A 144,179-nucleotide genomic window follows, 5' to 3' on the forward strand; every position below is an offset into this window, starting at 1 on the left:
GATGGAGGCCAGGATGGAGGAGCATGATCGTTAGTTCCAGTTACAGCTTGACCAATTGAAGGCAGCTGCTATGGCCATGCGTGATGCGGTGATCATTTTCACTCCAAAGATCCCGATTCCTGAGATCCCTGACATACACTTGCCACCAGTCCAGCCCCCGCACGACCAGCAGCCAATCCAACCAATCAACAGCCTGTCCAGCCCCAACAGGGGGATCCAGTGCCCGATGATGACGATGAATTTGTTTCTACCCCTCATCATCCCTGATTTTTCCGGTTTCCTTGTATTGGATTTTATTTGAATTTTATTATGTTATGTTTTATGTGGATATTTATTTAAATTTTATTTTTATTTATTTGAAACCATACTTGTTTAATTTTATTATTAGTCACTCATTCTTTTTTTATTTCTTAATATTTTATTTTTTTAAGGCAGAAGAAATTTCTAGCGGTTACAAAACCGCTACGAAGGTTGCAATAAATTTAAAATGCTACTTAACAATTTCTAGCAGTTCATAACCGCTAGAAATTTCTTACCGTTACACTGAAATTCCTCCTACCTTGATATTTTTAGTGGTTACAACTGCTAGAAAGGTTGGAAGAAATTATAAACCCTAGCAGACAATTTCTAGCGGTTAATAACCACTAGAAATTTTGTTACTATTACACTGAACTTGAATTTCTGTGCCACTTAAATTTCTAACGGTCATAAAACCGCTAGAAAAGTCTTCCTATTGGCAAATTCAAATTTTCCTCCCACCTCAAAATTTATAACGGTTACAAATTGCTAGAAAATTCTTTGGAATTCAAATTTCTAGTAGTTTAACCGCTAGAAATTCTACATAAGCAGTAGAAATTTCTAGCGGTTTTTAACCGCTACAAAAAGTTGATTGTTAACTATCTGCTCGCAGCTTCCTTTATAAGTTGAATAACTTCATCTGAAATTCATTTTAACTTTTCTTTCATCTTTTCATCTTATATGTTCACGAAATTTGAGTAATATTAGTGATGGATAGATCATAGATCAACTTGCACTGGTCGACTCCTCAATACTTGGTTGGTCTGAACTATTTCTTGGATTTTGCTTTCACCAATGCCGCCGTAAATGATAAGATTCAGTGTCCACGTCCTAAATATAATTTCAAGAAGTGGCATCCAAGAGATATTGTTAGAGAGCATTTGATATTTAAGCCCTTCCCGTGAGAGTATGTATTTTGGCAACTACATGGGGAACGACCAGATATGATTACTGAGTCAGTTCCAGCAGTTTCAAGGATGGGAGTTCGAGCAAAAGAAGCTAATACTATGAATGATGCTGTGCATAATGCTTTTGGCATTCACGAAAGTGAGGATCCCAAAGAAGATGAAGTATAGGGGCCTCAACCAAAGTTCCTTAGAAACGAAATTGCCCGGAAATTGTTTGACCTCATGAACGAAGCTAATAAGCCTCTTTATTCTGGGTGCATAAAGTATTCTAAGTTGTCATTCTTGGTGAAGTTTTATCATATCAAATGCTTGTGTGGTATGATTGACAAGGTGATGTCCACGCTATTGGAATTACTGGGAGATGTTTTTCCTCAAGCTGAATTTCCTCCATCTTTTTATGAAGCAAAGAAGATTATTAACAAGCTTGGCTTGAACTACAAGAAAATAGATGCATACTGGGGAGATGATGCAAGCAAGGAAATTTGTACGAGATGTAACACATCTCACTATAAGTTCGTATGGAAGGGGAAAAAGTAGAAGAAGAAACCAGTCAAAATTCTCATGTACAATTCATTATAATGTGTTACTTGTTCCGTCTCCAAAATATTCGATATTTGAAATTCTGAATACGGTTCATTATAATGTGTTACTTGTTCTGTCTCTAAATATTTAATATTTGAAATTCTTAATGCATTATTTTGTTAGATACTTTCTTTTGAAACCGCCCTTGCAAAGAATGTATATATCATCAAAAATGGCTGAGCACATGAGGTGGCATATGACTGAGGAAAATCTAGATGGCAGGTTAAGACATCCACGAGATTTGGAGGCATGAAAAATGTTTGACATGAAATTTCCAGACTTCGCCGATGATTCTAAAAATGTAAGCCTTGCGTTGGCAATCGATGGTTTTAATCCCTTTGGAAATATGAGTACAAGCTACAGTATCTGGGTAGTGGTACTAATTCTATACAATCTTCCACCTTGGATGTGTATGAAATAAAGGTCGTTTTTGCTTTCCATGATCATTCCTAGCAAGAAGGCACTGGGAAATGATATAGACGTATACCTACAACCATTGATGCATGAATTGATCAACCTATGGACGAATGGTGTTGAGACATATGACTCATATGACAAGCGACTATTCAATCTCCGTGCAGCCTTGATGTGAACAATAAGTGATTTCCCCGGTTTGGGAACTTTGTCCGGCTGGAACGTGCATACTGGGTTGGCATATCCTGAGTGCAATTTTGACACAGTATCATGTCGCCTTCCACACAGTCATAAGTGGTGCTTCATAGGACATCGACGGTTCCTCAATTCTAAGCACAAATTTAGATTGCAACAGATTCGCTTTGGTGGAAAACAAAAATAGAGAGATCCTCCTATTATATTGTCTAGTGTGGATATTTTGCAGTAGTTACAAGATGTTGATGTTGAGTTTGGCAAGAATGTGGATCCCCAAACAACTAGGACGATGCTCTCATGGGACATCCGATGCCCAACCTATGCAATGACAAAAGAGAAGCATATTTTTCACTCTTTTTTATTGGGAATCTAATTTGCTACAACATAGTTTGGATTTTATGCACATTGAAAAAAATGTGTGCAATAATGTGCTATATGCGTTGCTCAACGAAGCTAGAAAATCCAAAGACCATCTCACAGCTAGAAAAGATTTACGAGCTTGGGAAATTCGTGAAGAGGCTTGGCCTGATGAAAATGACAAGTTTCAACTAGCTAAATTCACGTTGACAAAGCAGAACAAGGATATCTTCCTTTCAACATTGAAGAACATAAAAGTACGTGATGGATATTCTAGTAACATCTCAAGGTGTATCGATCTGCAGGCTCGAAAGTTTACTGGGTTAAAAAGTTATGACTCCCATGTTCTTATGCAATAGTTACTTCTATTGGCTTTGAGAAATACACTTCCTTTTGATGTATCAGTGGTTTTGGTGGAATTGTGTTCATTTTTCAAGAAGTTGTGCACAAAGGTCTTGATACTGGACGAGCTCGATCAGCTGCAAAATAAAATAATTCTTACACTTTGTCACTTGGAGATGATATTTCCTCCATAATTCTTCACTGTCATGGTTCACTTGATTGTCCACCTTGTTCAAGAAGCAAAGGTTGCTGACCCAGTTCAATATCAATGGATGTACCCTATAGAGAGGTACTAGATTATCTTTTGTCTCTGCCTCTTTAAATTTGACATTATTATTTCAATTGCTCCAATTATTAATAGAATATTAGCCTGCAGGTATTTGGAAAAAATAAAATCATATGTTTGGAATAAGACATGGCCTGAGGGGTTAATAGCAGAAGGTTATTCCAGAGATAAGGTCCTAACTTTCTATTCAAGGTACTTTGATGACATGGAGACATCTTTTAACCGCCCGCGTCACGTAGATGATTCTCCTCCTAGTCCTTCCATGTTAACTTTATTTTCTCTTGCTAAGAAACCAGTTGGAGGATATAAATTCTTCAGACTCACTCCCACAAAGAAATTCTAGGCACACATACATGTTTTGATAAATTGTAACCAAGTTAAACCCTTCATGTAGTAAGTATTATATAAGCTCACTAACTTTCACATTTTATATTTGTTTCTCACTGACTCTTCTAACAAATTACGCTTCATTGTAGTGAGTTTAGAAATTACCTCAGGCGACAGTTATGAGGGCATGCATGTTCCACTGACATTGATAAAAAATTTCACAGAGAGTTTCCCGGTTGGTTTACATGTCAAATACGTAATGACAACAGCCTATACACAGATGAATTCAAATCTCTTTCCCTCAGTCCGTTAGACCATGCATGAAGGTTTACCACATATAATGTCAACGAGTTCAAGTTTTATATGGTTAGACGTAATCAGGGATTGCTCACACAAAACTCTGGAGTTTGCGGGACATTCGAGACGAGATGTTATGCTAGCAGTAGTGACAATGACATGCGCTTTGGAGGCATCACTTACTATAGAAAGCTAATTGACATCGTTAAGTTAAGTTACCAGCTTTTCACAGTAACTCTGTTCAAGTGCTCCTGGGCAAATACGACAACTTCACGGGGACTCACTACTCACCACTTAGGCATCACCTCTGTTAATTTCTCTGGACGCATTCATACGGGGGAATCTGAAGATGATGAGCCATATATTCTTGCCTCCGAGACACACCAGGTTTACTATGTCTCAGACAAGAAACATAAAGACTGGAATATGGTCATTCACCTCAACCCACAAGATCTTTATGATATAGGTGATGGTGATATTTACGACAGCAAATCCTTCCAACCCACAAATTTTGAAAACTTCTTTCCTCAACGAGGCGATAATTTGGCCATTATCAGGTATATGTCTTTTCTTATAATTAACTACTAATTTAATTACATATTTTTTCTAAATATATTATAATTCTAACAATAATTTTTTTAATATCTCCTTTCAGGCAAGATGATGATCAAGAATAGTAGTTTTAATAATTTTTATCATTCATATAATTTGTTTTTCATAAATACATATGTACAAAGTAAAATTGGTTCACTTTTTTAAAAATTAAAAAATTGCAATTTGTAGCAGTTAAAGAACTGCTAGAAATGACAAACTGCTACAAAATGTATTAAACCGCTACAAATTGTAAGAAACCGCTAGAAACGTCTCGCTGATCTCTATAAATACCATATCACTTCCTCATTCATCTTTCCCATCTCTTTTACTTCCTCTCCTCTTCTTTATAATTTTCTTTTTTCTTCTTGCTCTCTCATATGGTGATTTTTTTTCCTCTTCTTTATATGGTAAGATAGTACTCGTTTTATAAATTTTAATTTCTTTTATTTATCTTTCTTTATAATTTACTAACATATTTATTTATTTTTTCTTTCAGATTTTTCTTTTTCACATTTGTCATGTCCTCCTTAACTAATTCAACCACTTTTCAACATAAGGGTTAAGGTTCAATATTATAAACTATCCCATCTCTAATTCAATTATCTTATTAAATTAAATTAAATTCATTTGATACAATCATAATTTAATTACTTATTATTGATCACTAAATTCAAATATATAACATGTAATACATTAGTAAATATACATATTAACAAAAATTCTCTAATATAATCAATTTAATGATTTTTTAATTTATAAAATTATATTTTTTAATAATAAAATATTTGAATTTTATTTTTTTGGTCTGGAATGAACTTTCTAACGATTCAAAACCACTAGAAATTTTAAAAAAAGAGAAAATTTTTTTTGCAAAATTTAAATTTTGTTACACCTGGTGCCAAATTTCTACCAGTTAAAAATTGCTAGAAAATTTTGGCGCTAATTTGAAAATTTTGATTCTTGGCAAAATGTAATTTCATACAAATATTTCTAGCGGTTACCAATCACTAGAAATTTTTTGTGCCAATATGAAAATTTTGTTTCCCAGCAAAATGTAATTTCGTCTAAAAGTTTCTAACGATTTATGTGACCGCTAGAAATATTTTTACATTTTCTAGCGGTTTTTAACCACTGCAAATATCATCTCATTCACCTGTGCCTGCTTGTTTTTTATGGCAGTTATGTTAACCGCGAGAAATTTTTTGGCATTTTGACCAGACTGTGTAGCGGTTCCCTTAACCACTAGAAAACTGTTTCTTACACTTGATTTTCTAATGGTTTGGCTAATTGCTACAAATGTTGTTTGTTGCGGTTAAAACCGCTAGAAACGTCATAATTTAACTGCTAGAAAATACCTATTTTTTTTGTAGTGTCATCATCATCTAATCAGTTTCCACTCGTCAGACACACGTCAACAACTTCTAATCAAACTTCTGCATTAGCTAAATATGTCCAAAAGTCATTGCCATAAGCTTCTTTGGTATCCATAAAAAAATATTATTGGAAAAGCAAACCTAATTGACTACTAAAAAACCTTCGTTAACGCACATCGATTGAGCTCATTTTCACATCGAAGAATACTTATACAATATTGTTCATACAAAGAGACATTCAGTATATGATTCTCTTACCACTGTCTTCATCATATACCAAATAGACAAGTGTATTTTTCACTTTCAATTCACAAGCAAAAGTGACTATAACCTCCACTCTGTTACCAGGCTCCAAATTAGAGATTATGCCTTGCCAATTATCTTCATCATCATTTGAAGCAGTTGTTTCATCTTTCTGGTACAATTTTATGGTGGCCTTTGTACGGTTTGATACCAAGACACCAATAGGATATACAGATGTCATGTTGTTTTGAAAAGGCCAATAGATTATGCACAGAACCAATCCTTTCAAACTTTTGCCACTAATTTGAGGAACTTCGAAGAATATTGAGGATCCTTCACCTTTAAAATTCCGCCAATGAGGATAATTGTCTCTAGGAAGAGAATTAACTCCAAACCCTCTTTCATTGCATCCCTAATTCATGAAGATACTCAAGAACCCAATTAACCATATAGACCAAAAGGCAGTTACATATATAGATGGCCATTCAAATATAGATGATATTAGTGCACACTCTTAAACACATATTTTTAGACCCCAACTAAAATGTACTTGAATTCTTTTTATTACTTAACACAAAATGGTTTGAGAATGAGGTTTGAATATTAAATCACTGGGGTTGATTTAATTCCAAATTAATTAGAATTAAACATTAATTTCCAGATGAAGGCAAATACAGTAACAACCTATATCTGAATATGTAGTGTAGTATGCTTTAAAACATTATGAAACATACATAACCTTTTCAAAATTGCATGTATCCTTATGTTGTCTACATATCGGACATTTGACACTAGTTTAAACATAACTGACTGTTTCTATATGCCTTCTAAAAACTTAAAAAGCATAATTAATGTGAATTATTATGCATTTACACATGCACATACATTATCATAAGCATGCGACTTTCGTGCGCACACATGATATTAACTATAAAAGCATGCATTGAACTTTCAAGTTAAAACATGTATGAAAAAACCATTCTTTTTTTTTTTTGACCAAGTGAAAAGCATTCTTTTGAAACCTAACTAAACTATGCATGGTGGTAGTAGAGAGATAAAGAGAATAACCTGTGAAATACTCATTAAAAGAGTGTCAATAACTTTGTTGAACTCGCCTACATGAATTGTTATAGAACTCATGAATGTTTTTGACCTTTCCTTATTGTGAGCCTGCTCACGGAAGTCAACCAAAGCTGGAGTCTTTTTGTATGAAGCTTGAGATGTTCCTGGTGTTGCTTTTAATATTTCACAACTTTTGGCGAACAAAGGTTGTGAAAGAATCTTGATTAATGATGGCATGATCCCAAATACTCGAAATGAGGACCTTGAATGATTTGTTGGGGGCAACCATGTCAACATAAGAGATGGAAATATATCTCGTGACAATCCTTCATAACCACATAAAGAAACATATTTAATGTTCTTCAATCTCACTAATGAGATGGGAGCTTGAGTTATAGCAGTTCCAGTTGCCACTAAAACCATTAAGGATTCCATTTTCTCAATGTCTTCATCCAACCTTTCAATCTTGGAACAACCAAAAAGATTGAAAGTTTTCAAAGATTTCAAGTCATATATACTCCTTGGAAGATGCTCCAAGCCATTACAGTTTTTCAAATTTAGCATGATAAGATGTCTAAGATTTCCAATAGAAGGGTGAATCACAGACAAACCAAGACAATCTTTAAGTATCAACTTCTCAAGATACGGTAATTTTGAAAAGTCCGGTGTTTCTGTTAGGTAGTGAGAATGACTCAGATTGAGAATTTTCAACCATTCCAGCACCTATGGAAAGAGAATATCTCAAAATAAAAATTACAATATAGAAAGAAACAATAATATAGATGTAAAAATAACACAAATCTCGTTATTAATGTTTGATCCCAAAAGTTCATTATTGCAAGTACCTGGCTTTTCTCCCATACTTTTGTTAGTTTACTCCACTTTAAATCAATGGCAACTATCCTTTTTAGATTGAAGTTTGTTGGCAAGCTCTCTAAAAGAAATCTACGCCAACAAAGCCATCTCAATTCTTTTGATAGATAACCATATTCTCCATTAAGCTGTACATGATCAAAGTTGAGTAAACGAAGCCTCTCCATCTTCTTAAATGCACCAGTACTCAATGATACTGAATTGTTTCTTGGCATGCTTAATGACAATCCCTTAGTAGCTACTGTTCCCTGTGAAAAGCAAAAGAGGAGAAAACAGAACCAATATAATCTCCTGTTAGCAACTCAAGGAATGCACAATAACGAATTATGAAGAAACAAATATTAAGACTTTAATGGAAGAAAATTAATTGCTCAGTTAAAAATTCTTACAATCTTATTTTCTAACACATTCAATGTGTCATCATTAGACCATAATCTAGTACGTTTCTCTGGCTCCTCTGGAAATTGCTCACGAATGATTTCTCTTCCCATATCACGTAGCAAGTCATGCATATCAAGTACATTTTTGTTTCCAAACTTCACCACTTTTACAAGGCTTCGCTCAATTAGATGGGTGATTCCCATTTCTGCATGAAGTCCACAACTATCTAATACGCGAGTCACATAGCTTCTGTCCTTTCCAATGAAAAAACAACATATGTCTAGGAATAGCTCTTGCTCTGTTTTATCAGTCAGACCATCATAACTTATCTTTAAAATTTCATATATTTTACCATTGGGAATTTGTTTCAATTTATTCAAAGCACTTTCCCAATAAGGTATTTCCCTGTCAAACAAATATGAGCCAAGGATTTCAAGTGCTAGTGGTAGCCCTCTACAGTATGATACTACCCTTCTTGAAAGTTCAATGAAATTCCTTTCAGGAAGTGCTTGCTTAAATGCATGCCAACTGAAAAGCTCAATAGATTCATTCTCATCCATTTCCTTTGCACTAAATACTTTATCTGCTTGAAGGATCTGAAGTAGACGTTCGTCTCTTGTTGTAATAATTATTCTGCTTCCTTGGCCAAACCATTCACGACTCCCGCATAAAACTTTGAGCTGGTTTTCACTACTGATATCATCTAATACAAGAAATACTCTTTTCTGACAAAGAATTTCCTTGATTGGAGATTTTTCACTCCCAGCATTTGGTAGATTGATTCGTCTTGTTTTTAAGATGCTGGAAATAAGTTGTTCTTGCAAATAAACTTGACCATTATCTTGCTTCCATACTTCCCTAATATTTGCAATGAAACTCTTTCCCACAAAACTTTGGCCTATTTCATTGTAAATGGTTTTAGCCACCGTAGTCTTGCCAATCCCTCCCATCCCCCAAATGCCTATTATGATGGTCTCATTTGATTCACTACTTAGCAATTGGATGATATCTTGCACTCGAGACTCCAAACCCACTGGATGGTGAGCAACAAACATGTATCGGCTATTGTCTAGCCTCATTGTGACAGTTTTAACAACATCATCAAGTAACTCAGTCTCAGTTCTGGCAACAACAAAGAATTAGATAACCAGAAGTTTACCAAGAATCATTAAAATGCATGCTGGCTACAAAACTATAGAAGCAATAAAATGACAGACATGTAAAGTTATCCAAAACAAGAAATATGAGTAACACGTTGGAAAAGGATCAACTTTGGCTACTGGTTTCATCATTCTTTTCCTGTATTGTCAAATACCATCATCGATTAGAGTATCAATTATTTTATCTTTTAAGATAACCGGAGTATGAGCTGACCTAACTATAGAAAACTTGAGCTCATGAGATTCATATGGTACATAACGCTTGGCTAGATACTATAGATCCTCACGCATATATATTGAATTTCCTCTCACTTATCTGTGCATCTCTATACATAACTTTGTGATTTTCATAGCAAATAACATATAGAACCATTTTCCATACGAGAGAATCAACAATAAGGTGCCAGACGGACTCATGTTCTATATTAACTAAACAAAAGCTATGATTGTTTCATTTATTTCTAAACAATGTTGCCAACAGACATTTCAAGGGGAGTCTTCTATTCCTCTCTTCTAGATTTAGACCCGGGATTCCATTAGCTTAGGTCCAACTAGTGGAACTTGTAATTTTGAATTGAATTGACCTTTGGATTAAATGTTTTATTGTTGAGAGAAACCAACTACTCTTGTATGATTTAGGTATATTCTGATCGTGTGGTTTTGTACGTTTGTATAATATTCTTTTATTTTCAGACCTCCTTAGAAACAATTTAATGTCTTTAAATCTAAGATTTGGTAAAGCTTTGTTAATGTGATTAGATTGCTACTATCAGTTAGAAAGAATTATTTCTGAGTTTGATTTGAGCATATAAGTGTAGGTCAAGTGGTATACTGTGAGAGTGTGATAGTGGCCGAAGATTAAACTTAGGGATTAGTGTTGATTTAGGCCCATCATACTTTAGGGTTCTCTCGATGTATATAAACTGACTTGGTAACTAATGATCGAACTTGGTAACTAATGAATCAGTAATATAAAGTCAAGCAACGAAGGTCAAAGGCATCATTCTAGGAGTTGACCATCACAATTTGCGTTAACTTTCAATTCCACCACTGCCTCCATATTCTTTCAACACTGTCACAAAACTGGTTGTTCTCATCTCCCATCTTTTTGTCTGGTAGAAGAGAAAAATAAAGTAAAGGCCATTTTTCGCGTGGTATAATCGACCAAATGAAAAATAACTAATTTATCTAATTTTTTTAATATTTAAAAATTGGTTATTTAACTCTTACATTAAAAACAAGAGTTGGTATAAAATAAAGGGGGAAAATGGAAGAATACGTGGGCCCAACAGTTTCACATCAGACCTTAGGAATGGGGGTTAATTACTGATCGTAATTTTTTCTTCGCATCCCAAAAACAGGAAAGAGGCATTGGTCGTAATTTTCTCTTAAGGCTGATGGGCTTGCTAGATGAAAGAGGTATAAAGATAATTTTCACCGGAATAAAGGGAGGAAAGAGTCAGTCAGGCAGGGGAAACCCGAGACGTGTAGCAGCAAGCGAGACACAACTTTTTTTTTCCTTTCTGCCAATGGAGACACAAATATAATGCTACTTCCGCTCCTTAATATAATAAAAACTAGTTTAACTTTTAATTTAATCTTAAATATAATACTCCAATCTACTTTGCCTATCATATTTATCTATTTTTCTAAGACAATCCTTATATATAGTAGTTATATATATTTTAGGAAAGACAACACATATTTATTATAAATAATTGACTTAACGAATTATAATCTCAATACGGGGAATTTGTCATTCCAATTTCTATTAGAAAAGTAAAAGCAATAAAATCCAGTTTTACAAGTCACTTGTACTTGTTTGATTTTAAAAAGTATATCTCCTTGACCAATATATGATTGGTTTTTCTTATGCTTGCCTGAACAACTGTTATCACTAGACATTATTTTCTTTTCCTCTCTAAAATCTTACATTGCTGGTGAGAATGGATCATAGGAATAAGAAAGTTAATCCAATTACTATCCAAAATGTGTTTCGAGTGTGTTTTGGACATCTTAATGTTAATGACTCGATTCATTTTGTAGGAGACATCTAGTGAGGAAGAAATTATATTGAAGGCTAAGACTGTTAGTGAATCTATCCATGTATATATAAACAAAATTAGGGAAACTCAACACATAAAGACAAACTTAAAGGATTATTTTATCATTCCAAATAATAAATAAAAGAAAATAACATTACCTGTAATTTTGCATGTCCCACCCTGATAAGCTGGCAGCCTCAGCAAGGAGTCTCTTCAAATAGTTTGTCAATTTCTTATCTTCACTACTTGAGGGTCTTGTTATAAGTCTTTCCCATGCTTTTCCAAAAGCATTTTGTTGTTTACGAACATCAGATGGTTGCACATCATAGAATATAGGGAAAACCTCTTGATGAATTTTGTAACACTCCATGATTTTCTCTAATTCTTGCAAGCACCAACTAGAGCCAGCATAATTTTTTGAGAATATAATGATTGAAATTCTAGAATTTTCAATTGCCCCTAGTAACGAACTTGAAATGTTTTCCCCCCTTTCAATCCCTTCTTCATCCATGAAAACCTCAATTCCTGCCTGTTTCAAAGCATAATAAAGATGAGTAGTAAATGATTTACGCGTATCCTCACCCCTAAAGCTTAAGAACACATCGAAACATGTGAACTTTGGCTTATTGTCTGTAGTGATTCCCCTCCATATCTCTTGTAGCAAATCATGCACATGAATCTTGTCATTGACAACCTTTACAAGGTTACGCTCCATTAGTACTTGCATTCCCATTTCTATTGAGAATGTTGAGCCCTTAAACAAATCTGTAACATAATGTTTGCTCTGGCCAACATGAAAGTGCGCTATATCACAAAATAATTCCTTTTCTTCATCAGCCAACAGGTCTACGCTTATTTTAAGCATACGTTGTATATGGCCTTTTGGAACTTCTTTTAATTTATTCAATACTTTTCTCCACTCCGATTTTGTCCTATTGTGCAAAAGAGAGCCTATAAGTTCTAGAATCAATGGTAGCCCTTCACATAAAGTAATTAGTTTCCTAGAAAGATTCACAAAATCATTTGTTGGATCACAGCTTTTAAATGCATGCCAACTGAAAAGCTCAAGAGATTCATTGTTGTCCAGCCTTTTCATTTCATATGATTTTTCAACAAAGTTCTCAAGTAACTTTTCTCTTGCTGTAACCAAAATCAAACTCCCTTTGCCAAACTGCTGTCTATTTCTACACAGTTTATCGAGGTCATCTGCTTGATTTACACCATCAACTACAACTAAGGCTCTTTCATAAGGTCCTTGTTTCATATGGTTTAGATGCTGACCTAGTGACAGAAGTTGACAATTATCATCGTCCTCCCATTTACCCTTGATATTAGCAAGAAAACTTTTGTAATCAAAATGGCCACCAATTGTATCATAAATAGTTCTGGCAATGGTAGTTTTACCAATACCTCCAACCCCCCAAATTCCAACTATGATTGTATTTTCCTTATGATGGTATTTCCAACCCGATCGTTGAAGCACTTCTGTCACACGAGGTTGCAACCCTACTTGTGATATGGCTTTTGCAATAAGGTTACCGACTACTTCTTGTCACTGAGGGCAAATTAGAGTTAGGATTAGACTAAAATTAATGGAGGTATATATGTGTTACCAAAGTAGATATATATATATATATATTTTCCCACATACAAAGATGTCAACCCCACACATTAACAATTTCTATATAATTTCACCAACCAAAACTCATACGTTACTAAGAAAAAGTTTATCTCATATTTGTTGCTATAATCCATTCAAGCATATAAATAGCTACTACAGAAAATGATTCTTTTTGTTGCAAAATCTATTCCAAATCAAATGTGCAAAATTCGTTACCAAAATAGTTGTGATGGATTTTTCCTTGATAAGGAGCGATATTCTACTTATTTTAATTTGTTGAAGCTAATAAACCATTTTTTCAGTTTGTTTACTGACCATTAACCTGAAAACCTAGCATGCACCGTTGCACTAACAGGGTGTGTTGTTCTGGGAGATATCTGGTAAGAAGAAATTAGAAAAAATGGCAGAAAAAGAATCTAAAAGTTATTAAATCCCAAATTAAGATTGCTTTCGAGACCTTAACATGTTTTGACAACATTTAACTTGTAAATAATAACACATTTTTGTAGAAATTTTAATTTAGGATTTAATAATTTCCACGTTTTTTTGGTCATTTTCCCAAGAAATTATGTTGAAGTCTTGAGACTATTGCACCAGTATGTTGTTGTGGGAGACATTTTTGGCTACCTTTGGTGGGGATAATTTTAAGCAGCCTTCTTTGACCAGAGATTTTAAGCAGCCTTTGGCACACAGAATGAATATTAAAAGAATAGAAATGGGAATGAAGACTGAAATGGGTCCCCAAAAAAATGTTTGTTATACATAATGGGGATGTTTGAATATTTTTTGTTTAATACATGTAATTACAATCGCCAAAGACTATAATACCCTTGGTGAAAAGATAATCCTCGCTTCTCAACCCCTTCCTCCGGAAAGGGTAATTTTATTGGGAAAAATTCAGATCTAGGCTTAGATTTTCAAACCCCACCTCCCTCGTTAGCTTTCAACCGTTTCTTTGTATATGGGTTTTTGCGAATCCGAGAACTGAAAGATACATTGTACCAAACGTGTAAAATAGTATAATCCCTAGGCCATTCTCATTCCCTCCAACCAAACGAGACTTCCGAGCTGTGTCATGTGTGGTCTAGGTAAACCATACTAAGTGTTATAAAAAACAAAAGAAAAAGAGGGGGAAAATTAAATTAAAATACTGCTGCAATATAATTTTTATATAGTACATTATGTTGTGCCGTTTGTCATTTTTCTTTGGAAGAAATAAAGAAGGCCAAAAGGGAAAAAAGTGGGGAAAAACTAACACTGTATTTGGTAAGAGGTTTTCAAAAAAGAGGGGACGGAAGTGGCTCCCCTCCCTTCATTTGGCTAGAACATTTTTTAATAGAGGGAAGGGAGCTGCTCCCCTTCTCTCATTTGGTGGGAACAATTTTTAGGGTTTGTTTGACTCAATGAGAAGAAGGGGAGGGGAGGGATTTTAATGGAGGGAAGGGGAGTGGAAGGATTTTAATATTACCTTGTTTGGATTTCTAAAATGGGAGGGGAGGGGAGGAGTTTTAATATCACCTTGTTTGGTTCATGAGGAGAGAGGAGGAAAAAATATTTAACATAAACAATTTTGCCCTTATTTTATTTAAGATTATTTTTTTTTCAAATTTTATAGAATGTTCAATAAAATAGAATTGTAAATAACATTTAATATATTGAGCAATACTTATTAAAATTCTAATATACTCTAGAGCATGAAGTATTATTGAAAAGAAGGCTGAAGTAATATTCAGTCATAACTTGTACTGTATCCTATCTTTGAATGAAATATTTGGCCATGCAAAGGAGAGAGCAGTGTCTTGAGACAAAAAGAAAAGGATTTAGGGTAGTATATGGATATTAAAAATAAATATGGGCATAATGGTCACAACATGACAAAATATTGCCATTCCCCTCCAAATCCTCCCAATTTTGGAGGGAAGGTTGAGGAGGGGAAGGGAGGAAAATTTTTTTAAGATTTTTCCTCCACTCCTAAAATTTGTGCGTTGCCACACAAAAGGAAATGATTAAAATCCCTCCCCCTCCCCTCCCCTCCCCTCCAAATCCCTCATACCAAACACACCGTTAAGGAGGGGAGAGGCTCCCATTCCCTTCTTTTTCTCTCTTAGCCTCCCCTCCAAATGTGGGATTTTGCAGAGAGGAAATGAGAGAGAAAATATTTAATTTCATAATTAGTGTAAAATAATATAACTTCTCTTTTATCCTTTCTTTGGCCCTTTCATTCTACACATTTCTCTCAATCTTACAATTTGAATAACTCTAATCAAGTCAACTTCATTCTCCTCTTATATTCAACAATTCAACTAGAAAAATCAAACTACTTAAAATTTTGCTAAAAAAATATGAAATGATAAAAATCATTGGAACAAAAAAAATAAATGATGAAGAATTATAATATTTTTGAAAAAGTCAATATAGAGTAATATTAACTTAAGCTAGATCATAAGCGGCTTTTAATCTTTTAATCAATTAAAAATTAAAAAAAGGAAATAAAAAGATAAAAAAATAGTAAAAATGTAATTTTTCTTTTGAACCCAGTAGGATCAACAAATAACATTGTGGAAAGAAATTTGATTTTAATTTTGTTTTGTTTTGTTTTTCTCAATGAGTTGTGTCTGTGGCAAAAGCATAACCTAGTGTTTTTTTTTCTTCAAGTTGATAAATTACCTCATACATAGTAATAAAATAAAAAATAAAAAATTTATTTAAATTTTATAAGAGTAAAATAATTAATTTCTAATAGCTCTTGATGAAATCTGAATCATTTAGAATTTGATTTAAACAATTTAAATTTAAAATTTTTGATCTGTGAATTTTTTAATTGTGAAAAGGAGAACAGAAATACTAAATTTGTATTTTATATCCTGAAAAGCAACACTACAAAAAAACAGACTTTAGGCGACGACTTTCGGCGGCGACAAAAAAAGTCGCCGCTGAACGTCCACTTTCAGCGGCGACACCAAAAAGTCGCCGCTGAAAGTGGACCTTCAGCGGCGACTTTTTTAGTCGCCGCTGAAAGTATAATATAATAATATATATTTTATTTTACAATATTAATAAACAAATTCAATCTGGCTCAGCGGCAAGAAGGTTGGACACGAAAGGAGACGGTCACGAGTTCGAACCTGGAAGAAGACACATTTAAGGTGAAAATATTTGGACGATGACGTGGCGAGGAGGAGTGATGTGGCAATGACGTGGAGGTGGCTAGTGATGATGTGGCAGTTGGCGGTGATGATGTGGCCGCCGATGGCGATGACGTGGAGGTCGACGGTGATGACGTGGCGGCCGGAGACGATGACGTGGCACCGACGGCGATGACGTGGCATTGGTAAAGCCAATTCTTCTTAGGCATTACTTTCAACGGCGACATTTTTGTCGCCGCGGAAAGACTTTTTGGCAGCGACATTGTTGTCGCCGCTGAAAGTGTTTTCGGCAGCGACACTAGTCGTCGCTGAAACTTCTAAAAGTTGCCGCTGAAAGTATCTTTTAGCGGTGACCTTTTTAGTCGCCACTGAAAGTATTCAGCCATGGCTGCTACGGCAATGACTTTTCAGCGGCGACTTGTCGCCGCAACAAACTTTCGGCGGTGACTTTTGTTGCCGCTGAAAGTCAATTTTTTTGTAGTGCAAGTTGCGTGTCAAGTATTTTCGCATCAATCACTTCATTTTTATTAGGTTTAGGACATTTTAGTCCTTAAACTATTCTTTTATGAAGACCAGTTATCCTAAACTAATGCTGATGCTCTATTCCACATTCATTAATTATTTGGACCATTAGGCATTTTTTGGTATGACAAAGTGAACTTCAAGGGAATGGGAGTGAGATTAAAATTGAGAGTGAGATCATCATTTAAAAGTACGTTAAAGCTCCATACCTTATTCTTGTCAGGAGAATAACACAAACTTCAATTCCCGAAAGCATTTTTATTGTCCTTTCCCCTCTAGTGTCAAATAATGTATCATTAAAATGCCTCCCCTTCCTTCCCCCTTGATCGATTATTAAAATTTCTTCCCTCACCACCCTTTCCTTTCCCTCCCCTCTATACGTCTCCTCCCTTCTCCTACTCTCCCGTTTCCTCTATTGAAATCCCTCCCTCCCCTTCCCCTTTTCAAGCCAAACAAAGCATAAAAGAAGCTTAGACATTTTAAATTTTTTATTTAATTTTTTGTTTAGCCATGGAATTAGCCACAATACAAGTCGATAAATTCATCTAAAGGCTATGTATGTATCTGGCTTCCTACGTACACAATTTATTATAGAAACGTAGATTGTTATAACTTGTTCGAATATATATATATATATATATATTTGTGTGAGTTTCATGAATTACGCTAGGCAGGTCAAAATCAGAAAGTGGAAGAGTAAAAAAAAAAAAAAAACAAGGATTAGTTGTTACCCGAAATCAGGTGTCAATGTGAAGCCATGTCGCAAAGAACACAAAACGCTGGCTCTTCGTAGGGAATCCCTAGGGGAAATGGATTTACCGAATATTATTGGAAAATAGTAGTTCTCGAACCGCACACGCACTTCATGGCTTCTCTCTCCATAGAAGAAAGGCAACACTGTTTTGGGAGCCGACATTATATCCCCCAGCCTCTCAAGGCATATGCAAGACTTGACGAATTCTGGTGTGATTACCACCACCACAATTCTGCATCTTTCTATCATCTTCCATATGGAATGCTCGACGAAGTCAGCAAAGTAAGTTCTCATCCCAGCGTCCCTTAAAGCATTCTCGAAAATAATTCTTACAGGATCTTCGATACCATTGAATAAAGTTAGGAGGACGTGGAATTGGAAGGTCAATTTGGGTTCAGACGATGAAGAGGCCGAGGAAGACATGGCTGGATTGGTCGCAGTAGATCAGCAAGACATGAAGATTTGGGTGAACGATCGATTCCTCAAATCACTTCCCTTTTGTACTGATAGCTGCAAGCACTTTCTTTGGTCGGTTAGCGCGTTCAATGCTCTGCATTAATTGGTTGCTTAGACCATTCAATGCTCTCCATTAATTCTTAATCTTTTTCTTCTTCTTTTTGCCTTCGAGTCAATGCTGTCTGCTCTGTACGTAGTTACGTTGTTATATGAGTCTTCATGCTCATCAATCCAATACAATTTAAACCATCAAAATTTTAATATAGATGGTTTAAATTTAAAATTTTAATATAAAATTTTTGTAATAATAAATTTATTTTTTAAAAATATATTAGTTATGATATTATATTTATTTTAAATTTTATATCTATTAAAATAAAAATTTAATTATATTTAATATGGATCATCTAAAATTAATTTAGATTGTCGAAATTGTGACAGCGTTGTACATTTATTATTATAGTGCTCACTTATTATATGATGACCTTCTGCCAAGGTCGCATAGCGCGTTAAATGATCCGGATTTTGCGGAAAACTTCTTTTCTTTTTAAATTTTAGAGCAATATATGATGGACACCTTCCACGAAGGTTGTTTGCACAGGAAACAACCTTTGCTTTTCAACTTTTTGACTTTGACTTTTCCATCAAAAAGCAAACGCAGAAAGCCAAAACGTCATGATTCTGCCCTCTTACCCCGCCCCCAAAATTTCTGTCTGTATACCTTTTTCAGGAACTATGGTATAAGTGTTGACCAGAGGCTCTACACAGACAACCATCTGATTCTCCAGGTCACCACACCCTCATGGCCAAGAAAGGAAGCATTATTAATGGAAAAAATTGGGAAAACATTAACTGCAATTAACCAGCCTGACACAGGAGAAGACACTTCATGTCTTTCTCTTGGATCTTTCCCTCCAAACTCACCATCAGCTAGCAACATAACACTTGAAGAATTCCAGAGAGATTTCATCATGCGTGCTATCAGATCTCCACCAAACAGGTCACAGGTCCCTCCACAGACAGAAACCTTTGAAGACCCTTATGACGGAGACTCACAGATTCAACTCACCCAGCCTGAAAGACTCTATCTCCCTCAGCCAAGTTTCCAGTCACAACTCCCATTCCTTGCAAGAGAATCCCAGGATCTTAATCAAGATGACCTTGACCCAAACCTCGAAGACTACTACTGCACAAGGAGACACTATGACTCAGATGACCCTGACCCAGAAGGCATCATGAACCTATCCCCTAGCCATGAGCCTATCTATAAAGACTAGGAGACATCATCATTAGGAAATCTCCTTTTTGGATACTCTGAAGATAAGGCGAGACCCGCAGATTCCCACTTTATGTCACCATCTACTTTTACTTTATTAAAGTAGTTTGTCCTGTAGTCTATTTCGTCCTCTTGTAATCAGTAAAGTGAACGTCATCATTAGGTATCATTATGACGGGTCATAATTACATCTACCCATCATGATGATGTGTACTATTAGGACTTTGTCATGTAGTGGCCCCGAGCCTCTATATAAACCCCACTCTGCCATCAGTCACAGGCAGAAGGAGTTGTATCGACTTCCTTGTATAATACTAGTGTGCTTTCCTCATGAGTTCTCTCTAAATTTCTCTCTTCTTCTGAAAACCTCACTTATAATGTCTTTCTTCTGTCTCCAAAGATTCTAAGTATGCTTTGCACTTGCCTCTTTAAGAGGATCCTGTGCATCAGAAAATAGAATCTGACCACGATCCATGAAGGAGTGTTTAGTGACAATCTTTCCAGTTATCCTAGATCTGGTATTCAAAGCTGAGAGTCCTAACGTGGCTCGTCGATGAGTTGAGAATGAGTGGCCTTACCTGGACTAAAGCCTTGGATATCAGACAGTGTTAGCTTGGTCCGGTTCAGCTAACGCACCCAAGTGGTATCAGAGCCAGCACAATTTCTGACAGAAGTGAGATATTGTTAGTGAAGGTGACTAAGAAGATACCATCTTATCATGAGTGAAACCTCAAACAGTCTTGAACCCGTTCGCCTTTCTTCTTCCTTCGTCCCACAAAGACTTCCCTCCTCTGTTCGTAGAACTCTCTCCAGAAAAATAGAAAACCTTATTGAGATAGATCATCTTCCTGAAGATGCTAGAATTTAGGAAGCAGATCTGCCTCTTCTCAGTCCCTACAGCCTTTATCACCATACCAATCGTGTCACCAGAAATGTTAGAAATTTGATCTCCACCCAAAGACCTCATGTGAAAGAAGTTGTTCAGTCTACCAAACTAGAAAACTGTGGTCTTCCTGCCTCTTCCTCTGAACAATATGTCACTATTGATATACCTCAACCTTTGATCAACGAGTAGATAGCTCAAGGTTATATCCATCTTCATATTGGTGTTGTACGCCTTATCCTTACACTTCATGGGAGAAAAGGAATTCCAGCCACTACTAAAATTGCTTTAGTTGATACTACCTATACTACTTACAGTAATGCTTTGATTGGTGCTGTCCTGACCACTCTTAGCAATGGTAGTGTGATCTTTACTATGGCTCCAGACTTCAACATCAAGCTTTTAGATCCAACTTTGACAAAAAGACTAAAAATCCAAGTCCAGATAGTTGGAGCAAAGCAAGATCCCAGCTATCGCAGCAACTCTTCATCATCAAGTCCTTTACAGACTCCAAAACCATGCTCTTGATCTTCATTTTCCAAATTCCACTAAAGATGCTCTTTATGTGGTTTCCGATAGAGCTGATGATATCTCCATCATCCAGATTCCTCGACAGATCCCAAAAGAGGAACTTGCTCAGATGATGCCTCTTGAGTGGATCACTAATTATGTAAAACACTTTCATGGTGTTCAAAGGGATGTCCATACTTCTACTCCTCCTGAGATAAAAAGGCTTCCAAATGGCACTGTCAAGACCGTGTTCACCAAGCCAGGCCAGGAAGGTTCTTCTGTATCTTCCGGACGTATTCTGACTATCACCCCGGCCTATGTAGAGCCGGGAAAACGGGCCGACCCTGTAGGGCCGCGGGCTGGCCCGTTTAGGCCCGCCAATTTTTTTTTTAAATTTCTGTCTTTTTTTCTTAACTTAAAAAAGAAAATCCTAACATTTTAAACATATCATACTCTTAGTTTTACTTATCTTGGCAACTCACATAGATAGCATTCACAAAAAGAAAAAAAGAATCACTATAGTTGTGCGAAAAATAACCCAAAAAATATGAAAATTGCAAAATTTAAAACTAGGTATATTCACAAAAATATATTGTTAAATAAGTTGTCAAAACCTATTAAAATACTGTATGTGTAATTTTTACAGTCTTTATTTGTCATTCTCCAATATTTTTTTATACTTGAAATATAATTGATCAAAAAATCTTTTAAACTAAAATAAAGATCTATATCATTTTTATAGTAGAAACAAATTTAGAACTAAGGATGATGGACTCTTTTCTTTTTTGTCGATATGACAAATGATTATTCTTCATGTATACTATGTTTGTTAGTTAAAATTTTTTGTTAATTATTTATAATCAAACTAGATCATCCGCATTGTAATTATCTACTGAACTTAATGCTTATTTAGTTGTTTATGTCTGTCCTCTATTTAGTTTGTTTATTCAATAGACTTTATTACACTGTAATATATGTTTAGACATGATAATGTTTATATTTGTGACTCAATTTTATTTATATTTATACCTTTTATTAGTAATTTTATTGTTTCATTTTTATTATTTTGATAAAATATACAAAAAAATTAAAAAAATTCATTTTAGTTAAAAAGGCCAAAAGCCCGCGGGCTAGCCCGAGCCCGTCATCTCACGGGCCGGGCCTGAAAAAACGACTTATTTTTACAACTCGGGCTTAAACGGGCCGGCCCGTTTAAGCCCGAGCCCGTGACGGGCCGGCCCGTTTTCCCAGTACTAGGCCTATGTTTCATCCAAGCGAGAACCTCTAATTGCTTGGGTAGACCAAAATGCCAAGCCATGTTATGTGTCTCACATAAATGGCCATTTCATTTGGGATCATGCACCAGAAGAATGTGATCCTGATTGTGAGTGTGATACACCTTACTGGTGGGAAGCATCAGACGATGAAGATGAAGATGGATGGTCTTACCCCATCAGATATGCCATTAAAAGGAAGAAAAAGGAGAAGGATACATCCCTTTGTTCCCACAAACATTACCATCATCACCATGATGATGATGATCATGGTCCGAAACAGAAAGCTAGAAATTGGAAGGTTCCTGTCTCTACTATTCCTTCTAACAGATTATCTCTATATGATTTGCTGAAAGAAACAGGTCATGAAGATCTCCTTCCTAAACAGAGGCCAGACCCAATAATTCCTGTCAATCCTATCATCCAACAATCCATTTTATGTATAGCAATGATGGATCCTTATGAGCAGGATTTTCCTCCTCTTGAAAGAAGAACCAACAGAGAAACAAAGGTTACAGCAAGGCCTTTCTCTATTCCAACAGAAATCTCTCCCACTGGTGAAGCTAGACCAGTCTCAGCAGCAAAAGAAGTTCTCAACTGGCAGACCCAGAATGCAATCGGCCAAAATAAAACTTTGACAAAGATTGATTCAAAGCTTGACCTGCTGACTCTTAGAACTGATACTTTGACAAGCAGGCTTGACCAAGTCTCTGATCAAGTCAAATAGCTCTATATGACTCTATCTTCTCAGGCTTACCAACTGGATGTAGATCTGAAGCGATTTATCAAAAAGGGGTATATTGGACCAGAATTTACCAGGAAAGAGCAAGAACTGTCACAAATCCAAAAGGATTTGCAAAGGATCGAGTCAGACATCGCTAAAGATCATTCACAAACCATCTATGACCCTTATCTGTCTTACCCCTCTGGTTTCCAACCTCCTACATATCCAACATCACCTATTTTAAGACAGTTGAGAAAATCTCGACAACCGACTCTTTCACCTGTCCAACCAAATCCTCCTCCCAGACCTCCAGTAAGACCACCTCACTTCCCTTCATCTGAAAGACTTTTCTACCCATCATCCTCGTACACTAAACCTATTAAACCAACACCACCCTCTCAAGAAGTTGTAATAAGAACTCCACCATCATCTCCACCAAAACAAACTTCTCTTCCCGATAGAGAAAAAGGAAAAGAAGACGTTAATTCAAACAAAACCATAGCCACTTTCCAATCTGTGGATAAGGACCAGTCATCAACAGATGGAACCTCTGAAACTGAGTCTGATTTCTCCATTGAATACAGTTCTAACTCTGATTCTAAGACATATCATGCTGATATCTCTAAGGTAGCAATGGTCCAACCAGATCCTACAGTTAAAGATCCTATTGATGAAGAACCATCTGTCCCTCATACGTTTGAGCCAAAAAGAACAGACTGTAGACCTACTACAGGTCCATGGTTCACTTTTGATGATGTTTCTCCAGAAAAATGGAGAGACAGACTCCATGAGTTTGGAGCATGGATTGACCTACACCTTGCTAGGCACGATGCAACTCTTGAGGAAGTTCTCACAGAATTCCTCTCGAGACTAACAGGAACACTAAGAGAATGGTATTAAAGTCTCAGTGATTACCAGAAGATAGCAGCAGCCAGAGTTGATAATGTAAGAACTCTTCTGGGACTCATTCACAAAGAATTCATTGGTGATTTCCAGATCATTGACAAAAGATATCACCAAGAATATTTTGAAATGAAATGCTGTTCCTTAGACAAAAGAGATTTGCAAAAACATTTCCAGAGAATGTCTGAAAAATACTACATGCTTGGAGGAGCTAATGATGTCAACCTCAGGCATACTTTTATTGCCTCTCTTCCAGATGAATTACAACCAGAACTTCATAGAGCTATCAATGCACTCCATAGAAACATGGCTGACATTTCTCTGGGAGAAATATATCAGTTGGCATTAGCAACTGTGGATAAGCTCTGTGAACAATAGAAGTTCTTCAAAGGAATGCTGAAAGGACAGTCAAAACTCAAATATGCTTGCAAGAAACCTCATCTGAAGATAAAGTGTAAAGATGATAAAGATTGCTCTTGTTCTACCAAGAGAAAATCTCATTCTCGTCGATTTAGATATCCAAAGGGTTCTTATTCCAGGAGAAGATCCAGAAAGCCTTTCCTGAGATATTTTAAGAGGCGCAGGCATTATTCAAAGAAATCTGACCGATGTTATGTATGCAAGAAAAAAGGACATTTTGCAAAAAATTGTCCTAACAAGACAAAAAAGGATGTGAAGATGCTGGAACACTTGCAGACTGTTCTAATGATCAACAAAGATGAAGATATAGAATCTGTGGTTGAAGAACAAGATGCTCAGGATGAAGAAACACAATATGTTCTTCCTTTCTGTGAAGATGAAGAAACTGATTCTGAATCCTTATCCCAAGAAGATGATGATCCTCAAGGGTATTTATATTCCCTTGAACAGCCTGTGCATCCGTCTTCTTTCCTTGGTTCCCTGGCTTCTTAGCCAGATCACAACAAAGTCACTCCCAAGCCAAATGTCAAAATTCATATCCTTCCAGGAAGATATGAAAAGCCAATCCCTGTTATTGCTTTTATTGATACTGGAGCATGCAGAACCATCATGAATCCTGAAATCCTTCCTTCTAAAGCATGGATCCCTTGTGATCAATTTTTCCTTACTGCTGATTCAAAACCATTCAAGATTGGCTGGATTACTCGCAGGAAGATTGGTATTCAGTTCTTTCCAGGATGTGTTCTATGGATGAAAGTTCTTGGTAGTGATCTCCCAGGGAAAGATATTCTTATTGGATTCGATGCTTATTATCATACTAGGAATCTTCAAGTCTTGCCTAAAGGAATTAGATATAAAAATTTCTTTAGTGCATATACTGAAATTCCTAATCTCTTTGAGATCCAACAAGCACCACCAGGATATGAAGATATTCGAGATCATCTTCTCAAATTTTGTGCTGATAGTCATCAACAGTTCTCCCATCCATTTCCATTATGGAAAAATCAAGAGTTTTTCATAAAACTCCCTTTCAAGGAAAATGAAGATATGAGTCCTACAAAAGCCTCTCATCCAGGAATGAATCTAGAAGACCTTAAGCTCGCCAAAGAGGAATGTGCTGCACTTCTCAAACAAGGCCTTATTGAACCAACAAAATCTAATTGGGCTTGCCAGGCATTCTATGTTGAAAAAAGATCAGAAATCAAAAGAGGGAAGAAAAGGTTAGTCATTGACTATAAGCCCCTTAATATTTTCCTTCAAGATGACAAATTCCCTTTACCAAAGCCCAGTTCACTTACAGTCCATCTTAGGGATGAAAAAATATTTTCCAAGTTTGACCTCAAAGCAGGATTTTGGCAATTGGGTATCCACCCAGAAGATCGACCTAAAACTGCTTTCTGTATCCCAAATGCCCAGTACCAATGGACTGTTATGCCATTTGGGTTTAAGGTCGCCCCATCACTGTTCCAAAAGGCCATGACTAGAATCTTTGAGCCTATGCTTGATAACCTCCTCATTTACATCGATGACCTTTTACTTTTCTCAAAAGATGAGGATTCCCATAAACTTTTATTAACCTAATTCAGGGAAATAATTTGAAAAATATGGGATTATGCTGTCAGCAAAGAAAGGAGAAATAGGTGTCAAAAGTATAGAGTTTCTTGGAATGCATTTTGAAAATGGTCAATATTATCCTGGACCACACATTGTAGAAGAATTGCTCAAATTCCCAGACGATAATCTGACAACAAAGCAAATCCAACAATTTCTGGGGATTATTAATTATCTTCGAGATTTTATACCTCAAGTGTCAAATCATACCAGCCAGCTGTCCAAACTTCTCAAAAAGAATCCTCCTGCGTGGGGAACAGAGCAGACCTCAACTGTCAAGACCCTCAAAAGAATTGCACAGCAACCACCTCCTTTAAAGATTCCTGACAGGGGGCTACGAATCCTTCAGACTAATGCTAGTGATGATTTTTGGGGAGCTGTCTTAATTGAAGAAATTAATGGAAAGAGATTTTACTGTGGACATGCAAGCAGATAATTCAAGGAGTCAGAAAAACATTATCATGCTACCTACAAGGAGATCCTTGCAGTCAAAAGAGGAATCGAGAAGTTCAGCTTCCATCTTAGTCCTTATCAATTCAGAGTAGAAATGGACAATACGTCTTTTCCCAGAATGCTTAATCCCAATGGAAAGACTTTGCCAGACAGCCAGTTACTCCGATGGTAGGACTAGTTCTCTCGCTATAAATTCACCGTCCATCATCTCAAAGGCCACCAGAACATCATAGCAGATTTCCTCACAAGACCTCAGAAAGTTTCCCAGCCTCCAAAACTCCTGTCACTCTCCAGATATCAACCTCTTTTCATCCTAACTATCTCTGAACCAGAAACGCCTCACAGAATGAGAGCCACCATTTTCCCTCCTAGATCCTGTCCTAAATCTCCAGCAGATGTCCAAAACCTTGCCAGAAGCACTATGTTCTACTGGCTTCACCGTGTTTTTGTAGACACCGGAATTCACCCTTACCCCCAGCACTTTGATGCCGATGCTCCTTACCTCATTGTTCCCATCATCAAAGGACCCATACCAGAGGAACTTTTATAGTACATCTGGTCTGTCTCAGCCAATTATACCTGTGCTATAGCCTTCTCAGCTGTAGTCGTCCATGATCATTTGAATGACTTCAGAAATGAAAATTCTCCTCTTACCACACTCTTTGAGATGCTTGCTCCTTTTCCCTACTGGAGAGGAAAACTTTGGAAAATTCTCAAAGAACATAATATTTGGGACTTACCAACTCCCAAACAAAAGAGATTTTTCTGTCTGTATACCTTTTTCAGGAACTATGGTATAAGTGCTGACCAGAGGCTCTACACAGACAACCATCTGATCCTCCAAGTCACCACCCCCTCATGGCCAAGAAAGGAAGCATTATTAATGGAAAAAATTGGAAAGACTTTAACTACACTTATCTAGCCTGACACAGGAGAAGACACTTCATGTCTTTCTCTTGGACCTTTCCCTCCAAACTCACCATCAGCCAGCAACACAACACTTGAAGAATTCCAGAAAGATTTCATCATGAGTGCTGTCAAACCTCCACCAAACAAGTCACAAGTCCCTCCACAAACAGAAGCCTCTGAAGACCCTTATGATGGAGACTCACAGATTCAACTCACTCAGCCTGAAAGACTCTATCTCCCTCAGCCAACTTTCCAGCCACAACTCCCATTCCTTACAGGAGAATCTCAAGATCCTAACCAAGATGACCCTGATCTAGACCTCGAAGACTACTACTGCACAATGAGACATTATGACTCAGATGACCCTGACCTAGAAGGCATCATGAACCTATCCCCTAGCCATGAGCCTATCTATAAAGACTAGGGGACATCATCATCAGGAAATCTCTTTTTTGGATACTCTGAAGATAAGGCGGGACCCGTCAGATTCTCTCTTTATGTTGCCATCTACTTTTACTTTATTAAAGTAGCTTTATTAAAGTAGTTTGTCTTGTAGTCTATTCCGTCCTCTTGTAATCAGTAAAGTGAACGTCATCATTAGGTATCATTATGATATGTCATGATGACGTCTACCCGTCATAATGAGGTGTACTATTAGGCCTTTATCATGTAGTGGCCCCGTGCCTCTATATAAACCCCACTCTACCATCAGTTACAGGCAGAAGAAGTTGTATCGACTTCCTTGTATAATACTAGTGTGCTTTCCTCATGAGTTCTCTCTAAATTTCTCTCTTCTTCTGAAAACCCCACTTATGATATCTTTCTTCTGTTGCCAGAGATTCTAAGTAGGCTCTGCACTTGCCTCTTTATGAGGATCCTGTGCATCAGAAAATATAATCTGACCACGATCCATGAAGGAGTGTTTAGTGACAATCTTTCCAGTTATCATAGATCTGGTATTCAAAGCTTGGAGTCCTAACGTGGCCCGTTGATGAGTTGAGAATGAGTGGCCTTACCTGGACTAAAGCCTTAGATATCAGACAGTGTTAGCTTAGTCCGGTTTAGCTAAAATATTAAGACAAAAAGTAATATTACCTTAACTGACATTAGTTTTTTAACAGTTATGCAACTTTGTTTCTTAATTTTTTTTTAACACTTGTGCGGTAATATTGATCCGCAAAAAAATTTCAAATATCCATGATTTTTTTTTTGATAAAGTGAGATCAAAATCTCAAGATAGGCTACTGATGATGCCTCTATCATTAAAGCACTCAATTAAACTAGGTCCTAATTAATTTGTAGTTTAGGATCGACCTAGGTCATTACTTCCAATGAGCAAGTTATGGGTTTCTTTAGGTAAAAATTTAGGTGATGAAAAATGTAATAAAATGGACCTAAACTAAAATGCAAAATTCTAATTCTAAATGCAAGATGCAAATGTCCTAAAATCTATATGAAAATTAAATTAAACTAAATGAATGCAATGCAAATTTTGGGGGGTTTTTTTAAGAAGGAAAATAAAAATAATGAATAAAGAAAATTAATTAGAAAACAAAGAGAATTAGCAGGTGAAAATTCAGAAATTTCTCTTCAGGTACGGTAGAGGGAACAACTTAGAATTTGCATGAATTTAACCTTCATAGCCTTAATCAGTTAAGTAGACCAAAGGGAAGTGATAAGAGAGTGGAATTAATAAACTTAATTACCTACTTGAAACAAAGGGAACCCTTAATTCCAAAAACCCTTAAACTATTAGAGAACTCATAACAGTATAAGGTTGGTTAATTAAGCTTATTAAAACCAATGAAAAATAACTCAATTAATTCTGGAAATTATGTTTGAAATTATCTAATTAAACAATTAGACAATTAACCAACTTAATTAAACAATTAACAGGCCAAAGAACCCAAATTTTGCAATTGAAACTACATTGATAATTAAACTCATAATGAAAACTCAATTATAAATTCAATTAACAATGCAAAGGTTCCAAACATGAATTCCAACAAGTATCTTGGCACAAATAAGATCCAAATATCAATCCAATCCAAGAATAAAAATGACAATCTAGAACTAAATTGTCTCAACAAAAATACAACTTAAAATTATTTAAAACTAAATAATTTCAAGTCTTTGAATTAAAAAGATAAATGGAACATCACTCCCTTATGGTCTTTAAGTGCTAGCCCAAGGCTCAAATCTCCTCCATGCTCCTCCCAAGTTGCCTCCCTATAAGCTTAAGCTTCCATCAAATTGCCTTCTCCTCCAAAATTGGTTGATGCTATGGCCATAAATTGATGAAAGTTGATGATGATGTGGAGATGGGAATTGGATCGCCTCCAGGAAAAATGAATGTGAAAGGAAGATGGTTATTTAATTGGTGGTGGGTTTGCTTGACGTGAATGAGGGGGAGGAGAGAGTTGGCGTTCCAATTGTTCGTTGGTGTGAATGGAGAAGAAAAAGTGTGATCTAGGCGTGAATCCCTCCTCCAAAATAAGGAAAATAGTATAATGAGGGAAAAGGAAATTTTTGTGGATCCAAAACTCAAGCCCATTAGTAATTAATTGACCCACTTGATATTAGCCATTAGATTGTGCTTAGATTCCAAGAAACAATCTTGCATCATTGGATTTCCTATGTGCCCCTTTCTTGACCTATAAGAATTTAAGTGTATCTATTAATGTAGATTATATCCAAATATAATCAAAAATTAAATATTAGATATGCACAAAAATTAGACAAGAAAGTGCAAACTTTCTAAAAATAGTCTTTCCAAAAATATGAGACTTATTTCCAAAGAAATAGGAAAAATTAATTTCAAGTCAAAAATAGGAAAGCAGAGAATATTTATATTTTTAATCCAAAATCTCAATTTTTATGCAAAATCCAAAAATCAACCAATTAATCCAATTATGCATAAAAATCCAATTAAGCTCAAAATTATCATTTAAATCTTGAATTAATGTGGGACAAAATATATAAAAATTGGGCTTTATCAGCTACCCATAACCAGTGGGAGTATTTCAGTCTTCATTCATGAATGGAACTAATTCCTAGTAGGAGGAAAAATAGAATGGAAACCAGGCACACAACTGATGGCCTGTTTAGCTAAATAATCAGCTGCATTGTTTGCTGACCTCGGAACATGTTGAATTTCTATGGTCCAGTCACAAGCCATATAGGCTTTAGCTTCATGAATGATCCCAAAGTTTGGATGTGCCTCCTCGTCCTCTTTGTGCAACAAGTGGACCACCCGTACAGCATCTGTTTCGACAACCACTTTTCTAACTCCACGATCCCAGGCCATTCTCAACCCGAGAACCAGTGCCCACAACTCAGCTGTTAGACTATCGCCTTCTATGGGGCGAAACGTAAATCCTTCCAGAAACATACCAGAATCAGCTCGAAGTACGCCTCCACAGCCTGCCCCATTCACCTCGGAGAACGCTCCGTGTACATTGACTTTGATCCAACCTGAAGGAGGGGGGACCATCGGGCATTACGCAAAATTGGATATGATCAACTTTTCTTTCTCACAATTATCAACCACTAGAGACGCCGAGCTTTATTTGTGAATTACCAGCAGTTTATTTGTTAACCTACTTGGATATGGGGTTGCCTTCCAAGTGTCTTAGGGTGTGTTTGGATAAGCGGTGGGAGAACTTACTTTTTTTTTAATTTGACTTTTGCACAAGTAAGATTAGATAAAAGTCAGATAGAGTGATGTGATTTATATTTGTATTAACTTTTATAGAAAAGTCAATTTGAGAAGCTGAAATTTATTTGGATAAATGATAAAAAAGTAAGTTTAGATACAAAATAACTGAAAAGGACATAAATTTTATTAAGTAATATTATAATAGTAAATTCTAAGCAATAAAATAAAAACAAAAAGATATCTTTTTTTACAAAAAAATATAAACATTAGGTAAATAAATGAAAAAATAGCATGGTGCTTTATTTTATTTTTCCAATTTTACGTTAGTATTTACTTTTGCGATAATTTATGTTCAGTATTTACTAAAAAAAAATATTATCCTTAATTTATTGTTCCTCTTTTACAACATGTGAATGTAAAAAAAAAAACTGTTCATGTCTAATATCATCATCTCTTCTCTTTCTTCTTTTCTTCTCTCCTGCACACCCCACCGTCCCTCACTTCCAACTGCTCCTCACTCCAAAAGCATTAAAAAAAAAAAAAAGCTTTTGCCCAACAGTTCATTAGACCCCATAAACCCATCACAAAAAGAAGTCAATCCAAATAACTTCAAAATCCCAAAAGTAGCTTTTATCATTGGAAACATACATTTAGGCCACGAAACGTGATGCCAAACACAGCCTTAGTATGAGAGCCGCAACTTTTCATTTTTCTAATCTTAATTTTGGACTACTAAAATGGGATATGAGTTGTGAATTCTAAGTAGCCCATTTGTGAAGCAGACAACACACTACATATTCTTTTTACTCTCAAACATTGTCATTGGTTAGGCAGAATAATTTTATACATTTAAGCTTGTTATCTGTTAAAGAAAACAAAAGAAAACTTGCATTTTCTTAAGCATAATTAGCCCCCACTACGGGAAAAAAATCAAATTAGTGATAGAATTTAGTGACGTGATTTTCGTCACTAATCAAAATTAGTGATGAAATTTAGTCAGTGACAGAATTAGCGGTGTAATTTTTTCCATCACCAATTCCATCATCACTAATTATTTAGTGACAGAATTTAAAATTTAATCTCTAATCAGTGATAGATTACTAACAGATTACTGACGGAAATTGTTCGTCTCTGTTACTAAATTTTTTTATTTTGTGAATTTAAAATACCATGTAATGATCATTGAGTGCTGCCAGATGTCATGCCAGTGACCACCACCTCATCATCACTAGCCGCCACCTCACATCCTCATTTCTCTGCTATGCCGCCACACCCTCTCTTCATCTACATCATCACCACATGTCCATTATTATAAGCCGCCACATCATCACTGGCTGCCATCTCACCACCTCCTCTCTCTCCCATGTAGGCCACGTTATCCCTTTATCCATGTCATTGCACACACATTCATTATTGTGAGCCGTCATGTCATCACCAGGTGTCACCTCACCTCCTCTCTCCTATATAGCCACGTCATTCCATCGTCCATATCATCATCACGTGTCCACCATTGTGGCCACTATGTCATCGCATTGTCCATATCATCGCCATGTCACAAATTGGCTCAAATTGTCAAGGAGTGTTAGTCTGAACCTGAGATCTCCTACACATATGTTAAAGCCTTTACCATTTAAGCTGAAAAAGACTTTCAAAATTTGTATGCAAAAAAATATATATATTTCTAATAACAAATAAAATATATAATAAATATTACATATAATTTAACATGTTATATAATTAATATATTATTATTTATTTGAATTTAATTTTTTTATTTTATTAAAATATTTCTAATAATTTATATTTTTATTCAAATATTTAACAAAATAATAAATATATTTTTATTTTTATTTTTTTTCTTTTATAGTATTTGTATTTTTTATTCTTATATAATATATTATTTAAAAATTATGATATATTATATTTTTATTTTAATAATAAGTATTGAAAAATAATTTTTATATATTTATATTACATTTTTTGTGACGGATTAGTGACAAAATTGCGACGAAAATTAGTGAAAAAAAATTTCTGTCACTAATTCCATCACAAAATGTTTTGTCATGGGAGTTAGACAATTAGTGATGGATTAGTGACGAAAATTAATATTTTGTAATGGAATTAGTGACAGATTAGTGATAGAAATTAGTGATAGAATTTAATTTCCATCACTAATCCTTTACAAGAGAATCAGTGACGGATTTGTGACAGAATAAAATTTTGTCACTAATCTGTTACTAATTTAGTAATGAAATAAAATTCTGTCACTAATTTAGCAACAAAAATTGTTCATCAATAAATTCTGTAGCTAATTTTAGTGATGAAATTTGAGACAGATTAACACTACAAAAAAATATGTAAATTGTAGCAGTTAAAATGAGACATTTCTAGTGGTTTTAACCGCAACAAATAACATTTGTAACGGTTAACAAAACCGCTAGAAAATCAAGCGCAAGAAAAAATTTCTAGCTGTTATGGCAATCGCTACACAGTATGGTCAAAACGCTAGAAACTTTCTAGCGGTTAATTAACCGCTAGAAAAAGCTAGCAGTAGGAGACGGAATTTCTAGCAGATAGAAACTGCTGGAAAAAGTGAAAAAAATTTGTAGCCGGTATATAACCGCTAGAAAGTTCTGAACCAAATCTCATTTTGCCAGGAATTAAAAATTTTCATTATGGTGCCAAAATTTCTAGCGGTTCGTGGGAATCAATTTTTGTCGGCAAAATAAATTTTTAAATTGGCGCCAAAACATTTCTAGCGGTTTGAACCCTAGAAAATTTGGCGTAAAATTTAAATTTCACAAAATTTTCCTACTATTTTTTTTATTTCTAGTGGTTTTGAACTGCTAGAAATGTTTTTCCAGGCACAAAAAAAATTTGTGGTTTTTGATTATTAGAAAATATAATATTATAAATTTAAAAACCATTAAATAGATTATGTTGGAGAATTTTTGTTAATTTGTATAATTAGTTATGTATTACTTTTTATATATTTGAATTTTGTAATAAACAATATGTAATTAAATTATAAGTGTGTCAAAAGAAGTGAATTTAATTTAATAAGATAATTGAATTGAAGATTTAATAAGATAGTTGAATTGAAGATGAGATAGTTTGTGATATTGAACCTAAAATGTTATGTTGAAGTATTTGAATCAGTTGAGGAGGGCATGACAAGTGTAAAGAAGAAAAATCTGAAAGAAAAAGAGAAATAAATATGTTAATAAATTATAAGTAAAGACAAATAAAAGATACAAGAACTTATAAAATAAAATTCACTTACCATATAGTGAAGAGAAAGAAACCACCATATGAGAGCGTAAGAAAAAAAGAGAGAATTATGAGGAAGAATAGTAGAGGAAAGAAAAGAGATGGGGTAAATGAATGTAGAGGTGATATAATATTTATAGAGATCAACGACACATTTGTAGCTGTTTTTTGTAGCGTTTTGTTGCATTTTGTAGCTGTTTGTCCATTTTCTAGCATATAGGTAACCGCTAGTATTTGTAGCGGTTTGAGTTTGTAGCGGTTAGGTAATCGCTACAAATTATAATTTTTTTTATTTTTTAAAAATCTAAACCAATTTTAATTTATATATATGTATTTGTCGGGGGGAATATTTTTAATAATAAATTTGTAGCGGTTATGTAACCGCTACAAATTATAATTTTTTATTTTTTAAAAAACTAAACCAATTTTAATTTATGCATATGTATTTATGGAAGGAAAATTTTTTTTAATAATAAAAATTTTGGATGCTGCTATTCTCCATCATCATCCGGCCTGAAAGGACATATTTAAAAAAGGGAAAATTAATCTTTTGGTCCCTATAATTTTTACTCATTTGTAACTCAGTCCCTATATTTTGACTTGGTGTAACTCAGTCCCTCTAGTTTTGACTCGGTTGTAACTCAGTCCTTGAAGTTTGACTCGCTGCAACTCGGTCCCTATAGTTTTGTCTATTTTATAATTTAGTCCCTCCTTTTATTAGATATATAATTTTATTTTTCAAAAACATAAGGACTAAATTATAAAATAGACAAAACTATAGGGACCGAGTTGCAGCGAGTCAAACTTCAAGGACTGAGTTACAACCGAGTCAAAACTAGAGGGACTGAGTTGCATCGAGTCAAAGTATAGGGGCTGAGTTACAAATGAGTGAAAACTATAGGGACCAAAAGATTAATTTTCCTGTTAATTATGTTAGAATTATAATGTATTTAGAAGAAATTAGTAATTAGTAGTTAATTATTTAAATAATTTAAGAAAAGACGTATACCTGATAATTGGCAAATTATCATCTCCTTGAACAAAGAAGTCTTCAAAATTCAGGGGTTGGAAGGGTTCGCTGTCGTAAATAATGTCACCATCACCTATATCATAAAGATCCCGTGGCTGGAGGTGAACGACCATATTCCAGTCTTTATGTTTCTCGTCCTCGACATAGTAAACTTGGTGTGCCTCGAAAGCAAGGATATATGGCTCATCATCTTCAGATTCCCCCGTATGAATAAGTATAGAGAAATTAACTAAGGTGATGCCCAAGTGGTCAGTAGCGAGTCCCCGTGAAGTTGTCGTATTTGCCCAGGAGCACTTGAATAGTGTCACGGTGAAAAGCTGGTAACTCAACTCAATAATGTCAATTAGCTTTCCATAGTAAGTGACGCCTCCAAAGCGCATATCGCTATCACTGCTGCTAGCATAACATCTCGTTCCGAATGTCCCGCAAACTCTAGAGTTTTGTGTGAGCAATCCCTAATCACGTCCAACCGTACAGAACTTGAAGCCATTGACATTATATGCGGTAAACCTTTGTGCATGGTCTAACAGACCGAGAGAAAGATCTTTGAATTTATCTGTGTATGGGCTGTTATCATTACATATTCGACGTGTAAACCAACTGGGAAACTCTTTGTGGACTCTTTTATCAATATCAGCAGAACGCGCACGCCCCCATAGCTGACGCCTGAGGTAACTTCTAAATTCACTATAGTAAAGTGTAATTTGTTAGAAGAGTCGGTGAGAAACAAATATAAAGTGTAAAAGCTAGTGAGCTTATATGATATACTTACTGCATGAAGGGTTCAACTTGGCTGCAATTCATCAAAACGTGTTTGTGTGCCTAGAGTTTCTCTGTAGGAGTGAGTCTGAAGAATTATATCCTCCAACTAGTTTCCCGACAGGAGGAAATAAAGTTGACGTGGAAGGACCAGGAGGAGAATTATCTACGTGACGCGAGCGGTTAAAAGATGTCTCCATGTCATCAAAGTACCTTGAACAGAAGGCTAGGACCTCATCTCCGGAATAATCTTCTGCTATTGAGCCCTCAGGCCACGCCTTATTCCTAACATATGATTTTAATTTTCCCAAGTACCTGTAAGTTAATATTTCATTAATAATTATGAGCAAATGAAACAACAATGTGGAATTTAAAGAGGCGAGAATAAAAGATAATCTAGTACCTCTCTATAGGGTACATCCATCGATAGTGAACTGGGCCAGTAACCTTTGCTTCTCGAACAAGTTAGACAGTCAAGTGAACCATAACAGTAAAGAATGATGGAGAAAATATCATCTCCAAGTGACAAAGTGTAAGAATAATTTTATCTTGTAGCTGATCAAGCTTTTCTGCTATCAAGACCTTCGCACACAACTTCTTGAAAAATGAATACAATTCCATTAAAACCACTGATACATCAGAAAGAAGTGTGTTTTTCAAGGCCAATGGAAGTAACTATTGCATAAGAACATGAGAGTCATGACTTTTTAACCCAGTAACCTCTCAAGCCTGTAGATCGATACACCTTGAGATGTTGCTAGAATATCCATCTGGTACTTTTATGTTCTTCAATGTCGAGAGGAAGATATCCTTGTTCTGCTTCGTCAAGGTGAATTTAGCTGGTTGAAACTTGTCGTTTTCATCAGGCCAAGCCTCTTCACGAATTCCTCAGGCCTGTAAATCTTTTCTAGCTATGAGATGGTCTTTGGACTTTCCAACTTCATTGAGCAACGTATATAGCACATTATCACACACATTTTTTTCAATGTACATAACATCCAAACTGTGTCGTAGCAAATTAGATTCCCAATAAGGAAGAGTGAAAAATATGCTTCTCTTCCGCCATTACATAGGTTGCGTATCAGATGTCCCACAAGATCGTCGTCCCAATCGTTCGGGATCCACACTCTTACCAAACTCGACATTAACATCTTCTAACTGTCGCAAAATATTCACACTAGACAAAGTAACAGGAGGATCTCTCTTCTCCTGTTTCCCATCAAAGTAAATTTGTTGCAATCTAAATCTGTGCTTGGAATCGAGGAACCGTCGATATCCTATAAAGCACCACTTACGACTGTGTGGAAGGCGACATGGCACATAATCAAAATTGCACTTAGGACAGGCCAACCCAGTATGCACGTTCCAACCGGACAAAGTTCTCAAACTGGGAAAATCACTTATTGTCCACATCAAGGCTGCACGGAGATTAAATAGTCGCTTGTCATATGGGTCATATGCCTCAACACCATTCGTCTACAAGTCGATCAATTCGTGTATCAACGGTTGCAGGTATACGTCTATATCATTTCCCGGTGCTTTCTTGCCAGGAATGATCATGGAAAGCAAAAAGGAGCTCTGCTTCATGCACATCCAAGGTGGTAGATTGTATGGAATTAACACCACCGACCAGATACTGTAACTTGTGCTCATGTTTCCGAAGGGATTGAAACCATCGGTTGCCAACACAAGACGTGCATTTCTAGGATCACTGGCAAAGTCTAGAAATTTCACATCAAATGCTTTCCACACCTCTAAGTCTCGTGGGTGCCTTAACCTGCCATCTGGATTTTCCTTAGTCACATGCCACCTCATGTGCTGAGCCATTTTTGATGACATATACATTCTTTGCAACCGTGGTTTCAAAGGAAAGTATCTAAGAAAATAATATATTAAAAATTTCAAATACTGAATATTTAAAGACTGAACAAGTAACACATCATAATCAATTGTATTAAGAGTTTCAATATCGAATATTTAGAGACGGAACAAGTAACACATTGTAATAAATTGTACTTTAGAATTTTGGCTGGTTTCTTCTTTTGCTTTTTCCCCTTCTGTACCGACTTATAACGTGACGTCTTACATCTCGTACAAATCTCCTTGTTTGCATCATCTCCCCAGTATAACATACAGTCGTTTAGGCATGTATCTATCTTCTTGTAGTTCAAGCTAAGCTTGTTAATAATCTTTTTTGCTTCATAAAAAGATAGAGGGAATTTAGCTTGGGGGAAAGCATCTCCCAGTAATTCCAACAACATGGACATCGCCTTGTCAGTTATACCACACAAGCATTTGATATAATACAGTCTCACCAAGAATGAAAACTTCGAATACTTTGTGCACCCAGAGTAAAGAGGCTTGTCAGCTTCGCTCATGAGGTCAAAAAATTTCCGAGCAGTTTCATTTCTAAGAAACTCCGGTTGAGGCCCCTCTACTTCATCTTTGTTGGGATTCGGGCTTTTGTGAATGCCAAAAGCATCATGCACAGCATCGTTCATGGCATCAGCTTCATCCACTCGAACTCCCATCCTTGAAACTACTGGAACTGACTCAGCAACCATATCTGGCCGTTCCCCATGTAGTTGCCAAAATACATACTCTCGCGGGAAGGGCTTAAAGATCAAATGTTCTCTAACAATATCTCTAGGATGCCACTTCTTGAAATTACATTTAGGATATGGACACTGAATCTTACCATTTACGGCGGTATTGGCAAAAGCAAAATCTAAAAAATAGCTTAGACCAGCTAGGTATTGCGGAGACAACCGATATAAGTTGATCCACGACCGATCCATCACTAATATTGCTCAAATTTCATGAACATATGACACAGGAAGCTCAAAGAGAAGTTAAAATGAATTTTAGTTAGAGTGTTTTAGCTTATATAGGAGGCTGCCAACGGATATGTAACGGTCAATTTTTTGTAGCGATTAATAACCGCTAGAAATTTCTAGCAGTTTTGACGGAAATTTTGATTTTCTAGCGGTTTTGAACTGCTACAATTCGAATGAGACAACTGTTATACAATTTCTAGCGGTTAGGAACCGCTACAAATTTCCTTGATTTTCTAGCGGTTATAATCCACTAGAAACTCGAGGAGGGAAATTTGAATTTAGCTTGAATTTTCTAGCAGTTATAGAACCGCTAGAAAAAGTTTCCTTTTCAAATTTTGTAGCGGTTTTATAACCAGTAGAAATAATATAATATTTTTAAATATTAAATATTCCAAAAGTATTTTAAATACTGCGCAATAAATTAATAACATTTTTAATATAATGTATTAATTAATACTTGATATAAACAAAATTATTAACAAATTATTAAATTTATAAATATTTATTAAATTAATAAATTAATAAATAATTATAGAAATATTTAAATTATAGAAATAAATTGTAGAAATATTTTAATTAATTAACATGTTTAACATGTTTAATAAATTTTAATGTTTATATAGTAATAAATTAATAAATATTTTAATGTTAATTAATACTTGACATAAATAAAATTATAGAAATAAATAATTAAAGTAAACAAATAAATATAAAATTTAAATAAATATCCAAATAGAATATAAAATCATAAAATCAAAATTTAAATAAAATCTTATATAATGAAAATAGGGGAAATCAGGGGTGAGGGGCAGAAGCAGCATCATCGTGATCGTCTTCCGCTGGATCCTCCTGCTGGGGCTGGACTGGCTGACGGGGGGTAGGGCCGGGACTAGTGGCAGGCGTATGTCGGGGATCTTAGGAATCGGGATGTTTGGAGCCATACAGATCATCACATCACGCATAGCCGTAGCAGCTGCCTTGAACTGGTCAAGCTGCAACTGGAACTGAGCATCACGCTCTTGCAACTGACGATCACGCTCCTGCAACTGACGATCATGCTCCCCGATCCTGGCCTCCACCCTGGCCTCGATGCTGGCCTCCAACTCTTGTCGGAGCTCCTCTCGCAACTCCTCTAAGGATGAGGAACCTGGCCACTTCGCTCCCGCGCTCGCCTGAGAGCTCCCGGCAGTATATGAAGGGCCAGTGCCACTTGAGCAGGGCAACCTAGTTGGTATAGGTCCAAGTCCAAGCCCGCTAACTCGACCAAGGTGCTGCGCGCAGCCACGACCCGCTAAAAGTGAGGCGGTCGATCCAAGGCAGACCCCTGAGATTCACGCAGCTTGGTATCGACCTGAGTCATCCGTGCCTACCAAAATTAATATAAAGAAGCTAATTAGTATGAAATGATATTTACACTGTGATATTATATTAATATTTAATTCATTACTTACTGCTATCTCCTCAACCTCATCCGACGCACGCCCGTCTCGAGGTCTATACAAAATCGGCCACATCTCGCCATAAGTGGGCGTGTATCCCCGCTCCTGTTGCATCTTTTCCCTCTATAAATAAAATGAAAGAAATAATTAGTTACAAATTAAATACATATACATATTTAATAAATTTATTTCAAGTACTCACAATCTCGTCATAGGTGATCACAAAGCTCTTGGATCCAGCCCTATGATGTATCGTCTGATGCCTGACGCTCCCAGCATTTCTCGCGGAAAGAGCCTAAAGAAAAATGTAAAAAAATTAAATTAAATTAGTCAAGTTGGACAAAAAATAAAGAAATTATAATTAATACAATATTATCATACCATCTGATCAATCGACGTCCTAAAATAGATGTAACTGGACCAGTCTTGCTCCGGGACTCCACCAGGTACATCTGCCAGTATCTCCTGCAGGGGTCTCATCCCGTCACCTTTCTTCTCTCTCCACAGGTCGGCCCTCCTGTTCTTTCATGCCCCCCAAGCCTCTTGATCGTGTCGGCCCTCAACTCCTCCCCCAGTATAAATTTACTCTGTGATTAAAACAATAAATTAAGTAAATAACAAATTATAAACAAATAATTAAGAAATTTCAATAAAAACATATTTTTTTAACTAACTTAAAAATATTATAAATAAAATATAAATTATATCAATAACATATCATAATTAAACAATTAAGTAATTTAAATGAAAATATATTTTTACTCAACTAATTTAAAATTATTATAAGTAATAAATTAATGAAATCAATAACAAATTATTTTCAAACAATAAAGTAATTTAAATAAAAAATATATATATTCATTTAACTACTTTAAAAATATTATAAATAACAAATAAATTAAATAAATAAAAAATTATAATCAAACAATTAAATAATTTGAAAACAAAATATATAATCATTTATTTAAATTAAAAAATTATAAATAATAATTTTATATTACCTTCATCATTTCCTAGCCTTGCTGCTTCTTCTCTGAAGTGATCTTCTTCCAGTCCTGCACGTAGATGGGGAACAGCGTCCACTGCTGACCAATGAGGTGCACGTACTTGTTGTACAACTGGCCACCTTTCTTCGTTGGTTGGCCCAACTCATTGAGCAGCATAACCACCCATCCGCTCATCATCATAGACAGCTCTTTGGCTGTCAGCCTCCTATAGGACCTGTTCCCCTCAGAGTCTGCAAAATTTAATTAAGAAATAAATTATATATCAATGAATTAAAATAATTTCTATATAAATTAAATAGTTGTCAAATTTAAAAATGTTAAATAAATCCTTACCCTTAAATTCCACATCAAAACCGGCCTGATGTCTGGGAGCAAGACGCTGCTCAGCATGGGGATTCTCATTCCCCTGAACTTGCTCCTCCTCCTCCTCAGCAGCATCAGCATCAGTATGGGGTTGTTCATCCCAAGTAAAATGAGCCTCCTCAGTCCGTTCGATATCGTCCTACTCCATAAAGCTAAGGATATCCTTCTCATTGAGATCGTAGTCATGAATACTGGGGAATGGCTCACCAGCATCATGACCACCATCACGATGATCCTCACTGGGTCCTGCCCTCTCAGGATCAATTGGCGCTTCCCTGGCTGACGATTCATCCTAATAACAAAATAGTAATTATTTATAAATAAAATAAAAATAAAAATTATTTATAAACAAAAATATAATAAATTAAATAAAAAATAAGAATAAAAATTATTTATAAATAAATTACTATTTCTACCTGAAAATAGGGATGTGCAACTGAATCAGAACTTGGATATGTTTTGTGGAGAGAATTCAGCAGAGCTTCGCTTCATGAACGAATGAAACAATGAAAATGAATTTCTAGCGGTTTTGTAAAACCGCTAGAAAGTCGGTAAAACCGCTACAAATGGCTAATGGTTAGCCGTCGCATTTAGGGCACCTCGGGAACTTCACAAATTTTCTAGCGGTTGTTGAGTTAACCGTTAGAAATTTATAGCGGTTTTGGCGACAACCGCTAGAAATTGCAACGGTTATCAAAACCACCTCGGAAAAATTAAATATTTTCTAGCGGTTTTAGATAAAACCGCTAGAAAGGCATCAAGTTTACTAGCGGTTCGTCGAATCGCTAGAAAATTGCACGACTCCTTGCATTCTCTAGCATTTTGTTCACCCAAACCGCTAGAAAACAAACGCTAGAATTTTTGGCACCAAGTTCCCGCCAAATTCCGGGAAGAGTTCTAGCTGTGATTTTCTAGCGGTTGGCTTATAACTGCTAGAAAGTTGTGGGCCCCATAGTTTTTATGGTCAAAGTGATGCTAATTTCTAGTGGTTGGTCTTAAAACTGCTAGAAATGCATAAATTTCTAGCGGTTTATTTTAACCGCTAGAAATGTTCCGCTGCTAACTTATTATTTTCTTGTAGTGTAACAATAGAATAAAATTTTGTGGCTAAATTTGTCACTAATTTCCTGTTTTTTAATAGTGTCTTATGAACTAAAGTATTATTTGATGTTTTTAAATATTACTTACATTTGTAGAATTGATCATCTCCTTCACTATTGAAATTATAAATTGATCCAACTTTTGAGTCGAGAAGTGAGTTGAGAAAGTTTTATTAAAATCAAATGAGTGTTTCTCCCAACTTTTATAGTTAAAAAAAATTCCTAATTCTTTTTTTTTCAAGTATCATTCTTTTTTTCTCGTGTTTTCTTTTCTCAATTGATTGATTCTAAAATAACTCATTTCTTAACATTATTATAAGTTTTTCTAAAAATTTTGTTAACATCATTAAAAGTTTTTTTTTTAACAATTTTTCATGGCTGTACAATAATGAAAAGGGAAAGTGACAAAAAAAAATACTTACTAAATTTCAAAAAGACATATAGATTATGCTAGCTATTCTTGTAATAGTTTTGATTACTCTTGTAATGGTCTTAACATGCCAAAATTTATTAAAATAACCTATTTATCGTTTTGAAATTCAACAAGTACTTTTTTTATCATTATTGAAACCACCTATTTATCTAATTTTCATTTTACCATTGAAGTTCACTTTCATATTATTTAACACTTAGACGCTTTATTACTTATGCATGTATTATTATATATATTATTATTTTTAATTTAATTATTATATCAATTTATCAATAGACGAATCAGTTTAACCATGACTTGATTGTGACACTTTTCAATTTGATGCTTAGGAGATGTTTGAATGAAAACTAAACCATAATTTTAAGAGTACTTTTACAATATATGAAGCAGTTATATTAAAAAAGTTTTTTCTCGACTTACATAAAAATATTTTTTAAAAGTGTTATTTTGGGATACGAAACACCCCAATTTAAGTTTTAAAGCATAAGAAAAAGGGAAAATGTCACTAGAGTCCTATAGAACATAAAATACTACAACAAAGTCCCAAGAAATCTAGTAATAAATCTGAAGTCCCAAAGGGATCTAAGTGCAATTTAATGAAGGCTGAAAAGATCTCTCTGCCCTTGTAAGAACCACCCAAAGCTGCTGGAGATTTGCTCTATTTTAACCTGAAAATCGACACCTTGTTTGGAAAAAGCAAGAGGAAAAAAACCCAAATGTCATCATGTTTCTTTCTTACTCCTATTTGAAAATCTTGCCCACTCCACTAACGTCAACCATTGGCAAAAACCACTTGTATTTTTTTGTTTGATGTGTATTGGTCATGTGAGTTGGAGTTTTATTATGGGTGGGTAGGATGATGATGGGTGCTCTATTTCTGGGTGTATTGTGGATGGGTTGAGGATGATCCTGCTCTATTTCAACATGATTCAACAGGAATTGATGAAAAAGATGAAGTTTGATATGGGTGGAAACCCATACAATGAAATAGGAGAATACATTGTTAATATGGGTCATGACAGTATATAGTGAATAAGATGAAGTGGTCAATATAGCTCCTTGACTGGTCAATGATCATTGTGTCATGCAGATGTATATGATGATGAGTTTCCATGCCCTTAACTCATTCGTAGAGGTTACAAAAAGAGAAAGATGATGCAATGAAGAAGGGTAAGCAGTCATATGAGGCAAAAGAAGAACATGGGCAAAAAGAAAGGCCATGTTAAACCTAAATAAATGATGGCAACAGAATTTTTTTTGTAGATAGAAGTGATGATATGAATTTTTTTTTGGTAAATATCATGATATACACAAATAGCTCATTTGATACTGGATACATGCAATTATATGTTTTATTTGCAATGAGTTTGTGAAATAGGTGTAATTATGTTTATATGAAGTTGCACGTGAATGAAAGCTGGTTATGGAACATCCTTACTTTTACCCCTCAGAGTACACATTCGTAAGCGTTATGGTTCAAGCAGATCATGATAAAAGCCTGTGGATTTAAAATTTCAACATAATTACTTGGGTTACTATTCATTTGGTAAAATCTGGAACTTTCATATTTCATGCCTCAATTTTGGATATTCGTATCTCCTTGTGTACACGTCCAATTGAGGTATTCTACCTATCATTTTAAAGCTTGGGATGTGTATAACATATATGCCAAACTTCATGGCTTAGCTCTCTCATTTGATAGGTCAAACTGGAGTTGGAAGTTGACTGCTCCAGTACCTACGTTTTATTCATTAGACAATTCTTGCTTTAATCCTTTTTATTGTTTTGGCATGCATAACTTGGCCCTATCCTTTCCCATTCATTCTTATACCTTTCCATTTATGCCATAAACATTCTAAACAAATACATTACATCATTGGCATTCATATACATAATTTACGCAATAGGAGAATTATACATTAACCAATAACTTCAATCATTAACATGAATAATTCTCCGCTTTCTTCTCCTTCCTTCTCACACTCTCCTTCATGCATTCATTGTCCATCATACTTGACCTAAATGGTTAGTTAGGGAGGGGTGAGATTCGGGAGAATCTCAGTAGCAAACAATAACCATCCAAACATACATGGCAAGCTTGGCATTTATAACATGCTTGCAACTTAACATCTCTATAAAATAATGACATGTTTGGAAATCATCATGCATTTATCATAAAACACATAGGCTTATAGCATATTTCAAAAACATTCACAATCATAACACATGAGTTCATAAAATCATATAACATAGAAACATGTCATATATGCAAGCAAATACCAAGCACATAAGAGTAAGGTCAAATTTGCTTTGCTACCTTATGTTCTTAAGCTTTCTTCTTACTCCCTTTTGCTTCCAACCATTAAGGTTGCTTGCTCAACCACATCTAAACCTTCTCTTGGATGCCTCAAGGTTCTAATCACAGCCACAAGGGTCACATTACTCATTAGGACCAAGAATTACACAACATGGAAGACTTATATCCTTAAACTTAATCCTTTTTTCCTTAATTTATTATGTAGTGTTCTAGCTTTGTAAAAATTGTTCCCTTAGGCCAATCATATACAAGTTTGCCCAAGAAATCCAATTATAAGCTTAGATTCATCAAAATATATCTCCTTTCCCTGGTCCTAGGCCAAAACCGAAAGCTGCCACTTAATTTCCAATTTTGATTCCAATGCTTCTAACTTTATTCTTTCATCTTATCCCTACACAAATTTTCATTTTAAATACATTGGAAGCATTAAAATCATCAAAATCACATCCTAGACACAAGAACCAGGTCTGGCGGAATTTTTCTCAAGTTATACAATCATGAAATTCAATCAATTTCAGCATAAACCACTTGATTTGTGTTCCTTTCAAGCCTTTGAACATTATTCTAACATCAATTTTATCTTCCCTTATTCTTAACAATTTTGTGCAGCATGCCCCCCAGGGTTTCAAACTTCCAAAAATCATTAAAATCCATAACCAAGCTCAACAACAACAAGGGTAGTGAAAACTACATCAAAAACCATAAACATACCTTGTTTTAGAGCTTGATCTTGTATAGGACCACTTGGCCTTTCTTTCTCCATCTTCTTTCTCTATCTAGAAACTATTTTGCAAGAGTTTTCCCATAGGTACATGGCTTGCACGAAAATGAGGGTGGGGAGAGAGTATTTATAGAAAACAAGACTGAATCTGGGCCGTTGATCTTAAAAATACGTGGCTTGATCTAGACCGTCCATTTTCTCTTTTAATCCTGTGGTGACAAGTGTCCTATGACATCATGCTTACCTCATCATGATGATATCATGCTTACATCATCAAGTCACATGTCTCCAATCCAACCGTACACGCGTCTTATCTCCGGCCGTACACGTGTCTTACATCCAACCGTACATGTGTCATCCATCTTTTTCCCGTCTGACCGTACGCTTGTCTCTTCCATATTCCTTCATCATTTTGACATTAAAATAGAAAGAAAATTAATATAAAATTCGTGTAAAATACAACTCTTAGGTATTCTTCCACCTATCTTGCCATTTTGCATCATATAGGGTACTTTTTCGGGTCTTGATTTACTTGGAACCACTGGGACATGTTCTGGTATCATTTTCTCACCTCAAATAAATCCACATGGCATTATATAACATGCCCAAAGAGAGAGTGATGCTCTTCCCTTGTTCTTCCATTAAAATAATTGAATAATTAATAATATCTATTTTGGAGTGAACTTAACCGAATTCTTTCTACCGGTTTACAACTCTGAGAACCTGTCTCTAGGTACTAATACTATTTATTCATCACAGGGAATTCTTCTAATTTTTCTTATGTCAAAAGTCAACCTCTAGACCTTTGACTTTGACTTTTTCCGAATAGTGTATAAATAGGCTTTAAATTCCATTAAAGCCAACCTCTTCGTTTTTTGGTAACAGAATTATTTTTAAAATCTGTGATAATTTCTCAAGTATCTTCTCCTATTTTATTTTAATTATCTGAGGCCTCCCTATACTTTAAATAATTCATATTCAAAATTAGTCAAAACTCTGAGAATTTCACAAATTCCTTCCAGGGGCATTTTCATCATTTTTAGCCTCATACAGACCTCTAAATCTTATTCTGATTTTTCTGAAATTTTTCTGAAGTGTCCAGGTCTTAACCTACCATTTTCTAGCTTTTGAGATTTTTCTAGTATTTTCGGGCATAATTTTTATTTTTGCCCTTACTAGCCCAAAACTTTGCAAAATTATAATTTTACCTCTGGTTTGGCTTAACCTCAAAATTTACCTCATTGAGGCCTCTAACATAACCTTTGGCCTATATTTATCTCTATTTCTCATTTCTGGGCCCTGAGACTTCATCCGAGTCTCGAGCTTCCTCTTTTCTCAGTCTTAGAAAATTTTCTTTTTGCGGTTTAGTCCTTGAGAATCTCTCTGTCCTTCCAGGAAATCTCTGAGACATCTACCAAAAAAGGGTCTAGTAGTCTACCCATTTTAGGCTAATTCTGGTACTTTTAGGCCTAAAAATCGGGATGTTACAGGTTGTATATTATATTCGGATACATAATTAGTTGTCATTATCTACACTTTTAATTGTCAATACACCTTTCATCACTTATCACTCGTTGCACCATTAGTTATCAATTTATGTACTGACATAAGTTTTAAAAAAATGTGATTTTAAGTTGCATAATGCTAAACAACATCATATAATATCACAAATTCTCTTAAACTAATATATTTTTTGTTATAATGTGATATAAAATTGTTATTACCTATCACTAATGACACATTTACCTGTTAATGGTTTCAGTAGGGCTTGTCAATTATTGCACCATCTCTTATCAATTTATCTGCTGATATAAGTTTAAAAAAATGTGAGTTCAAGTTACATAATATCTAGACTAATATGTAAGTTTTTTTTGTTAGCTTAAGTTACATTGTTTGCTGATATTTACAATAATGACCACCTAATCCTTACATATTGTCTTTTTTTAAAGTGATTATTGTTGTGGTCATATTGTTTATTTTTTTAAAATAAAAAATGGACCAATTCTCAAAAGTACATATATTAGCAGGAAAATTGCTAAGTTATGGTACTATTATGAACAAATCAGAGTATAGAAATTAACAATTGACACAAGAAACATTGATTCAAATTTGCAATTAAATGACCATTTTTTAAAATTTAAGTAGATTCATATGAACAAATAAATTGACAAGTCACAAATATGTCATTAACAAGTCACTATGCCACTATTAATAAGTGAAGGTGCTATTAGTGACAAGAGATTTCATAATTTTTATCAGTAATAATTGACTTTTAATAGCAATTCTATATCATATTATAACAAAAATGTATTGGTTTAGAAGAATTTGTGATATTATATAATGTTGTTTCGTATTGTGTAAGTTAAAATCACATTTTTTTAAAACTTATATCAGCATATAAATTGACAACTGATAGTGCAATAAGTGATAAGTGATGAAAGGTGTATTGAGAATGTAATATATAACCAGTTTTCATTCACAACTTCATATAAATGTAATTACACTAATTTCACAACTCATTGAAAATATAAACATATAATTGCATGTATCTTGTATCAAATGGACTATTTTTGTATATCATGATATTTACCCCAAAAAAAATCCATATCATCACTTCTATCTACAAAAAAAATTCTTTTGCCATTAGGTTCAAAATGGCCTTTCTTTTTGCTCATGTTCTTCTTTTGTCTCATGTGACTACTCACCCTTCTTTATTGTCGTAGCCCTGATGTATACGTATGAAAGGTTGGTTAGTAATTTTTTCTAATTATTGTAGCCCAACAATAGGAGGAGCTTATATTTGAGTTTTTTTTCCAACCAAAATTACATAATTTAAATTATTTAAAGGCCTTAAATAATTAGAAAATACGGGGAATAATTATTTGAGGATTGGTGTGAATTAACGGGTATAGTTACTTCCAATAAATGGAAGTTCTAAGTTCAAATTAATTTTTGGGCTTAGAAAAGATTATTATTATTATTATTTTTCCCAAAACAAAGGGAAATAATATGCGGCCATATTGAATCCAATAAATGTAAGAAGAATTATCATATGAAAGGGTTTTTTAAAAAAAATAAAGAAATAAATTTGACAATTTTCCTGATTAGGAATTTACCAAATAATTAATTATGGAATTTATTTCCAAGTTGGGCAAGGAGAATACCAAAATAGAGTCTGAGATAAAAGAGTGATAAGAGCCCATTTTGGGCCCAATTTGAAGGGAAGTGGCGTCACCTTTGCAGCCTGCTTGGGAGGATGTTATTACTATTATTTTCACTGGGCTTTGGTTTTAGGGAGGAGGGGATGAAAAACCGGAGAAGAAGGAGGAAAAGGGCAGAGAAGTTTCTGGAACCAGAGGGGGTGTGCAGGATGCAAAATTCACCGGCGATCTACATACAAGGTTGCCATCCGTTGCTATGTCCCCTTGCCTTTCTTTCACTCATCCTTCATCTCCCTTTATTGCTGCCTCTTCCTCCTTTCTGCATCATCAACTCGTCTCCTTCATTTTTCTATTTTGTATCTCATGGTGGTACATGCTAGTGCTATCCGCGTGGTTTAAGCAAGGAATTGGGAATACGGTTAAGGGATGGTGGTGGGGGTGTCCGATTGAAGTAGGTAAATATCCTTTGCATGTTTTGGTTTCTTTTCAAATCATGATTTCTCTCCGTTGCAAGTTGGGCCTGGTTAATGAATTGAGGTAGAAAATTTTGTGAGGTTGATGGGTAAGTTGAGATTTGCGTGATTGATTATTTATGGACTGCCATGTTTTCATTTAATTTTGTACTGAATGCATGCACCCAAGGTGTTTGACGAATTGTATGATGGAGAGAAATGATTTATTGTGAGGTATAACGGTGAAGAGTGTGTACTAAATTGAACCAGAGGCGAGTATTCACTATAATAATAGAGCGTTTTGGTTGATAGAGGAATGTATGAATTGAATTGGTTTAAGTTTCAGATTGTCCGAGGGTTAGGAGTTGAATTGTGGAATGCACTTGAAGTGTTTGTTAAATGTTCAAGAGAAGAATTGGATTGGGAGGCTCGTAAAATTTGCCAGAAAGCTAAGGCTTATGCCATAGAAGGGCGAAAGGAACTTAATTAAAGTTCAAGTTCATGAAGGGGATGGTGGGACACTCTTGGTTGCCAAAATGCTTCGCCGAAAGGGAAAGTAGAAGATCTTATATTTCAAACTCATGGCATTCGGTTACTTAGCTAATATTTAAGGGTGATAAAACTCAATCATTATTCGAATTTGTAACTTTGATATTTGTAGAAAAAGAAAAAAACGGTTAAGATTCAAGTTCTCTTACTATATTAAATTGTTGCAAATTGAGGATTAAGATGGTGTATCTTGGCTACCAAAATCACTGTGCTAAATGGCTTATGCGGCATATTATTGTTCACGATTGTAAGAGTAAAGAATAAGGATTATCTTGACGTATAATGAAAGTGTGAATAGTATCCCATAAATAGGTTTTTATAAATGATATTTTCTTATTTGTTTTATTGTTATCTAGTTAACCCCTATTTTTCAAGTATTGTTTCATCAAAACAACCTCGTTTCATTTGTACCATTAATTGTTTCTATTTGTTCGATATTGTAAATTTCTTTTTTCCATCTTGAAATGCTCTTGCTTGAGTTATTATTACTCGAAAAGATGATTTTTGTTCGTTGATGGAATTTGAGGAAAATATTTGAGATTTTGTGAACTTTTATATTGGGGTCTTTTGTTATAAAATATTCTTTCCACATGTGTTCAATGATAGAAAAGATTCTTGTCTACTGATGATAATTGGCTCTATGCATGCTTGAAAATGATTTTTGTGAGGACTGAATATAGAACGCTGGTTGTTAACAGTAACTACTGTTAGCCCTTGACATGCCATGATAATATCGAGCTCGCTTGTTATTCGTGGTTTCGGCCACGCTTGTCATTTGTGGGCATTGTTCCCGCACTTGTTATTCGTGGCTTCAGCTATTGGTGCACCATGGTTAATATCGAGCTTGCTTGATACTCGTGGGGATTGTTCCCACGCTTGTTTCATAGCTTTAGCTACGCTTATGCTCGTGGCTTCAGCTGCGCTTGTCGGTTACTTACTCTCGTGGATTGTGTGTCCACGCTTGTTCGTTCTGTTGAAGTCCTCCATTAAAAAATGTTTTTCAACACTATCCGTGATTTGGTTTCAAAAAAATGTTGTTAAAATGCCTTGTAAATTTTTGTATATTGAAAATGTTTTATCATTATATATATTCCATGTTTTAATGATTATTTTAAAAAAAGAAATTGTAAGTCGGTCAGTTATCTTGTATTTGTACGAGTTATTATTTTAGGATTTGTTTTATCTTTTTGTTATCAACGGGATGCTATTCACTACTAATTTATTTTGTCCTTAGATGGCACTGCTAACCTTGCACCTTCAACTAAAAAACAAAAGAAAAAGAACTCTCATTACTGATCAAAGCTTGAAACAATCGCTAATTGATATAAAACTAAGTTACATTTATATAATTATTTATTTATGGGTTTTAGATCCTCCACATAATCTATAGGCAGGCCCTTGCCTCTATTATATGAATACAGATTTGTATTGTTGAGGAGAGGTCCTTATTTTGTGTCGTGCCTGTGAGTTATTTGCAAAGTTCTTCTAATGGCCTTATATCTTGATTACAAGAGATTCATCCTATATGAATGGTATTGTAATTATTATGGCAAGTGTTTATTCATATGTTTTAAAGCTTTAGGGATATGAGTTTTCTCATATTCTGTGCCGGTCACTCCTAAATTTTTGGGGTGTGACATTTATTGCTTTTTCTTCTTTCTTTTGTAATTTCTGCCAATGAGCTAAGGGCATAAAAGCTTATGATTATTATGTCAAAAGCTTGACAAAACTAGTTAATATACACATGCATGACACAGTGATCATTGACAACTCAAGGAGCTATATTGATAATTGTCATGGCCCATATTGACAACATATTCTTCTGTTTCGTAGTAAGGATTTACACTCACATCAAACTTAATCTTTTTCATCAATTCCTGATAAATTATGCCGAAATAGAGCAAGATCATCCTCAACCCCACCCACAATACACCCAGAAATAGAGTGCTCATCATCATCCTATGCACCCTTAATAAAATCCCAAGTTAGATGACCAACATACACAAAAAAAAAAAGCGGTTTTTTTGTCAATGGTTGACATTAGTGGAGTTAGCAAGATTTTTCATATGGGAGTGAAAAAGAAACATAATGGAGTTTGAGTATTTTTTCCTCTTGCCTTCTGCAAACAAGGTGTCGATTTTCATGTTGAAACAGAACAAATTTCCAACAGCTTCGGGTAGTTCTTACAAGGGCAGAGAGGTCTTTTCAATCTTCATTAAATTGCATTCAAGTCCCTTTGGGACTTCAGATTTATTACTAGATTTTTTGTGATTTTTTTGTAGTATTTTATGTTTCATGAGACCCTAATGTCATTTTCCCAAAGAAAAAATAGAGAGAGAGAGAGAGTCGCTTTTAGTTTGAGCATAAGCTAAATAGAAATCATCTCGTGAGTATGACACTCGTCATCCTTTGAAGTAGTTTATGCTTATTCTATGACAAAAATATAAGTGAAATTCTTTCAAACTATTTCCTATTTTTAATATAAGAGTTAGATAACTAATCTCTTACTTTTCTCCTCTCATCCAATTACAAGGGAAAACTTATTCCCTCTCTAATTTTCTTCTCCATCATTTTCTCTCAATCCAAGTAAATCAAAACCAATACAAGCAGATCCAGATTGATACAGGAAAAGAAGTAATTGTAGTTATTTTATTACCTGAGATCAGTGGGCATTGAGAAGCCGGATTGCGAAGCAGCTTCAATGGCTATTCCAATCCAGTCCAAATCCTTATATCGCATCGCCAAATGGTCAACCGCTTCCTCTTGTTTAGCTCCCTAGAAAACAGGAACCACCCGTCGATTCATAGATTTGTGATATTCCATTACTTTCTGGAGCCTCTCGAGAAATAATTTGCCGGAGGCACCAAGGAATTCTGGTGTGAAAATAACCATAAGAATTCGCGAGCTTTCCATGGCCTCCAGCGCGGAAGACAATGGCATGGCCGACGTCAAACAATATATATGCCAATATACAGATCAAAGGGAGAGAAAGTTCTGGTTCTATTGTTCCAATCTGAATCTGACTATTACAATGACGATCTTATATAAAGAAAAGGTAATATTTCAAAGATATGACACGTGTCCTATTAGCTGTTACTGAGCTGGCTTAGTTAACAAACTGAGACTATTATCTAACAAGAGGTTAGTGATATAACTCACATTCCCCCTTCTGACAAAAGAAAAAGAACAAGGGACACAAGAACTAAAAATTTAGCAAATTGTGTCATCAACAATATCTTCAGCAACATAAGGATCAGTGGAATCTTCCGAAGTCTCTATTGAGTCAATGTTTTAACTTGGTTCTGCAATAGCGAAATAGTGCACTGGTCTGGACTTTAGTCAAGATATTAGCAACCTGATCAAATGATGGCACATAACCCGCATGAACAATACCAGCAGCTAATTTTTCCCCGATGAAGTGTAGCTCGAGTTCAGCATGCTTGGATTTGTTGTGTAAAACTGGGTTAGCAGATAGCACAACCGTGCCGGAGTTATCACACCATATCATTGGAATATCAGCCACTGTAATGCACATATCCTTGAGAAGAGTGAGGACCCAGATAACATCTACCACAGCATCTGCAACACTGCGATATTCAAACTCTGTATCTGATCTAGACACAACTTGTTGTTTTTGAGAAGTCTAAATAATTGGATTTGGACCCAGATAAGTACAGAATCCACTAATTGACCTTCGATCTGATTTGCTTCCACCCCATCAGCACCAGCAAAAGGCTTGAACTCGTAGGACTTGAGCTGGCTTAATTAATAATCCATGCAACGCAGTGCTTTTGAGGTACCTAACTAACCTTTCAACACAGTCCCATTGCTTAACAATAGGTTCATGTATAAACTGGTTGAGTTATTAACAGTGTATGCGATATCAGGCCTCGTGTAGTAAAAATACTGGAGTGTCCCCAGTACACTTCTATATAGTGATGGATCAGAATATAAAGCACTATTCCCTGGTTTCAGGTTCAAATCAACTGCCATAGGCATAGCATGAGAGGGAGTAAGCCACAAATTCGTCTTTTGTAATAGCTGATCTATGTATCTTTGCTGGGTAAGTAGTAAGCCCGATGGAGTTCGATGAAATTCAATACCAAGGAAGAAAGATAGCTCACCGAGATCCTTGAGTGAAATAGATCACTCATTTTATTTATCAGTTGTCGTACCACTTTTTCGGAGCTACCAGATATCCCCAAGCTATCTATGTAAGCCAAAAGATAGGTAATGTTAACACCATCTCGTTTAACATACGGATAAGAGTCTGCTTTTGATGCTGTAAATCCAAGACCTTATAGTCCCGGGGAACTAGGCCCGGGGAGCTTATTTTAATCCATATATAGCCTTTTTTAACTTGTATACCAAAGGTTGACCTTTTGCACCAATTTTAACAAATGCTGGATGTTGTTCCATGTAAACCTCCTCTTGTAGATCCCCATTGAGAAATACATTATTAAAATCAACTTGATGTAACTTCCATCCATTAGTAACGGTAATAGTGAGAAGTAAACGAACAGTAATGGCCTTCACAACAGGACTAAAGATGGCCGTGTAATCTGTACTTGCCTCTTACACATACCTTTTTGTAAGCAGTACAGTCTGCCTTTAAGCTTAGCCAGAGTCCCATCTGCGTGTAACTTGGACTTAAAACAGCCACTTACAACCCATAGCTTTCCTGCCGTGAGGTAATTCAGTCAGATCCCAAGTACCCAATTTGATTAGAGCATTGTATTCCTCTTGTGCAGCCCTTTTCCAAAGAGGATTAGACATAGCATCATGAGTAGTAGATGGAGGAGCAATATCATCAATGAAGATAACCTCTCAAAATTTTTACCAATTCAACTTGTTTTCACGCTTTTTTGTGGGTTTTAGAAGCTAATTATGCATGGTTATTCTCTTAAAACTAGAAAATATGACTTGAATAAGTAAACTTTGATTTATGCTAACAATTGGGGATTATTTGTGTTGGTAATAGTAAGAGCTGGAAGATGAACGATAAGAAGTAATTCCATATATATATATATATATATATATTTGAGGTTATGTTTGACATGGCTTTGTGCAGTGATGAATTTCACATCTCATAAGTTCTGTTATTAATTAAATGTCATTGGGCCCCTTTTCTTGGTTGTGAGGTGTCAAATTCCGGAAAGAATGAAGGAAAAGAAGTGAGATGTGTGTGTATATATATATAGAAGGTTAATATAATTTTTGATCCCTCAAGTTTTTTCTCATTTTGGTTTTAGTTGTCCTAATTTCAAACTATAGGTTTGGGTTCTTCAAGAGCCAAAATAGTTCAAGTTTTTATTGGATTACAGGGAATAATATTTGAAAGAAAGTATTGTGTAGAATGTAAAGTATAAAGTTTGTAAACGTTAATTGGAAAGGTTTGTTTAAGATTTCAATATTATAGCACTAAATGATTGTGAGTTAATATTAAAGTTGGAAAAACTCCAGATTTTTAAAGGAAAGTTAAATAATGGTTTTTAAGTGTCTAGACTGTTCAAGCAAGGGTCAAAAGTTAATATGAAGGCTTGAAACTTGAATTAATCTTACTGCTTGTTCTACCAAAGGTCTAGCACCCATGCTAGAAGTTTAAACCATGGTTAGGAACTCCCAAATGATGCTTATATTCCCAATGATATAAGAATCAATGAATCATAGAGATGATTGAGGATATGCAGATTATTATTATACTATAATTGAGTCTAACAAGGATATTAATTTGGATAAAAGCCAAAGAGCTTAATTCTAGAGGTAATAGTCAAGGTAATTAAACTACATAAATATAGATATATCTATGTGCGTCTTTCGTCTTATGGGCATCAAGAGAAAGATGATAAAAATTGTTTAACAAATTTAGAAAGGAAATGACGTGAAAGTAAGTTAAAGTTGTGAAGCAAGAACAAAGCAAAAGGCCCAACTTGTTAAAGTAAACATTGGCATTGGGATAATGGGAAAGATCGCCATGTTATTGAAATACACGCGCGCGCGCACACAAATATATTAGACATGAACACTGAGAAGGGGAAGACATTTCAAATGTCTTTAAACATAAATATTATTATGATGGGATTTCCTGTGCAATAGGTGAAGCAAGACGTTCACACGAGGTTGCAACCCTCGTTGTGATATGGCTTTTGCAATAATGTTATTGACTAGTACATGATCGCTGGTAGCAAAATAAAATTAAAATTAGATTAAAATTAATAGAGATAATTGTTACAAAAAAGGGTATATTTTATATTCACATATATAAGAATTGTCCAATTCCTATATAATTTGATTAACCAAAAAACTCATACTTTTATTGAGAATAATTTTCATTATATATATCTTTTGCTAGAACTATTTAAGCATATAAATAATTGCCAAATAAAAATGAACTTTTTTCTACAGAAAAATCTTCACAAATAGTAAATCTCAAACTGCGCACTTACTTCATTCTAGCTCACTCCATGGAAGAAAGGCAACACAGTTTTGGGATCCGACATCATATTCATCAGTTTCTGAAGACATATATACGCCGGACTTAACGAACTCTGGTGCGATACCACCACAACAATTCTGGACCTTTCTATCATATCCCATGTGGAAACCTTGACGATGTCATCAATCAAAGTTTTGATCCAGCACCCTTAAAATATTGTCAAGGTGGGTTCTTACACCATCTTCAATATCATTGAACATAGTTAAGACGACGTCATATTCGAATGTCAATCTGGGTAGAGAGGGTGAAAATTAAAGGCGAAAGAAGACATGGATTGATTGAAGGAAAGGAAGATATGAAGACTTGGGTGAATGATCGACTCCTCAAATAACTTCGGTGATACAGTTGTAGACTTGTACGTACAACCTTCTTCCTTGGTAGCGAAGCACGCTTCCTGCTATCCGTTATTTCTTAGGGAAATTTATAACAAAGGATCTGTTTAAGGAAATATTTATTGCCGCCGACTATAATACTTGTGATTATATTTATTGAAGCGCAACACCGAACGACACAAAGCCCAAATCTAATGGGCCCACACTTGGACCTTTGTCATTCTAGATCTTTCTTTTCTATCCATATTTCTTTATTCCTTTTGCATCACGCTGTCCACAAATAGTCGCTTACCGTATTACAATGTTTCGATATGAATGAAATAAGATAATTTACCATGCATTTTCTCTCTCTTTTCGGGTCTTTAATATTACAGGACCTAAAGACTTCAATTCATATGGAAGTGATTATTATATCCCCATAAAATCAGAACCCCTAAAATCAAAAACTTTCCGTATATTATATATATAATTTCGCAATTAAAGGATGAGATTCGTCACTTTTTACTTTTGATGATGACATTTGTTTGCGACTTACTTGGCGGTGACTTTTTTTCTTCGCCGTTAAAAGCTATCAATGGTGCATGGAAAGCTTATCTCAAGCCATTGATGCCGAGGTTAACAATGGCCCCTGGCAGCCAATCAGAATGGGAAGGAGTGGGTCACCTCTCTCACATTTGTTCTTCGCGATGATCTAATACTCTTTTGCACCACGACATCCACACAAGTAAATCTGATGCACAATATCCACAAGGATTTTTCAGAACATTCAAGACACAAAGTCAGCAGCACCAAAACAAGAATTTCTTTTTTCTAAAAATGCGAGCCAACATTCCGTCAATGCCATCAGTACCCACTTGGGCTTCCAAAAGACTGATAACTCGGCAACTACTTGGGTGTTCCGTTACTGCACACCAGAGTCACAAGAGACATACGAGTATATAGAAGAACGGGTGCAAAGCAAGCTGTCAGGTTGGAAGGCGCGAGAACAAAAGGACAAAATACTGCAATTCCCATGAAGGCAGCCCATGCTCTCATCAATCGACCTGAATGATTCCGCGTTAGGATCAGCAAGAGCAAGTATGGTTGGAATGGTGAACCCAATCAGAGTGTGAGAACCAGGAACGCATCGCATTTTTGGCGGAGTCCAGCGGCAATCATGGAAGATATGAACCTAGTAATCAAATGGGCAACTGGTAATGGCCAGTATGGAATGAATGGAATGGCGAAAATTCAGTTTGGAATCTAGCTTGGAGATGGCCGGGGCTTCAAAGAGTGAGATCTTTCCTGCGGCTGGCATTAAGCAACTGGCTCCTAGCTAACGAAGAACGCTGCAGAAGACACATACATTACTCAAACCACCCGGTGTGACCTTTGTGGACATATAAATGAGGATTTGGACCATATTTTGAATCCTTTGCTTGAAGCTCTGGAATGCGCGCAACAGAAGAATATTCAGCCAAGATGATATTCAACTGCAGAAGATACTTGTTCACGAGGCCCTCTCCTTGACTGATCAAACCATTAGGGCTGCTGACTTTGACAAGCAAATTGCCTTGTAATTTTGTTGTCATTGCATCCTTTATCTTGTTGAGACCCTTGTGCAAATATTAGCAATAATAATACCTTCTTCACTCCCAAAAAAAAAAAAAAGAAGGAAAAAACCATCAATGGTCACTTTTTGACTTTTAGCGAACTTCCAATTTATTTATTTTTTTTGTAGTGATATATATCTCCGGCATCACCAAAGTAAGTTTTATACTCTATTTATTTATTTATTTTTTTGCAAGAGGTCAAATTTTAACATAATGTTGCACATAAACCAACACATGTACACATGTTTGAATATGTAACCTTCCTCCAAAGAGGCAGTTGGCATCACTAGATATAAGGGATTTTGGTGACTAAGTTTTATCGATCGATGCTATTTTGCCCTGATGTGGACTGTGACAAAATTATATATATTGATGTTTTTCTATTTCTGTTGTACTTGTTACACAGTTTCCCTCTACGATGAGCTTGCAACAGATCAGTTACTCCCTCTGATACATAATATGAGATAATAGTTAAGCTTTTTCATAAATAAAAAATGTTAGTTAAATCATTAAATGTGTTTTGAGTTAATGAATTTACCTATCTGATCTTTCCTTATTAAAGAATATGATTAGAATATTCTCTCATCTCTCTCCTCCTTGGAATAACGGATAAATGTTCCGGTCAACTTTTTAATATTTTCGACCAAAATTTTTTTCTACGAAATTTCTTATATTTTGGGAAGAAGGGAGTATTACGATTCCTCAAGTTTTTGTTATTTACAAATAGTTAAATAGGATGACCCCTCCCAATTCAGCTTAATTTTCTTTATTTTCAATGTTTGGATTTCTAATTTTATTAGAGAGAAGTTCGGTTTCCCACCACTCAATGAACCCAACTCCATGAATAAATTACAATTGAGTATTTTATTTATGCATCCATATTTTAAATTTTTAGTAATTCTATTAGTGTGCATTGCAGATTTGTTTGCACGAAGCACTTTGATTCTATTAATTTGTTTTAATCTGTCATTACTTTCCCTTTTTAACAATAGTTGCCCCAAAAAGGTTATCATCGGCTTCTTACTATGGTTCAATTGTTTTGCTATGTCACTTTGACAAATCTTTTTCTTTCTGGAGAAATTGACTTCTGACGATATGAACGAGAAGAAAGCATATATAAATGGAGATGAACGGAGAAGGCAAAAACATTATCAACAAGCAAGTCCTTGTATTACAAAAACGCCTATTGATCGCGTCTAAAGAACTGTACATGTTTTTCCAATTGAAAGGGCATTAACAATCCTATAAGTGACTCCCATATAAGGACCAAACTCCTTTTTAATCCATGTGTAATTTGTAACTCTGTAGGTACTTTTATAACCTTCTGAAAGTAATCTGACCCTGATGAGCCTCCCACCCCTGAAAAGTTCTATTAACAGCGGCGCACGCCTATGTTTGTCAAAGTCCGTATCAGAAAACGCGCTTTGGGACCTTCGCCGAAGGTGCTCTTGTGATTGAGAAAATTGCGTTAACAACCAAATTTCCCAGATTCCTTCACAGAGAAGGGAATAAAAAGATAAAGTTTAAGAAGCATTTTGATCCGTTCACACAAGCTTCAAATGAACCTATCCAAAAAAAACCCACTTTGCAATAAAACAAATTCCGCCACTTCATTGCCCTTGTAAATCATTTTTCCACTAATCCCATTATTTGTCATTTAACATGATGAAACATTTTGATACACAAGGGCAAGGCTATGACTATAGAAAATTTTGGTCCCCAAATTGCCTGTGATGGAAATCCCCATGTTAATTTCTTAAAATTTTTTTCCGTCACGACTCCATCCTTATTGTAAATTTTATAACATTATTATTTAAATTATAATATTATAATAATTTAAATAGTATATAATAGTGCAGGCTAGTGCTACAATAACTTAGCCAACACTCATTAAATAAAAAGACAAATTCCCAGGACACTCTATTTTTGTACTTCATTGAAACCAATTCTTTTTGTAACTTAAAAATAGTCAAATTAATAAGAGAAGAATATTAACAACTTTCTTATAAAAACTAAAATAAAAGTAAAATAATTGTATTTATCTATATAATATATTCAAAAAATAAAATCAATATAGGAACAATTAAAAAAAAAAAGAAATATCCGCATATTTCCATTTATGATCAATAACCAAACTAATGTTGAAGGGTAATAATTGATTAACTAGAGATATAAAATAATTGTATTTTCTTCATATCATTGGATTATTTGATTATACATATTGAATAATTAGATTTTATAAATCATAATTAAAAAAATATTTTATAATTTTTTTTTTGAATAATCAAGGGTAAAGAAATAGGAGCGGCGAAGATTCCGTGTGGAAATTAAGAGATATTAATTAGGCAATGGTTTTGTCTTTACTTTTTAAGGGAAATGGAAGGAGGGAAAGGGAGAAAATTTTTTAATAAGCTTGATTTAAAAAATTAGAAAAATAAAATTAAAAACTTTTAATTAATTTTTTTATTATTTTATCTTGCATATTTTATTTATTAAAATTTTAAAATCTATTTTAAAATTTTTTAAATAGAACTCATTAAAGTTTTCTTCTCTCCATCATAAAGGACAGCAAAAATGAGAAGAAAAAAAAATTGACTAGCTGCGCCATTCGGTGTTGACTTGATTGATGTCTCCATTAAACTAAAAAAGAGAGAACAGCACATACAACCACTGGCCATTGGCCGAGTGGTGTGTGTGAGGTGTGTGCGTTGCGGGATCGATCCCGTCCCTTTATAACAAAAAAAGGAAAAAAAAAACAGAGAGAGAACAGCACATACAAGTGGACAATGGATTTTTCTCTTTAATTGTTTCTTTGGGTCCATTGTGTACGTTGGGTCCTCCCTAAATCTTGTCAATAAGTGACTTTAGTGACTTTCGAGGAAATTGCCCATGCAACTGCAAATTAATAGTCCACACAAAACGACGCATATCCAAAATACACAATAATATAATTACCTAAAGAAATTAAAAATACAAATGAACAAATTAAATATCCAGTTGTAACTTACTTATGCAGTTTGGTAGATTGAGTGGTAGAAAACTGAACATCCCTTAAATAAAATTAAAAATACAAATAAGGTAAATAAATAAAATTACGCTGAAATGAAAAGATCACTCGTATTAGGAACCAAAGAAAGGTGGTTGCACCTACCAGTATAAAAGAGAAGTGATATGAAGAATCAATCACTCACCCAAATCTTCATATCTTCCCCTCCGGCTGGCAATCAATAATCCATGTCTTCCTTGGCCTCTTCATCCTCTGAACCCAAATTGACCTTCGAATACGATGTCTTCTTAACTTTCAATGGTCTTGCAGATGGGGTAAGAACCTTTCTTGAGGATTGTTTAAGGAACGCTGGATTCAAAACTTTCATTCATGACATGGTCAGGGATTATTCCACATGGGAGATGATGGAAAGGTGTAGAATTGTGGTGGTGGTAATCACACCAGACTTTGTTTGGTCCGGCAAATGTCTTGAGATACTTCTGAATTTAATGCCTGGTCCCAAAACAGTGTTGCCTTTCTTCAATGGAATGAGCAAGAATGAAGCGCGTGTGCAGTTCGAGAGCTTCCATTTGCGAAGATATGAGAACGAAGTTAGTTACTACGAACTGAATTTGCATATGCGAAGATTTGAGAATGAATTGAGTGTGCTGTTGGAGATTTTGCATTTGCCAAGGTCTAATGATGATTATATCTTCGATTGGGACTTCCAACCAAGAGCCGACGCTGTGTGTGATTCGCTACATGGCTTCTCACTGACGGATGATTTTGGGTAACAACTAATCCTTTTTGGCTCTTTTAGTTTATCATTTTTACCTGCCTGCGGAATTCATCAAACTCATTGTGCTTCAAGGAAAAAAAATAGTCAAAAAGTTCTAACATCTATATATCTCTAATGAATTGTGTAATAAGCTATATATCTATAATAAATTAATTAGTAAGCCAGATATGATGGGTTTATTCGTCGTCGGTGAACTGCGTTATGATTTGAGATACTCAAATGTTGGCAGTTCATCATTCATTGGCCTACTCTTTTCTCTCTCCACTAACAAAATAGGTCGTATAGTCCTTGATCAAGTGATCTTACTGGGACCTGATTTCCTCCTTTTCTTTTAAGGTCCGCTGCCGTCCTGATGGTGAACACTCTTTTTTTTTGGTAAAGATTATCTAGCAGCCTTAATTTTTTCTTCTCCACTGATACCTAACATATTAAAATAATTTTTAGTACACCCAGAACTCTTTGAAATATTTTTCCAATACTATCTAACGTCTTGTTAAAATATTGTTTGAGTAACATTCAATATTTAGCAGTTGACACTGTAAAATATATTTTTAGTTACATACGATTTTTAATACATTTAACACTTAAAATACTTTTTAACAGCACTGGATATCTTAAATAGTTTATGATACTTGTTGCTACTTAAAAAGAATATATTAAAAGTAAAACTGCAATAAAAAGTTATTTTAACAGTTTCATTGAAAAAAGTATTTTAGACTATTAGTTGCTTTTTTGTTTTTTTTTCAAAGAGCGTCTCCATCCCCATTTTCACCCCAAAATGGTGTAGTTTTGGGGGTAGAGGACGGGAGCGGACCGTAAAAGAAAAGGAGGAAAGCCAGGTCCATCTTATTGTGGCTAATGATCTCATGGCTAAACAAAAGGGTAAATAAATAAAACAAATTAAAATAGAGAAAATTGATTGAAAATTTATTTGGAGAATGGTCTTCAGAATTATGAGAAGCATTGAGGAAAGTTATACCTTTAACACCTCAAGCGCACCTAAAAAATCTATTGGAAACGATTTTTGCTTTATTTTTACTACATTTTTGTAATTTTTCTGAATCTTTTTGGGTGAACTTTATATAACTATACCTAACGACCTGAAACTTTCAATAGTTCCAATTTGATCCTTTTATACTTTTTATCTTCTTTTTCTAACTTATACCCTCCTTTACCTTTAGGGTGTGTTTGGTTTGGGGGGAGGGAAAATGAGCCCCTCCCCTCATTTGGTTAAAAATTTTGGAAGGGAGCGAAGCCAAAATGTCCCCTCCCCTCCCCTCCCTCTCTCCATTTTAGCTTCCCTCCAAATTGGGGGTTTTTGAAGGGGAGTTAAATTTTTGGACCATTATACTCTTATGACTTTTTTGATATTCCACAATCACTCATTTTATGTTATTATAATATTTATTTTAAATAAAAAATAAAAAATAAAAAATACTATAATTAAAAATATATTATAATAAAAATTAATATAAATTATTATAAAAATAAAAAACATTATTTAAATAAAAAATTATAATATTATAAAATTAATTTTTTTATAAATATATTATTTATTAAATATATTTTAAAGCTGAAAAAAGGCAAAGCTTAAAGAGAATAAAATTTCAATTTTTTTAGAGCATATAAAATTTGTTAATTTGATTATTTCAAATATATTATTATAGTAATTAGAATTAAAAAATACTGTACCAATTTTTTTAATGCACATATTAATATCATAAGACTGAATTTTTATTAAATTATATTATTTAAATTAAAATGTAAATTAATTTATATAATATGTCAATAAAAAAATATAAACTAATATGTAAAGGTAAAATGGTAAATTGATTATTACCATCCCTCCCCTCCCCTTCTTGAACCAAATAAGGGATCATTAAATATCTCTCCCTCCTCTCCTTTTTAATCAAAACAAACAAGGTGAGGATGAAACCTCCCCTCCCCTCAAACCAAAAGATCCTTAGATCCATGCATTAGGACCGAGAATATAGGCCAGCCCACCACAACTCGCGGCTTAGATGGTGTGGGCTGGCCAATCCTAACTTGCCATGTGATAATTTATAAGGCATAAAAACATCTTAGTCTTGATTAAAGGGTAAATAATGGTCGCACAATGCTTTGTCATGTCTGATTAGGCGCATAGCGAAAGTGTCATTATCTTAGTCTTAATTAAAGGAGGTGTCTCTCCCTCCTTTATCTTCCTTTTTCCCTTTCTCCTCCATCTCTTCCATCTCCATTTGGTGGTGCATGATTTGGTTTGCGCTTCAATGGCGTCGATGGAGTAGCAACAGCGTGCGATGAGAGAGGATGGGGCTGAGGAGGAAGGTCAATTGGCACATGACTGAGGATGCTGGTCTAGTCCAAGGATAATCTTTTTGGGCAAGGATATTATACCAAACATTTTTTAAAACCCCATTTTCATCTTCATTCCCATTCCTGCGCCCGTTCCAGTGCTCATTCCCATTTCTGTTTTTAGTCTCTTAAAATTCATCATTATGTGTACCAAATGTCGCGTAACATTGTCCCCCACACCCACACACCATACCAGGCCAATAGCTCCTTGAACTTCCCAATTGATGATTTTGCCCCAAATTTCTTAACATAACGGTGCATGCTGGTTTTCAGGTTAACAGTTAGCAGATTATTCACCAAAATTAATTAAAATAAGCACATCAGTGATAGAGAATTCCGTTGCCAATCAAGGAAAAATCCATCCCAACTATTTTAGTAGCAAATTTTGCAATTGATTTGGAAACAATCATTTTATGGATTGTAGCAAAAAATATGAGCAAGTATATATGGCATTTGTTATACATATGTGAATCTATAATATATCTTTTTAGTAACACGTACTTCCGTCGATTTTCATCTAATTATAATTCTAATTTGCGACCAGGGACCAAGAATTGGTCAATAACCTTATTGCAAAAGCCATATCACAAGTAGGGTTGCTACCTCGTGTGAGACAAGTGCTTGACCGATTAGGCTGGAAATCCCATCATGTAGAAAATACAATCATAGTCGGAATTTGGGGGGTTGGAGGTGTCGGCAAAACTACCATTGCCAGAGCTATTTATGATACAATTGGTATCCATTTCAATTGCAAAAGTTTCCTTGCTAATATCAAGGATGCATGGGAGAAAAATAATGGTCAAGTTCTTCTACAAGAGCAACTTCTTTCAGATATTCATGTGAATCATATGAGGCAAGGACCTTATAGAGGGGCCCTAATAGTACTTGATGATGTAAATCAAGTAGGCCAACTCACTGAACTGTGTGGAAATGGAGAGCAGTTCGGTAAAGGGAGCTTGATTTTTGTCACAACAAGAAACAAGGATTTACTTGATCACTTTGTTGACAAATCATGCAAAGTGGAAAAGTTGGATGACAGTGAGTCTCTTCAGCTTTTTGGTTGGCATGCATTTGAAAACATTGATCCAACAAATGATTTTGTGAATCTTTCTAGGAAAGTAATTACTTTATGTGAAGGGCTACCATTGATTCTTGAAGTTGTAGGCTCTCTTTTGCGTAATAAGACAAAATCGGAGTGGAAAAAAGTATTGAATAAATTAAAAAATGTTTCAAGTGGTGAAACGCAACAGAAGCTTAAAATAAGCCTAGACTTTTTGGCTGAATCAGAGAATAAATTATTTTGTGATATAGCATTCTTTCATGTGGGCCAGAGTATGAGTTATGTTACTGATTTGTTTAAGGGCTCGAGATTCCCCATAGAAATGGGAATGCAAGTACTTACGGAGCGCAACCTTGTACAGGTTGTCAATGACAAGATTCATGTGCATGGTTTGCTACAAGAGATAGGGAGGGGAATGGCTACAAAAAGGCCAAAGTTCAAATATACCTATGATGTATTCTTAAGTTTTAGAGGTGAAGATACGCGTAAATCATTTACTACTCATCTTTATAATGCTCTAAAGCAAGTAGGAATTGAGGTCTTCATGGATGATGAAAGGATTGCAAAGGGAGAACATATTCCAAGTTCATTACTACAAGCAATTGAACATTCTAGAATTTCAATCATTATATTCTCACAAAATTATGCTGGCTCTAGTTGGTGCTTGCAAGAATTAGAGAAAATCATGGAGTGCTACAAAACAACTCAACAAGAGGTTTTTCCTCTATTCTATGATGTGCAACCATCTGAAGTTCGTAAACAGCAGAATGCCTTTGGAAAAGCATGGGAAAGGCTTATAACGACATTCCCGATCAGAAAAGGTAGGAAATTGGCAATCAATTTGAAGAGAGTCCTTAATGAGGCTGCTAACTTATCAGGGTGGGATATGCAAAAATACAGGTACATATTGTTTCCTTTTCTTTTACTTATTATTTGAAATTGCTTTTTCTTTCAGTTTGTTTTTCTATGTGTTGAATTCCTTAATTTTTTTGTAGCATAGGTAGATCCATGATTAATCTACTTTTACATGCACGCCTACCTCTAATTAAAGACCAAAGGAACATTAAATAAATCTAGAGAAAACTAGCTTGCACAATTGCACTGACGAGGATATGAAAGTAAAAGGTTATCCTAATATGTTTCATTAACAAAATATCTGAGTATACTAACATATGTAGCATGAGATTACTAAAATGAATTGTTGAGAAACATATAGAGGAATAAAAAATTTATTTAACAAATCCACCGAAAAAGACTAGTTTAAGCAATAAGAATGATGCAAGGTGTGAGTACAGGTTCATGACTTAAAGCTTCATAGTTTACAGAAGAAAATGTATTTAATTTACAGCTAAATGAGGCTAGTTAGGATAATAAAAACAGGCTAATGTATTAAGTAAAGATTGAGGATCACTCAAAGCCCCTAGCGTAACAAAAGAAATTGTTTTTAACAAAGGTAGCATATCACAGCCAAAAGTAAACTAAGATATATGTGAATGCTAGCTGAATGCTTTTTTTTTTTTTTTGGCTCGCCAAATGGTTTTTGGTTAAAAAAAATCATCTTTTTCCTTTGTTCTAGCGATAGAGAAAGTCGCAGCTCAATTACTATTATTCATCATGTATGTATATAATCAATAGGTATTGATAGCATCGTTTAGAAATGAATAAAAAATTTTGTTGAATTAATAAAAAGCATTTAATGTTACTCAATTGTTGACTTTCTCATAAGATTGTGTCTGTAAATTATTTACGATGAAAATTACAAAATTATGTATAGAAAGACAGAAAAGTGAAGTTAATTTCCATATCACATCGGGATCTATGGTTCATAGAGAAGCATAATGTACTATATGAATCTTATGTGCTCAAGTTTTCTGCAGTTAGGTCATAATAGTATATTGACAATGCAGGGAAAGAATGGTCCTTTTCCAACCTTTTATTCATATTTCTTGTTTCGGCTAACTCCAAATATCTATCATTTTGTTGCTGTTATAGTTTTGTCCTGTGCATGTTAATGCATCGGGGTACAATTCTAGTCATCTAATTCGTTGTTGTTGCCAGAACTGAGGCTGAGTTACTTGATGATATTGTTAAAACTGTCACAATGAGGCTAGACAACAGCAAATACATGTTTGTTGCTCACCATCCAGTGGGTTTGGATTCTCGAGTGCAAGATATCATCCAATTGCTAAGTTGTGAATCAAATGAGATTATCATAATTGGAATTTGGGGGATGGGTGGGGTGGGTAAGACGACGATGGCTAAAGCTATTTACAATGAAATGGGCCAAAGTTTTGTGGGAAAGAGTTTCCTTGCAAATATTAGGGAAGTATGGAAGCATGATAATGGTCAAGTCTATTTGCAAGAGCAACTTCTTTCTAGCATCTTGAAAACAAGAAGAATCAATATACCAAATGTAGGATTGGGAAAATCTCTAATCAAGGAAATTCTTTGTCAAAAAAGAGTATTCATTGTATTAGATGATGTGGATCATGAAGACCAGCTCAAAGTTTTATGTGAGAGACGTGAATGGTTTGGACAAGGCAGTAGAATAATTGTCACTACTAGAGATGAACGTCTGCTTCAAATCCTTCAAGTGAATAAAGTATTCAATGTGAGGGGAATGGATGATAATGAATCTATTGAACTTTTCAGTTGGCATGCTTTTAAGCAAGCGCTTCCTGAAAGAAATTTTAATGAACTTTCAAGAAGGGTAGTATCATACTCAGGAGGCCTACCACTAGCTCTCGAGATCCTTGGCTCATATTTGTTTGATAGGGAAATACCTTATTGGGAAAGCGCTTTGAATAAATTGGAACAAATTCCAAATGGTAAAATACATGAAATTCTAAAAATAAGTTATGATGGTTTGAGTGACCAAATAGAGCAAGAGCTATTCTTGGACATATGTTGTTTCTTCATTGGGAAGGATAGAAGCTATGCTACTCAAGTATTAGATGGTTGTGGACTTCATGCAGAAGTTGGAATTACCCACCTAATCGAGCGAAGCCTTGTAAAAGTTGTAAAGTTTGGAAATAAAAATATATTTGATATGCATGACTTAATACGTGATATGGGAAGAGAAATAGTTCGTGAGCAATCGCCAACGAAGCTAGAGAAGCGTACAAGATTGTGGTCTAAGGATGATGTGTTGAATGTGTTAGAAAATAACATTGTAAGAATGTTTCTTAACAACTTTATTGCACAATTTACTAATTTCGCATTTAAATAATCTTCATACTTGTTTTTTCATCATTCATTATGCTATCCGGTTGCTGATTGTGGGTTATATTGTTTTTGTTTTCTCCTCTTTACCTATTTCATAGGGAACAATGACTATTAAGGGGTTGTCTTTAAACATGCCAAGAAATAATTTAGTATCCTTGAGTACCAAGGCATTTGAGAATATGAAGAGGATTCTTCTACTCAACTTTGATCATGTACAGCTTAACGGAGACTATGGTTGTCTATCAAAAGAATTGAGATGGCTTTGTTGGCATAACTCTCTCTTAGAAAACTTGCCAACGGACTTCAATCTAGAAAAGACAGTTGCCATTGACTTAAAGTGGAGTAATCTCACAAAAGTATGGCTGAAAAACCAGGTATTTGCAATGAACTTTTGGAATTAAACACTAGTAAAGACGATTTGTGCTATTTTTCCATCTATTCTGTTAGTTTATTTATTATACGCATGGTTTTTACTTTGAGATGATCTCTTTGCATAGGTGATGGAATGGTTGAAAGTTCTCAATTTGGGTCATTCTCATTGCCTAACAGAAACACCTAACTTCTCAAAACTACCGTATCTTGAGAAGCTGATACTTAAAGATTGTCCACGTTTGTGTATGATTCACCCTTCCATTGGGAATCTTAGATATCTTATTATGTTAAATTTGAAAAATTGCATTGGCTTGGAGCAGCTCCCAAAAGGTATATATGACTTGAAGTCATTGAGAACTCTCAATCTTTTTGGTTGCTCCAAGATTGAAAGGTTGGATGAAGACATTGAGAAAATGGAATCCTTAATGATTTTGGGAGCCAGTCACACTGCTATAACACAAGTACCTATCTCAATAATGAGACTGAAGAACATTAAATATGTTTCTTTATGTGGTTATGAAGGATTGCCCCGTGATGTATTTCCATCTCTTTTTTGTCGTGGATGCCCCCAACAAATCATTCAAAGTCCTTTTGTCAAGCCTTTGGGATCACGCCATCGTTAATCAAGTTTGTTTCACATCCTTTGTTTGCCAAAAGTCATAAACTGTTCAAAGCAATATCAAGAACATCTCAAGCTTCACATAAAAAGACGCCGGCATTGATTGGTTTTCACGAGCAAGTTTACAAGAAAAGATCAGAAACATTCACGAGTTCTCTCACTATTCATGTAGGTGAGCTCAACCGAGTCATTGACACACTTTTAAAAAGTGTTGCACAGGTTATTCTCTTTATCTCTCTACTAAAGCATAATTTATTTGGGCTATGTGGAAGAACGTCTTTTTCTTTTTATACATCTTTAACTTAAATGTTCAATGCGTGTTTCTATTAATTTCATTTGTGCGCATGTATGTTGGAAGACACACGCTTATAATAATGTATGTGCACATCTAAGTACGTAACAATCCCCCTTGATTATGCTGTTAAGTGTTTAGAAGGCATCTTGAAAGTGTTAATTATGTTTAAAATAGCGTCAAATGTTCGATATGTACATAATCTAGGGATGCATGTAATTGAATAGCTTATGATTGCTTCTTAAGGTTTTAAAGCATACTATACTCCGCATTCGAATATTGGCTTGTAATGTAGCTGACTTCGTCTGGAAATATTTGCTTCCAACGATGGCATTCAAGCACATTTTGTTTGGTGTTTAAAAATGTACATGTTCAAGAGTGAGTGCTAATATCTTCTGTACCTAAACGCCCATCTGTGCATAATACATTCTGGTATATATGTACGGTTAATCGGGTTCTTCTTTGCTATGTTTATGACTTAGGGATGCAATGAAAGAGGGTTTGGAGTTAATTCTCTTCCTGGAGACAATTATCCTCATTGGCAGAATTTTAAAGGTGAAGGATCTTCGATATTCTTTGAAGTTCCTCAAATTATTGGCAAAAGCTTGAAAGGATTGATTCTGTGCGTAATATATTTGTCTTCTCAAGATAACATGACATCTGTATATCCTGTTGGAGTCTTGGTATCAAACCGTACAAAGGGTGCCATTAAATTCTACCAGAAAGATGCAACAAGTGCCTCAAATGATGAAGATAATTGGCAAGACATAATCTCTAATTTGGAGCCTGGTGACAGAGTGGAGGTTCTAGTCACTTTTGCTTGTGAATTGAAAGTGAAAAATACACTTGTCTATTTGGTATATGATAAAGATGTTAGCAAGAGAATCATGTATTGAATGTATCCGAGAACATATTTTTATAGGCAGTCTTTGAATGTGAAAAAGAAAATCTCAAATAAAAATGTAATCACAACTGTTGTTAGAGCCAAGCTGATAGATAAAAGATTTTTGCTTGCAGAATGTGATGAGGCAGAGCCATTATCTTGTCTGGCTTTACTTGCCGTATTCTTATATATTCGATCAATGTGCATATTTGAGTCATCGGTTCTACTATAAGATGCATGACAGAGACTAAAAAGGCCCCTGACAAAATTTATTCCTCCAATCTATACTTGCAATTTTTAGGATTATAGGAAAATCAAGTGTTGTCCATGAAAATCATACTAAGACGAGAACCAAGGAAAACAAATGGACAAGGGAACCGACAAAAGTCACTTATAACATGCAAAGTAACATGTGTGAATTCAACTAGATTCCTCTCGCTTGATTCAACGGGATTGTTGCTATGTTTTGCTAGCTTCTGGGTGCGCCGGGAAGTTGTTTCAGTGTCCCTTGGGATATAGACGCCCGTAGTGGCATGTCTTGAAGACTGGTTCTCCACCTTTCCCAAGGTGTTATGGTGATTCTAAACATTCTTCGCTCACAGAGCTGGTGGCTGGACTATGTTCACCTCATCCAGCTGCTTTTTTTTTTCTTCCTTAATATATATATCTATGTATTCTTCTATGCAAAGCAATTCTATTGAAGTTTCGGATACTAAATGTGGACATCTCTTTCATGGGGGATTCAAATCTTAGTTCACCAATTTAAGAGGGATTAACCCTTTCCATCTGCTTTTTTGTTCTTGTATGTCGTGCCCATCATAATGATGAAGGAGTGTCCTGATATAAATTGTTTTTTGTTTTTTAAATTTTTTAGTGGGTATAAAATCCAAAATAAAAATAATTCCTGACCTGTTAACTTTTGTTAAAAGCCATTTTTTGACTTAAAAATGATGAATTCAAAATTTTAAATTTAGACTAAACTGTATTTGGATAATGTATAATGTTAGCACTTGCATGGCTTTCATTTTTGTTTCTATTATTTCCTGCTATTGAGTCCAGGTCCAGCTCATAGTTGGGTCTCTGGTTGTGGGGAAGATAGTAAAAGGGCAGGTGGCTAAGACATATTTTATCTCAAATATGAAGTGGCGAGGTTGAAGGTTAAGAATGAACGAGGGCCCATCAAGTCGCATCAGGGTGGCTAAGACATATTTTAACACCATTGATTAATTCATTCACTGTCCTAGATTGTGCCATTGGTCCTCATTAAGGAAAATGAAACTTTGGTGACACTAGCATTTGAATTGAATAAATCCCTTTTCATATTTCCCTTTTTTTTGAAACTTGATGAATTTTCCCCTTTGAAACTTCATGACTACCATGTCATCAAGTTTGAACTTTTGAGGGACTAAAAAGTTGGTCTTCTTTATTCATGGGACAAAACTTTGAAAGATGATTTATCTCTATTTATAAGACAAATTATAAAATTTGATGAGGAATACTTTTAATTTTTCTAATATTATCCTATTAAGATGTGAAATGACCTACTATAAATGTGGCATTTCTAATTAAATATTAGCCAAAAAAGACCATTAAAAATAAAAATGTAAAAATAGTGGAAGCATATTTAAGACATAAATTTGTTAAATTAGTTTAATTGATGGGTGACGATTGGATAATTTTATTCTATAAATAAAAATATAGGAACAACTTGCCACATTTGGCTGCCAACCAGCGCCTCTATGCATGTTTGTTTTTTATTCATATGTCATGAGTCATGACCATGCACGGCCGCGCCATCTACCCTCCTCTGCCCCTCGTTATGGGACATGCAACCGGCAAAAGTTTTGACTCAAAACCTAATAAACGAGGATCCAAAGTGGGTAATAACTGTACAAGATGACAAAAGCCCCGCAATTTTCGGGATAGAAGATCTTTCCAGATCCCTCGTACGACTCCAATTATTCAACTCCATTACTTCCCGTAAAACACTGCATTTATTTAGTAATCATTATATTACTTCTAATTATAAGACCTAGTTGACTAATTTGAAGAGATTAAGGAAAGGAGTTAAGGTAGTTATTTATAATAAATAAGTGTTGTTTTTCCTAAAATATCCTTACTAATCAACTACATTGGCTAGAACTACAATTATTAGAAGGACTACCTTGAAAAAAATACATAAATATGAGAGACAAAGTGGATTAGGGTCTTATATTTAGGATCAAAATAAAAGTCAGACAGAGTCTTATATTAAGAGCCAGAGGTAGTACTAACAAAAACTGATTCACTTAAAAACTCTCTCTCTCTCCTACTACTCTGTTGTTACTTATAAATCATTTGAATTTCAAGCATGCAAAGTGAAAAATGTATTAAATTAATGATTTTTTTTCATATTTGTCTTTATTAAAGAAAAGTATTGGAAATATGTTTTATATATTCTCTCACTTATTTACTTTATATCTTTCTCTGCATTTATTAAATTAAAAGGGTAAAATGGATTCACCGAAAAAAAAATAAAAGGGTAAAATTGGAATCATATTACAAGTGACTTCACTTATATATAGTAACAATATATCTTCGTTTGATTCATGGATCCTCACAGGTTCTTAGAGAGCTTCATCCAAACATCACGTGAGCAGAACAAAATGCTAGAGTTTGATCTAAAATATTCATTCTCTCTCACACGCAGACAGATTCAAAAAGACCTGGGAATTTCTGTCATGGAAGATTTAGCGCTTTTGCCGTCAGTTTTCTGATACCACAATAAACCATAACATCCCCCAAGTTTGGAAAGATCTTATCAAGCATGGTTATTTCTGATCCTCAAGTTCTCCAGGAGCCTGCAAAAACATCACTTGGTATGGTTTCAATTCACATTTTACCCTGCTTCAGTTATCTACTGATAGATTTGTTGACATGGTTCTCAGTATAAGCAAAATCTAATCTTGGTTTGATTTTCCCTGTGTATGTATAGGCACCACTTGCATATTCAATTATTATTCATATATGTGGAAAACATGTCATAGGGGCTGTCAAAGAAACTAAAATTAAGCTAAATATAATATAACAACCTAACTTAGGTTGAATTCACAAGGAGTCTTCTTATGGTTAAAATTTCTTAACTAATCCACTAACTAACAAGTTAACAAATCAAAGATGCAAGCAAATGAATATCTATTTTATTTTCTGCTTTCATAAATGCAGGATATAAATGTTTATATTTTCGGATTTATCTAAACGAGATGGAAGTGAATGATAGAATTCCAATATGAATGACTGTTCTCCTAGAAATGTGCTGTGCCTTTCGACAACCAAATGAAAGACTTGGGCAACCAGTCGTTGGCTCCCTCAGTGCCAAAACTACAACTCATATGAATCAACAAGAAGGCTAGAATCATTCGATTCAGGGTTCAGGAAAAATAAAATGATAAGTCAATCCTTCTACCAACAGCTATAACCATGTATTGCTATAGAATCGATTAAATGAATCATGGGAAAATGTATGAAATCGATCCAGAATCCATAACACAACATAATCTCAGAATCAGAAGAAGTAATCTCAACTCAAAATTACAAATGAAATATCATCCTACCAAACCTAAACAGATTCTACAGCTCCAATAAACTGTAAATCGAAATCAATCCTGAAACTATAACATGGAATGAACAACTCGCTCAATCAAGCTATAGATTCAGACTAGAGCGAAGAATCTAGAGGACACTCCTTTCAATCAAAAAAAGGACTCAGGCTCGGCTCGTCTCTAGGAAGAATAGGAGAGATTAGCCGCGCATGCTTCAACTCTGCACTGCTAGAGAATGGAAGAACGTTTCAGGCACGGTGGAAGTGATGGAGGAAGTGAAAAATGGAGAGAGACGGAACTTCGAAGTGGTGATGTGTCCAGGGCGGAGATGACAAGGATGGTGGTGAGGCGAAGTCGCGAGATGGAGAGGTGCTTCAGATGACGATGGACATCTCTCCCTCCAATGAATGAGCTTCCAAACCCTTAAAACCAGAGTTCCAAAACACAGCGCTTAGCCTCTAATCCCACGCTGCCTAAACTGCCCTTCAACTTCTTTCTCATTCTCCTTTTAGTCCCCAGCCTGACAATTGCATTATCAATAATTGCAATCATAAAATTCTGGAAAATAAAAACATATTAAAATCATTTATTCACAGACTACATAAATTATTTTCTTTCCCAAATCCACTCAAAATACTCAATTATGCTCAATATTAATAACAAAACTCCTCCAAAATAATAGGAAATTCCGATACAAAAAAGAGTTTATCAATACGCATTTACATGATGGAAATTTTTGTTGTCTGTTTTACTATGTAGCTTCTAATTTTGTCTTTCTATATATTTGCCAATTATTATTTCGTTTAATAATTTAAGATTTTGATTCTTAATAATGTCCGTACTAGGATTCTGTGGAGTATATTTGTTTTAAAGTGATGACCTCGCTCTGCTTTCACTTCAAAGTATCCAGGTAACATCAGTGCATATCAGTACTACGAATCGCACCTACTCTCGAATAAAGCAAAGGACTTTGAAGGCCTGCGAAAAGAGAAGAGTCAAAAGCCTCCGAAGGAGATGCAAACTCTCAAGTCTCATCAGGTCCGATCCTTTCAGATATTTGCTACCACCACCTCTCTTCAGTCAAATGTTCCTGATATGTACGGAAACTCTGATCATGATCATTCTCTCTACCTTTTTATTTTGGCCAAAAGATCATTCACTCTACCTAAACCATGGAATTCATATGCTCGAACTGCTTCCACTGAATCCAAGGTCAAGATTTTACAAGTTTATCTATCTTTGATAAGAAATTGTGACAGGCTTTTCTTAGCTCCTGCAAATTTTAGGTAGGCTGTGTTCTTTATCTTTCATATCTCTGTCTTCACTAGCTAATTTGTCATACCATTTCTTTGCCCCATGATAATAGTAAAGTTATTATCTCGTGTCAATTTCGCAGCAAGTTCAAATTGATTAAGGTTTTATCAGTTTAGAAGTATATTGATCTCATCATTGTTCTGTGATTCTGTTTAGTTATTCTTGGAAGCATTTGCTTGTACAGGAACTAACTTGAAGGAGTTGCAGAGTCTTGGGGTATAAGAAGTGAGAGCTCAAGATCTTAATCCTGCCATAATCAATTCCAATCCTTCCCATAATTTGTCCACAACAAGATCTCTCACGGACAGTTCTAGCAATATTGTCACTTCTCCAAATTAGGCCTAATGTTCCCTCCATGGCAAGTGATAGTCACATCGTTGATGGTATGCGCATGAACCCTTCTGCATCACCACCACATGAAGATAATAGCAAACCAGGCTCCACATTTTTTGCTGTTGAACTTCTAGTTACTCTGACAAATATTGCTGTTTCACCAAAAGCAAGACATGACCAGGTTCTGATTTATGTTGCGGTGGCTTGTTCTGCACCTGCCTTCTCCATTTCTTCAACTGCTCTTGCGTTGCATAAGAAAGGCCTTCGATTGCCATGAAGATGCAAAAAGCTGCGTTTGTGAGTGGGACGTTTGGATTGATGGGAATAATGGGCATGCTTTTGCCTCAATATCACTGGTGCTTCACTATCTCTGCCTTCCTTGTTTGCATGTTGATGTTTCCGTCGCATATTTCATTAGTGAGGAGGAATCCAGTATTTGAACTCACACGTGTAACTTTGCATGTATAAGTAACCATTGTGGTTGCCCTTGTGCATTTGTTTTTCTGGTTCTTGTCTTAGTATGGTTTTTGTGAGAGTGCTTGATTTTCCTCTAATGCTAATAATCTTGTATTGGACGTCATGGCTAAGACATAGTGGGACTTGGCCACAGGTGGGTCAATTAGCTATAAAATTGATAATTTCTGGAACAAAGTTCGTGAGGGAAGGATCCTTATGTACACACACACACACAAACTCCCATGAGTCATGTAGCGTGGTAAAAACTGGTTCTTACTGGTAGGAATTTGCTCCAATAACATGTAACTCATTTCCATGTCAGATTCTGATTCAGTCCTCCAACAATCATCCAGCTAGCGTCGACTTCTTCCTCTTGCATATAGATTTAATTGATTTTAGATAATTTTTTCTGTTAATTGGTGTTGGTTAGAGTTGCTGGATTTAGATGAAACCATGAGAAGGGGATCAAAATTGACAAAAGATGACTAAGGGAAAAATTGTCAAGGGAATTTTAGGCTTCGTAATGCATCTTATAATAGAACAAATGATTCCAATATGCACATTGAACATACAAGAATCCTGCAAGTGAAGACAGAAAAAAGATAAATGCTCTTTATATTATATATGCGCGAGCACACACGGAAAAAAATAATTATTTTATTATAAAAATCTTCTATTACCTGAATATATATACACACACATAAATGTCATATGAGCTTACACACCAAAAATAGCGACTTATAACAATATTCACTACAAAAAACTGAACTTTCAACGATGACTTTCAATGACGACAAAAAAAGTCACTACTAAAAATATAACTTTCAGTGGCGACAATATTTGCTAATGCTGAAATTGCTTTCAGCGGTGACAAATAGTCGCCGCTGAATATTGCTTTCATATTGTCGCCTTTGAAACATGCTTTCAACGGCGACAAATGGTCACCGCTGAATCTTCTTTCAGTGACGACACTATTTGTCGCCACTAAAACAATTATCGTCGTTGAAAGTTTTTTCACAATTTTTTGACCATTTTTTATTTTTTGTAAAAAGTTTATATTATAATCTTTTATTTGTGTAATTAAGTAACTTTGATAATTATTGTTTTTTATGTATTATGAATATTACTTTCATATTGTCGTCGTTGAAACATGCTTTCAACGGTGACAAATGGTCACCGCTGAATCTTCTTTTAGTAGCGAGACTGTTTGTCACCGCTAAAACAATTATCACCGCTAAAAGTTTTTTCACATTTTTTTGACAATTTTTTATTTTTTGTAAAAAGTTTATATTATAATCTTTTATTTGTGTAATTAAGTAACTTTGATAATTATTGTTTTTTATGTATTATTGTGTTAGAGAGAGACTAAGAGAAAGATAATGTGGTGTTTGAGAGAGAAAGGAAGAGGAAGAAAGTTTAGAATGTGTATAAAACACATATACTATATCCAAATGTTTGAGGGATGGAATAGAAAAACATTGTGCACGGGAGAGAAATGAGATGGAGGCATGCATGAGAAAGTATACAAGTTTGAGTGATGGGGAAAGTAGTGAAGGATAAAGTGTTTGTGAGAGGTAGATGTAAATATAATTGGAAGAGAGATAGAGTGTGTGTGTGTGAGAGAGAGAGAGAAGGATATTATAATTGAAAGAGATAACATAATTAAATATATGAGAGAGATTATTATAATTAAATTAGTGTGAGCATACTTAATTGACATAATAATATTTGATGATGAATATATGTATCAGAGGATTGAGAAATAAAATTATTAAAGGAGATAATATAATTAATTAAAATATGTGTGAGAGATATAGTTAATAAAATCATGTATATAGTTAATTAAATATTATTACTATTTATATTTTTTTTATTTAAAATGTGATTAATTAAATTGTATAAAATTTGCATATTATATATATATTCTGTTGCCCAACGGCTTCAATCAAATTCATTAGCTTGGCTGGCCATGTCTATTTGTTCTAATGTAGGGTAAAATATAAACAACTTGTCATCTGGCTGGTTCGAACAAGGGACCCGATGAAAGTTAGCGCCCCCTGCCAGTAAAGCTACATGTGTTTTTGGTAATTGGTAAATTGTTTTTATATATAAACTTTCTCATTTTGAAACCCAAAACAATTTGTTTAACCCGCCCCATGTTCTAAAAATTTCACTTTTCCCTCTCACTAGCACTACACAGATACAAAGCTTTGAGCATCTGGCTTCCATAGTTTATCTTTGTATTTAGTCCATCACTTTTGTCACCGCCGATTTTTATATTTCAGTGGTGACATTTGCTGGTACCAAACTTATCACCTTAAAACATCACTACTGAAAAAAAAACTTTTAGTGGCAACTTTTTTATGTCACTGCTGACAAGTTTCAACCATGGCCATTACGACAACAACCTAGTAGTGACAAAATGTCACTGCTAAAACTTTTTAGTGGCAACATTGAAAGTCAAATTTTTTGTAGTGATTGATGATTTATTTTCAATATGCTATACATGATTCATGTGAAGCTCCACAGTCTCATGATTGACAAGGTTTCACCTGACTTTGTTTAGAAGGTACATACACACTGAATCTATATTTACGTGTATGATTTTAAACAAATTTCTCTTCTGAATATATCTGATAATATTGAGGATGATATATTTGTTGATACAGTATTTAATTCCAGAGCTAAAATCTCTGGTGGATAAATCACTAAGACCAAGACTTGAAAAGCTAGAGTACAAACATGCACAAAAACTCTGTCAATTTCGAGAATTAGTTACTACTTCTAATGTTTAAACTAAGAACTAGTTTGACATGTAATTTAGTCTTAAATATATGAACCCAATCTATTTAATCTCTTGTATTTAAAAGTTTCATCAAGTGATAGTTATAGCTAATACACATGATTATTAAGTGTATTTTAGAAGAGACAACACATATTTATTATAAATAACTAAAATAATTTTCTTAATCTACTCAAATTAGTTAACTATTTTTTATATTAAAAATCAGAAGTAGTATAATAAATAAATAGTGTTATTGTATCTAATCATTATATTATAATTAGAGTCTATGATAAATTATAATTCACATATCATTCAACAAAGGTTTTTTAAGGGGTGGGGGTAAACACGTTATAAATGACCTTGAATCTCGATCCTTCGAAATACTTTAAGAAGATAAAGTTAGATAATGCACAGGAATATAGACGCGATAGATCCAACGTCTCTTGTCTCATTTAACTCTATCGTACAATCCTTCATAGGATTCTGATCAAATGAGTTTCGCTTGTCAGGAAGCTCATTATTTATCTGTCTCTCTCCAACTGCAAACAAGACTTTGATTGGGGACAGTCTTGACAATATATGTTCGAGCTAAAACTAATTTTAAAATTAACCATATATGTAAATTTTAATTTTTAACCTTTAAAGGTATTTTGAAATTCTTATGTGGTTGGAGGGCACAATTTTGACAAATTGAAAATAGCGTGTGTGTTTGTGTGTGTTACTAGTTTATCACTTATTGAGCCAATTCTCTTTTGCTTCAGCATTCATAGCAAAGTTCATGAGTTGGTACAGGAGTTCAGCTGCAAAAGTGACAACGCATGAGTGAACTTAGGTTCGGTAAATTGGGTAAAATATAGAAGATTCAATTTAAAAATCAAGTTATATATAAAAATGAATTTGCTGGGACAAAACTATACCTAGTATTATTCACAAAATTTGATGACCCCTTGTTGGGTTGATTGGGTCAAATAGATCAAAGAGTCCATTTAAAAATCAAGTTAGATGAAGATTGTACTCAGAAAAATGAAACAGCGAACCAAAACTATACCTACCATTATTATTATTATTATTATTATTATCATCATCATCATCATCGTCATACTGCTACCATCATTACTAGTTCTTAATATTAGAGCTAATTAGGAGGAAAATTGACTTTAATATAATATCTCAATCATTTTTATCTTTTAAATTTATACTTTTTTTTTCAAAATATCTTTATTGATTGTAGGGATTCTTGCCAATTAAAAAGTAGTTACAATGTATATGGTTAAATATGATAGTTTAGGGAAGTCAGAATCTATTTATTACAAATAACTAACTTAACTATTTTTTTTAATATTTTAAAATTGAAGTTTAAAAGCAGTATTATATTATTATTTGGGGTGTCGGCAGAAAGATGAGCTTTCCCCATGCTGGCTGCCACAATCATGAACCAACGTCTCCACGCGTGTGCTTGGATGTTATAATTCAATGATGAGACAAAAATACGAGAGACAGGCCATAAAGCGGGACACATGACGGTAAAAAACGAATAAATCAGGATCTCATCATTTCGATCTCCACGGATCTAAGTGGGAAATAACTGTACCACGTGGCAAAGCTCCGCAAATTTCGGGAAAACAACCATTAGATCTTTCGAGTTGCCTTGCGCCACTCCAATTATTGAACTCCACCTCCAGTAAAAAGTAAAAACTCTTTAGGTTATTATACAGTATTTAATTTCAGAGCTAAAATCTCTGGTGGATAAATCACTAAGACCAAGACTTGAAAAGCTAGAGGAGTACAAACATGCACAAAAACTCTGTCAATTTCGAGAATTAGTTACTACTTCTAATGTTTAAACTAAGAACTAGTTTGACATGTAATTTAGTCTTAAATATATGAACCCAATCTATTTAATCTCTTGTATTTTTTTTAAGATAGTCCTTGTACTATTGCACGCCTTAAAAGTTTCATCAAGTGATAGTTATAGCTAATACACATGATTATTAAGTGTATTCTAGAAGAGACAACACATATTTATTATAAGTAACTAAAATAATTTTCTTAATCTACTCAAATTAGTTAACTATTTCTTATATTAAGAATCAGAGGTAGTATAATAAATAAATAGTGTTATTGTATCTAATCATTATATTATAATTAGAGTCTATGATAAATTATAATTCACGTATCATTCAACAAAGGTTTTTCAAGGGGTGGGGGTAAACACGTTATCAATGACCTTGAATCTCGATCCTTCGAAATACTTTAAGAAGATAAAGTGAGATAATGCACAGGAATATAGACGCGATAGATCCAACGTCTCTTGTCTCATTTAACTTTATCTTAAAATCCTTCATAGGATTCTGATCAAATGAGTTTCGCTTGTCAGGAAGCTCATTATTTGTCTATCTCTCTCCACCTACAAACAACACTTTGATTGGGGACAGTCTTGACAATATATGTTCGAGCTAAAACTAATTTTAAAATTAACCATATATGTAAATTTTAATTTTTAACCTTTAAAGGTATTTTGAAATTCTTGTGGTTGGAGGGCACAATTTTGACAAATTGAAAATAGCGTGTGTGTTTGTGTGTGTTACTAGTTTATCACTTATTGAGCCAATTCTCTTTTGCTTCAGCATTCATAGCAAAGTTCATGAGTTGGTACAGGAGTTCAGCTGCAAAAGTGACAACGCATGAGTGAACTTAGGTTCGGTAAATTGGGTAAAATATAGAAGATTCAATTTAAAAATCAAGTTATATATAAAAATGAATTTGCTGGGACAAAACTATACCTAGTATTATTCACAAAATTTGATTACCCCTTGTTTGGTTGATTGGGTCAAATAGATCAAAGAGTCCATTTAAAAATCAAGTTAGATGAGGATTGAACTTAGAAAAATGAAACAGCAAACCAAAACTATACCCGTCGTCGTCGTCGTCATCGTCATCGTCATCGTCATACTACTACTATCATCACTAGTTCTTAATATTAGAGCTAATTAGGAGGAAAATTGACTTTAAATATAATATCTCAATCATTTTTATCTTTTAAATTTATACTTTTTTTTTCAAAATATCTTTATTGATTGTGAGGATTCCTGCCAGTTAAAAAGTAGTTAAAATGTATATGGTTAAATATGATAGTTTAGTGAAGTCAGAATCTATTTATTTCAAATAACTAACTTAACTATTTTTTTTTAATATTTTAAAATTAATTATTTAGTTCTTATATTAAAATTTAGGGAAAATGACAACAAAATACCACCTGAATTTCAAAAAGACAAATAAGGCACCTGAATAAGTAAAATGACATATAGGGGACTGAGTACCAATCTGGAATTCAGATTTTTGGCCAAAAGACCAAAATGCCCTGTCTGAAAGTGAGAGGAAGGAGAGAGGAAGAAAGCGACGCAGTGAGAGAAAGGAGAGAGGAAGACCGACGGTGATGAAATGCGGGAAGAAGGAAAGAAGAATGTTGGAAATGCTATTATCTTACTTCTTCGCATTACCATTCTGTAGAGATTGTTGATTTGGTGGGTTTTGGTTGTGGGAAAGAGGATTTGTAGTGAGAGAGAGAGTGAACCTGCCGGGAAGATGAAGCAGAAATCAGAAAATAATGGCAAGCAATTACGTAACGTAACTGCTGTCATATGCCTGCTGGTTTTTGGTAAATCCCACTACGTGAATGGTAAATCCCACTACGTGAATGGTAAATTTTACTATACATGTAGTTAATTATGAATTTTACAAAATACATATTGTGATTTACAACTTTTGTAGTGAAAGTGACTACTTTGTTAATGGGTTTTGCAACCTGTTTTCAGGAGATAAACAACTTGTTTGTAAAAACTAATAAAATTTCACGCTAAATTTGACAAAACGTATAGTGGGATTTACAACTTCCATAGTAAAAATGACCACTTATTCAATGGGTTTTGTAACTTGTTTTCAGGAGATGGGTAGCTTGTTTCTAAAAACTAATAAAATTTCATACTAAATTTGACAAAACACATAGTGAGATTTACAACTTTCGTAGTGAAAATGATCACTTCTTCAATGGGTTTTGTAACATGTTTTCAAAGGATTGACAACTTGTTTCTAAAAGCCAATAAAATTCCATACTGAATTTTACAAAACATAGAGTGATATTTATAACTTTTGTAGTGAAAATTACCACTTAAATGAGTTTTGCAACCTCTTTTCAGGGGATGAGCAACTTGTTTCTAAAAATCAATAAAATTTCACGCTGAATTTTACAAAACACACAGTGATATTTACAACTTTTATAGTGAAAATGACCACTTCTTAAATGAGTTTTGCAACCTCTTTTCAGGGGATGAGCAACTTGTTTCTAAAAATCAATAAAATTTCACGCTGAATTTTACAAAACACATAGTGATATTTACAACTTTTATAGTGAAAATGACTACTTCTTAAATGGCTTTTGCAACCAGTTTTCAGGGGATGGGCAACTTGTTTCTAAAAACCAATAAAATTTCACGTTGAATTTTACAAAACATATACTGGGATTTACAACTTTTATAGTGAAAGTGACTACTTCTTTAATGGGTTGTTTTCATCGGAAAGGCAACTTATAAGTATAAATAAATCATTCAGTGAACGTGCACCTGAAGTACGTCACAATAAACATTGAACTATTAACTTTCATAATTAACTACATGTATAGTAAAATTTACCATTCACGTAGTGGGATTTACCATTCACGTAGTGGGATTTACCAAAAACCAACAGACATATGACAGCAATTACGTTACGTAATTGCTTGTCATTGTTTTCTGATTTCCGCTTCATCTTCCCCGTAGGTTTACTCTCTCTCTCACTACAAATCCTCTTTCTCACAACCAAAACCCACCAAATCAACAATCTCTATAGAATGGTGATACGAAGGAGTAAGATAATAACATTTTCAACATTCTTCTTTCCTTCTTCCCGCATTTCATCACCGTCGGTCTTCCTCTGTCCTTTCTCTCACTTTCAGCGTCGGTCTTCCCCCATTTCATCAGGGCATTTTGGTCTTTTGGCCGAAAATATGAATTCCAGATTGGTACCCAATGCCCTATTTGTCATTTTGCTTATTCAGGTGCCTTATTTGTCTTTTTGGAATTCAAGTGGTATTTTATTGTCATTTTCCCTAAAATTTAAGTTTAAAAGCAGTGTTACATTATTATTTGGGGTGTCGGCAGAAAGATGAGCTTTCCCCATGCTGGCTGCCACAATCATGAACCAACGTCTCCACGCGTGTGCTTGGATGTTATAATTCAATGATGAGACAAAAATACGAGAGGCAGGCCATAAAGCGGGACAAATGACGGTAAAAAACGAATAAATCAGGATCTCATCATTTCGATCTCCACGGATCTAAGTGGGAAATAACTGTACCACGTGGCAAAGCTCCGCAAATTTCGGGAAAACAACCATTAGATCTTTCAAGTTGCTTTACGCCACTCCAATTATTGAACTCCACCTCCAGTAAAAAGTAAAAACTCTTTAGGTTATTATACTTTCCCCATTCAAACCTACCAATCAACCCTATCTCTGTATAAAAGCCATAGACGTTGCTTCATGGTGGTGAGTACTCATCACTCGAAAGCTCTCTCTTCTCTGTATTTCCCCTTGATTCTAACTTTCTTGTTCATCAGCCTTTGAGTTTCGTTCATGGATCAGTACCAAAACCACCAACATTTTCCTGACGATGATTCCATGGATCCTGACAAGTTCATCGAGAGCTTCAACTTAGCATCATGCGCGGAGGAAAAAAGGCATGAGTTTGATCTCCAATATTCGGTGTCTTACACACAAAGACTGATTCAGGAACACCTGGGAATTTCTGTAGTCCAAGATTTAGCGTTTTCTTCGTCAGCTGCTTCATCTTCGTTTCAGATGCTCCAACAAACCATCGATCAGTTGGCTCCTCATCATGCTGGTTCTGAGCAGAACATGCCTCAGTTTTGGAAAGACCTTATCAAAATGTCTGATCCTCAAGTTCGCCAGAAGCCTGCTGCAGAAACATCACTTGGTATGGTTTCTATCTACATTTTGCTTTTCTTGTGTTGTCTACTGATAGATCTGTTGATATGATTGTTCCTATAAACAAAATTTAATCCCGGGTTGATTTAAACATATCCAGCTAGCCCAAATTTGTATATATTGTGCATGATTATTCCAGCATAATATATGGTCAAACGAGTGACATTGGAGCCACAGATGCTCACCTCAAAGAGGCATGAGGATGGATGCTGCTACATCTGTTTCTCATCTCTTTTTTGAGACAAGCACAGTAAACGCATAATGTCAAATGCATTCTTCACCTGAAATCTTTCTAATTAGAAGATCTAATTTTGATCTTCATGTGGAAGAGGTATACATACTTTCTTTAGTTTGTCTTCTTCTGCTATGTTTTCCTAATTTGTGACGCTTTTACTGCTTTTGATGCATACAACGGACTATAAAATTGTGCTTTAATTTGTTTTTCTTAAACTCTCATCCAGAATATGTCGGTCAGAAATAATTAATGTATTTAAGAATAAATCTTCTAATTTGACTAAATATTCTAGAAGCTAGATAGCTAAAAATAGCTAAGTGCTAAGTTAGGTTAGACTTTAAATTATGCATAATAATTAAGTAGTACATCCCTTACCTTAAATTCAGATAAGGATTTGCCAAACTAACTAACAATTGTTGAATTTAGCCATTTGGGGCTAACTTAAAAGGACCAACAAATTCACCCTAACTTGTATATGTGTGTGCGAGAACTATTTGCGTGTTTACCAATTATCATTCATATATGCATTCACGTGATGGAAAATTTTGTTGTCTATTTTACCATATAGCTTCTAATTTTGTCTTTGTATATATTTACCGATTATTATTTTATTTAATAATTTAAGATGCTGATACTTAACAATGCCACAGCTAGGATTCTGTGAAGTAAATTTGCTTCAAAGTGATGAGAGAAAATGAGAGGCATGCCACAGTTTGGGTTCCTCTCAGTTTTCATATCTCTCACTGTTACTTCAAAGGATCCAGATAACATCAGTGCATATCAGTACTGCAAAACACACCTATTCTCAGATAAAGCAAAGGACTTTGACTAAAAGGCCTGCAAAAGGAGAAGAGTCAAAAGCCTCCAATGGAGACACAAATTACTCTCAACTCTCATCAGATCTGATCCTTTCAGATATTTGCTACACCATCTCTCTTCAGTCAGATACTTCTTCTGATCTGTACGGAAACTCTGATCATGATCACTCACTCTACCCGAACCATTTTGAATTCATACGCTCTAACCGCTTCAACTGAATCCAAGGTAAAGTTTTTACAAGCTTATCTATATTTGGTAAGAAGTGGTGACAGGATTTTATTAGCTCATGCGAGTTTAAGGTAGGCAGTCTTTATCGTTCATATGCATGTCAGACTTGTTACGTTCTTCACCAACTAATTTGTCATACCATTTTTATGCCCATGACAATAGTGATGATGTTATTATTTTGTGTCAATTACATAGCAAGTTCAAATTAATTCAGGTTTTATCAGTTTAGAAGAATATTGATCTCATCACTGTTCTGTACTTCTCTTTAGTTATTCTTGGAAGCATTTGCATGTACAGGATCTAATAAGTTGAAGCAGTTGGAGATTGTTGGTGTACAAGGAGAGAGAGCTCAAGATCTTAATCCTGCCATAATCAATTCCAATCCTTCCCATAATTTATCCACAACAAGATCCCTCACAGACAGTTCTGGCAATGTTATCGTCACTTCTCCACACCCCTCTGTTGATAATTCTACAAGGCCTAATGTTTCCTCCATGGAAAGTGATAGTTACGTCCTTGATATGCCCATAACCCCTTCTCCATTACCACCACATGAAGATAATAACAGACTAGGCTTCACAGTTTTGATTGTTGAATGTGTAGGTGCTCTGACCAATCTTAATGTTTCATCAAAACCAAAAAGTGACCAGGTTCTGGATTACGTTGTGGTGGCTTGTTTTGCACTTGCCTTCCTTATTTCTTCAACTGCTCTTCTGTTGCATAAGAGAAAGCCTGCGATTGCTGAGTGGATGCAAAAAGCTGCGTTTGTGATTGGGACTTTTGGATTCATGGGAATAATGGGCATGCTTTTGCCTTCAACAATCACTTGGTGCTTCACTATTTTTGCCTTCTTGCTTTGCATGTTAATGTTTGCTGTTGCAAATTGGATTGAGTGAGTGGAATCCAGTTGAACTCACACGTGTGACTCTGCATGCTATAAGTAACTATTATCGTTGCCCCTTTTTCTTGGTTCTTAAGATGTAAAGTAGTCTCTATGATTCTCGAGACGAGTTATTTTGAATTTTATATGTTGGTTACTACATATAAATGGGTCAGAAGTACTCTCTGTTTTGACATGTGAGTTAATGATTACACAGGAGAGAGAGAGAGAGAGAGAGAGAGAGAGAGGAGGCGAATGGCACTTAGCGTCGATCATCTGTTGAATTAAATGAGACTTAATTATATGTCAGTATCTTTCTTTCGCTGCATGAACTGCATAATTTGAATATGATCTGTATGTTGATCAAGATCTAAGGAGACAAGTAAAGATCTGTATGCTGTGGTGGGCAGATTGTTCTACACTTGAATTCCTTATTTCTTCAACCGCTCTCCAATTGCATATAGATTTAATTGATCTAGATTTTTTATTTTAATTGGTATTGGTTAGAGTTGGTGGATTTAAATGAAAACTATGAGAAGGGAATCAAAGTCCACGAAAGATGACGACCAAGGAACAAATTTTGTCATGCCGTCCTATAATAGAACAACATTGAATATATATTTATATATGTGTGTGTATTAGAATAATGCAAGTGAAGCCAGGCGAAGATAATTGTCCTTTATACAATATTAAATAATACTCTGTTTACTTCTGTTTTCTAATATTGAAAAAAAAAAGAGATAAACATCCTAACAAGCCAAGGAAGAAACAGAGATGGCTGGCAAGCCAACTCATACATCTCTTATTGAACATCCGCTAAATTTGATGTTATATCTTTCGACATAAACCAAACAAAATAATAATAATAATAAAAAGCATTATGCATGTGTGTGTGTATTTGACTGTGATCCAACATGGAGCAAATAAGGATCCTACCTAAGCGTCTTTTGACACTGCTAGTCACATAAAATGCAGCATAAGATGACAGATGGTGGATTGCCAACTTTTCCTAAAATCTGGGGACTAGTGTTAGAAAATAAAAAAGAAAAGCTATGTATATGTTCTTCGAGACATTCAATTCATGATTCTCTTGCTAACATCTCCATCATGCACCTAATAGATAACTTTATTTTTCACTGCCAATTCACATGCAAAAGTAACTATAATTTCCACTCGATTAACAAGCTCATCAAGTTCAGCATCAGTAAAATCATCAACCATGGTTGCAGGAGGTTGAATGAAAGCACCAATGTAACAGTTAAGAGAACACATCCAAAATGGAAACAAAATGGTATTATAATGTTAAGCTTTCAACAGCAGTACATAAGCATAAGGGAAAATCGACAGCCACAGAGTTAGGATAAGTTACAGAGAAAAACAGAAGAGACAAGTAGAGAGTACTGAAGGAAAAGAAATCCAAGGAAGAAGAGAAGCGAGAGAGAAGTCGTTTTCATCAAAATTCTTCACTGCCCCCATACCTTCATTTTGCTCCACTATATACCCGAGTCCCTGCAAATTAGCCCATACTCCTTAAGCCCAATACTAACATCTGTTGGCCCATGAGTTGTTTCCAGTCCATTCATTACAGGTTTGCTTTCGAAAGTTTAGAGGATGTAATTAAATTTAAGGAAAAAACTAAGAAAAAAACCTAAGCTCAAGTTTCTTATATATATTATGTCCAGTTCTCTAATCACACAACATCATTTTTTTTGGTTACATATGGATCTATAATTAAATATTGATATTTAAAAAATATGACACGTGCTTATATTTGATCGGAGAACTTGACATTAAGAAACTTGATGTAGGCATTGTTTTTAATTTAATGCAACAATTATATTAACAAACGAAAATACAAAATGAACAGATGAAATTACAAATGAGGAGAAGTATGAAGAGGATTCCAATAAGGGTTGATGTTAGTAGAACAGGCTTTAGCAGCTTTAATTTTCATAGGGTTAAGGTATACCCAACATTTCAAACTATTTTTTTAAGCGCACTCCGTATACTAAAGTTAATTGTAACGCAATTTCACCCCCAAAATTATTTTATATATAGCGGATCGTCACCGTGTTTTCTTGGACATGTCAAGGAGTTCAAGTGTGAAAGTGCCAATAACAAACAAAAACAATGTAAACAAATATCCATTGTCCACTTTTGCTCTATCATTCTTTGATTCCTTTTTTTTTTTTCAATTAAAAGAATTAGGAAAAAGTTATTCATTAAGAATTTTGGAATGGAACCAATCCCTACTTCCATGACCATTTAACTTTTGTCGATTCCGTGGCAACAATAGGGTTCTATTTTCGTGTTCAGCTTAGATAAGTTAATTATAGTCATCTGAATAAATTAAAAGAGATTCCTAAATCGGTGAATATTATTTCTTTCCCTTTCCCTCAGAAACTCTTTCTTGATCGCCTTTGTTTTAAATAACTCTTATCTTGTGCTCCCTCTTGTTTTCATTTTAATCGCCATATATATGTGTGTGTATTCATCACATGACTATTGACCGATATATATTTAAATTATTTATTTAATAAAAGGACATCTACCTCACAAGTCACAATCTCAAGTTCCCCACCTGAGTCATATTTAAATTGGAAATTAAAAGTTTAGCTGTCCACTGTCCCGTGTTTCATCTTTTTAATAAAAAAAAAAAAACTCCTTGATAAAAATACTTTATAAATATGAAATAAAATAAATATTTAAAACTTATAATAAAATTTAATTAAATCTCCCACTATTTTTCCCGCGTGAGGGAAAGAGGAAGGGAGCTTTCCGTTTGCTTTTGTTTTTGCACCAAACGGGTTTGACCTTATTGATGGCCCAATGCTTATTTCATACCAAGCCCACATCTGGCCCATTCCACTCAAAATCTGTATCCTTCATTACATTATATCCTCAAGTTTTAAACTCACGATTTTAAATTCACCTTAAAATTCCTTACTTTTTTTTTTTTGTGAAATAAGTTCATCTTAAACGTAACTTTAGTCAAATTAATCCTTAATTGATCCTTATTTACACGAGAGGCTTGCCAAAAGGGAAAAAAAATGATATTGCGTAAAATGAAAATTTATAAGATTTATGTTACAGATCATCAAAGTAAAACGAAAATTTTGGGTGTGGTTTTTTTCTCTACCGAATTAAAAGGAAAAAAACTTGGCCATGTTAAAGATCATTTATGAAACCCAATTTTCGATACATAATATTGAACGAAAAAAATAAAATGATACTTTTCCCCCAAGTAATATGTCATGCCATTTTTATGCTCCATGATAATAGTGATTGAATTACTTTGCATAAATTTCATAGTAATTTCAAATTAATTAAGGTTTTATCAATTTGGAAGTATATTCTCACCACTGTTCTCTGCACATCTGTTTAGTTATTATTCTTCAACAAGCCGAAAGAGTTAGAGCCCTGGGGTACATGTCCAAACCCCCCCGTTTCTCCCGATATCTTAGTCCAACAAGTTAATCCTACCAGTCCTAATGTTATGTTATCCCCAAGGCAAGTGATACTTACACAATTAATATTCCTATGACCCCTTCTGCGTCACCACCACATGAAGATAACCAACTAGGCTTCGTAATTTTTGCTGTTGAACTTGTAGGTTCTCTGACTAGATCTTGCTGTTTGTTCAAAACCAAAACACAACCAGGTTCTGATTTATGTTGTGGTGGCTTGGTCTGCACTACCATTCTCTGTCTCTTCAATTCCTCTGGTGTTACATAAGAAAAGGCCTAAGAAAATCTACATTTCTCATTGGCAAGCACGCTAGCTAGGATTCATAGGAATAATGGGCACGCTTTTGCCTTCAACTATCACTTGGTGCTTCACTATCTCTGCCTTCTTTCTTTGCATGTTAATGTTTGCCAAATTTGCTTCAGTGAGTGGAATCCACTTGAACTTGCATCTAACTATGAGAAGAAAATTTTTAAAAAAATTTTGAGGGGGCATTTTAGCCTCCGTTACGCATCTTATGATAGAACCAATCATTCAGACATGCGCATTAAATAAATAAGAATGCTGCAAGTGAAGCCAGACGAAGATAATTGCTCTTTGTACAATCTAAAATGATGCTCTGTTTAGCTCTGTTTTTTATTATAAAGAAATAGAGATAAACTTCATAACAGCTAAAGATAATGGCTCTGTCATCACATTTTAATCAGTTGCCAGTGGTCAGATACATGTCAAGAACTTCTAATGAGACTTATACATTAGCATGAAGGTAGGGGAAGCTAAATTTTTTGAAAAATTGTTGCCATTAAGCTTCTTGGGTATCAATTAAAAAAAAAAAAACTATCACTGCAAAAACAAACCCAATTGACAACTAAAAACACCTCTGTTTACGTTTATATATTTGAATATGCACTTGGTAGAGCTGGTTTCACATCCAAGAATACTTATACAATATTTTTCATACAAAGAGACATTCAGTACATGATTCTCTTAATAGCGTCTTCATCATATACCAAATAGACAACTGTGTGTTTTACTTTCAATTCACAAGCAAAAGTGACTATAACCTCTACTCTGTTACCAGTCTCCAAATTAGAGATGATGTCTTGCCAATTATCCTCATCATTTGAAGCAGTTGTCGCATATTTCTGGTACAATTTAATAGTGCCCTTTGTATGATTTGATACCAGGACACCAACAGGATAATATACAGACGTCATGTTGTCTTGAGAAGACAAATAGATTATGCACAGAATCAATCCTTTCAAGCTTCTGCCAGTAATTTTAGGAACTTCAAAGCATATTGAAGATCCTTCACCTTTGAAACTCCGCCAATGAGGATAATTGTCTCCGGGAAGAGAATTAACTCCAAACCCTTTCTCATTCCATCCCTAAGTCGTGAACATAATAGAGAAGAAGCCAATTAACCTTTAAAGACCAATAGGTTAAATGCCTTTATTGCTTAACTCAACATGGTTGAGAATGAGGTTCGGATATTAATTGATTGGGGTAGATTTATTTCCGAATCAATTGAAAGTAAACATTTTCGGATGAAGGCATACAGTACAAACCAATATTTGAATATGTAGTGTAGTATGCTTTAAAATCTTATTAAACATGCATAGCCTATTCAAAGTTACATGTTATTTTAAACATAATTGGCAGTTTCTAGATGCCTTCTAAACACTTAAAAAGCATAGTTAATGTGAATTATTATGCATTTACACTTGCTCATAGATCATTATAAGTGTACGCCTCCCCTAAACTACATGATATTAATAAAAGCACGCATTGAACTTTTAAGTTAAACATGTACAAAAAAGGCATTCTTTTGAAACCTAACTAAACTATGCATGGTGGCAGTAGAGAGATAAAGAGAATAACCTGTGAAATGCTCCTTAAAAGTGAGTCAATAACTTTGTTGAACTCGCCTACATGAATTGTTATAGAACTCATGAATGTTTCTGATCTTTCCTTGCGAAGTTGCTCGCCAAAACCAATCAATGCTGGAGTCTTTTTACATGAAGCTTGAGATGATCCTTGTTTTGCTTTAAATATTTCACAACTTTTGGTAAACAAAGGATGTGAAAGAATCTTGATTAACGATGGCATGATCCTAAATGCTTGAAACAAGGACTTTGAATGATTTGTTGGGGGCATCCAAGACAAAATAAGAGATGGAAATACATCACGTGACAATCCTTCATAACCACATAAAGAAACATATTTAATGTTCTTCAATCTCACTAATGAGATGGGTGCTTGTGTTATGGCAGTTTGAGTTGCCACCAAAACCGTTAAGGATTCCATTTTTTCAATGTCTTCATCCAACCTTTCAATCTTTGAACAACCAAAAAGATTGAGAGTTCTCAAAGATGTCAAGTCATATATACTTCTTGGGAGATGCTCTAAGCCAACGCAATTTTTCAAATTCAACATAATAAGATGCCTAAGATTTCCAATGGAAGGGTGTATCATAGACAAACGTGGACAGTCTTTAAGTATCAGCTTCTCAAGATGTGGTAATTTTGAAAAGTCAGGTGTTTCTGTTAGGCAATGAGAATGACTCAAATTGAGAGTTTTCAAGGATTCCAGCACCTATACAAAGAGATTATTTCAAAATAAAAATCATAAATAAAATAATATGAAAAGTAACACAAATCCTGTTACTGATATTTTTAATTTCAAAGGTTCATTCCAAATACCTGACTTTTCTCCCACAATTTTGTGAGATTACTCCACTTTAAGTCAATGGCGACTATCTTCTTTACATTAAAGTCTGTTGGCAAACTCTCCAAGAGAAATCTACGCCAACAAAGCCATCTCAATTCTTTTGATAGATAATCATATTCTCCATTAAGCTGTACATTATCAAGATTGAGTAAATGAAGCCTCTTCATATTCTTAAACGCATTTGTACTCAAGGATATTGAATTGCTTCTCGGCATGTTTAATGATAATCCCTTGGTAGCTATTGTTCCCTGTGAAATAGGAAAAGATGAGAGAACAAAAACAATATAATCTATTGTTAGTAACTCAAGGAGTGCATAATGAATGATGAAGAAACAAATATATATTAAGTTTTAAATGCAAGAAAACTAATAATTTGTGAAATTAAACATTCTTACAGTGTTGTTTTCTAACACTTCCAACACCTCATCATTAAAACACAATCTTGTACGCTTTTCTGGCTCCTCTGGTGATTGACCACGTATTATTTCTCTTCCCATATCACGTAGTAAGTCATGCATATCAAGTATGCTTTTGTTTCCAGATTTTACAACCTTTACTAGGCTTCGCTCAATTAGATGGGTAATTCCAGTTTCTGCATGAAGTCCACAACCGTCTAATACCTGAATAGCATAGCTTCTATCTTTCCCAATGAAAAAACAACATATGTCCAAGAAAAGCTCTTTCTCTATTTGTTCACTCAAACCATCATAACTTATTTTTAGAATTTCATATATTTTACCATCTGGAATTCGTTCCAATTTACTCAAAGTGCTTTCCCAATAAGGTATTTTCCTATCAAACAAATATGAGCCAAGGATTTCAAGAGCCAGTGGCAGACCTTTACAATATGATACTACCTTTCTTGAAAGATCAATGAAATTTCCTTCAGGAAGCGCTTGTTTAAAAGCATGCCAGCTGAAAAGCTCAATAGATTCGTTATCATCCATTCCCCTCACATTAAATACTTTATCCACTTGAAGGATTTGAAGTAGGCGTTCATCTCTTGTAGTGATAATTATTCTACTACCTTGACCAAACCATTGACGACTGCCACATAAAACTTTGAGTTGGTCTTCATTATCCACATCATCCAATATAAGAAATACTCTTTTTTGATAGAGACTTTGCTTGATTATAGATTTTCCTATCCCTACATTCAGTAGGTTGATCCTTCTTGTTCTTAAGATGCTAGAGAGAAGTTGTTCTTGCAAATAAACTTGACCATTGTCTTGCTTCCATACTTCCCTAATATTTGCAAGGAAACTCTTTCCTACAAAACTTTGCCCCATTTCATTATAGATAGTTTTAGCCATCGTCGTCTTACCAATCCCTCCCATCCCCCAAATGCCTATTATGGTAATCCCATTTGATTCACTTAGAAATTGGATGATATCTTGCACGCGAGACTCTAAACCAACTGGATGGTGAGCAACGAAAATATATTTCCTATTGTCTATCCTCATTGTGATAGTTTTAACAACATCATCAAGTAACTCGGCCTCAGTTCTGGCAACATCAAGAAATTAGATTACTAGAATTCTGCCAAGAATCAAAAGTGCATGGTATAAAACTGTAATAGCAAGAACATGATTGACATGTATAGTTAGCCATAATAAGAAATAAGAATAACATGTTCGAAAATGACCAATTTTTGCTGCTAGATTTCATCCTTCTGTTCTTGTATTACCTATATTCCATCATTGATTAGAACATCAGTTATTTTCTCTTTTAAGATAACTAGAGTCAACTCATCTCTTATGGCCTAAGTATAGAAAACTTGAGCTCGCAAAATTCATATAGTGTATTATGCTTGTCTATATACCATATTACTCTGTGCATATATTTAATGTTCCTTTGGTTTTTAAGTAGGTAAGCATGTAAAATTAGCTTAGTCATGAATCTACGTTCGTTACAAACAAAATTATGGCATTCAACATACATACACACAGAAAAGTGAATTTAAGAAATTTAACTATTTTTTTTGGGCCAAAAAAAGGAATTTAACTATTTCAAATAATAAGTAAAGAAGACAATAGTACCTGTAGTTTTGCGTATGCCACCCTGACAAGTTAGCAACCTCAGCGAGGACTGTCTTCAAATTGTTTGTCGATTTTTTACCTTTACTACTTGAGGGTCTTGTTATAAGCCTTTCCCATGCTTTTCCAAAGGCATTTTGTTGTTTGCGAACATCAGATGGTTGCACATCATAGAATATAGGAAAAACCTCATGATCAGTTGTTTTGTAACACTCCATGATTTTCTCTAATTCTTGCAAGCACCAATTAGAGTCAGCATAATTTTCTGAGAATATAATAATTGAAATTCTAGAATTTTCAATTGCTTGCAGTAATGAACCTGAAACTTGTTCTCCCCTTTCAATTCTCTCTTCATCCATGAAGACTTCAATTCCTGCTTGTTTTAGAGCATTATAAAGATGAGTAGCAAATGATTTACGCGTGTCTGCACCTCTAAAACTTAAGAACACGTCATAAGTATGTATGAAATTTTGCTTGTTTGTTGGTGCGATTTCCCTTCCTATTTTTTGCAGCAGGTCATGCACATGAATCTTGTCATTGATAACCTTTACAAGGCTACGCTCAATAAGTACTTGCATTGCCATTTCTATGGGCAATTTTCTGTAGCTCTTTTTGGCCAACAATGGGAACCTTGAGCTGTTTTTGGCCAACAAGGGGAATCTTGAGCTCTTAAACAAATTTATAACATAACTTTTACTCCGTCCCACATAAAAGTGTGCTATATCACAAAATAATTTCTTTTCTGAATCTGCTAAAAAGTCTACACTGATTTTAAGCTTATATTGTATTTGGCCACCTGAAACCTTTTTTAATTTATTCAATATCTTTATCCACTCTGATTTTGTCTTATTATGTAAAAGAGAGCCTATGACTTCAAGAAGCAATGGTAGCCCTTCACATAAAGTAATTACTTTCATAGAAAGATCCACAATATCATTTGTTGGACCAAAGTTTTTGAATGCATGCCAACCAAAAAGCTCTAGAGACTCACGCTCGCCCAACTTTTCCACTTCATATGAGATGTCAACAAAGTCATCAAGTAAATCCTTATTTCTTGTTGTAATGAAAATCAAACTCCCTTTACCAAATTGCTCTATATTTCCAGACAGTTTAATGAGTTGACTTGCTTGGTCTACATCATCAAGCACAATTAGGGCTCTTCTATACGATCCCTGATTAATAGGTTTCACATGAATATCTGAAAGAAGTTGCTTTTGTAGAAGAACTTTACCATTCTTGTTCTTCCACACATCCTTGATATTAGCAAGGAAACTTTTGCAATTAAAATGCCCACCAATTGAATCATAAATAGCTCTGGCAATGGTGGTTTTACCAATACCTCCAACCCCCAAAATTCCGACTATGGTTGTACTTTCCTCACTGTGGGATTCCCAGCCTAATCGGCGAAGCACTTCTTTCACACGAGATTGAACCCCTACCTGTGATATGGATTTTGCGATGAGGGTATGGACTACTTCTTGGTCCCTGGCGGCAAATTAAAATTAGAATTAGATTAAAAATTAATAGATCCAGGTACATGTGATGAAAAATGATCCTCCTGTACTAAATATAGTACCTAATTAACTTATTTGAGTATATTAAAGATATTAGTTAATATAACATGTCTTTTCTAACATACCCTAAGTATCTTCCATAATCCTCTCTTTCCTTTTCCTACTTGATTATTATTAATTAGAAAATAGCAATAGGGCTAATGTGAAAAAAAATTGATAAATATGTGAAATAGATCTTGTATATAGGACCAATATCAACTCCTCAATTAGGTCCTATATTAAGGATTAGATGAGTATATTATATATTCATGTATATGAAAATGTGAGAAAATGACCAATATGCCATTATGTGACATAATATATAAAGAAGATAGACATAATACTACCTTTGGTATTTAATATAAGACCCTGTTTGACTTTTATTTTGGTTATAAATATAAGACTCCAATCTACTTTGTCTCTCATATTTATATATTTTTTTTTCCAAAGTAGCCATTCTAACTATGATAGTTCTAGTCAATACATTTGATTAGCAAGGATATTTTAAGAAAGACAACACCTATTTAGGACAAATAACTAACTTAACTTACTTCCTTAATATCCTCAAATTAGTGAACTGGCTCTTATAATTAAGAATTGCAGAACTCAAATTAACAACTTTTGAATCGAAAATGACGCTTGTCATTAGAATATAACTTGTGAATTGAAAATAACAATAACAGAACTCCAATTAACGACTTTTGTATAGAAAATTTTAAGTTTTGAATTAGTAATCAGAACTTGTCTTAGGATATAACTTGTAAATTGAAACTAATAGGTTGTGAATTGAAAATAACAACAATAGAACTTGAAAGAACTCAATCCAAAAAAAAAAAATTGAAAGAACAACTTGGTCACACAAGGATATTTTAGTCATTTCTCCATGCTTTCATAATTTTAATTTAGGTTTCTTCTCCTTTCTCGTCATTTTGAAACGTTAGCTATCTTTTTTAAATTTCCCGTATTCAAGATTCTTTTTTTGTCACTTTCACTTTTATGTTTTTGTTTTTTTGCCATTTAGCCATGGCGTCAGCCCTGATCCAAGTCTAAATATCAATTGATCTGATATGGACCACCTATTTTGTTAGTGGAGAGAGAAAAAGGCAGGCCACTGAGCTGCCAACATTAATTTGAGAATAATATATCAAATCAAAATGCTATTTACCAACCAAACAAGTCATACAGGTTTCCTATACAATTTATTATAAAGATAAAACTTTTTCGACTATTTTTTTTTAAACATATTATATAAGGAGAATTATAATGATGTTCTAATAAAATAAAATAACTACCAACAAGTTCTAATAACAAGTTAAATTGTCATTTTTTACTGTGAGACTTACCATTATAAACTATTTAAGTTGTTACTAGGATTTTTTGATAATTATGTTTGTTCTTTTAAGACTTGATTGCAATTTTTCATATTATCTACGTTGTGAATTTCATGAATTCTAGCAGGCAGGAAAAAATCGCAAAACTGGAAAAGCCAAAAAGGATTAGTTGTTACCCAAAATCATGCGACAGTGTGAAGCCATAGCGAAGAACACTCAGCGTCGGCTCTTCGTTGCGAATTCCAATCGAAAATTGAATCACCAAATTTCCGTAATCTCAATCTGTAAGCTTTACTCAATTCACTGAGATTCACTCCATCGGGAATTCCTTCACTGCGAAGTTTTCGCACATAGAAACTCTCGAACTGCATATGGAATTCATTGTGGCTAACTCCATAGAACAAAGGAAGCACTGTTTTGGGATCCGACATTATTTTCTCCAATCTGTCAAGGCATATGTCGGACGCAACGAACTCTGGTGTGATTACCACCATCACAATTCTACACCTTTCTATCATCTCCCATCTGGAATAATCCCTGACCATGTCATGAACGTAAGTTTTCATTCCTGCGTCCCTCAAACAATTCTCAAGAAAGATTCTTAGACGATTTGCCAAACCATCGAAAGTGAAGAAGACATCGTACTCGAAAGTCAATTTGGGTTTGGACTGAGAGGATGATGAAGAGGCCAAAGAAAACATGGATTATTGATTGCTGTAGAGGAAGATATGAAGATTTGGGCGAATAATGGATTCCTCAAATCCCTTCTCTCTGGTAACGCCAGCTGCAACCGCCTTCTCAATCTGTTCTGTACCCTTAAGCTATATGAGCACCTTCGGCGAAGGTCACAGAGAGCGTTCCCTGATATGGACTTTGACAAAAATAAATAAATAAATAAATTTTTTTTTATATATGCAAACCTATTTGATATACTATATGCCATGCAGCATAGTACATTATCACAATTCCCCCCCCCTTTTAAAAAACAAAGCATAGTACATTATTACACTTCCCCTTTTCTAAAACAAACATCATTACATATTTCCCATCACACAATATTGTAAAAGTAATGCAGTGTGATGACTCTCTAATTTTTATGGATTTAGCTATATGAGACTATATGCCGTGGAGTAGTATTAAAAACATAAACAAAACTAGTTGTAGCAATAGCAATGGATGGCTCTAGATTTTTAGCGTGGCCGGGTCCTTATCTTTATTCTTTAGGGTCTTTTTTGAGAAAGAATATAATAAAGATATGGACTTCCCACATGCACATAAAAACAATTTTAAATTTTCACAGGAAAAAACAATTTTAAAATTTAGACAATATTAATGAATTTTAAAGTTTTCATTGTTTCCAATAAAAAATAGGGATAATGTGAAATTTTGTTCTAAAATTATTCAGCTAGGAGCTATGAGTGTCCGAAAGTTTTTAAGTCTCAGTTTTGCTCCGAAAATTATAAAAATAAAACAATGTCATCCTAACTCTTAATCTATTAATTTTGACTGTTAAATTTAACTAGACAACTTATGTGGCAATGAGGTGGCACAAATGCAGTAATGAAGGAAGAAAAAGATGGGCAAAGAATTCTCAAGTAAACAAGGAAGCAAAACCGCGTAATACTATCAGGTAACCCTAAGCCTAACGGGGTGCTTGATTAAATTCTGGGGAAAGGTCAGGGAAGCAAGCAACACCACACAAAAATCAAAATAGATTTGACAAGAATTAAAAGCGCAAATCAATACAGACGCACGCTTAGCTGGCCTTTTTACTAATATATATTGTAAACAGTAAAAAGTATTACCAAAACCAGTCAAAATTATTTATTAGAATACTATACTTAAAATCCATCATACCAGGAGTTTGTCACAATCTTAAAAGCTCCAGTAGGCTTTCGATCGGTTCCATCGTTATGATAAATTGCACCTCCTGTCATGGTGGAAATCAATACTTACAGTATCATATCTCCATTCACCATTAACAATATACAGAAAAACAAAAAGATTCCTAAGGTGACAATATTATAGAAGACAAACCGCACTGGAAAGGTGCGTATATATGTGTGGATATGAAGAGATAAGGAAAAAGGAAAAAGACAAATAATGATCCTAGAATATATACAATTTCTGTTTAGGTTCTTCAATTTACATAATTCTTGCTAGAGACCTGGTCCCAAATAATACTGATTAAAAGACAAAAACGTCCTTTTGCTTCTCATATTCATAGTCTCCAAACCCATCTTCTTCAGTGCATCTTCAACCTAGCTTAAGGATGAGTGTTGGCTAGATTGAAAAAGAAGGGCTTGGAGTCTGTAAATATGAAAAGAGGATATGAAAAGTAGAAGAGCATTTAAGTCTTTTAATCAATATTTCATAATTTCTATTTGGTATTGGATCCTGACAGGAATTATGTAAATTGAAGAAACCAAAAAGAAATTTTATATATTTTAGGGTCTTTATTTGTCATTTTTTCTAAGGAAAAGTCTAAATTAAATTCACCACAAATAATCAAAACTGAAATTATACATGCATGCATGTACCTTCGATTCTTCTTTTTAATTAAAGATGAGCATAATGGTCTTTTATCAACATTTATAAATTCCTAATTAGTCCTATTAGCATTATTAAGAATTTATTAAAAGTGTAAGTTTAAATTGAGAATTTTCAATTTTGACTGTATTTAATTGAGATCTTTTCATTTTAAAGTCTCAATTAGGGACTGTTTATTTTATCGAGATCACGTGCCTTGGGGTACTTTTCTAATATTGCATAATTTTGAGGGTATGAATTTTGGGGTACTTGTCTTGGATCACCAAAAAAAAAAATCATTATCTTATCTCTTTCCACGTGGAATCTGGGCCTCTCTTATTTCTTTGAATTATTAAGGAGATGTTAATGCAATAATCCTTTTTCCTTCGCTTTTGACCCGGTGAAAGAGATCAGTGAGGCCCAGATTCCAAGTGGAAGGACACGTGCAATGCGATCGTTTTGCCCTTTTTGCCCTTTGTTAACCTTGGTCTTTTTGTCTTCAAAGATACATTCGATGCAAAACATTAAAAATTAGGAACAAAAATTGAGATTAAGATTGGGATTAAGAAAATATATTAAAAAAAATATTTAGTATGAATGATTACTTATCATTTAGAATTAGACAAATCTATATATGTGAGATCAGAAAATACCATTTGAGTGATATTTCCCAATCCCATATAAATGGGATAGTCTAATATCATGTAACAAAATATTACTCATACTAAACATTTTTTAATGATTTTTCTTAATCTCAATCCCAACCCTTATATTTCATTTCCAGTATATCGTACCAAACAAGGTATCCACATGGGAGTCCACGTTGCATGCTCAGCGGATCTATGAGCACCTATAGATCATCCCGCAAAACGACGTGGTTTGGATTTAAATGACCAGCGGTTTTTCTTCGCTCTGCTCATCTTTTATCTTTGCTCCTCGTTGGTATCTTCACTCCTCGTTGGTATACTTGGCCCTTTTTTCCCTTGCAATTTTTCTCTTTCTCTACCATCTTCAAGACTACAACTCATAAATATGAATGACATTTCTCTTTCCCCCCCCGTTTGGATTTAAAGTGGCCAGTGTTTTCTTCTTTTTGCCCTCCTCCTTTTCTTCTCCTCTCTTTGCTCCAGTCCTCGATATCCTCACTCCCCACGTTCAGACTTGAAGAGTTCGAACTCAGTTCCTTGCCATCGCACTGTTATGATCGAACAAGTTGGACCATTTCGTAGATTCAAATATAGAGCTGATAACACAGGCTGGTTCGTCCATTATGAGCCGCCCACCACAGGTCAAGAGCCATACGAGCCGGTCCTAAAAAGACCGTCTTCATGCAAACTGATTTTTAGCCAACCTAAACTTGCTAGAGGTGGGTTGGCCTGCCAACTCCATACCCTTTTTTGTTACATTTATATAAATATATATATATTAAAGTTTTCAAATTAAATTACAAACTTTTAGAGACTAAATTCTATTTATTTTTATATTTTCATATAATTATATAATTAAAGTTATCTCAAAACTTACAAATATAAACATATAATTTATTTTTTATAGCTATCTTATCAATATAAAAATGATAAAATAATAAAAAGAATGAGAAATCAAATTTAGAATCAAAGTCTCCAATAAAATACAAACTTATATTTATTATACACGTACTAATCTCTTAAAAACTTTTTAATATGCAAGGGAAGGCCATAAAAAAACCATCTATGCATTTAATTATATCATTTGTGTCTACTATTAAATCTAACCCTGTCATAACTTGCATAAAACAAGTTATGTCTAACTTCAGCAACATAGGCAACAACTCTTGTAACCACATTACCACAAATTCTGTTATTTTTGTCCGTTCTTGAGGCTTATTTTCATTTTTTTTAGAGGGAAACACTGCCTGAAGAGACATAGATAGTAAGTATATATTTATATGTTATATAATAGACGAGTGTAAGAAAGACTGCATTCCTCTGGCCTAAAATAGATGAATATAAAAGCCCCTATTTGTCTGTTTTTGGAAGAAAATGTATGAAAAAAACGCATTCTTCCAAAACCCAAACTAACTATGCACTTGTGGTAGTAGAGAGACAAAGAGAATAACCTGTCAAATAGGCTTTAAAAGTGTATCAATCAATGGCTTCTAAAAACCAATCAATGGTAGAGTCTCTTTACATGAAGCTTGAGATGTTCTTGATATTGCTTTAAGTATTTCTCAGCTTTTGGCAAACAAAGGATGTGAAATACACTTGATTAATGATGGCATGATCCCAAATGCTTGAAACAAGGACTTCGAATAAGAGATGAGAATACATCACGTGACAAACATCATCCTTAGAGGCAAAGGCACATTGTGCATATCTTTAATGATTCAGTTGGTACTTTCGCCACTAAGATGTTTTTAAAATCTCATCCCTTTTTATCACAAACAAAATAAAGGAATTCAACACACACACACACACACATATAGAAAAAACAAACTCAAGGAATCTGACCACTGCAAATTCTAAGTAAAAGAAAATAACAGTACCTGTAATTTTGCATATAGAGCCTCATCAACAAGGCATTTTGCATCATAATAAATTAACCATATAAGCCTTTACTACTTGAGGGTCTCATTATGAGCATTTCCCATGCTTTTTTGTATTCGATCATTCGGAATTTTTTCATTTTGTTCAATACTCTTTTTCCCACTCTGATTTTGTCTTCTTTTGCAAAAGAGAGCCTATAACTTTGAAGTTAACTTCCCTTAATTGTCGCTTTGGGGTTACTCCAAAAATTAACCGAATTAATGCAATATAGTGCACAATCCGGGTCGTATTCACTTTGAGGAGCCAAAAATGAAATTAAACCCTAGTAAATAAATGCAAGTAACCTAAATTATAAAAAGGATTTTTGATTTGAGAATTTCTAATTAAAAACCATGAATTAAATTGAAATTAAAATACTTTTTTTTTGTTTTTATCTAAAAATGATTAAAATGAATGAAGATTAAAGAAATGAAAATGAAACACACAAATAACAATGATAACAATCAATCCTCCAATTCAACAATGTAGGCAATCATCACTCTAAAAGATGTGGGAGTTAAAAACAATGAATTAAGAATTATAATTAAGCTTTTGATCTAACAACCGAGCCACCTCGAGTTGCCACAAAATATTTTCCTAAAATCCCAACTTACTAACTGCAACCAGAATAGTAAAATGGGATAAGGATGCCAAAAACCAATGCTTAATTATAATTCTAAATTCAAAATAACAGAATTAAAGTTAGCAAGAGACAATATGATTCAAGATTCCAAGCCACCTTAAAAAATCACAATATATTAACTCCAAAATCAATATAAATGTCATGACCACAACATCATAATTTAAATCAAAGCTATAAACAACCCAATGTCAAATGCTAAACAATAATCCAGTCACAATAATCTTTAAATATAATCAGATTAAGCAATACAATTATCCCAACAATCAGAAAAACTATCCTAAGACCTAGGAATTGTTAAACAATTATTGAGTAAGAAATTAAAGCAACTAAAACTCCCCTTTGATGATCCAAGCTCCTGCCATTATTGTTGAATTGGAAGATTATGAAATCTAGCCTCGGTTTGCCATCAAAAATGCCATAATCAGAGCTCTGTTACGGTTTGCCATGGAAGCTCGACGGTGAGGGAACTGATTTCGTTGTCTCACTCCTTTTGGTTCCCTCAGCAGCGGCGAGCTCTCTGGCACCTCTCCTCTGGTGCCGTCGAGAAGGAGAAGAAGATGATGGATGGTGCCGCCCTCTGTGTTGCTCTGTTTTTTTTTTTTTCCTTCTCAGTCGCCGCCCAGCGTCTTCTCCCTCCGCGCCGCTTGCGTCTTTCTCCGCCTCAGCTCGTGTGGGTTCCGCGGATGAAGAAGATGAATAATAGTATATTAGGTTGGGGGCAAAACGCAACGTTTTGCTCCCTTTTTTTTAATTATTTTTTCATTATATTTTGTTTCTTTTTTTTTAATTTTTATTTTTATTTTTAAATCTTCTAAAAAACCTGCAAACAAAATTCAAAGATAAGGTAGCATTAATTGTCCTCAAAAATCAATTAGTCACAATTAAACCAAAATATGACAATTTTGCCCCTATAAAATAATAATTCAAAATAAAACATATTAAATCCATTAACAATCAATTAAGGTCAAAAGGGACTAATTAAGTTGACAAAACCCATTTAAAAGATATCAAAATATATAAAAATAATTGAGTTTGTCAAACTTCAAGAATTAGTGATAGCCCTTTCCATGAAGTAATTATTTTCCTAGAAAAATTAACGAAATACTTTGTTGGACCAAAGCTTTTAAATCCATGCCAATCAAAAAGGTAAAGAGACTCACCGTGGTCCAACTGTTCCACTTTATATGATATGTCAACAAAGTGATCAAGTAAACTCTTATTTCTTGTCATAACGAAAATCAAGCTCCCTTTACCAAATTGCTCTCTATTTCCACATAATCCAGTGAGTTGGCCTTCTTGATTTACATCATCAAGTACAATTAAGGCTCTTCTATAAGGTCGTTGCTTCACATGATTCTCTTGAATATCTGAAAGAAGTTGCTTTTGTAGAAGAACTTGACCATTGATGTTCTTCCAGACATCGTTGATATTAGCAAGGAAACTTCTGCAACTAAAATGGCCACCAATTGCATCATAAATAGCTCTTGCGATGGTAGTTTTACCAACACCTCCAACCCCCCAAATTTTGACTATGATTGTACTTTTCTCATTATGGTATTTCTCGCACAATTGATGTAGCACTTCTTTCACACGACGTTGCAACCCTACTTGTGATATAGCTTTTCCAATGAAGTTATTGACAACTTCTTGGTCGCTGGTCGCAAATTAGAATCAGAACAAAATTAATGGAGGTACATGTTGCGATAAAAAGATATATTATATATATCCACATATATAAGAAATGTCCAATTTCTATATATAATTTGATTAATTAACCAAAACCATACTTTCACGAACAAATAGTGTTGCTCATATAAATTTTAAGTGCTTTTTTTTAGCCTCATTAATACAGGAGAAAAATCATCATGCTATACATTCAGCAACCAAACACGTCCATATCTGGCTTCCTTCACAATTTATTATAGATATATAGATGTCATAATTTTTCCTACTGTTTTTTTTTGGGTGAATTTCATGAAAATTATTCTGGCACAGGAAAGTGAGAATCAAATCATAAACTGCAATGAGAGCCAAAAGGGATTAGTTATTACCCAAAATCAGGTGAGAGTGTGAAGCCATACAGGGAAGAACGCACAGCGTCAGCTCTTTGTTGCAAATCCCAATAGAAAATGGAATCTCAAATATTGGCTCTCCAAATTCATTCTCAAACCTTCGCGAATAGAAACTCTCGAACTGCAAACACACTTCTTTGTGGCGCACTCCATAGAAGAAAGGCACCACTGTTTTGGGATCCCATGACATATTCATCAGTCTCTCAAAACATCCGTCGGAGTTAACGAACTCTGGTGTGATTACCACCGCCACAATTCTACACATTCTTGTCATATCCCATGTGGAAACATTGACGATGTCGGCCATGAAAGTTTTGTACCCACCATCCTTAAAACAGTTCTCAAGAATGGTTCTTACACGATTTTCAAGACCATTAAAGAAAGTTAAGAACACGCCGTATTCGGAAGTTGATTTGTGTTGAGAGGATGAAGTGGCCAAGGAAGACATGGATTGATGATTACAGTAGAGCAAGATATGTGACAGGTTTGCTTTCAAAAGTTTAGAGGATGTAATTAAGTTTAAGAAAAAACCCTAAGCTCAAGTTTTTGAATCACCCATTATCATGTCTTTTCTTTTTTTTGTTTCATATAGATTTATAATTAAATATTAATATTTAAAAAAATATGACACATGCTTATATTTGATTGGAGAACTTGACATTAAGAAACTTGATGTAGGTATTGTTTTAATTTAATGCAACAATTATATTAACGAATGAAAATATTAAATGAACGGATGAAATTACAAATGAGAAGTATGAAGAGGATTACAAATGTTATTGTCACTTCTCCACACCCCTCTGTTAATAATCCTACGAGGCCTAATGTTCCCTCCATGGCTAGTGATAGTCACGTCGTTAATATGCCCATGACCGCTTCTGCATCACCGCCACATGAAGAAAATAATAACAGACTAGGCTTCACAGTTTTCATTGTTGAATGTGTAGGTGCTCTGACCAATCTTAATGTTTCACCAAAGCCAAAACGTGACCAGGTTCTGGATTACGTTGTGGTGGCTTTTTTCGCACTTGCCTTCTGCATTTCTTCAACTGCTCTTGTGTTGCATAAGAAAAGGCCCGCGATTGCTGAGAAGATGCAAAAAGCTGCGTTTGTGATTGGGACTTTTGGATTCATGGGAATAATGGGCATGCTTTTGCCTTCAACTATCACTTGGTGCTTCACTATCTTTGCCTTCTTGCTTTGCATGTTAATGTTTGCTGTTGCAAATTGGATTGAGTGAGTGGAATCCACTTGAACTCACACGTGTGACTCTGCATGCTATAAGTAACTATTGTCGTTGCCCCTTTTTCTTGGTTCTTGTCTTAAGATGTAAAGTAGTCTCTATGATTCTCGAGACGAGTTATTTTGAATTTTATATGTTGGTTACTACATATAACTGGGTCAGAAGTACTCTCCGTTCTGACATGTGAGTTAATGATTACACAGAGAGAGAGAGAGAGAGAGAAGGAGAATGGTACTTAGCGTCGATCATCTATTGAATTAAATGAGACCTAATTATATGTCAGTATCTTTCTTTCGCTGCATGAACTGCATAATTTGAATATGATCTGTATGTTGATCAAGATCTAAGGAGACAAGTAAAGATCTGTATGCTGTGGTTGGTAGATTGTTTTACACTTGAATTCCTTATTTCTTCAACCGCTCTCCAATTGCATATAGATTTAATTGATCTAGATTTTTTTTTTAATTGGTATTGGTTAGAGTTGGTGGATTTAGATGAAAACTATGAGAAGGGAATCAAAGTCCACGAAAGATGACGACCAAGGAACAAATTTTATCATGCCGTCCTATAATAGAACAACATTGAATATATATATATGTGTGTGTGTGTATATATATATTAGAATAATGCAAGTGAAGCCAGGCGAAGATAATTGTCCTTTGTACGATATTAAATAATACTCTGTTTACCTCTGTTTTCTAATATCAAAAATAAGAAAAAGAGATAAACATCCTGACAAGCCAAAGAAGAAACAGAGATAGCTGGCAAGCCAACTCATACATCTCTTATTGAACATCAGCTAAATTTGATGTTATATCTTTCGACATAAACCAAACAAAATAATAATAATAAGCATTATGCGTGTGTGTGTGTGTGTGTGTTTGACTGTGATCCAACATGGAGCAAATAAGGATCCTACCTAAGCGTCTTTTGACACTGTTAGTCACATATAATGCAGCATAAGATGACAGATGGTGGATTGCCAACTTTTCCTATACTCTGGGGACTAGTGTTAGAAAATAAAAAAGAAAAGCTAACAAAACTGTATATGTTCTTCGAGACAGTCAATTCATGATTCTCTTGCTAACATCTCCATCATGCACTAAATAGATAACTTTATTTTTCACTGCCAATTCACATGCAAAAGTAACTATAATTTCCACTCTATTACCAAGCACCAAATCAGAAATTATGTCCTGCCAATCGTCTTCATCTTTTGAACTAGTTGTTGCATCTTTCTGGTAAAATTCCATGGTGGCCTTTGTATGGTTCAATACCAAGATACTAACAGGATATACAGATGTCATGTTGTCTTGGGAAGACAAATAGATTAAATCACTTGTGTTTTTTACGCTTATGTGACAAAGGTTTTGTAATGAATGGACTGGAAACAACTCATGGGCCAACAGATGTTCGTATTGGGCTTAAGGAGTATGGGCTAATTTGCAGGGACTAGGGTTATATAGTGGAGCAAAATGAAGGCATGGGGGCAGGGAAGAATTTTGATGAAAACGACTTCTCTCTGGCTTCTCTTCTTCCCTGGATTTCTTTTCCTTCAGTACTTTCTACTTTTCTCTTCTGTTTTTCTCTGTAACTTATCCTGACTCTGTGGCTGTCGATTTCCCCTTATGCTTTTGTACTGCTGTTGAAAGCTTAACATTATAGTACCATTTTGTTTCCATTTTGGGTGTGTTCTTTTAATATTATACCACTAAGAATGTTGGAAGCAAAATGGAAACAAAATGGTACTATAATGTTAAGCTTTCAACAGCAGTACATAAGCATAAGGGGAAATCGACAGAGAAAAACAGAAGAGACAAGTAGAGTACTGAAGGAAAAGAAATCCAGGGAAGAAGAGAAGCCAGAGAGAAGTCGTTTTCATCAAAATTCTTCACTGCCTCCATACCTTCATTTTGCTCCACCATATAACCCTAGTCCCTGCAAATTGACCCATACTCCTTAAGCCCAATACTAACATCTGTTGGCCCATGAGTTGTTTCCAGTCCATTCATTACAGGTTTGCTTTCAAAAGTTTAGAGGATATAATTAAATTTAAGGAAAAAACTAAGAAAAACACCTAAGCTCAAGTTTCTTATATATATTATGTCCAGTTCTCTAATCACACATCATCATGTTTTTTTTTTTTGTTACATATGGATTTATAATTAAATATTGATATTTAAAAAAAATATGACACGTGCTTATATTTGATTGGAGAACTTGACATTAAGAAACTTGATGTAGGCATTGTTTTTAATTTAATGCAACAATTATATTAACAAATGAAAATACTAAATGAACAGATGAAATTACAAAGGAGGAGAAGTATGAAGAGGATTCCAATCAGGGTTGATGTTAGTAGAATGGGCTTTAGCAGCTTTAATTTTCATAGGGTTAAGGTATACCCAACATCTCAAACTATTTTTTTAAGCGCACCATGTGTCCTAAAGTTAATTGTAGCGCAATTTCACCCCCAAAATTATTTTATATATAGCGGATCGTCACCGTGTTTTCTTGGACATGTCAAGGAGTTCAAGTGTGAAAGTGCCGATAACATACAAAAACAATGTAAACAAATATCCATTCTCCACTTGTGCTCTATCATCCTTTGATTCCTTTTTTTTTTTTAATTAAAAGAATTAGGAAAAAGTTATTCATTAAGAATTTTGGTATGGAACCAATGCCTACTTCCATGACCATTAAACTTTTGTCGATTCCGTGGCAGCAATAGGGTTCTATTTTCGTATTCAACTTAGATAAGTTAATTATAGTCATCTGAAAAAATTAAAAGAGATTCGTAAATCGGTGAATATTATTTCTTTCCCTTTCCCTCTGGCAGCCTTTCTTGATCGCCTTTGTTTTAAATAACTCTTATCTGGTGCTCCCACTTGTTTTTATTTTAATCTCCATATATATATATATATATTCATCAGATGACTATTGACCGATATATATTTAAATTATTTATTTAATAAAAGGAAATCTACTTCACAATTTCAAGTTCGCCACCTGAATCATATTTAAATTGGAAGTTAAAAGTTTAGCTGTCCACCTAAAAAAAATCCTTGATAAAAATACTTTATAAATATGAAATAAAATAAATATTTAAAACTTATAATAAAATTTAATTAAATCTCCTACTATTTTTACCGCGCGAGAGAGAGGGCCCCCCGGGGGGGGAGGGCTTTCCGTTTGGTTTTGTTTTTGCATCGAACGTCTTTGACCGTGTTACTGGCCCAATGCTTATTTCACACCTAGCCCATACTTGGCCCATTCCACTCAAAATCTGTATCCTTCATTACATTATATCCTCGAGTGTTAAACTGGCGATTTTAAATTCACCTTAAAATTCCCTTCTTCTTTTTTTTTTTGTGAAATAAGTTCATCTTAAACGCAACTTTAGTCAAATTAATCCTTAATTTATCCTTATTTACACGAGAGGCTTGCCGAAAGAACAAAATGATATTGAGTAAAATGAAAATTTATAAGATTTATGTTACAGAACATTAAAGTAAAATGAAAATTTTGGGTGTGGTTTTTTTCTCTATCAAATTAAAAAGAAAAGGGAAAAAATTTGGCCATCTTAAAGACCGTTTATGAAACCCAATTTTCGATACATAATATTGAACGAAAAAAATAAAATGATACTTTTCCCCCAAGTAATATGTCATGCCATTTTTATGCTCCATGATAATAGTGATTGAATTACTTTGCATAAATTTCATAGTAATTTCAAATTAATTAAGGTTTTATCAATTTGGAAGTATATTCTCGCCACTGTTCTCTGCACATCTGTTTAGTTATTATTCTTCAACAAGCCGAAAGAGTTAGAGCCCTGGGGTACATGTCCAAACCCCCCCCGTTTCTCCCGATATCTCAGTCCAACAAGTTAATCCTACCAGTCCTAATGTTACGTTATCCCCAAGGCAAGTGATACTTACACAATTAATATGCCTATGACCCCTTCTGCGTCACCACCACATGACGATAACCAACTAGGCTTCGTAGTTTTTACTGTTGAACTTGTAGGTTCTCTGACTAGATCTTGCTGTTTCATCAAAACCAAAACACAACTAGGTTCTGATCTATGTTGTGGCGGCTTGTTCTGCACTTGCATTCTCTGTCTCTTCAATTCCTCTGGTGTTACATAAGAAAAGGCCTAAGAAAATCTACATTTCTGATTGGCAAGCACGCTAGCTAGGATTCATAGGAATAATGGGCACGCTTTTGCCTTCAACTATCACTTGGTGCTTCACTATCTCTGCCTTCTTTCTTTGCATGTTAATGTTTGCCAAATTTGCTTCAGTGAGTGGAATCCACTTGAACTTGCATCTAACTATGAGAAGAAAATTTTAAAAAAAAAATTGAGGGGGCATTTTAGTCTCCGTTACGCATCTTATGATAGAACCAATCATTCAGACATGCGCATTAAATAAATAAGAATGCTGCAAGTGAAGCCAGACGAAGATAATTGCTCTTTGTACAATCTAAAATGATGCTCTGTTTAGCTCTGTTTTTTATTATAAAGAAATAGAGATAAACTTCATAACAGCTAAAGATAATGGCTCTGTCATCACATTTTAATCAGTTGCCAGCCGTCAGATACATGTCAAGAACTTCTAATAAAACTCATACATTAGCATAAAGTTATAGGAAGCTAAATTTTTCAAAAAATCGTTGCCATTAAGCTCCTTGGGTATCAATTAAAAAAAAAAAAAACTATACTTCAAAAACAAACCCAATCGACAACTAAAAACACCTCTGTTTACGTTTTATATATTTGAACACGCACTTGGTAGAGCTGGTTTTCACATCCAAGAATACTTATACAATATTTTTCATACAAAGAGACATTCAGTACATGATTCTATTAATAGCGTCTTCATCATATACCAAATAGACAACTGTGTGTTTTACTTTCAATTCACAAGCAAAAGTGACTATAACCTCCACTCTGTTACCAGTCTCCAAGATAGAGATGATGTCTCGCCAATTATCTTCATCATTTGAAGCAGTTGTTGCATTTTTCTGGTACAATTTAATGGTAGCCTTTGTATGATTTGATACCAGGATACCAACAGGATAATATACAGATGTCATGTTGTCTTGAGAAGACAAATAGATTATGCACAGAATCAATCCTTTCAAACTTTTGCCAATAATTTTAGGAACTTCAAAGCATATTGAAGATCCTTCACCTTTGAAATTCCGCCAATGAGGATAATTGTCTCCAGGAAAAGAATTAACTCCAAAACCTCTTTCACTGCATCTCTAAGTCATGAACATAGAAGAAGCCAATTAACGTTGCAGACCAATAGGTTGAATGCCTTTATGGCTTAACTCAGCATGGTTGAGAATGAGGTTCGCTATTAAGTGATTAGGGTCGATTTATTTCCGAATTAATTGAAAGTAAACATTTCTAGATGAAGGCAAATACAGTACAAACCAATATCTGAATATGTAGTGTAGTATGCTTTAAAACCTTATGAGACATGCATAACCTAATCAAAGTTATATGTTATTTTAAACATAATTGACACTTCCTGGATGTCTTCTAAACACTTACAAAGCATAGTTAATGTGAATTATTATGCATTTACACTTGCTTATAGATTATTATAAGTGCACGCATTGAACTTTTAAGTTAAACATGTACGAAAAAGGCATTCTTTTGGAACCTAACTAAACTATGCATGATGGCAGTAGAGAGATAAAGAGAATAACCTGTGAAATACTCCTTAAAAGTGTGTCAATAACTTGGTTGAACTCGCCCACATGAATTGTTGTAGAACTCATGAATGTTTCTGATCTTTCCTTGTGAACTTGCTCGCCAAAACCAATCAATGCTGGAGTCTTTTTACATGAAACTTGAGATGGTCTTGGTTTTGCTTTGAATATTTCACGACTTTTAGCAAACAAAGGATGTGAAAAAATCTTGATTAGCGATGGCATGATCCCAAATGCTTGAAATAAGGACCTTGAATGATTTGTTGGGGGCATCCAAGATAACATAAGAGACGGAAATATGTCATGTGACAATCCTTCATAACCACATAAAGAAACATATTTAATGTTCTTCAATCTCACTAATGAGATGGGTGCTTGTGTTATAGCAGTTCGAGTTGCCACCAAAACCGTTAAAGATTCCATTTTCTCAATGTCTTCATCCAACCTTTCAATTTTGGAACAACCAAAAAGATTGAGAGTTCTCAAAGATTTCAAGTCATATATACTTCTCGGAAGATGCTCTAAGCCATTGGAGTTTTTCATATTTAGCATAATAAGATGTCTAAGATTTCCAATAGAAGGGTGAATCACAGACAAACCTCGACAATCTTTAAGTATCAACTTCTCAAGATATGGTAACTTTGAGAAGTCAGATGTTTCTGTTAGGCAGTGAGAATGACTCAAATTGAGAATTTTCAACCCCTCCAGCACCTATGTAAAGGGAATATCTCAAAATAGAAGTCACAATATAAAAAAAAAAAAGACAATAAAAATAGATGTAAAAATAACACATATCCCGTTACTAATGTTTGATCCCAGAAGTTCATTGCAAATACCTGGCTTTTCTCCCATGCTTTTGTTAGGTTACTCCACTTTAAGTCAATGGCAACTATCTTTTCCAGATTGAAGTCTACTGGCCAACTTTTTAAAAGAAATCGACGCCAACAAAGCCATCTAAGTTCTTTTGATAGATGACCATAGTCTCCATCAAGTTGTACATTATCAAAGTTGAGTAAACGAAGCCTCTTCATCTTCTTAAATGCCTTGGTACTCAAGGGTATTGAATTGTTTCTTGGCATGTTTAAAGACAATCCCTTGATAGCTATTGTTCCCTTTGAAAAAGAGAAAAACAAAAACTATAAAACTCACAATCGACAACTTATGGAGTGCACAATAAATAATGAAGAAACAAGTATTGAAATTTAAATGCAAGAGAATTAGTAAATTGCGGAAAAACATTCTTACTATGTTGTTTCCTAGCACATTCAACACATCATCATTAAACCATAATCTTGTACGCTTCTCTGGCTCCTCTGGTGATTGTTCACGAATGATTTCTCTTCCCATATCACGTAGCAAGTCGTGCATATCAAGTACGTTTTTGTTTTCAAATTTTACAACTTTTACAAGGCTTCGCTCAATTAGATGGGTAATTCCAATTTCTGCATAGAGTCCACAGCCATCTAGTACTTGAGTTGCATAACTTCTATCCTTTCCAATGAAAAAACAACATATGTCTAGGAATAGCTCTTGCTCCATTTTATCACTCAAACCATCATAGCTTATCTTTAGAATTTCATATATTTTACAATTAGGAATTTGTTTCAATTTACTCAAAGCATTTTCCCAATAAGGTCTTTCCCTGTCAAACAAATATGAGCCAAGGATTTCAAGAGCTAGTGGCAGCCCTCCACAGTATGATACTACTCTTCTCGAAAGTTCAATGAAATTTCTTTCGGGAAGTGCTTGCTTAAACGCATGCCAACTGAAAAGCTCAATAGATTCATTATCATCCATTTCCCTTGCACTAAATACTTTATCCACTTGAAGGATTTGACGTAAACGTTGGTCTCTTGTCGTAATAATTATTCTGCTTCCTTGGCCAAACCATTCATGACTCCCACATAAAACTTTGAGTTGTTCTTCATTATTGACATCATCTAATACAAAAAATACTCTTTTTTGACAAAGAATTTCCTTGATTAGAGATTTCCCCCTCCCCGCATTTGGTAGCTTGATCCGTCTTGTTTTGAAGATACTAGAAATAAGTTGTTCTTGCAAATAAACTTGACCATTATCTTGTTTCCATACTTCCCTAATATTTGCAAGGAAACTCTTTCCCACAAAACTTTGGCCCATTTCATTGTAAATAGTTTTAGCCACCGTGGTCTTGCCAATTCCTCCCATCCCCAAAATGCCTATTACGATGATGTCATTTGATTCACTACTTAGCAGTTGGATGATATCTTGCACTCGAGACTCCAAACCCACTGGATGGTGAGCAACAAACATGTATTTGCTATTGTCTAGCCTCATTGTGATAGTTTTCACAACATCGTCAAGTAACTCAGTCTCAGTTCTGGCAACAACAAAGAATTAGATGACCAGAAGTCTACCAAGAATCATTAAAATGCATGCTACGAAACTTAATAGCAGCAAAATGATAGATGCAGATTTATAAAAAAAAAAGAAACATGGAAAACACGTAGGAAAAGGACCAACTTTTCCTGCTAGTTTCATCATGCTTTTCCTGTATTGTCAGTTTACCATCTTTGATTAGAGAATCAATTATTTTATCTTTTAAGATAACTGGAGTTTGAGCTCAACTATTAGGACCTAAATATAGAAAAATTAAGTACATGAGATTCATATGGTACATTATGCTTTGCTAGATACCATAGACCCTCATGCATATATCGAATTTCCTCTCACTTATAAATGTATATGTACGTAATTTTGTGATTTTCATCGTGAATAACATATAGACCCATTTTCTATATGACAGAATCAACAGTGAAGTACAATGCATATAGAACTTTGCTATATTAACTAAACAAAAGCTATTATTTTTTCATTCATTTCTTAACAATGTTGCCAACGCCCATTGGTAATGTACGTACACGATCAATAACAGTAAGCCACGACTTCCTTGATCGCACAAAAACAAAGGAGGAAAAAAAAGGCAAGTTTTTTACTAACTACCGTGATTTTATGCATTCAATAAACAATCAACTAGCGTTCAAATGTTATGCTACCTGTACTTTTAGTCGTCATTTGTTGCCGTTATTAACTACAATTTCTTTTGTTATACTGGGAACATAGCTGATGGCTAAGTAGTGGAAATTCTAATTTTGAGTTGAATTGACCTTTGGATTGAATGTCTTAATGTTGAAAGAAACCAACTACTCTTATGACTTAGTTATATTTTCTGGTTGTGGTTTTGTACTTTTGTATTATGTTCTTTTACTTTCAAACGCCCCTAGAAACAATTTAATGCATTTGCATCTAAGATATGGTAAAGTTTTGTTAATCTCTTAGCCTCTATACTGATTTTAGGATTAAGGTACATTCATCATTCTGAAATATTTTCTCAAGTGCATCCATCATCTTAAAATATTTTGAGAGGTATCCACATCTTAAAATATTTTTAAGATATACACAACACACTAAAGTACTTTTTTTTATTAGTGTTGGATGCACCAAAAAAAATTTTAGGACGCTGTACGTACCTATAAAAACTTTAAGGTGCTAGATTTATCAAAAAATAATTCAAGATACTGAATGCAATTAAAAAAAACTTTAATGTACTGGATATATCACAAAATATTTAAGGGTGCTAGATGCAACTAAAAAAAATATTTCGAGATGATTTTATGACTATTGCCATTAAATCAAATCTATGGGTAATCTTGATGTACTAGGAATTAAATGAAGGGAGAGCCTAGATCTAAAGAAATAAACACAAATATTTAGATTAGAGATAGTTCTAAATATTTGTGATGACTTAAAACTATACTTTCATAATTTAATTAGTTGTTTGGGGTACGGAGTCAATGAATTCCGCAATGATTAAAAAGAGACTAATAATTTGGGAGATATTATAATACTTTGATAATAATTGTCACTATGATTAATCAGAGTCAACACAAACTATAGAAATTAACAACCCATCAGGTGAATCCTGAACCAAACGCTATAAGTGATTGTCATTTTCTCAAAATTATATCTCTCTCGTATTTTTATATTCCTCCATATTCTCTTCAACATGCTATAAGCGATTGTCTTTTTCTCAAAATTATATCTCTCTCTTATTTTTATATTCCTTCATATTCTCTTCAATTAATCTATTTTATCTTATTTTCTTTAATTATTAATTATTTAGACTAGCAAAAGTGTAACCTCCGAGTGGGTATGACCCGTAATATTCTGAGATTTTTACTACATCAATCCCGCACGCTTGCAGGGTATGTCATAGTAGCTTTAGCATACATTTTGACATGCATTAGCTTAGGTATGGTGTAGTCATTCTTTTTTTTTTCTTTTTTGCCAGAAGTTTAGACATCCACTTCGATCACTGTTAATTTGTGAATGACATTTAAATGAACTATAATTCTAAGTAACTAGGCTCCTCAAAAGATTTGACCTAAGTTGGCCCTTTAGATGGAGTAACTTAGCATACCGATTTGAGGACTAAGCGATAGCTAATCCATCCTCAACCTTTACTTAACCCTTACATTGTATTGTTTTACTAGCTTCAGATAGCTTTGTTAATTAAATACATTGTCTTTTGTAGACTAGAAGGCTTTAAGTCATGAACCTCTGCTCACACCCTGCATCATCCTTATTACCTAAACTAGTTTTAGGTGGCTTTGTTAAATATATATTTTAATCCTCTATTCCTCTATTTTTTTGCCAACTACTTTTTTCAACTGTTCGTTTTAGTAATCTCGAGCCACACATGTAAACTGTACCAGGATATTTTGTTTGTGAAGCATACATATATTATATATATCACAATAAATTTTATCTTTCATATATTCTGGATAACCAATTATGTTCTAACCTATGTGCTTGAATATAATTTCCCCCTATTTCATGCCTCGTCTATTTATAATATCCATTGAAAAATACAAAAAGGAAATAGGACAATTGTGCTATCCAGTGTTGTCTCTAGATTTATTTAATGTTCCTTTGGTCGTTGATTAGAGGAAGGTAAGCATGTAAAAGTAGCTTAATCATGAATCTATCCATGCACAAACAAAATTAAGGAATTCAACACATAAAAACAAACTTAAAGAATTATTTAATCATTCCAAATAATAATAAAAGGAAATAACATTACTTACCTATAGTTTTGCATGTCCCACCCTGATAGGTTGGCAGCCTCAGCAAGGACCCTCTTCAAATTGTTTGTGAATTTCTTACCCTTGCTACCTGAGGGTCTTGTTGTAAGTCTTTCCCATGCTTTTCCAAAGGCATTTTGTTGTTTACGGACATCAGATGGGTGCACATCATAGAATATAGGGAAAACCTCTTGATGAGTTTTGTAACACTCCATGATTTTCTCTAATTCTTGCAAGCACCAACTAGAGCCGGCATAATTTGTTGAGAATATAATGATTGAAATTCTAGAATTTTCAATTGCCCCCAGTAACGAAGTTGAAATGTGTTCCCCCCTGTCAATCCTTTCTTCATCCATGAAAACCTCAATTCCTACTTGTTTCATAGCATTATAAAGATGAGTGGTAAATGATTTATGCGTATCCCCACCTCTAAAACTTAAGAATACATCATAGAGACATGTGAATTTTGGCTTATTGTCTGTAGTGATTCCCCTCCCTATCTCTTGCAGCAAATCATGCACATGAATCTTGTCATTGATAACCTTTACAAGGCCGCACTCTACAAGTACTTGCATTGCCGTTGAGTCCATAAACAAATTTATAAAATCACTAATACTCCGACCCACATGAAAGTGTGCTATGTCACAAAATAATTCCTTTTCTGCATCAGCCAAAAGGTCCAGGCCTATTTTAAGCTTACGTTGTATATGGCCTTTTGGAACATCTTTTAATTTATTCAATACTTTTTTCCACTCTGATTTTTCCTTATTACACAAAAGAGAGCCTACAACTTCAAGAATCAATGGTAGCCCTTCACATAAAGGAATTATTTTCCTAGATGGATTCACAAAATCATTTGTTGGATCAAAGCTTTTAAATGCATGCCAACTGAAAAGCTCAAAAGATTCATTGTTGTCCAACTTTTTCATTTCATATGATTTGTCAACAAAGTTATCAAGTAGCTGTTCTCTTGTTGTAATCAAAATCAAACTCCCTTTACCAAACTGTTGTCTATTTCTACACAGGTTATCGAGTTCGGCTACTTGATTTACACCATCAATTACCACTAGGGCTCTTTCATAAGTTCCTTGTTTCATATGGTTCAGATGTTGACTTAGTGACAGAAGTTGACCATTATCATCGTCCTCCCATTTACCCTTGATATTAGCAAGAAAACTTGTGTACTTAAAATGGCCACCAATTATATCATAAATAGCTCTCACGATGGTAGTTTTACCCATACCTCCAGCCCCCCAAATTCCGACTATGATTGTATTTTCCTTGTGAAGGGATTCCCAAACCGATCGTTGAAGTACTTCTTTCACACGAGATTGCAATCCTCCTTGTGATACGGCTTTTGCAATAAGGTTATTGACTACTTCTTGGTCACTGGGGGCAAATTAGAATTAGACTTAGATTAAAATTAATGGAGGTATGTCTTACCAAAAAAGATATATATTCACACATATAAATATGTCAACCCCACATATTAACAATTTCTGTATAATTTGACCAACCAAAACTCATACCTCACTAAGAAACAGTTTAGCTGCTCATATTTGTTGCTATAGTCCATTTCAAGCATATAAATAGCTACTACAGAAAATGAGTCCTTTTTTTACAAAATCTATTGCAAATGAAATGCAAAATTCGTTACTGAAATAGTTGCCATGGATTTCTCCTTCAGTAGCAGTGGAATTCTACTTATTTTAATTTGTTGAAGTTAATAAAAACCACTTTTAGTTTGTTTATATGTAATCTACTGACCATTAACCTAAAAACATAGCATGCACCATTACGAAATTTGGAGCACACGAATCAATCAGGAAGTTCAACGAGCTATTGCACTAGCATGGGGTGTGGGCGATATTTTTGGCTACATTCACTACAAAATAAATGACTTTCAGTGTGTCGCGACTGAAAGTGTGACTTTCAGTAGTGACATTAAGAGTCACTACTGAAAATCTTATTTTCAACTGCAACCATAAATGTTACCGTTGAAAGTATACTTTCAACGGTAATTTTTCAGAATCATCACTAAAGGTCAATTTTTGAAAGTGAAACTTTCAGTGGTGACTAACCGTGTCGCCACTGAAAGTGACTTTTAGCGGCAATACTAACTGTCGCCGCAAAAGGTCTATTTTAACTTTTTATTATTATTTTAAGTTTTTTTTTAAAAATATCATATTTAGACAATAATTTTGTTCACTAATATGATTTACTATCACAAAATAAAGTATTTTCACATGTTGTGTTAGAGAGAGAGAAAGAGAGGGTTAGAGAGATAATATGGTGTGTGTGAGAATAAAAGAGAGGGAAGGAGGAGGAAATGAGCATATGTGTGTATGAAAGTGAGATATTATAATTATGTGCATGTGAGAGAGTTAAATAATCATGATAAAATTTATAATTAAATTTCAGTTATTTTTATATACTATTTTCATATTTCATAATTATAAATATAATAAATATTAAAATAAATAATATAATAGCTTAAATAATTAGAAATAAAAAGATACAACACAAATAATATTGTATGAATTATACTTTTTTTTATAAAAAAGGGATATTATAAATAAATATTTTAATCAAATAAGAAAATTAAAATATATATTTAATAATTTTAATAAATAGCTTTTAGCGGCAATTTTTTGTCGCCACCAAAGGACACTTAGCTGAAAGTCTATTTCAACATTTTATTACTATTATATATATTTAATTTTACAACAATTATTACTACATTCATTCTAGCTCAATGGCAAGAAGAAGAGATGCAAAAGGAAGAGGTCAGGAGTTTAAACCATGGAATGGCCATATTTAAGGTGATAATATCCAATTGGTGATGTGGCATGTTGACGTGGAGACACATGGCACAGGCAAAGTGGCGAGTGACATGGCAAAACTTGTCAGCCGGCCGTGGTCCCTATTTTTCTCCTGCAACACTTTAAACAGTGACTTTCTTGTTGCCATTGACAAGTTTAAACGACAGTCACTGCGGCAATGACTTAGTGAAGACTTTTTGACTTGAAAGTCAATTTTTTTAAGTGTTTGGTGGGGATAATTTTAAGCAGCGTTTGGTACACAGAATGAACATTAAAAGAATAGAAATGGGAATGGGAATGAAGACGAAAATAGGTCAAAAATGTTTGATATATATAATGGCGATGCTTGAATATTTTCTATTTCACATACGTAATTACAATTATATAAGATTATAATACCCTTGCCAAAAAAGATGATCTGGCTTCGCAACCCCTTCCTCCGGAAAGGGTGGTTTTGTCGGGGAAAAAAAATTCAGATCTAAGCTTAATTAGATTTTCAATCCCACCTCCCTCGTAATGTTTCAACCTTTCCCTTGGTTTTTGGCCAATCCAAGGGCTAAAAGATACATTGTATCAACTCATGCAAAATAGTGTACTCTTTGGCCATTCTCATATTCTCTCTCTCCCACTCATCCTTCCTACCACGGCGCTTTAGGGTTTTGGGGTCTAGGTAACCCATATTAAGTGCCATGGAAAAGATAAAAGAAAAGGAGATAAAAAAAATTAAATTACGACACTGCTGTGCAATGTGATTTATATAGTACATTATATTGTGCCGTTTGTCATTGTTATCTTGAAGAAATAAAGAAAGGCAAAAGGGAAAAAAAAAAGGGGGAAAGAAAAAAGAAGACAAAAAGAGGCTTAGAGTTGAAAAAAATGGTTGAGGGAAGTCAGAAAAACTTGAGGAATTTTTTCTTACATTGTGTGTTTTTCTTAAACTTTTCCCAGACATTTTAATTTTTCTATTTAATTTTTTTGTTTAGCTATGACATTAGCCACAATACAAGTCGATAAATTGCTCTAAGGGCTATGTATGTACCACCAATTTTGTGAATCATTCGATGAGCAGGGAATGCTCATCCCCAAACATTGTCATTTTGGGGATGAGATGAGATACCCCTCCTCTCTTTTTTTTTTGAATAATTTTCATTAATTTTATTTTTTATTTATTTGGGTTAACTTGTATTAGCACTCTAACATTTTTTCCAGTATCACCCTGTATCCTAAATTAATTAATTTTTTAAGATACTAGATGTTACTGAAAAAATATTTCAGGAATGCACTAAAAATTAATTAATTTAGAATATTGAGTGTTATTATAAAATTACTTCTAGATGTTTGATTCACTAAAAAAAAATTAATTTAGAATACTAGGTGTTATTGCAAAAATATTTCAGGTCTTGAATTATTTATATATATATATATATAGAGAGAGAGAGAGAGAGAGAGAGAGGGGTATCTCATCTCATTCTCGCTGAGCATGGCATGCAGACCCCAATTTTGTTAGTGCTAAGAGAAAACGTACGGTATGCCAATGAACTGCCAACAATGTCTCAAATCATAAGGCTATTCGCCAACCAAACATATCACATATATATATATATATATATATATATGGCTTCCTACATAATCTATTATAGACATATAGATGTTATAACTTTTAGACTACATATATATATATATTGTGAATTTCGTGAATTATGCGAGGCGGATAAGAATCAGAAAGGGAAGAGCCGGAAAAAAAAAAAAAAAAAAAGGAAAAAGAGGATTAATTGTTACCCAAAACCAGGTGACAGTGTGAAACCATATTGCAAAGAACACACAACGCCGACTCTTCGCAGCGAATCCCAGCTGGAAATGGATTTATCAAATGGAAAGTAGTAGTTCTCGAGCTGCACACGCATTTCATGGCTTCTCTCTCCGTAGAAGAAAGGCAACACTGTTGAGACCCGACATTATATCCCCCAGTCTCTCAAGACATATGCAAGACTTAACCAATTCTGGTGAGATTACCACCACCACAACTCTACATCTTTCTATCATCTTCCATATGGAATGATCGCCGATGTCGGCAAAGAAAGCCTTCAATCCAGCTTCCCTTAGACAATTCCCAAAAAAGGTTCTTACAGGATCTTCAAGACCATTGAAGAAAGTTACGAGGACGTGGTATTCGAATAAGTTCAATCTGGTGGGTTCAGAGGATGAGGAGGCCAAGGTAGACATGGCTGGATTGGTCGCAGTAGAGTAAGACACATATCAAGATTTGGGTGAATGATCCATTCCCCAAATCACTTCCCTTTTATACCGCTAGCAGAAAGCACTTTTTTTGGGACCGGTCAATGCTATTTTCTCAATACCTAGTTGAGTCATTACATGATGAACACCTTCCGCGAAGGTTGCATAGCGCGTTAGATGATGCGGATTTTGAGGAAAAGTTCTCTTCTTTTTAAATTTTAAAGCAATATATAGTATATTTAGGAAACAACCTTTGCTTTTAACTTTCTGACTTCTACGTCAAAAATTAAAGCAAACCGCAAAGCCGAAAGCATCATGATGCTCGCGTCGACTTTTTTCAAAAAATAAAAATATTATGCTCCTTCTGTTTTTTGAATTACGATCTGATTTTGTCCTGAAAGTTTTCAGGTAAAACATGTAAGTGTTCGAAAATTTATTTGCCAAAAGTAGTGCAACAGTGAAACCAAGATCAAGTAAATCTCGAGTATACAAGAAAATTCCAGCAACAATCGATTTTCCTGAGCAAGTTCGCGTGGCAAGGTTGGAAAATTCCACGAGTTCTTTAACTATTCATGCAGGAGAGTTCAACAAAGACATCTATAGATGCACTATTCAAGAGTATATACTACTCCATTACTCAATATAAGAGCTCATCAGGGAGTTAATATTACTCTTATATATAAGACATATTTCATATATTTATCAATTTTTTCTCAAATTAACCTCATTGATTTTTCTTCAACAATAATCAAGTAGGAGAAGAAAAATTAAGGAAGATACTTAGGATCTTATAAAAAAAAATCATATTAACTAATTCATCTAACATTCTTAATCTACTCAAATTAGTTAATTAGATCTTATATTAAGAACCACCGGTTCTTCTCTTTATTTTACTTCCCTTAGTTCATATAATTTATCTCAATATGAGATGAACACTTTTTTCTTAATATTTCTGTGGTGTCATTTATATTTTTAACATTTTAATGTGAAATCATTTACATATTATGTTGATTGATTTTAAATGTCAAATATGCACACATGATTATTTTGAATAACATATACTCCTCTTGTCCTATTTATAGGAAAAAGAAGAAATTTTTTGATCTTATTTATAGGATAGCGAGAGAAATTTTTGTTTAGATGTACAGTTTTACCTTTCATTTATTATCATGTTGACCTTGTTTATGTGAAGTATAATGTACATTAAATATGAGTAAAGTTAAAAAATTATTGAATTTTAAATGAGAGTTAATAAAGTTTAAAATTTTTCTTAATGTGTACAAAATATATTAAAAATGACTTATAAATAGAGTTAGAATAGTATAAAATTCTCAAGCATTACACATAGTTTGTGCATAGTTTGGAGTTTGGACCCAAACTTATTCCCCAAGTTTGAGTTGTTTTCAATTCAACTGCTTTCTTTGTCTGGGGCCCATCATTTTCTTTGCCCCGCCCAATCTTTTCACATTTTCCTGTAAAATCGTATCTTCTGCTCCTATTCGTTTTGTGTTTAATCGTCATATATTTATATAGATTTATTTATTTTATGAAATGACCATTGACCAGGATGTATTTTGTTTCAAATTGCCTATTTCGTACCACTGCTACGTCCCGGTAAAAAAAAAAAAAATTCCACTGCTGCATAAAATATTCAACTATATTTTCTGCCAAGTGGAGCCAAGTGTTAGTTTGGCATGAGGGAAAAGAAGTTGAAGGGAGGGAAGGAAAAATCTTAATGAGCTCATTTTAGAAAATTAAACAAGTGGAGTTAAAAGCTTTTAATTAATTCCTATTACTCTTTTAGATTACGAGAGTGTTTTGATGAAAACCAAACTATGATTTTAAAAATGATTTTACAGTATATGAAGTCAATATGTAGAGGAGTTTATCTCGATTTGCGGAAAAGTGTTTTTCAAAGGCACTTCTCATGCCATCCAAACACTCCCTTCATCTTCTCTTTATTACAATTTTAAAACGCACTTCTTTAATTTTTTTAAATTGAGCTCATTAAAGTTTCCCTTCCCTCCCCTCCTCTCCATTTCCTTCGTAACAAACAAGCCCTTAATTTCCGCCAACTTCTTTCCTTCCCCAAAGAGATTGATGAAGTTTTGTGCTTCTTCCTCCATCTTGCTATTCATTCTTTATCCGTGTGAACTTTAATAAGCTTGACTGGCTCAAAAGCCTGGCTTCCATGATTTTAGATATTGATTCAATTGTGCGGAAATCACACGTTATGTTTTTTGTTCACTGCTTTTCGACATCTTTGGCGCTGACAATGGAATTTTTGAATTCTTTCTTACTTTTTGAAACTGTTAAAATTTTTTTCTAGATTTTATTAGAGAAAAAGCATTTGTAAACTTTTTTTCTTTAAAAAAAAAAGTTATGACTTTTGCTATCAAATTAAAAGAACCTATGCTCAAACGCACTCTATCATTTAGGCACACAATGACAAAGAAAAGCCGTAAACACGGTTTTTTTGGTTGATATGTATCGGACAAACCGGGTTCAACTTTCGTCATTCAAATACCAATCATGCATACTCATAAAGTCTCTCTGCCTCTGTAGTCTATACACATTTGATGATCACTTGCATTAGGTAATTAACTACAGAATGTCCCGCCAACAACGGGTGCATTATTGGTATTGTACCATAAATATTTTGGAAGCGGCTTCTCTCCTTTTTTTTTTCGCCCTTATACCTTATCCTCTGCTGCTATCCTTTACCTAAAACTACATCATTTTAGTGTACATATAGCTGAGGATGATGGGAAGAAAAGACTGAAGAAGAAAAAGAACACATAAGGCAAGTAAATGAGCACCTTCAAATCCTTTTTTATTTTTTTCCACTTTCCCCGGCCTGTGCTCTTCCATTAAAATGACCAATGCTTGATTTTGGATGGTGAAGATGCTTTTGCCTTTACGAGAAGCTGAAAAAGAAGAAAAGGAAGCGTGTGAAAAGAAGAAATGAACGAGAAAATATAAAATATATTATATAATATTTAAAAAGTTTGAAAATTGAAATTTGAATGAAAAAAAATTAAAGGGTAAAGATACAAACTTATTCCTGATTTTATTTCTCAGATGTACTGAGCACACTTTTAAGTGAATTAAAAATTATTTTTAACTAAATTATAATATTTTAATTAAAATCAGTTTGATTCCAAGATAATCTCAACTGACCCACTAACCTTTGAACCAATGCCTTAATTAGTTCAGTGCTTATTATTTTTGGTTCGTTGGTATAATGCATATAATTAAAAATGGTATTTTAGGGGGAAAGAATGTACATTTGTTAAAAATAATTCGATATATAATTATCTAACTCTTTTCTTTATCGGAATTATCTAATTTTTATGCCAACTACGGAGGGTGAGTTTGTAAAACAATAGAATGTGACATGTATTGGCTGTATTATATGCTAAGGATATCCAAGTTGGAGAATTTAAAGGGTGAGTTGGGTCCAACACCACTTATTCTGGACGAGAAGATATGTTACGAGTAATGGGCCATCATAATTCGACCCAATATAGTACGTCAGGTTCAACACTGCAGATGACAATTCTTTTTTTCTTTTCTTTTTTTAAAACAAATTTTTTACCATATAGAGGGCTTAAAGGCACCAGTTTAATTATTGATATGAAATAGTTTGTGTGGTTGTTATACAGAGTTGGGTCCAACACCACTTATTAGGGCGCGGAGAAAATGTTACAAGTAATGGGCCATCATAATTCGACCCACATATGGTGCGTCACGTTCAACGCTACATATGACAATTCTTTTTTTTTTTTTTTAAATTTTTTACCATATGAGAAGGGGCTTAAAGGCACCAGTTTAATTATTGATATGAAAAAGTTGTGTGGGTTGTTATACATTTTATATTGTATATAGATATCCAGATGTTGATTGGAATGAAGTCACTGTTATTAATTTATGGAAAAGGCTTTTCGTTTCTTTTTTTTTTTTTTTAAACCATAAAGGCTTTTCGTTTCTATTTCCACGTCAATGCCAAATTCTTTTTCTTGTTTATTTATGTTTTTCTTTTCTTTTCCTTTTATTGTTGGGGCCTATGAGCACAATAAGATTTATATTGTCCAAGCTTGTTTGGCATTTATGTTAGCAATAAGGAACTGGCTTTTCTAATGTGAAAAACTACTTTGACTCAACAAGGAATATTTGAGATGTTTTATGAGAAAATGACTTCAGCTACTGAAAGCCAAATTGAAACTAAAATAATTTTTTGGCTTTTAATTTTTCTTCAAATTTAATTTTCTAATAATTTATGTCAAACTGACCTATTAATAAAAAAATATATCCAAATATAAATTATATTAAAATAATTAAATTTATGTTAAATTTAGTTTGTAAAAGTCAGTTAAAATGAAAGTCACTTTTATCAATATTAATCCAAACAAAACTCATGATTTGAACAATTTAAACTTAAAGTTTTCAATTTATAATTTATAATTTTCTTTTTTTTCATACAAATACTTAAAAGGTTATATTTATTTTATACTTTATATATTTTTAAAATAATAAATAAATCTAAACTACCATGTTTTAATTTGAACGGTGGAGTTTTGGGCGATAGGCACCCAAGCGCAATGCATGGGGCAGCTTCTATTTTCATAAGCTTCTATTTTCATATAAAAAGTAGGGAAAACTAATTTGAAGGTCTTATAATTTTCTTCCATTTTGAATCATTCCCTCAATTTTTTTCTTTTTTTATTTAATTCTTTAACTTTCTACTATTAAATCTATCACGCTTGCTATTAAATACAACTAACACTGTCAAAATTTCCGTTAGACATACCAAGCTCTACGTCCCTTCTCTCTTTCGCTCATTGCTCAACACGGTTCCCTTCTCCACACTTCTCGCGCATGAAAATGGCACTGTTCATTTCCACCTCTTCATGACATCTTCCATTGGCACGTTCCCTCCACAGCCCAAAGGCCAAAACCAACTTTACTCCAGTGTTCTCAATGATATGACGACCTTCAATCATCATCATCCGCCTTCGCCTACGACACCATTGTGATTCGTCTAAATAAATGGGGCAGGATAAGCACTTTTGTTGATTAAAAGTAAGCACTTTTGTTGATTAAAAGTGATATTGCAAGGATGAATGATATAATTAGCCCATCCAATTAAATTGGGGGGGGGGGATTTCCTGAAAAAGCATAAGAAAGATAGGAAAAGCACAAGCACTATGTCTTTGATTAGATACATAACGGCTGGGGGCATTTTATCAAAAGTGTGACAGTATAAGCGTTAGTGAATTAGTTAGTAATAGAACACGTAACTCAAAAGGATATTACATATAGAGCTTATGGAGACGAAGACAATAAGAATGTTCATCGTCCAAGGAGAGGTATCATAAGCATAGGTTTTATCATAAAAACAATCTGAGGCTTCGGGCACAAATTTGGCCAAAAGTTATTGTATCTCTTTACATTTCCTCTCCGTTGAGATAGTCATAAGAGCGCGGCCCCCACATGCTTAGTCGAAGAAACTCGTGCTTCTACAAACCCAAGTTTTCATCTTCAACATGAGATAAGCACTTTTATTAATTAATAGAATACTCTGTTTGGCTGTGTCTCCAACACAGAAAACAGAGTCGCTATCAAGAATGGGTGATGAGTGCATAACTAGCTCTAGTGGCTCTCACGAAGAATTTCAATGGCAATCCAATGGTTCTCACTTAAGGGTGATGCGGGCATAACTAGCAAGCCATGAGTTCGATAAGAAATAGTTTTCACTCTAGACCTCGCTGATATATATATATATATATAGAGAGAGAGAGAGAGAGAGAGAGAGAGAGAGTAAGCGAGCATCATTGTCAAAAGTGGAGAGCTTGGGTTGGAGAGGGTGTAGGTGACTTTACGACTAGGGGAGGGAAGGGGTGGTATGGAGAGATTGGAAGGAATGGTGAGCCACTTATATGTTGGGAGAATGGTGGGGATGAAACACAGTCGATGTTGACCAATGGTGAAAGAGAGAGGAGAGCTTTGGAGCGGTTAACGGAAATTTCTAACAGTATCAGTTTATATTTAACAAGGAGGATTATGCAACGGTAAAAAGTTGAAGGACTCAATAAAAAAGAAAAGAAAAAATTCAAGGACCTGATTTCAAATTAATTTTTCCTAAAAAGTTTTCACATTCTCTCTGTTAAATCCCCAAAGTTTGAGTTGTTCATAAAATCCTTTCTTTCTCATTTTCTTTGTCCCAGTAATTTAACCCTCCTCATAAGGAAGGAACCCAAACACACGGACCCCAATTTTTGCATTTTTGAAATATAGAACCTATATCCTCCTATATGAGAGAAGTTGTGGAGAACCACTGAACTAAGGGATTATTGGCAATCAATTTCTTTCTTATTTCTTATTTGTATTCAATTTAAATATAATCTTGTATTTTTTTAGAAACTTTAATTGTAAGTTTGATTTCTCATTTTCTTTATTAATTTATCACTTTTATACTAATAAAATAACCATTAAAAATAGACAATCTTTTGACTTTTTTTCTTTAAAAATCTTATTCTGTGCTCCCATTTGTTTTTGTTTTGTCAGATGACCATTGACGAGTATATATTTTGTTCAAAACTGGCTATTGAATAAAATTAACGGAAATGTATACCCACCAATTTAAAGTTAGCAGCTTTGAGAAGGAAAAAATTCAAATTGGACCCTCAAGCCATATTTTTAATTCTTGACATCCAATCGACAACAACAATCAAGATAATAGATATCCTTCGACCAAAAATGACAAGATTGGAATGGAAAAGTTTAGCTGTCCACTTTCTCGTGTTTAATCTTTTTAATTAAAAATCCTTGGTAAAGATATTTTCTAAGTCTGAAATAAAATGAAATATTTGAAAGTTATAATAAAAATCTAATTTAGTCACCTGCTATTTTGATCAGTCTAAATACGTGTCAAGAAATAATAGTTTAGCCATAAATTAATGACAAATTTTGACGAATATTTCTCTTCCTATATTCATGTTGTGGTAAATGACTCACGCATGAGAAGCTTTGTTTTTATTGCTATATATCACCTCCTATGCCTAATATAAAAACCAGTCGACTAATTTGACTAATTTGAGTGAATTACAAAAATTAATTAAGTTAATTATTTATAATAAATAAGTATTATTTTTCTTAAAATATCCTTTTTAGTCATGTATATTAGTTAGAATTACCATCTGATGAAACCTTTAACATATGCAACTATTACAAGAACTACCTTGAAAAAATGAATAAATATGAGAGATAAAATATATTGGAGTCTTATATTTAAGATCAAATTAAATGTCAAATTAACTCCTTTGTATCCAAGACCGGAGGTAATAATAAACCCACACGATCAGACTAAATAGCTATATTCTTACAATCTTTAGACCAATGGAGGCCATTGATGGTCCCATCAATTTTGCAATAGCTAGAGAAATATTAGTGAAAATTATCAAGGTCAGTTAATATTTGGCACAATTGCTCGATACTTTCTGATTACTCTTTGTGTAACTTATTAGCTCAGAATAAAGTAACAGGAATACTAAACCACTGTTATTTTCAACTAAATATCTGTTCGTGGTGGTTGCTAAATATTTCTAATAAAAAGTAATTCAAAACTATTAGTTTTCTATTTTATTTATATATTTAATATAAAAGTTAGTACTATCTGAGTCTATGAAATTTAACCTTATTTTAGTTTTGGTTTCTGAACATTGAAACCAACGGTTTTAATTTTTAAAATTTGACCTTATTTTAATATTGCTCTCTAAAATTAAAAACTGGTAGTTTTGATTCTTGATATTTGATTTCAATCTTTGTCTCAGGGACTAAAACGCTATGCCAAAGACTAAAAATCTCTAGGCAGGTAAATATGAAGTCAAATTTTAGAAACAAAAATCACTAGTTTCAAAGTTTAGAAATGAAAACTAAAATGATATCAAACTTCAAAAACCGAAATTAAAACAAGACCAAATTTCACGAACTAGAGATAATATTAATCCTTATTAAGGGATATAATGAAAGTTTTCAGTTTCTTTTCTCCCAACTCATCCTAAAATTTTTGTAACCACCATACATGGCCAGCAGAAGCCATAAGGCGCATTATTACACTTCCTCTCGTTTGTTTTAACAAACATTACTGCACATTGACCCACACACAATAATTGTGAAAGGTAATTGAGTGTGATTGCTCTCGAATTTCTAACGCAATGTTTTGTTTTCTTTTTTTGACAGAGCAAAAAAAATCCGTGAGGAGATTCCACATGGAAAGAGATGTGTAATAATGCGATGATTTTGTCTTTTTATTCTTGGAAGCTACCAAGAAAATTTGGTAGTTTTCGTTTATAATTGAGAGCTGGACGGTGCATGATAATAATGTTTAATATAACTAATCAGAATAATATTAAAAATATATTAATTTTATGATAATTTAATACTGAAATTAGGATTTAGCTATTTTTTCCTCATAAGTATAAATTAATTGAAAGCAGCTTATATTTACCATATGGCAGATAATAATAATTTTTTTATAAAATCTCTTTGAAGTATATTCATTCTCAAATTAAAGTTTTTATATTTTAATTTACAATAAAAATGTATGTAGTTTTGTTTTGGACAACACAATTAAAACAAATGTATGCATGGAGCTAGCTAGTTGCTGACGCAAGTGAAGGTATCACGTACGTTTCTTCCTAATACAAATTCGTCACTTTATGTATGGACCCTTTCTTCCACCTACTCAAAATAAAAATAAAAATCCATTGAATATCAGAAAAATATAATAAATACTTATTTATTCCTATTTATAAATTATTTTTAACATATTTCATTGAAATTAAAAAAATATTTCACTCGAATCAAGAAAATTTTTAACTATGAGTATGGTGATTTTTAAATCTTATAGGGTTATCTCTAATAAGTAGCTAATTATATTAAGTGTCTAAATTAAGTATCTAATAAACTATCTTGTCAACATGCATGCCAGTTATGTTTGATGGTCCGAAGGAATAGTTCAATTATGCCAATGCCTCTGTGACACATAAGCTTCCCAAAATGGATGACAATAACATTAATCTTCTTGTAGTTCTTCAACATTCTCTTATATGTATTTTTTGCAATCTCATCTATCATGACGCATTGTAGTGGATTTGCCCAATGATATTAGTGGCAAAAGAAATTATAGTACAACAATACATTCAAATTACAGGATTGTGATTAACTGTCACACTCTTAAAGCTTAAATGATACTACCTCCGGTCTTAAATATAAAAACTAGTTGGCTAATTTGAGGAGATTAAAAAAATAAGTTGAACTAGTTACTTGTAATAAATATGTGTTGTCTTTCCTGAAAAATTCTTACTAATCAAGTTTATTGGCTAAAACTATTATTATTAGAAAAACTATCTTTAAAAAATAGATAAATATGAAAGACAAAGTGAATTGGAGTCTTATATTTAGAACCAAAATAAAAGTCAAATGAGGTTTTATCTTAAGGATTGAAGGTAGTACCATGGGTCAGATATTGTCAGCTCCAGAGAGTCTTGAAAGCGCTACTCATGACTCAAGCTATTGTACTGCCCAATTCTTTTAACAGTCATATTACATTTGTCATTCCAAACTCTTATGAAATTGGGTAATGGTTAATCTCGTAACAATTACTCAAAACCTACCGATATGAACCCAAGTGTATGACCTATCAGTTTCTTTGTGGACGGATGCATTTTCACTATCTTGCAAAGTGGTTCACAATTGTATGCATCCAATATCCTCGTGCAATATGACTTGCGTATCATGGTTGAACAACGAACACATATGAATGATTGCAGGGTTGTATAAATTGTAACTCTTAATAATCCTGAAAAATCTGAAGTAATAATCCCGATCTTCCTTAACGATCATACTCATTCTATTGAAAGTTGCTTCTTCATAAACTACAACATGATAGAAGACATAAGTATATTAGAGTGAAATTCAATGTCTCATTCCCCCTTTGACTGTAATTTCCCAAACGAATATAAACGACCAACAATTTTTCAAATTATTTAATGAATAAAGATTAAAAAAAACGAAACCATATATCTGATTACTAATAAAATAGACGTAAAAATCCCATGCAATCTAGCTTGAAATATCTCTAGCTTGAAATATCTTATAAGTAAATTCTGTCTACGAATTGTTTAGTTGTGATGATAATCATGCAAAATATACTAATTCTCTTCCCATATTGCATTCACGTTCTATAAAAAAGAAAAAAGAAACGAAATTGTTTAACCGATTTAATCAATATTCCATCAGCTAAACAAAATAAATTTACTCTGTTTTCTCACACTCTATCGTTTACTTTATTTCTCCCTCTAATTAAAATTTAAAAATAATTCAAATGATTAGTTTGCTTAAGTTTTAATATTTTAATAGCAACTTATTGATACCAAAACTATTTTTAAACTTCTCATGCGATGCCCATTCTTTAGAGAACGTAGAAGTCAAATTCCAGAATTAATACCATCATGTCAAAATTCTTCACCTTTTGGATTTAAAAAAAAACCGTTTAACCTATTTAATTAATATTTCATCATTAAAGAAGTTAAATTCCCTTTACTTTCCCATACTCTATCATTTATTTACTTCTGCCTCCAATTAAAATTTTAGGATAATTTACTTGAATAATTATTCAGTTGGCATCAGTTTTTATTAGCCTACTCGGATTTTAATAATAACACTGTTAATATCAAAACTTTTCCCCGCTATCCTTGCGCTACCCAAAAAAAAAAAAAACCTTACAGTGCCTAATTGTCAGATTCCGAAATTACTACCACTATGCCAAAGTTCTTTGCTCCTTGGATAAAAGAAATAACTTATTTTATCAAAATTTCATGGTTAAAGAAATTAAATTTACTTTGTTTTCTCATGTTGTATCATTTATTTTACTTTTGCATCCAATTGAAATTCTAAGATAGTTTACACGTCTACTTATTTTCATCGGCATCAATTTTCAATTAATATGCTTAAATTTTAATAATTAATGGTAATACTGTTAATATCAAATTAAAGAGTTTAGGGATCAAACTACTAGTTTATTTTGTAAATGTTGTAATTTAGCTTCTGCTTTATAATGTAGAGCCTTATAGTGTGTGTTTGTATATATTTTGGCCAATATCCTAGATTACTAGCTAGTTTGCTCCTTTCTAGATAAATTGAGACATTGGGTTTATGACATTGCTTAGTTTTTATCCTATAATTTGTATTGAGTTACGTTTTAATAAATGAATATTGTGGATGTCCACAATATAATCTCTAGCAACCAGAGTTTTTGGAATATACACATATCATGTTTAATGGCATTATATATGCTTCATAAATTTTAAAAGGTTGGTTTTCGAATATGTAAATCCCTATATGTAACCTCCAAATGCTCCACTATATTGTACAATTATGTAAATCCCTATAATGGTTGGCATTATATATGCTAATATGCATGTTACTTCCCCTTTAATGGTATTCTCCCTCCTTTCTTGTTGAAAAGGATGTTATATACAACTAGTACGATATGATTTCAGAAATTTAAAGGTTCTTTCTAATAAATAAGTTAACTCTTAATGCCTATATCTGTGAGTGTGTGTGAGATTAGTTTAAGGCAGTAAATAAAGACCATTATAGTACTTGCATATTAGCAACTCAAGTATGAAACCCAAAGCATATATTCATGGTGATAAAAATATGCATGATATTGTAACCGGAAAAAAAATATGCATGGTATCATCAAGAGCAGTAGGAATAACCCCTTTATTGATATGAAATACTTTAGTGTGGTTGTTACAAATCAATATCGATATAATATTGACAGCTCTTCCGCCAAGCTAATCCCCAAAACGGCTTACTAATACCTTAAGACACATATCACTGTTCACAAGTTAGCCAATCGTCACAACAAGAAGTTGGCTATAGGTTGCTAGATCTTTTCATTATGGGCAACCATGGAGGTACTTACGGCAAAAGAGATAAGTGGCGTCAACTGGGAGACGAGGAGGCTGAAGACAAGGAGGAGTCGTACTGTGAGGGTCCCAAAGAAGGAGGTCGGAACTCAGATGGCGTTGGAGAAGGTGGTCAACGTTGTGGAGGAGAACGTAAGGAGGTCGATGGGTTTTGTAGCAAGAAGAGAGTCGATAATTTTGCAGGAAGAGCAAGAATCTAAAATGACGAATAAGGAGGAAAATTAGTGGGGAGAAAATGAATGAGGTTGAAGAGCAAGAGTCTTGTTTTGATCGACAACTTAAAAAAAGGGGCTAAAAAAAAAAAGAAGTTGAAGCAACCAAATTTATCGGACCAGAACTATAACCCAGTGGACCAAGTCTCATCCTGTCTTGGTCCTGGGTCTAACCAGACCCGTTGAATCAAAATTCTAGCTCGATTATTTTGAAAATATTTCATAAATTTTCTAAATGTTAATTACCAAAAAATTAAGGATAAAGGTACATCTAACATTTTGAAAATTTTTTGAGAGCGCACCTAATACCCTAAAAAGTTCTATAGTACAATTTTGCCCCCCTTATATTAAAAATGGAGCAATTACTTTCCAAACTAACAGAGTAATAGACGGGCGTTTGCGGTCATGACAGATACGCAATTTATTTTAATAAAATAATGATATCTAATTAATTAAAACGTCACATATATTTAAAAAAAAAAAAAAAGGCTTCTGAACGTCGCCTAGGGAGAAATCGTTGGCATAAACGGTAGTCCGACGCTGAACGTCGCCGGAGCGGGTGAGAAATGACCATGAAAAGGTGTGGCCTCTAGAAATCCATTAGAATCAGTTGTGGCTTCCAGTGATTCTGTAAATCCCCACTCATGAAGAAGCTTATCCCCAACATCTCCACAGGGCAAGTTCTTTAAATTCTCGTCGATCAAACACATAGTTTCACAGTCTTTCCATGGTGTCCACAAAACAATGGTCCAAATATGCTGGTGCTAGTGGGCAAGTTCTAGGTATTCTGCCTACACAAATCAAGTTACACAGACTTTGTACACCATCTCTGTATGTGATCCTCAATTAATGGCTTTGAATTCATTCAGGGACAAAGTGGTCTGTCCATCAATATTGTGAGCATCATGGTATATCTTTCCCAAGTTTGCTTTCTGGAAAGGAAAAGTGCACGTTTTCATTAACAACATCCCAATCAACGAGTGGACCCTTCTATCGCGACACAACCAAACTGAGCCTTCATTAATCAGCAGCGCACCAAAGTTTTTGCCCACAAGTTCTCCCCGGTCACCGACTTGTCCCTGCAAATGGACAAAAAAAAGGCCCCAGTCGAGTTTTCCACAGTTGGCGAGAGCCTTTCAGATTAACTAGTACGAAAGGAAGCCTTTTCTCCTTTTTAATTAAAGTAAATTGCTTATCTGTCATGAGTGTAAATGTCCGTCTATCATTCTATTAGTTTGGAGTACAATTTGCACTACAAATGAGTTCTCATATTTAGAACTGGAGGTAGTATATTGAGAGCAAAAATTGCACCATTAAATTTTTTAGGATATTAGACATACCTCCAAAAAATTTTCAAGATGCTAGGTGCAGTTTCGTTTAAACTCTAACTTAACTATTTTTTTTAGACCCAATAAATTGCTTCGTATTTTTTATATGGTTTATTTAATTAAAGAATCTTTTGGTTTTATTCTATTTGCATTTTCCTTAATAATTTAAATAGAATGAAGTCAAGGTCGAACAACATCATTCCACACAAAACGACAAAACTCGAAAGGAGATTGGATGAAAGTTATTAAAATTAAATAATTAAAAAAAGGGTTAACACAAACTTTGGTCCCTTAAGTTTGCCTTCATTTTGGTTTTGATTCCTCAAATTTCAAACTATAGGTTTTGGTCCATTAAGTTTCTTTTTATTTATAATATTAGTTTCTATAATCTAATAAAAACTTAGATCATTTTGCCTCTTGAGGAACTAAAACCTATGACTTGAAATTTGAGGGACCAAAACCAAAATAAAAGCAAATATGAAGGACCAAAGTTTGTATTACCCTTAAAAAAATAAGGTGCGATTTTGATAACAAAGTTTAACTTGAAAAATACTGGGGACCATAAAGTTTACTTAAATGTAAAAATATACATGAAGTTGTCAAAATAGGGCATCTGGCACCACGCTATTAATGTTTGTTAATTTACTGATAGTGGGGTCCATAAAGTCAGTTTTAAAATGCATTTTTAATCAAGAAGTTTACCTCAAAGAGCAATATGCACCATAAAGTTTACTTGGGTACAAAAATATATGTGAACTTTTAAAAAAAAGTTTATCAACTCTCATAAACGTCGTTAACTTCATTCTTTTGGGGCCAAATGCCATATTTTTTCTCCATTCATCTCACTTTCAAGTTCATCCATCTTTCTCACACTATAGTCAACACACATTCACTCTCTGTCATGTCGTTTTCTCAGCCTTCAAGTCTTTTATATGTATCTACTTACCCAAGACAACGTCTTTCCCTCTTAGGATATGAGGTGGATTGCATGCACCCAAATACTACTTCTGATCTTTAATATAGGACACAATTAAGTAATTTAAAGAGATTTAAAAAAAATTAAATAAATTACTTTAAAGTATTATATTTATTTTTTTTTTCAAATTAATTTGCTTGGTTTATAAACTAAGATATAATCTAGTGATACACAAAAATATCCTAGAAAGATCATATAAATATGAGGGATAAAGTGGATTGAGATCTTATATTTAGGATCAAATTGAAAGTCAAATAAGCTTTTATATTAATTGCTTGAGGTAGTATTTTTGATGTGGTTTAGTTAATTAAAGAAGATGTTAGAGTTTTAATCCTTCATAGTTCAGTCGAGAGACAACTTTTGGTCCAATTCTATTTTCATTTTTTTCACCAATTTAAATAGAATCAAGCCAATATTATCGAACAATATCCTCCCACAAAAAACAACAAAACTGGCAAGAAGATTGGGATGAAAGTGATTAAAATTGAAATAACATAAAAAAAAAGCCTTACTTTTTATTAAAGAACTTATCTCCACTTTCTCGTGTTCCAAACCTTACTTTTAGGAACATGGAAAATTTGTTAAAGTGATAAAGGCAAAAGCCACACCTTCCAAGTCTTTTCCACGCCCAGGCCACTAAAAATGAAAAACGTATTGTATTCTAATAATTATTAACTAGAGTTAGTGGCTGGCCAAGAAAAAAAAAAAAAAAAAAGGGCTTGGTGAGGATTTTACTCCCTTTTTCTTCTTTTACCCCTGCGATGTGACAAACTCAATTATTTTTATATATTTTGGTATCTTTTATATGAGTTTTGCCAGCTTAATTGCTTTCTTTTTGCCTTAATTGATTTATTTTATTTTATTTTGAATTATTATTTTATAGGGGCAAAATTGTCATGTTTTGATTTAATTATGATTAATTGATTTTTAAGGACAATTAATGCTACCTTATTCTTGAATTTTGTTTACAGGTTTTTAGAAGATTTAAAAATAAAAATGAAAATTTAAAAAAAAAAAGAAAAAAAAAAGAAAAAAAAATATAAAAAAAAAATAATAAAAAAAAGGGGAGCAAAACGTTGCGTTTTGCTCCCCCAACCAGCCAACCTAATATTCATTAATCTTCTTCTTCATTAAGGGCGGAGGACGAAGACACGGGAGGACGGAGGCGCGGCCGAACACGCACACACGCACAAACGAAGCGGAGCCGGCGGCCTCATCTTCTTTCTCTCCTGGGCGCGGCTGGAGAAAGGATCAGAGAACAAGCCGCAGAGCAAGACGCCAGCTGAAAACAGAGCTGAGCGACGAGCAGAGGCAGAAAGCAGGGAGCTGGACGGCGTCATCTTCATCAATTTTTCACCGTTTTCTCCAGGCGTGAACAGTGTTATTCCATGGGATCCTGTAGCAAAATACTGATTGCAGCATTGTTGATGGCAAACCGTGGCTAGCTTCATGATTCTCTAATTCAACAATAATGGCAGGAGCTTGGATCATCAAGGGGGAGTTTTAGTTGCTTTAATTTCCTATTCAATAATTGTTTAACAATTCCTAGGTCTTAGGATAGTTTTCTGATTATTGGGATAATTTTATTGCTTAATCTGTTTATTATTTGGGGATTATTGTGACTGAATTATTGCTTAGTATTTGACATTGGGCTGTTTATAGTTTTGATCTCAATTATAATGTTGTGGTTATGACATTTGTATTGATTTTGGAATTAATATATTGTGATTTTCTAAGGTGGTTTAGAATTTTGGATCATATAGTCTCTTACTAGCTTTAATTCTGTTATTTTGGATTTAAGAGTTCTAATTAAGCATTGGTTTTTGGCATCCTTAATCCCATTTTACTATTCTGGTTGCAGTTAGTAAGTTGGGATTTTAGGAAAATATTTTGTGACAACTCGAGGTGGCTCGGTTGTTGGATTAAAAGCTTGATTATAATTCTTAATTCATTGTTTTAACTCCCACATCTTTTAGAGTGATGATTGCCTGCGTTGTTGAATTGGAGGATTGACTTTTATCAGTGTTATTTGTGTGTCTCATTTTCATTTCTTTAATCTCCATTCATTTTAATCACTTTTATATAAAAACAAAAAAAAAAGTATTTTAATTTCAATTTGATTCGTAGTATTTAATTAATAGCTTTTCAAAATCAAAAATCTATTTTCATAGTTTAGGTTACTTGCATTCATTTACTAGGATTTAATTTCGTTTTCGGCTCCTCAAAGTGATACGACCCGGGTTGTGCACTATATTGCATTAATTCGGTTAATTTTTGGAGTAACCCCAAAGCGACAATTAAGGGCAGTTCAACTTCAAGTGGCGCCGTTGCCGGGGAGCCAAGAAATTGGTTCCCTAGTAATTAAGTGTCAAGTAGCCTTGATTGGGGTTCATTTGTTGAGCCTTTTTAGTTCTCATTTTTGTTAGTTTTTTTTTTTTCAGTAGTTTGCATTTGTTTTTGGTTTTTTGTTTTTCATGGCTTGGTTTAATAACAATCATGATCTATTCTCGCATTCTCACTTTTATGCAGGAAATAGTACGTGGAATGAAGCACCTTCTAATTCAACATGTTCTCAAGAAATTGAAGAGTTGTTGCAACAGTTAGATTCCTTCCAAGCTCAGCTAGAGTCTCAAACGCCTAATCACCTCTCTACCCATGACCCTTCTTGGATGAACCATCCTCCACATCAATCACCTAACCCATCACTCCAACCTCACCAACCATACTTTAATCATATATCTCTACCATATGCACACCACCAAGAACCACCTCCTTTTCCATATGAATACCACCACCAACCCTTGTCCCAATCCATATACCAATCCCTTCCCCAATCTTATGAACATGAATTCAATGAACTTGACCCATTTCTTACTATTCCTAAGAAGGAACAGATACAATTTTTAAGAGAAGCTTACGACCGCTTAAATTCATACTACCATAGATTACTTGAAGAGGAAGAGATATCTGGGATCTCTAAGGAATTAGAGGAAGAGCTAGAAGAATGTCAAAGTGCATTGGGAAAGTTCTTGAGTGATATAGCGCGAATTGAGTCTGAGATTGGGAAAGATGAATCAAAGTGTCTAGATTCACTCATGCAAGAGGCTGAGAGGAAGCAAGAACATCTACAAACTCACAAGGACTCGTGCCCTACATCAGGTAATATTGCTCCTCTTCTTGAGGAGATTGACCCTTGTGCTATAACTACTATTCCTGTTGAAGCTTCTGATAATATGAGTGATATTGAGGTGGATGAAGAAATTGTCTGTGAATCCCCTCATGTTTTTGAACATGCTAATACTCATCTTGTTGCTCTTAGTAGTAGTGATTTGGATGAAGATGTTGTTTTGTGTGATGATTCACATGCCAACCATGTTTCTCTTCCTAGTGTTGAAAGTGCTGTTATTGATAAGTATGAGAACATTAAGGTTGCTAAATCCTGTTTGAGTGCAATTATTGATGACAAATGTGAGAATGATCATTGCCTTGAGAACCAATTGCATGATAATTCCTTTGAGTCAGTGGCTTTTAGTGTTGTTGAGAAAGACTCTGAAATTTTGATTGACAAAATTATGCATGTAGATGAGTCTTTCCAACAAGTTTTGTCTTGTGATTTGCCTCCTGATTTAGTTAGCTGTGTCAATAGTAGTATTCTGCATGAATCTTCTTCTGCTTTCATGTTTTTACCTCCCAACTCTTGTGAATGTGATAGTGATGTGCTGTACTCCAATAACTGTCAATTGGATTCTTCAGTTTCCACGTCACATGAACCTAAGTGTTTTGAAACTTTAAATGATTGTTTGACTCCTACTGATGGGAGTATCATTGACTTTCTTGGATGCTGTAGCTACTTGAAGAGCCTAGATCATAAAATGTCTTTACTTTATTTGAAATCTCTCGAAGTCTATATTGTTAGATTTGGTACTGCTGCTAGGTTGTTTTCTGTGCAGGCACATAATTGGAAGGGATCTCCTCGACACCAAACTCCACCATATGCTCTTGGACCTCTTTCAATTGACCCTGAACCACCACCAAGAAAGTACAATCATCAAGAGCAATCCTTTTTGCTAAGTTTCATGTTTCTCATTATTGATGAGAATTTCTCTTTTAAGAGTCTAAGGCGCTTTAAGCACAAGGTTGTCTCTTTCCTCACTTATTTTCTCTTAACTTTGCATTGATTAACTGTGCTTAACTGAATTATTGAAGAGGATAAGTGTGGGGGAGCTATTCTAGTAGAAAAGTAACCTTGTTTTTGTTTACTCCCTTATTGATCCTCTTTTTCTCTTGTCATTACCTTGTCCTTGGATTTTGCATTGAGGACAATGCAAAATTTAAGTGTGGGGGAGAGATTGTTGTTGAGTTGTTGAGCTGTTTTGAAAAAAAAAAAAAATTTCTTTGGATTTGCTTCTGTTTCCTAAGTATTGCTGCTATAATTGCTCTCTTCTTTGCCTTATTGGTTAATTTCTGAATTGCATCGCATGATTTGAGAGTGATTCTTGCTTGGGAATTTTGCTGCTAATTTCTGTGTCCTCCTATTTTCATTCGCCTCAGTGTTTTGCACTGCTGTATGGGCTATTTGATGTTCTCTCTGTTGCTGACTTGACTTTTGTAATCTTTGGGCATCTCTTTCAAATCTTTTTGCACAATGCTTGCGAATATTGTACGGCTGAGTTTGATTGCATTTGATTTGAGTGATTTCTGTTCTTAGTTGATTAGCATAGTAGAATGCCTTTAGTGCATGTTATTAACCTTGTTTCATAGCTTGATCATTAAGGAGGAAACATCTTGGAGAAAGCCTTGATGGAAGGATTTTTGAGCCATGTATTCTTTCTCATCTTGTGTGATTTTCACCTAGTTTTGGTTAACCTCTAGAACTTGTTTAGATTCTTTTTCAAAGCTGCATTAATACCTAGGTTTGTGAAGATGATAGGGGCATTCATTTCTAAACCTTTACCCAAACACAAACCACTTCATTTGACCTTTGTTCACCCCTTTGAGCCTTCACTTTCATTCCATTCATTTTTTTTAAGCAAGTGTTTTGCATGAGTTATCTGATTTTTCATTTTGAAAAGTACATCATTAATGTCTATATCTTTGCCTTCTTGGGTTTGGATGCCAAAAAAAAAAAACAAAAAGAAAAAAAAAAAGAGATAGAAAAAGGCAAGAAAGAGAAGAAAATGTCTAGAAAAAGCCAAAGAAAGAAAGTTATTAAAAAAAAAAAAGAGAAAATAAGTTGCAACAAAAGAATAAATTTGAAATAAAGCATTCCATGGTGGTTTGAAGAGCAAGGATTTCTGTCTCAAAAGGTCAAAATCTGCACTTTGGTGTTCTTTTATGATTGTACTTAAGTTCACTTTGAGTTGATACTTTATTACTCATGCATTTCACTTGCTAGTCCATTTCATTCATTTGACCTTGCTTTCCAACATTACAACCCTTCAAGTCCCCTTGATCATGACTCTAAGGTATGTTAGTAGTGGAGATATTAGAATCTCTACAAGCTTATGGTAGGTGCTAATCTAGGTGAATTGAGTGAAATTTTTCCCATTTGAGAGATGAGTGAAACACTTGTACCCTATGTGAGCTCTATTATGTTTCTCTTCTTTTATCCTGCTA

General features: G+C 34.2%; 6 protein-coding genes and 1 long non-coding RNA gene across 9 annotated transcripts; 4 read left to right on the top strand and 3 right to left on the bottom strand.

Annotated features, from left to right (window-relative positions):
- Positions 1-7,461: 7,461 nt before the first annotated feature.
- Positions 7,462-18,202, bottom strand: LOC114721415 (TMV resistance protein N-like). Its single transcript, XM_028907237.1, has 8 exons — positions 17,757-18,202; positions 14,281-14,341; positions 13,680-13,734; positions 11,895-13,242; positions 8,540-9,653; positions 8,123-8,398; positions 7,735-8,000; positions 7,462-7,603 (listed from the first exon to the last, which is right to left on the bottom strand). Exons 1-8 carry the CDS (start codon positions 18,200-18,202, stop codon positions 7,462-7,464), a joined length of 3,708 nt encoding a protein of 1,235 aa, XP_028763070.1.
- Positions 12,395-71,441, top strand: LOC114721396 (TMV resistance protein N-like). Of its 3 annotated transcripts, none has more exons than XR_003738071.1 (6): positions 12,395-12,439; positions 66,316-66,814; positions 67,973-69,086; positions 69,238-69,513; positions 69,637-70,349; positions 70,905-71,441. XR_003738071.1 is itself a non-coding variant. In XM_028907225.1 (5 exons), the coding sequence occupies exons 2-5, from the start codon at positions 66,330-66,332 to the stop codon at positions 70,132-70,134; spliced, it is 2,373 nt and encodes a 790-aa protein (XP_028763058.1). In that variant the 5' UTR covers positions 12,395-12,439; positions 66,316-66,329; the 3' UTR covers positions 70,135-71,441. The 3 variants fall into 3 exon arrangements, 1 of the variants encoding a protein (XP_028763058.1); XR_003738072.1 differs by having other exon boundaries at positions 69,637-70,302; XM_028907225.1 differs by having other exon boundaries at positions 69,637-71,441.
- On the top strand, positions 61,923-66,205 carry LOC114721416 (TMV resistance protein N-like). Its single transcript, XM_028907238.1, has 3 exons — positions 61,923-62,490; positions 65,399-66,090; positions 66,186-66,205. Exons 1-3 carry the CDS (start codon positions 61,949-61,951, stop codon positions 66,203-66,205), a joined length of 1,254 nt encoding a protein of 417 aa, XP_028763071.1. The 5' UTR covers positions 61,923-61,948.
- A 13,923-nt stretch (positions 71,442-85,364) lies between the features above and the next one.
- Positions 85,365-86,523, top strand: LOC114721397 (uncharacterized). Its single transcript, XM_028907226.1, has 3 exons — positions 85,365-85,802; positions 85,914-85,942; positions 85,978-86,523. Exons 1-3 carry the CDS (start codon positions 85,442-85,444, stop codon positions 86,011-86,013), a joined length of 426 nt encoding a protein of 141 aa, XP_028763059.1. The 5' UTR covers positions 85,365-85,441; the 3' UTR covers positions 86,014-86,523.
- Positions 86,524-86,587: 64 nt separating this feature from the next.
- On the top strand, positions 86,588-88,303 carry LOC114721398 (uncharacterized). The gene is made up of 2 exons (XR_003738073.1): positions 86,588-87,092; positions 87,393-88,303. It is a non-coding gene; the product is annotated as an uncharacterized LOC114721398 (long non-coding RNA).
- Positions 88,304-92,744: 4,441 nt separating this feature from the next.
- Positions 92,745-107,346, bottom strand: LOC114721417 (uncharacterized). The gene is made up of 7 exons (XM_028907240.1): positions 106,922-107,346; positions 105,987-106,480; positions 99,267-99,366; positions 96,210-97,691; positions 94,566-95,676; positions 94,143-94,418; positions 92,745-94,035 (listed from the first exon to the last, which is right to left on the bottom strand). The coding sequence occupies exons 1-7, from the start codon at positions 107,344-107,346 to the stop codon at positions 93,280-93,282; spliced, it is 4,644 nt and encodes a 1,547-aa protein (XP_028763073.1). The 3' UTR covers positions 92,745-93,279.
- A 7,469-nt stretch (positions 107,347-114,815) lies between these two features.
- Positions 114,816-120,232, bottom strand: LOC114721418 (TMV resistance protein N-like; the record flags this gene model as incomplete). The annotated part of the gene is made up of 3 exons (XM_028907241.1): positions 118,995-120,232; positions 115,114-116,227; positions 114,816-114,980 (listed from the first exon to the last, which is right to left on the bottom strand). Coding segments are annotated over exons 1-3 (2,517 nt in total), but the record flags the coding sequence as incomplete, so codon positions are not given.
- Positions 120,233-144,179: the final 23,947 nt, after the last annotated feature.

This window comes from Neltuma alba, unplaced genomic scaffold (genome assembly GCF_004799145.2).
Source record: "Neltuma alba isolate B1F8T4 unplaced genomic scaffold, ASM479914v2 tig00012036_pilon, whole genome shotgun sequence".
Classification (NCBI taxonomy): Eukaryota; Viridiplantae; Streptophyta; class Magnoliopsida; order Fabales; family Fabaceae; genus Neltuma; species Neltuma alba.

Coding starts and splice junctions, on each gene's coding strand:
- LOC114721396 (XM_028907225.1), top strand. CDS start 66,330: ATGGCTACAAAAAGGCCAAAGTTCAAATATACCTATGATGTATTCTTA. Junction 69,087..69,237: donor ATGTGTTAGAAAATAACATT/GTAAGAATGTTT, acceptor CCTATTTCATAG/GGAACAATGACTATTAAGGG. Junction 69,514..69,636: donor AAGTATGGCTGAAAAACCAG/GTATTTGCAATG, acceptor CTCTTTGCATAG/GTGATGGAATGGTTGAAAGT.
- LOC114721415 (XM_028907237.1), bottom strand. CDS start 18,202: ATGTCTTCCTCGGCCTCTTCATCGTCTGAACCCAAATTGACCTTCCAA. Junction 14,342..17,756: donor ACATTGACACCTGATTTCGG/GTAACAACTAAT, acceptor TGTATCTTTCAG/TTCTCGGATTCGCAAAAACC. Junction 13,735..14,280: donor AAGCTAACGAGGGAGGTGGG/GTTTGAAAATCT, acceptor TCTTCTTACCAG/ATATCTCCCAGAACAACACA.
- LOC114721416 (XM_028907238.1), top strand. CDS start 61,949: ATGTCTTCCTTGGCCTCTTCATCCTCTGAACCCAAATTGACCTTCGAA. Junction 62,491..65,398: donor TCACTGACGGATGATTTTGG/GTAACAACTAAT, acceptor ATTTGCGACCAG/GGACCAAGAATTGGTCAATA. Junction 66,091..66,185: donor ATTAAAAAATGTTTCAAGTG/GTGAAACGCAAC, acceptor CATGTGGGCCAG/AGTATGAGTTATGTTACTGA.
- LOC114721397 (XM_028907226.1), top strand. CDS start 85,442: ATGGATCAGTACCAAAACCACCAACATTTTCCTGACGATGATTCCATG. Junction 85,803..85,913: donor TGCTGCAGAAACATCACTTG/GTATGGTTTCTA, acceptor AAACATATCCAG/CTAGCCCAAATTTGTATATA. Junction 85,943..85,977: donor ATTTGTATATATTGTGCATG/ATTATTCCAGCA, acceptor CAAACGAGTGAC/ATTGGAGCCACAGATGCTCA.
- LOC114721417 (XM_028907240.1), bottom strand. CDS start 107,346: ATGTCTTCCTTGGCCACTTCATCCTCTCAACACAAATCAACTTCCGAA. Junction 94,419..94,565: donor AAGTGTTAGAAAACAACACT/GTAAGAATGTTT, acceptor CCTATTTCACAG/GGAACAATAGCTACCAAGGG. Junction 94,036..94,142: donor AATTGTGGGAGAAAAGTCAG/GTATTTGGAATG, acceptor CTCTTTGTATAG/GTGCTGGAATCCTTGAAAAC.